The sequence below is a fragment of the Cynocephalus volans genome, chromosome 4 (assembly GCF_027409185.1).
Source record: "Cynocephalus volans isolate mCynVol1 chromosome 4, mCynVol1.pri, whole genome shotgun sequence".
In the NCBI taxonomy this organism is placed as follows: Eukaryota; Metazoa; Chordata; class Mammalia; order Dermoptera; family Cynocephalidae; genus Cynocephalus; species Cynocephalus volans.
This window is the reverse complement of record NC_084463.1, coordinates 106,636,339-106,758,234: the sequence shown is the minus strand read 5'-3', so window position 1 is coordinate 106,758,234 and position 121,896 is coordinate 106,636,339. Positions and strand designations below refer to the sequence as shown.

Sequence of the window (121,896 nt, the reverse complement as noted above, 5' to 3'; positions counted from 1 at the left end):
GATTCTCATAGCGCTGGGATCCACACATACCTGGCTTTGCTCTGTCACTGATACTACTGCTCCCAGGCAAGCTTTCTGGGCTTTGGTCAGCCTGCAGTCATCTGACTGGAGCTTAATTAGGGAGGGTCCTCATATAAACCCCCCACTTTATGGGCCTCTGGGGACTTTTCAACAGGAAAGGTGCTGAATCTCCAAATGACTGGAGGCAGGGGCTAAAAACAGGGTTCAAATCATTGTTCCATTTCTTATAAGCTGAGTGGTGAGGGCTAATGTCTGGGGAGCCAGAGCCCTGTTTCTTCCATTGTAAAACAGAGCTAATGAAAGAAGCTACCTATTGCGGTTATGAGTATTAAATGAGATAATATATGTAAACCGACTAGTTCTGTGTCTGGCACATAATAAGCACTCAAATTTTATTGTCCGCCGGGGCTGCTTCCCATAGTGCGATAATTCTTAGAATTGCTCAGTGTCTTTGGTGTGAGAAAGGGAGTCGTGGATGGTCTGAACCATAATTTCCTCACGAGGGGGCTCCTGAGGCACCTAGAGCTGAATCAAGTATCCCACCTTTCTAACCCGTCAGCTCCTTCTCCCAGAGCTCTGGGTACTGCCCCTCGGCTGCCCGAAGATCCCTGTGGAGGTACAGATGGTTCCTGCGTCCCCCTGCTCAGCGGAGACCAGACTAGTATTTTCCATAGGAGCACCCTAAGCAAGGCAGAGAGGGCGCCTCCAGGAGGCAGCCGGGACGGGCTCCCGGAGTCCGAAATCCCTGCTGCCCCAGCTGCCTTTTCTTGACCGAGCCTCATCCCAGTCCCTGAGACCGATTACAACGCCCTTGCCCGGAGCCTTCGGGATCCAGAGGCAGCTGGCGGAGATCCGGGATCGGAGATCCGGGAACCGGCTCACAGGCTTCCCAACCGCACTGGGAAGGAGGTGCCCGCAGGAGCCGCAGGGGCGCTGAGGGTGCTGTGCGGGTGGGGTAAGGACGGGCCGGTGTGGGGCGGGGCCTCCGCAGCGGGGGGCGGGACGTGGGTGGGTCTCAGCACTGGAGTCACCCCCTCCCCCGGCCAGTCCGCAGCCCCGCCCCGGCCCCTCCCTCCGGCCTGTGCGGCTGGTCCGGCCGAGGCGCCGGCGCGGGGACAGGCGGAGGCGCGGGACGTGGGGCGGCGCCGCAGGCAGGGCCGGGCGGACGGGCGCTGGCAGCAGGGGCTGCGCCGGGGGCCCCTCGGAGTGGCCGCAGTCCAGGCCTTGCCCTCCCATCCTGCTCCGACGCGGTGAGTGCATCAGGCGGGCCGCAAGGGTGCATTTGTATCCCTGTCTGCCTTGGTCCGGGTTCGGGTCCGGGTCCCAGCGTCTGTGGGTGAGGGCGCGGATGCTTTTCAAAAGCGTGCCTGTCTCTGTCCACGTGAGGCGTGTCCATGTCGGTAAGAGCAGCGGGGGGATTCTTCGGGCTGTGGCTGCTCACGTGAGGTCCATGTTTGAGGGGGGAGGTGCGGATGGATGGGTGATGGTTCCTTGGAGGAGCGCGGGGTTTGGGAGCTTGTGTGTTGGCAGAGGGTGCTGAACGCTGCGGCCGAGGGTGATGGTGGTGGGGAGGTGGGGTTGCTGAGTGGGGCTCGAATTTAGTGGCCCGGCTTGTCCGAAAGGTTCTTTTCTCCCTGGTGCAGACACCTCCACCCTTTACCCCACCCCCCTCATCCTCCTCGGGCACCCAGAGGCCCACCAGTCAGGATGGAAGACACCCTTTCCATCCCCAGCATTGCTCGCTGGACAGGAAGCCTCATGCAGAGGCTGTTTCTTGTAGGAAAGGACCCCTCTGTTACCCTGCAGCCGGGGCCCCTCCTGGAGGACCCCAGGCCCCTTCCTGGTTCTGACCTCCTCCCTCTTGGACTTGGCTTCAGAACCTGGCCTGCAAACCTGCAGGGACAGATGGTTGCAGGTTGGAAGAGCAGGCTGCACCCCAGGGAGGTCAGTCCAGCTGAGGGCAGGTCCTGGGCTTTTTCTTGGTGTGGGGGTCTCTGTCGTGGAAAGCAGAAACCCAGGACTGGCCCCAGCAGGAAGATCAGATCTGGGAGGTCAGAGCAGGTGCCGAGGTCTTCTTCACAAGTGTTTCCCTGTCAGTCTGTCCAGCTCACCAGTGCCCATTCATCCCCTAAACAAAACTCTGATTTGCTGCAGAATGGAATCAGAGCTGCAGGCCTGACAGGTGCCCTGCCACTCTTGGCTTGCATGCCTCCAATGACAGAGCACTTACTACCTTCTGCTGTGGGAAATCTTCCTTATATGAAGCGGAGGTCATCTCCTTGGAACTTTATTCACTTGTCTTGTTATTGTCTTTACTTTTGCCTCTGTCTCTGGTGAGCGGGAACTGCAGAGTTAAGTATGGCTCTCTGGTCACCAACATATACTGAGCACCTTCGTGTGCCAGGTACTGCTGCAGCCACTTAGGAGACAATGCCATTCTTGCTGACAGAAGAACTTAAGCAAATGGTCCATCGTTGGGATAGTATGGCCTGTGTTCAGAAAAACAAAAAAATCTTATAGCTAGACGAGAGAGTGCCCAGAGGGAGTATCATGGGTGACTTAAACTTAGCAAACATTTAGAAGGGGAGGGGCAACCGTGACCAGCCTCTAACACAGCTATACTTATGGTGGAAACTAGCAGTTAAATCATTAAGGTAGTACATGATGGGATTTAATCATGAACACATATTACCATCTGTGAGGGCCCTTGGCTTGAAAGGGAAGCTTGGGAATCTCAGATTTTGAGAACAAAAAGACCCTTACTCCCAATTGACAAGTAAGGGAATTGGGTACAAAATTGTCCAGAGTCTCACCTTGTGTCTATAGAGTTAGTGACAGAGTCAGAACTAGATCCTAGATCTCCTGACTTTTTAAATTAGACACATTTTAGAGGTAGAATCAAGGATATAGTCACAGCTGGTATCTGAAAGTTGAAAGAAAAGGCAGAATTGAGAAGATTACCAAAGTTCTGTCTTATGTGGCTAGGTGAATGTTGGTGCCTTTCATTGAGATCGGAAGCATAGCAGAAGAGTAGGTTAGGAGAAACTGAGTTCAGTTTTGGACTAATCCCTGTGTACCATCTTGGAGATGTCCAAGATGAAGTTTGATATACAGGTGTGGGGTGCAAGAGAGTCTTCAAGCACAGGATATAAGGCTTTGGGAATCATTAGCAATTGGATGGTAACTGAGACCATGGGAGATAATGAGATTGTCCGGGCAGGGTATGAATAAAGAGAGAACAAGAGGCCCTGAAACAATACCTTGTGGAATTACAGATTTAAGGAATGGGCAGTGGAGGAGCAACCAAAGAGGCAAGTGGAGAACCCACATTGAGTGGATCGTGAAAGTATTGAAAACAGCCTCTGCCTTTTTGAGTCTTGCTTTCTTCCCCAACTGGTTCAGATTTCTTAACTTTTCATGCTTCTATTCCTTTGCTCACTGTTTTCCCAATGTACCTGTTAATCTCCTATTTGTCACTCAAGTCCCAACTCAAATATCCCTTCCTCTGGAAGCCTTCTTTATTCTCCACCACCCTCAGAATTATATAATTCCTTTTGTTTGCTAGCTAGCCTAGAAGTTTGAACATGTCAATATCATGGTACTTATCACCTTGTAGCTATGCATGTCCATGTCTGTTTCCCACACTAGTCTAAAAACTTATGAAAAGCTGGGAATGCATCTGATTTAGCTTTATTTCTGCAGTTCCCAGTTGAAGTGCCTGGCCCAGAGTGTGCCCAGGGAAGTTTGACTGAATGGTTCATTTACCTACTCAGTGTGGAAGTGGTAGGGGAGATGGCACTGTGAATTTCATCACTTTCCTTCCCTGCCAATCTTATTGAAAGAGTTCCTTGGCTTTGAGGACTTTATCTCATCTAAAGCTTCATTTGTTCCAGAGAAAGCCGAAAGACTATAACCTGCGGTCATTTGTCATTTTGCTGAGGTCTCAAATGATCAAATATACCTGGAGGCTAGTGAGTAGGAGTGAGTCATTTTAGCAAGCAAGTGAGCCTAGCTGACTCCTCGCATCCACTTTTCAACATGCCTCCACTAACTAGCTGTGCAAATCATGTACACTGGGAATCTTGTTAGGTTATAGAAGGAAGTCATGGGGCAAATTAATGCTGTTTGAGAGTTTGGGGAAACTGAAAAGCGTTGAAACACATCCTTTGCATATGTTGGGGATCTAGCAGAGTCAGCATTGGCTGTCTTTGTTAGTTCACAATCAACTCCTTCCTTGACTCTTTGAATCTGGCTTCTTCTCCAGCCACTGGAAATTGCATTCTCTGAAGTTGATGACAGCTTCTTTTGGACTTTAAATCATGGGTCCTCTCTGCATCATTTCACAGTGAAGATCACTCCCTTGTTCATGAAGCTCTCTTCCCCCTTGACCCTGATGACATCTCTGTTTCCTGCTTTTCCTGCCTCTATGGCCATACCCTCTCAATCTTCTTTGCAGGCTTTGCTTCCTGGGCCTATCCCTTAAATGTCAAGGTTCCTGGGGGGCTCAGTCACAGGCTCTCCTTTCTCATCTTCCCTTCCCTGGGTGATGTCATCCACTTCCATGGCTTCAGGAGCCATCTCTACACCAATAACAACCAAATCTATATCTCCAGGCTAGACCTCTTTCCTAAAGCTCCAGCTTGTCTTTCCAACTGCCAACTGGACTTCTCCACTTGAACTATGTCCCGTAGGCACCTCAGATTCATCATATAAAACATTGAACTTATCACCTTCTCATCCAAACTGCTCTTCCTCTAGAATTTCCAAGCTAGAAAACTAGGAATCATCTCTAATTCCTTCTCCCTTGACTCTTCATATAAAGCCAACCAGTCACCAAATTCTATTGATTCCTTCCTGTGAAATCTATTTTTCTTGACCTCTCTTTGCTACTCCCCTAATCAAGACAGTCTCTTAACCTTCCGCTCTTGACCTCTCTAAACAGTTTTCCTCACAGCAGTCAAAAATTTACTTTTGCCATTCTATACTTAAGCCCCCACCCACACACCTGCTGACCACCAACAGAGTGTTTCTTTGCTCTTTGGATAAAGTCTTAATCCACTAGCAGGAAAGGGTAAAGTCTAAACTCCTTAATAAGGCCAAGAAAGCATTGTATGATGTAGCTCTTGCATACCTCCTCATCTGGTTTCTTAGCCGCCCCCCCCCCCCGTCACAGTGTATGATCCAGCCTCTTGATGCAGAAAGCACCGTGCTCTCTATAACTGTTACTCATCCTGTAATTCTCGGTTTCAATGTCACTTTCTTTAGGAAAAGTCCCTTGGCCTCCTACCTTCGACCCATCCCTGACCCTGGCTAGGTTAGGTAACCTTCTCTGTGCTCCTGGAGCAATCTGTGCTTCCCCATCATGGCCCTCACCACATTGCATTGCAGTAATCTGTTTGCCAGATTGTGGAATCCATGAAGGCTGAGCTGTGACTGTTTATCTTTGTATTCCCAGGCCTAGCAGAGGTGTTGAGCGAATGTTGAATGAGGGAATGAGGTGTCTTTAGAACTGAGCCATAAAGGATGGCTGGAGGTAAGGGACGCAAGGATGGCAGAAGGCAGCCCGAGGAAAGAGGGAAAAATCCAGCTTTGAGTCCAAGTCCCTCCAAGTGCCAGCTGTGATAAACAGTCCACTTGAACCACCACCTATATATGGACTCTAAAGATCTTGGGGGCAGATCTCTAGAGCCCACTCAGGTGGGAGAAGTGGCATTAGGAACCCAGGAGAGGGAGGGAGTTTTAGATTCAGGCTGGGGTATGGCCTCAGCTGCTGTATGCCCAGTAAGTATGGGTGGGGAACTGAAGCAGGAAGGGGAAGGGAGGGAGGAGCCTTCAGTCCTTGGATGTAGCCCAATCCCCGCCCTTGTGTGACAGGCGGGGAGAGCCCCTTGGGCTTGGAGAGAGGTGGAGCCTGATATCCAGCTGCCCCAATAGGGCCTAACAGACCACTCCTACTTTTCCTCCCAGCCCTCGCCTTCACTAAACAGAAACTTCAGCTTGCCTCCCAGTCCTTCCGCCAACCTTTAGTCTGTCCTCCCTCCTGCAATGTTGTCCTGGTATTTAGTCTCTAGATTCAGAACCCGTCACATCTGGAGAGTGAACTTTAGGATCCCAGTGCCCATGTCAGGAGAGAATGTCTCCTATCCCTCCCCTAGCTTGGAGGGGACTTTGCACTGGCCTCCCTGCATGCATGCCTGCATTCATTCATTCATTCATTGTCTTTAGAGAGGCCCATGACACATCTAATTGGGCACAGACAGTGGTGACCTGGTCCTAGTCACTGCCTGTTTTGAAGTAGTACAGCTATTTTTCTTCCTCCTTTCATGGCCAGTTTTCTGTAGTGAATTGTCTATGTTTACTGTGTTAACTTCTTCATCTCCGTTCATTCTTCAGTCACTCTGACCTGGCTTCTGCTCCTACCACAATTAAATCTGGTGGAGACTCTTCAGTCCTTTTCACTCTTCACCCCTCTTTTTTCCTGAATTGCTCTCTCCCCTAATGTCTTTGTTTCCACACTATCTTGCTTTTCCTCCCACCCCTCTGGGTTCTCCTTTTTGGTCACCTCTGCTGGCTCTCCTCCCTTGTGTGGGGCTCTTTTCTTATCACTCTCTACTCTCTGTCCCTCAGCGGTATCATCCATTCTTATTGCTTTAAGTACTATTAATATGCCAACAATTCCAAGTCAATAACCAGCTCCGATCTCTCTCGTGAGCTCCTACATTCTGTTCCTTATTCGACAGCTCTACCTGAACATTTCATAGACACCTCAAATTTAGCATGCATAGAACAGAATACTCCAAATCACCTCCTCTTTGCTGTCTCTGTTCATGGCCCGCCATTTACTCAGGCAAAAAACCTGGGAGTCATTGACATTCTTTTTCCCTCTCACATCCAGTCCATCACGATGTCCTTTTGATTCAACCTTATGAATAGTTCTCAAATCAGTCCACCTTTTTGCCTATAGCTCTGCTAATACCCAACATTATCTTACTTGAAGAACTGCAGTAGCCTCCTGACTGGTCTCCCTGATTCCTCTCTTGCTCTTCTTCCTCTTCAATCCTCATAGCTGCCAGAGTAGCTTTCTAATTTATTTATATTTATTTGTAAATTGCATCACCCACCCACCCCCACAACTTAGGATAAAATCAAAAAAATTTTTTTTTTTTAAAGATGACTAGTAAGGGGATCTTAAACCTTGACTTGGTGTTGTCAGCACCATGTTCTCCCAGGTGAGTTAACCGGCCATCCCTATATAGGGATCCAAACCTTTGGCCTTGGTGTTATTAGCACCACACTCTCCCAAGTGAGCCATGGGCCAGCCCTAAGATCAAATTCTTAACATGGCCTTCAAGGTCCTTCGTATCTCATCTCAGCCTATTTCTCAAACTTACCTTTTGCTTTTATTCAGTTTGCTCCAACCACATGGTCCTTGCAGGTTCTCAATGAGTCTTCTGTCCATGAAACCTTCATCATGCTGCTGCTTCAGCCTCCCTCACTCCCTGTTGTTCCCCATACCCACCACTACCATTTTTCCCCCACTCCCCAGAGCTCTGCTTAAAAGTTACATGCTTGGAGAGCCCTTTCCTGATCACCCAATCAAAAGTGTTCTTTCTCATAGCATCTTTTTTTCCTTTATCCCACTCTCCTGCCACCAATTTGTAATTATGTATTTACTTGTTTATTTAGTTTTTAAATATCTGCCACCACCTCTCCACCAGAAGGACCGTGACCATATCTGTTTTATCACTCGATCCCCAGCACCTGTACAAAGTAGGCACTTAGTAAATAAATATTTGTTGAATTACTTAATTAATTTAATAAATATAGTTTTTTATCCTTATATCAGGCTCTAGACTAAGTGCTAGGAATGAAAAAATAAAATATAATGCCTGCCCTCAAGAACACTGCATGGAAAAGAGGAAGCAGAGAAGTAACAAGAATATCATTGTGTAGCATATAAGGGCAAGGATGGAGGAAGTATGGGGTGTGAAGGACACAAAGGTGGAGTGCCTAACCCAGGCTTTGGGAAATTCAGGAATGCCTTCTAAAGGAAGTGACATTTACATGGGGACCTGAAAGATAACTAGGTGTCAGCCAGGCAAAGGGAACGGGAAGAGGATCTCAGGCAAGGGGAATAGAATGTGTACTGCCCAGAAGCAAAAGAGAACAAGGACTTTTCCAGGAACTGAAAAGAAAACAGTGTGACTGAGCATAGACTCATGAGACATGAGTTGTAGAGAAAGGTATGGGCCAGAGTCAAGCATTGTTGGCCAATTTAAGGAGTTTGGACTTTATCTGGACAGTGGAGAACTGTTGAAGGAATTTAAACAGAGAATAGTGGCAAGATAAAATCTGTGTTTTAGAAAGCCCATTCTGGCTGCCAGGGGGATGGATGAGTAGACACAAGTGAGACAAGGACACCAGTTAGGAGGCTGTGCTGTATTCCAGGAGAGAACTGATGGTGGCCTGAATTGGGGGCAGTAGCTATGAGGTTGGAGAGAAGGAGATAATATATTAGGAAGGCAACCCTGACCTTGATACTGATTGGATATGGAAAACAGTGTAATCCCAGAAGGTTGTGCTAAGAGGTAGGTCAGGGCATAGATAGAAGACATACAGGTAGTCAGAGGAAGGACACTCTATCTGGAAGGTCTTTTGGAGGAGAGTTTGGGGGAAGCAGAGGAGATGAAGGATGGGTTTGTCAGCGAAAGTAGGTACCATACACTTGACATGTGCTATTTTACATTCTCAAAACAATGGTTTGAAGCAAGTATTATTATTCCCATACTTACATATTAGGAAACTGAGGCTCAGAGAGGTTATATGAATTGTCCAAGGTCACATAGATGGTGAAAGGCTGAGCCGGGTTTGAAATCCAGTTTAACCCTAAGTCTGTGCTCTTAAACAGAGCTCAGGGGTAACTCAATCTACCTACTTTACCCTGCTCCTTCCAATCACTGCCCTGTCCTGCCCCTGGCATGGAAGAAAGGTGGAGGCAGTTCTCTACAGGGTATTTGAATGGTGGGGATCGGGTGGAGAGAGAGAGTGCTGGCCTCCCTGGTGCTGACCATCTCTCTGTACACAGGCTGGAGTGAGTGGCAGGAGCCATCTGTGGGCACTATGGCAAAGAGGGAGGACAGCCCTGGCCCAGAGGTCCAGTCGATGGACAAGCAGTTCCTGGTGTGCAGCATCTGCCTGGATCGGTACCGGTGCCCAAAGGTTCTGCCTTGCCTGCATACCTTCTGTGAGAGGTGAGGTGGTGTGTGTACCAGGGAGGGATGAGGACCTTGGAGACCCCCCTTAGAGGGGAGCAGCCTGTGTAAATTTGTAGTAGGTGAATGAAAATGTGCACACATAGGAGGGGAGCAGGTGAACCCCAGCCTGCAGGAGATGAGGGTTTGGATACAAGACTCTGTGAGAGGACCAGAAGCTCTTAACACTGGGCTATGGTCCCTGTGCAGAATAGGGCCTTCTCTGCCCCTTCCTAACCCCCAGAGCAGCCTTTGACACCACCAGAGAAATCAGATGGTGCTGAGATTCTCAACCAGCTCTGGCACCAGCAGAGTTTATGACCAGTGGGAGGATATTAGAAGCTAGAGGTCCATCCTTATTGTTGTCCTCAGACACTGAGTGAAAGGCAACCCCTCCCATTCTCTAGGCTTCTATCCATCATTCATTCATTCAACAAATATTTATTTATTAAGCAACTACTATGTGCTAGACCCTATCCCAGGCATTGGGTATGCAGTGATGAGCAAAACCAGATATGATCCTTACTCTTAAACAGCTTTACAGTACAGAGAAGGAGAAATATAGTAATCAAATAATCATATAGCCAGATTATAGATAAATATAATATTACACCCTTAGTAAGTGCTGCAAATAAAGCGCTAAGGTATGCGAGCGTAGCATATGGGTTCTCTTTTAGTTTGGAGAATCAGGAAAGGCTTCCCTGAGGTATAATCCAGAGGATGAACAGGTAAAGGAGGTTAACTAGGTAAAGGAAGTTAACTAGGTAAAGGGAGTTAGAAGAGCATTCTAGGCAGAAGAGAGAACATGGGAAAAGGCCATGTGGCATGAGGGCATGTGTCGGGTAAGAGGACCTAGAAGAAGCCCCCTGGGGCTGGAGCAGAGTGAGTATGATTGAGAGTGGCTGGGAAGGAGCTAGAGAGGCAGGTGGAGGCCAGAGCATGTGGGGCTTTGTAGACTTGTTAGGGAATTTGGGCTTTACCCTGAGAGGCATATGAAGCCTCTGCGGGGTTTTATACATGATCACATTTGTATTTCGACAGTGTTCTTCCTTGGGGCTTCATCCTTTAATGCTCTGTCTTGGGTGATCTGGTTCCTGGGTCTTCTCACCATTGCCTCCATCCAAGCTTTCCCTCTGCTTCCTGCCTTCAGTGAAACCTGGCTCTGCCTCAGGGACACTACTTCCCTTCCAGCCTTGCTCTTTGAGATTCCAGCTGTACTGTCCTCTCTTCTTCATTAGTTGGCAACAGTCTCAGCCATCCTGACACTGGGCTATGGTCCCTGCCCATTCAAATTCTCCCATCAACTTGGGGACTTTACTACCCACTTGTGCATCTTGGTTCTTGATTGTTTCTCCAGGTACGTCCCCCACTCCACCTCAGTAACACTCTCTCCCAACCATGCCCTGAATCTTGTCATCACCCAGAATAATACCACTTCTGTGGTCATAAACTCCAATATTTCACTCCTGGCTCCCATTGCCCCACTCCCACTACACCACCTTTGACTCTATACAGATGTATGGCCCCTTTGACTGCTCCCTCTTTTCCTAGTCACCAACTCCATCCTGGTCTCCGTTTCTTTCTTTCCTCTCCCGGATCCTGTGGTTGACCATCTGACTGGCCCCTATACAGTTCCCTCACACATTTGTTAAACCCAGTGCTGGATCAGAGCTGTAATTGGACATATCTGCACTTTCTCCTGTGCCTAGATCACTGAGCAATCCTCGAGAAAAATCAGTGCCTGAGAAGTTATAATATCAATGGCTACCATGTATTGATTGCTTTCTATTTGCCAGAGACTGGCTAAGTGATTTATTTACATGTATTGATTTATTTAATCCTCACAACGGATGTTTGATTATCTTCATTTTAGAGAGGAGGAAACTAAGGTTCAGAGTCATTAAGTAATTAAGAAATATTTCCAGGGCTACACAGCAAGTAAGTAGTTGAGGTCTGAATCCAGGCTTGACTGCCGAGTCTTCACTCTTAACTAGTACTCATTCGTTTATCCCTTGGTCCCTGCTCTCCAAGAGCTTATGTTCTAGTGGGCAGTGACTGACAGTAAGCCAGCAGATAACCAAACAAGAGAGTCATGGCTTGTGTTAAGTGTTTTATGAGAAATAAACAGGGAGTAAGTGGAGGTGGTTGGGCTGCGAACTGTTCTGTATAGTCATCAAGGGAGGCTTCCCTGAGGAGGTGACATCTGACCTGAGTCCTGAGAATGAGGAGGAAACAGACATATGCAGATTGTTACAGGCAATGGAAAAATCTGTGCAAAGGTCTTAAGGAAGAAGTAAACAGGGCATGTTCAGAGACCAGAAGAGAAGCCAGTGTAGCTGAATGAAGAGGAAGGTGGAATGACGAGAAATTGGGGTGAGTCAGGACAGTTCATGGGGGAGCTTGTAAGTTTTAGGAAAGTCGTTGGATTTTATTCTAAGCGCAATGGGAAACCATTGGAGGATTTAAAAAAAAATTTTTTTTTAAAAGATAACCGGTAAGGGGATCTTAACCCTTGACTTGGTGTTGTCAGCACCATGCTCACCCAGTGAGCTAACCGGCCATCCCTATATGGGATCAGAACCCGTGGCGTTGGTGTTATCAGCACCACACTCTCCCAAGTGAGCCACTGGCCGGCCCCTAAATTAGATTTTTTTAAAGCTCCCTCTGGCTGTTGTGCAGAGAATGGATTATAGAGAAGCAAAGGTGGAAACCGGAGAGCAGTTAGGAAGATATTGTAGGCCAGATATGCTCACCAAGTAGGAAGGAGGTATTGATAAGTTAGAAGGTGGTTTGCTGGGGAAACACTAGATTTAGTGAGCTGGGAAGAGAGCTGCAGGGGAATGGAGTGGAAAGGGTGAAATGCAGATTTCAGAGTAGACACAGTGACAGTTGATGAGGTGGGGGTAGTGGTGGGAGCATGGGAGTGGACAGCTGAGGTGATGTGAAGGAAAAGATTATGGGTGTTGAGGAGGTCAGGATGGTGGATGGGTTATCTTGTAGAAGTCAGTGCCAATGAGAATGATGGCAGGGTATGTGTGTCTGTTTGTGTTGTGGGGGGTGTGCGGTGGGAGGTAGATAACTGAAGAAGAGAGTGAGCCAAGAGAAGGACCAGTGGAGAGAATAACAAGGAGGGGTGGCATAAGCTCATGACAGAAGGCATGAGCTTTAAAGGAGCTGAAGGCAAATAGTTTAGAAATGTTCCAGCAGGGAAGAGGGAGGACTCAACCCCACCTTCTGGCCCAAGGAATGTGGAGTATGAAACAAAAACAATTCTCTACTTGACTGCAGAGGAAACTAGGTCACAATTAAATAAGTTAATATTTGTGAAGCACTTAGAATTGTGCCTGGCACTTAGTGCTCATTAAATTTTAATTAATTAAGATCAATATGTATAGGGACCATTAAGAGAAGAGATTGTGGATATGTGAGAGTTTGCAAAATGCAGATCTTCCCTCCCCAAATTAGTAGTCTCCAAACACAGCTTCCTTCAGTCCTGACATCTGTTTCTAGTACGCATCCTCTTCCCCTCTTTTCCATGACTAGTTCCAGCCTTCACCATTCTCCTGAATCCTCCCTCTGTTGTCTACGGCCATACCACCCTGAACGCGCCCGATCTCGTCTGAATCCTCCCTCTGTCACTCTCAGCAGCTGATCTTGCCTGAGGCAAGTGTATTAGTCTGTTTCTGTTGCTTATAACAAAATACTATGGAACTGGGTGATATGTAAAGAAAACGAAATTTATTGCTTATAGTTTCCGAGGCTGGGAAGTCCAAAGTCCAAGGAACACATCTGGTGGTGGTGACAGTGACCCAGGGGTCTCACATTGCAAGATGGTGGAAGCAGGGAGAGCAGAAAGAGAGCAAGAGGACAACTTCCTTATTCACTCTTCTTTTAAAGCCCTCCAAATCATGGCCCTGACCACCATTTTTAATCCATTCACTAAGGCATGGTCCTACAATCTAATCACCTCTTCAAGGCTCCTCCTTTCAATTACCATAATAGGATTTCCCACTCTCAACAGTTACAATGGGGATTTAACCTTCAATGAGATTGGGGGGATCCAGTCTGCAGCATTCCACCCCCCAAAATTCATGTTTTTTTCACATACAAATACATTCATTCTGTCCCCAAAGTCTTAATTTGTTTCAACTCAAAAGTCCAAAGTTCAGGGCCAGCCCTGTGGCTCACTTGGGAGAGTGCAGTGCTGGTAGCGCCAAGGCCGCAGGTTCGTATCCTATATAGGGATGGCTGGTGCGCTCACTGGTTGAGTGTGGTGCAGATGACACTAAGCCAAGGGTTGCGATCCCCTTACCAGTCAGGAATAAAAAAAAAAAGTCCAAAGTTCAAAGGCCCATCTGTGAAGTCAAGAACAAGTTATCTCCTTCCAAGATTCAATGGTGGGACAAACATAGGGTACATATTCCCATTCAAAAAGGAAGGAATAGGCCAAAAGAAAGGGGTAACAGGTCCCAAACAAGTCCAAAACCCAGCAGGGCAGGCATTAAATCTCAAAGCTGGTGAATCATGTACCATGACTTCATGTTGGATGTGCTCTGCACACTGGTGTGAGGGTTGAGTCCCCCAGTCCTCAAGCAGCTCCACTTCTATGGCTTTCCTGGTTTCAGGTGATGCTTTCATGCTCACAGGCTGGTGTTGCATGCTAGTAGCTCTACAAGTCGGGGGTCTCCATGGCGGTCCCACTCCCATGGCTCCATTAGACATGGCACTGATAGGGTTTCTCTGCTGCAACTCCGACCCCACATTTCCTCGTGGCATTGCTCCAGTAAAGACTCTGCGGTGAATCCACCCCTGTGACAGATCTCTTCCTGGGCTCCCAGGCTTTTCCATACATCCTTTGGAATTGGGGTGGAGGGTTCCAAACCTTCAGAGCTCTGGCATCTGCAAGCCTGCAAGACCTAACACTACGTGGACACTGCCAAGGCTTTTGGCTTCTATTTTCCAAAGCTGCAGGTCCAGTTTAGATACAGCTGGAGCAGCCAAAGCAGCTGGGGTACTGGTGCTAGAAGCAGCTTTCCGAGGTGGCCCTGGGCAGTGAGCCCATGGAGGGTGCCTCAGGCCTTTTCCCCAAGACCATTTTGTCTCCCTAGGTCATTGTACCTGAAATGCAAAGGTTGGACCCAGAGGCTTCTGCAATACCGTCAGGGCCTTTTTCTCCTCTTGATAATCCCTTTCTTTTGTTCTAATCTTCTTAGCTAATGGTCACTGGGCTGCACCATTGCATGCTCTCTGCTTCTGTACCACATAGCCAGACTGCAAATTTCCCAAATCTTTACTCTCTGCTTGCCTTTAAATTCTGGCTTTATGTCATGCCTTTGCCACCATAACTCAGCATAGGCTGTTGCAAGTAGCCATGCAGCTTCCTTAATGCTTTGCTGCTTAGAAATTTCTTCTGCATAATACTCTGGTTCACAACTCTTAGATTCCAATTTCCACACAGTCCTAGGGCATGGACACAATGCAGCCAAGTTCCTTGCCAGTTCATAGCAAGGTTGATCTTTACCCTAGTTTCTAATAAATTCCTTCTTATTTCTATCCGAGACCTCCTTAGAATGGTCTTTACTGTCCATATTTCCATAAGCATTCTGGCCACCACCTTTAACCAATCTTTAAAACATTCCAAACTTTTCCTGGTTTTCTTGTCTTCTAAACTTTCGTCAGCATCTAGGCTTTTTCTAGCCTGTTCCTCCAAAGTCTTCCAGCCTCTCCTCAACACCCAGTTCCAAAGCCACTTCCACATTTTCAAGTATTTGTTATAAGCAACACCCTACTTCTCTGGTACCAATTTTCTGTATTAGTCTATTTCTGCTGTTTATAACAAAATACACAGAACTGGGTAATTTGTAAGAGCAAGTTAGGTATCCTCTCTTTAACGCTGTCCCCTGTGCTCCTCTGCGTCCACCTCTTTTGATTCAGAGGATGGGGTCCACTCCTCCTCCACAGGCCAACCCCAGCCACTTCCCTATCCCCAAGACCTGGTCCTCTTGGTCTAGTCTCTTCCACCTCTCCCTCTCTACTGGCTTCTTCTCAATTTATAAACATGCTGAAAACTCACATTGCTAACAGTAAAAACTCTTTGTCCTCTTGTCCCGTTTTAGCACCATCTGATCCCTCAACCCCCTTCTCATTCAAACTTCCAACCTCCCCTTTACTCTTTAACGTGCAACAGTCAAGCTTTCCACCACCACTTCCCTCACTACTTTCCTTACAGACAAAAGTACCCTCACATGTGCCCAATTCAGTGGGCATTTTCCAGTCCTTACCCTAACTGACTCCTCAGCTGCATTTGACGCTGAGGCTACTCTTTCCCTTCCTCTAGAAATGCACCACTCACCTTGCTGCCTTGATGCTGTTGCTCCTCCCACCTCTCTGCCTGGTCCTCTTTGCTGTCCTCATGCAGTATTTGCTGAGTGCTCTGTCTCTCTCTCATTACCGTCTACCTCTTCCTGGATGATCTCATCCTCTCCCATGGCCACCAAGGCCATCTAAATGTTGATGGCACCCCCATGTCTATCTCTAAGCTACCTTCTCCCCTTCTCCCCAACTGTCTACTGGTCCACTTTTCCTGAGTGTTCCACCGTTGCACTAAATCTAACCAGGACAAGGCTGAACTTCCCTATATGCTCCTCCTCTTTCTGTGTTTCTCATCTCAGTGAATGTCACCACTGTCCACTCAGTTATCTAAGCTACGGAGCTGGGAGTCAACCAAGACATCTTCTCTCTCACTCCCCATGTCCAATCAGACAACACCTCTCACCTGCTGTACTTCTTAAATACTTCTCAAAGCTGTTCCCACCTCATAGTCTACTGTGCTACTGCCTAAATTGATCTTCCTCACCTCTTGCCTAGACTATTTTAAGAGTATATTGGCTAAGCACATACTTTGCTTTGCATTTGAATCCAGGCTCCAGTGCCCAGGAGATTTGTTACCTTGGACCAGTTGCCCTTTCTGAGTCTGTTAACATAACATGCAAAGCACAGCACCTGACACATAGGTGCTTAATAAATGGGAACTAGATGTTGACCATATGATGGTGCCACCACCCCTGTCTGCTTTCTCATCCCCTTTAAATTCACCGTCCACCCAGAGGTGGTGAAGAGGAACTTGATAAAGTGTACACCTGGCTGTACCACACTCCTGCAGCTCCCTGTTGCTGTTGGAAAAACCTCTAAGCTCCTTGGCTTCTCTTACCGTTCCTTGCCTTGGACTTTGTCTCCAGCCACATCAAACTGCTTATAGTTCCTACCCATTTCTTGCTGCCTTCTGTATTTGAAACAGCCTTCCTCCTCTTCCTGCACCTGTCTTTGGTTAGGCTAACAGTTATTTAACCATGAAGAGTTAGCTTACATTACCTCTGAAGCCCTCTCCACCCACCCTGAGCCAGATGCATTTCCTTATCACTGCATCTGTATTCCTTATATTAATGATAAATAATACCAGTAGCCTACCATGTATAGTGTTTTGGGTAATTCAGTCATTTTACATTTAATTCTCTTTAAATTATATTACTTATGTAAATAAGTACTTTACATTTAATCCTCTAACACCCTGTGAAGTCTGCACTGTCTCCATCTTACAAAGGAAGAATCCTTGGTTAACTTGTCAGGCGTATAATAGGTGACTGACCTGGGAGTTGAACATGGGCAGCCTAGCTCCAGGACCCTTAATCATTACACTGTTTACTTCTCTAAACTCTCTATTTCTGTGACTTCTTTTTCTCTGTAGACTGGAAGTATTTTAAGAGCAGGCACTGTGCTTTATCTTTTTATCCCCAGAGCTTGGCACAAATTTGGCAAGAGTAGGCAGTCGGTAAATGTTTAATGAGTTAAAGGGTGAGGGGGGCACTAGTTGTACATTTTCTATGAGAAAGGTTAGTAAACACCTGTGAAAGGTGAGCCTGTGTTTGTGCACACTGTGAGGAATGTGGATATGTCTGCTCTTCTGAGAATGGTCAGGGATGTGTTCTAAGTTGTGAGTTGAGGCGTTTTATGCCTGCTGGTGGATAAGGTGTGTATGCCAAACAGAGGTTTCAGAGTGAACTGTAATGGAACACCTGTGAGGAGAGGGGTTGGCACCCATGGGGGGTATAAGGAGGGGTGCACTGACACCACCCACCCTTCCTTTGACTCCCCCTCCTCCTGACCAGATGCCTCCAGAACTACATTCCTGCCCAGAGCCTGACGCTGTCCTGTCCGGTATGCCGGCAGACGTCCATCCTCCCAGAGCAGGGAGTCTCGGCACTGCAGAACAATTTCTTCATCAGCAGCCTCATGGAGGCGATGCAGCAGGCACCTGATGGGGCCCATGACCCCGAGGACCCCCACCCCCTCAGCGCAGTGGCTGGCCGCCCTCTCTCCTGCCCCAACCATGAAGGCAAGGTGGGCCCAAGCGAGGCCCAGTGAGGCCAGGAGTTGGGGTGGGAAGAGAAGGAGAAGCTTTGGGGAGGTGGGGGGTGGAGCTGCATGGCTGTTGGTAAGAGGGTGTTTCTCTGGATAAGTGGTCCAGGTAGGGGATGCACTTGGAGGGTGAGGGGCAAAGAGGGCAGATGGAAAGGGGAGGGAGCAAAGAAGTGTGGTGTGTAGCCATTGCCTGACTGGAGTCCTTGTGCCACCAGACTATGGAGTATTACTGTGAGGCCTGTGAGACGGCCATGTGCGGGGAGTGCCGTGCAGGGGAGCATCGGGAGCACGGCACGGTGCTGCTGCGGGATGTGGTGGAGCAGCACAAAGCAGCATTACAGCGCCAGCTCGAGGCTGTGCGTGGCCGGTAGGCACAGGGTGGGGACCTGGGCTGGGGGACCACAGGGATGATATCTCAACAGCAGCAGGGGAGAGAAGGGGTCTGGGAAGGGCAGAGATAGAAGTATCAGAGAGGTCTCATGTAGAGGCTCTCCAGAAGGGCAACGATATTGTCCCCAGGGAGAAGGGATAGGTTGGTGAGGGCAACCCCAGCAACACCGTATGAGATATTTCCCCTCCCCAGATTGCCACAACTATCGGCAGCTATCGCCTTAGTGGGGGGCATCAGCCAGCAGCTGCAGGAGCGCAAGGCAGAGGCCCTGGCCCAGATCAGCGCAGCCTTTGAGGACCTGGAGCAAGCGCTACAGCAGCGCAAGCAGGCTCTGGTCAGCGACCTGGAGATGATTTGTGGGGCCAAGCAGAAGGTGCGTCTGTTCAGACTTCCTTACTATCATCCATCATGGGATGCTGTTACTGACTCCATCCCTTCCCCTGCCTTCCACATCAGGGCTTCCCTTTCCCCAGCCTATACTTTCTGCCTCCCAACATGGCCCCGTAGGTGCTGCAGGCATCTGTGTCCCTTGTCCACACTCACCCTCTTGTATTTCTTTCATGCCAGGGTACTACAAGTTCATCAGTAATCGCAGAGACTCCCTCTGTGTCAGTCTGCTCACCCCCTCCTCGCCTCCCCCTTCCTCAGGTGTTGCAGACCCAGTTAGACACACTGCGCCAGGGGCAGGAACACATCGGCAGTAGCTGCAGCTTCGCGGAGCAGGCACTGCGCCTGGGCTCGGCTCCGGAGGTGTTGCTGGTGCGCAAGCACATGCGAGAGAGGCTGGCGGCGCTGGCAGCGCAGGCCTTCCCTGAGCGGCCGCACGAGAATGCACAGCTGGAACTGGTCCTTGAGGTTGACGGGCTACGGCGATCGGTGCTCAATCTGGGCGCGCTGCTCACTACGAGCGCCACTGCACATGAGACGGTGGCAACGGGCGAGGGCCTGCGCCAGGCGCTAGTGGGCCAGCCCGCCTCACTCACCGTCACTACCAAAGACAAGGATGGGCGGCTGGTGCGCACAGGCAGCGCCGAGCTGCGCGCGGAGATCACGGGCCCCGACGGCACGCGCCTTCCCGTGCCGGTGGTGGACCACAAGAATGGCACGTATGAGCTGGTGTACACTGCGCGCACCGAAGGCGAACTGCTCCTGTCAGTGCTGCTGTATGGACAGCCGGTGCGTGGCAGCCCCTTCCGAGTGCGCGCCCTGCGTCCCGGGGACCTGCCTCCTTCCCCAGACGATGTGAAGCGCCGCGTCAAGTCCCCAGGCGGGCCCGGCAGCCATGTGCGCCAGAAGGCGGTGCGTAGGCCAAGCTCCATGTACAGCACAGGCGGCAAACGGAAGGACAACCCAATTGAGGACGAACTCGTCTTCCGTGTTGGTATAGAAGGCCGAGGGCGGAGCCAGAGGGGGACGGGCCCCGGCCGTGGGCGGGGCAGGGAGGGGAGGGAGGTTCAAAATGACCTTAGATGAATTCTTTCGTTCTCCCTTCCATCGCTTCCCCACAGGCAGTCGTGGAAGGGAGAAGGGCGAATTCACCAATTTACAAGGTGTGTCCGCGGCTAACAGCGGCCGCATAGTGGTAGCAGACAGCAACAATCAATGTATCCAGGTAAGCGCCTTTACCGCCCTGCTCTCCCCCAGCACCAAAATAAGGGTTCTCAAGGTACAACCTCCTAAAAAAAGAGTGTACAGGTCACCACCTGAAAGATGAAACCCTACAGATGGTACCATTCCTTAAAGAACAATGAATCAAAGCACCACCTCACCCCCACAGGCCACAACAGTAACCAGTACCTTCCAGTCAGGAACCCAGGTTTACTATGCTGGCAGCTTCTACCTCACAGGCCGTGGCTCAGGCCAGATCAGCTTCTGGACCCCAAAGATCTGGCTCATTCCTCCTTCCTCTCTGCCTCTAGTTGAGCCTCCAGCTGGCTGGCTTACTTTCTCCCCTTTTCTCCTAATGGTCAGGGTGCAGGCCGGCCCTCCCCTTCCAACACACCTGCCTGGCTCCAGAATGTATGTTGTCTGTCTGGAGTCTCTGCAATAATCTGGTTGGCTAGATAGTCAAGTGGAGGTAACTTGGCCAAAGGGAGTACCTTTCAGTGGCTAGAAGTTGTAACATCCTCACAGGTGGTCCTGCCCCTGCCTCTCCCATTACCTCACACACCTGATTCAGGCTTCTGCCATGCTGAATGGACATGATCTCTGCTGCACTGTGAGCTCCTTTTTAAAGCCAAGAGATGTGGCTTTTTCTCTCTCTATTCCTTGTGGTAAGCCCAGAACCTAGTACACTGGGCACCAGTGTGGTAGACACGGCATAGCAGCTAAAAGCTCAGCTTCTGAAACCAGATACCTGGGCTTGAATCCTAGCTCTGCCATGTACTAACAAGTCATGTGACCTCTTTGATCTTCAGTTAACTCATGTGTAAAATTAGGAAAAGCATACCTCATAGAGTTGCTGGGAGTATTAAATGACCTAACTGTACTGTACCTGACTCCTGGTGAACTTTCTGTTAGCTGTTGTTAAAAATATCATTGTCCAGGTGGAGGCTGTAAGCAAAAGCAAGGAGGTGGGAAAGTGGTTGTGGGGATTGTTCAGTTAATTGGAAGGATCCCAGCAGGCTGGAGGTAGATTACTATTAGAAGCTGGGGGTAGGCCGAGCCCGTGGCGCACTCGGTAGAGTGCTGCGCTGGCAGCGCGGCGACGCTCCCGCCGCGGGTTCGGATCCTATATAGGACTGACCGGTGCACTCACTGGCTGAGTGCTGGTCACGAAAAAAAAACGGCAAAAAAAAAAAAAAAAAAAAAGAAGCTGGGGGTAGCTGAGGTCAGATTGTAAATAGTTTTAGAGATAATGCTGTGGAATTTTGATTTTATCCTGTCAGGGATTATTTCAAACTACCATGCACTGAGTTCTTAGAAACATATTTTTGAGGTAGCAAAACTTTTCCCTGAAGGTCTTTACTTCACAGCACCTGTACATTTATGTTTCCTGACCCTGCTTGAATACCCCTGATATGGATCCGGCTCTGCTAAGGCCTTTCACCTCGGTGTCAGCTCCTATCTGATCACCGCTTTCTGCCTAGCAGGTGAAAGGGGCCAGGAACTCTTCTGTGGCCAGATTCCTAATCCCATCCAGTTCCCCTTCATTTCCACCCTGTTCCTAGGTATAGCAGAGGATTGGAGAGACCCAGTGCAGCACAGTGGGCCATTTAGGCCAGCCTGGATAGTGAGGAGGGGATTGGGAAATTGGGAGGTACGGGGTAGTGCTGAGGCTCAACTTGTATACACCTCTACCCTCCAACTCCTTTTCTCCCCCTTAGGCCAGGGATGCTCCCTGGCGTAAAAGTTGAGATTTGAGACTCCTTCCCTGTTGTGCACATGCAAGGGTGCTCCCATGCACAGAAAGACAGGAGTCACTTTGTCTCCCCCAGTGAGGGACTGTGCTTGTCCATTGTTTCAGGGTGGGGAATTGAGAGAGTCCTGGTGCAGCCCCCTCTCCTTTCCAAACACCTGCTATTCCTATAGCAGTCCTCCTCACTTCTCTCACCCTGCTAGAAGCCTGGCTCTTAGATTCCAAAGCTGATTTTCTGCCTCATACTTTGGGGTCCTCAGGGCTGGTAAGGGTTGGGCTCACAAATGGGGTGTGACCACTCTCAGTTCATGAGGATTGGGGTCCTTATGAACTTCCTCCTTTGGACCTTTCTATGGTAGAAGGTGAGGTAAATCCCTACATTGAGTGGAATCAGCGTCAGCTGACAGAAGACAAAAAACATTGTGTGATTTTGAATGAAGAATTTGATTTGTATATATTATGTTCTTGTGTAATTGTCTTTGTCCAAAATTTTATTAGTTTATCCATGAAAACTTCCTCATTCTTTTTAGGGAGAATATTAATCATATTCTTCTCTGAGCTCCCTCGGCCTTTTGCTATACACTTTTCATACTTTCCTGTAATCACTGGTTTGTTGTTTTGCTTTTTGTTTTTGTATGGTTTTGTTTTGTTTTCTATTTTGTTTTAGTCTCTTTTTCTCACTAGACTGAGATCCCTGAGGTCAGAGATCCACTTACTGCCACCATGGTATAGGAGACAGATGTTAAGTGACCAAATGAGGACACCAGCAGATTCTAGAGATGCTCAGGAAGCAAATGTAGCAGATTTTGATGAGCCAGTAGATGTGGACGAAGAGGGACGGGTCAAGAATGGCAGGACTTGGTGAACTGAATGGTGTTGCCATTCAAGAGCTAGGCTGGGTATAAGTTGATCACTTTTGCACATGTTCAGTTTGACATGGCTGTGGGGCATCTAAGTAGAGATGTCCAGTTTAGGCCTGAGATTGAACTGGGGAATTCATTCATTTGTTGGATGTCTCCCATTTGCCAGATGCTAGTACTGCAAATGCAGCAGTAAACAAAACAGATGCAGTTCCTGCCCCACGTAGGGCTTACATCCTTAAAATGAGACACAGGTATTTAACAGTCATTTAGCTATGAAGTGACAGTTGTTATGAAGAGAGCTACAAAGTGAATATCATGGGGAGCTTATATGTGTATATTTTTTGGGGGGGGGGCAGTTGTGGTCATTAAAGGCTTCTCTGAAGAAATGACCTGGAAATACTGAGAACTGAAAGATGAGAACAAGTTGCCCAAGTGTAAGGGGTGAGATAGGATAGGATGGGAAGAACAAGACCTCCCAAAGCCTCATTAGTGTGGAGCCTGAAACTGAGCTGCTCAGACTGGAGGAGGCAGATGCATTACCTCGCTGCTCATCTGGCAGTACCTTTTAGTCCCCCACACTTCTACTCTTTAGCCCACATTCCCTCCCTTCTCTTGGTGACAAGTGCTGCTCTGCCACAGGGAACCAGTGCAGAACCCAGGGGCTGTGATGGTCAACCAAGTGAGGGGTTGGTAGAAAGTTCGCATCAGGAAGTAGTGATGTCTGTTGGTGGGATCAGTTTAAACAGCCCTGCAGGCCTAACAGATGGGGAGGGAAGGGGAGTGGGGAGCCCAGTCCACTAAGGAGGGAGCAGGTCTGGATCAAAGAGCAAGGCCAAGGCCCAAACTTGAGTTCTGCACAGCCACTCCTGGCTGTGATTCATCTTGTGTCCCCAGAGCCTATAACAAAGCAGAGTGGATGAGACCTATGCAGTAAGTAATGTTTTGGCTGTGAAAGAAAAGCCAGAAGGCTTAGCTTAAGAGGGAAGGAGAATTAAAGAAGGTGCTTTTAGGGTGGCAAGACCTGAGCATGTTGGGCATCTAAGCTGGAGGAGGTAGGAGAAGGGGAGAGGTTGAAAGTTTCACTCTGTCCAGGAGGAAGTTACCCTATAGCCTGAATGGACTAATCCTTGTGTACTTTCTCCCCTTTCCAGTCTATTAAATCTTGTTGAGTCTACTTCCTATATGAGTATATCTTTGGAGTCCTGCTTCCCTCCAGCCAAGTTCCTTGGTCCAAGCCATCATCATTTCTCGCTGAGACTACTGCAACAGACTCTGACTGGTCAGCTAGCTTCCAGTCTTGACTCTTCCCTGCAGCCAGAGTGCTCTTTGTTTAGAGCAAATCTGCTCTTGTCACTCTCCTGCCCAGAAATTTTCAGTGACTCCTCATTACATCCAGGATAAAATGTAATTCTTTCTGTCATTCACCTGGGTGCTCCCTGCAATCCAGCCACATTGGACAGGTCCTCCATCAGTACCCACACTGGACTCTGTGCCTTTTACAAAATGTTCACTCTGCTTGAATGCCCTTCCTCTTCTAGTGGCTGACTTCGAGTCGTTAGCATCCTTGGCAGGCTGTCAGTGCAGGTATTCCCTTCTTTTGAAGCCTTGCCTCACTGTGCCCCCCACCTTTCGTATTCTCACAGTCTCATTCACACCTGTGCTGTGTGTCCCCTAAGGTTTGCTGCCGTGTTTGATTCCTCTCTCTGCCCCTACCTTGATGTCAGTAAGTTCTTGTTGAATGACTGAATAGGGCTGGCTGGTTAACTCAGTTGGTTAGAGCATAGTGTTGATAACACCAAGGTCCAGGGTTCCATCTGTTACCGGCCAGCTGCCAAAAGTTAAAAAAAAGAAAAGACAATAGAAAGACTGAATAAATGGGGGAAGGGGGTCTTCTCCCTCAGAATCCTACTCCCTTCCCTCTGTGCCCACAGTGTCTCCCCTCCTCCCTGCTCCCTCCCTTGCTCCTCTGCTCCAGGTTTTCTCCAATGAGGGTCAGTTCAAGTTCCGTTTTGGGGTCCGAGGGCGCTCACCTGGGCAGCTGCAGCGCCCCACAGGTGTAGCAGTGGACACCAATGGAGACATTATTGTGGCAGACTACGACAACCGTTGGGTCAGCATCTTCTCCCCTGAGGGCAAGTTCAAGGTGAGAGCATGCTGTCATTGCATTCTGTACCCCAGTGACCAGCTGAGCTGACCATTGTAGTGCCTCCTGGTGGTCAGGGCCTGGACTGGTCCAGTTCTTCCTCCTGCTCTCCTGGCCCAAGGTTCTGCTTTGATGCTGGGCTGGGACTACTCTCCCTACTAGCCAGGATAAAACCTTACAGATATTCCCTTCCTCCAGACCAAGATTGGAGCTGGCCGCCTCATGGGCCCCAAGGGAGTAGCTGTAGACCGGAATGGACATATCATTGTGGTTGACAACAAATCTTGCTGCGTTTTCACCTTCCAGCCCAATGGCAAGCTGGTTGGCCGTTTTGGGGGCCGTGGAACCACTGATCGCCACTTTGCAGGTACAGGGGGACAACTCCAAGATCTATTCTGATTCCCCAGTCCCAGAGAGCTCGCCTGGATACCCCAGCTTTAAAGACCTCTCATCCAATATCTTGGCCCTAGAGACACCCCTCCTTCCCACCACCCTAGCCCCATCATTCCAGAGACAATTTATCTCAGCCCCCGAGACCCCACCCCTCTCCTCACATCCTGGTTTTATCATTCTAGACACTCTTCTCCATTCCCACTCAGTGTGCCATCTGACTGCCCTAAAGACCACTTTATATTTTCAGGGCCCCATTTTGTGGCTGTGAACAACAAGAATGAGATTGTAGTAACGGATTTCCATAACCATTCAGTGAAGGTCAGTATCCTCCCTTCCTTTATGACCACTGTCCCAATATCCTTTCCTCTTCCATAAGACCCCTCTCTCCCTCTTTCCCCCTTGAGATCATTCATTCAAACAACAAACATTTATGGCATGGTTACTTTGCCCCAGTCACTATGCCAGAAGCTGGGGATAGTGATGAACACAGCAAACATGTTGCCTTTCTTCTTGGTTGTAGTCTAGCAGGGAAGAGAAAAAGGTAACCAGGAAATTAAAATATGATGCTGTAGATTCTGTGATAGGGAGGAGCAGGGAACTGTGGGAGGGCACAGCAGAAGCATTTGATTCAGGGAAGACTGTTTGAGAAAGACCTAAAACCCAAGAGAGAATTAACCAGAAGGTAGAGAAAGGAGGAGAGTTTTTAAAGCAGAGGACACAGGAGGAGCCAGGAATGGGAAGTGGAAACCCTTATGGTGTGCTCAAGAAACCACAAGTAGTTCAGACCGTTTGAGGAGGGACTGGTGCAAGGTGAGGAGGAGCCTTGTGTGCCCTGTTAAGGGGCTTGTTCTCTTCCCTAGAGCTATGGGGAGTCACTGAAGGATTGCAGGAAGGGGAGTGATGCAATCTTATGTGTCTTATAAAGATCTCTTTGGCTGGGGCAAGACTAGAGGCAGGAAGATCAATCTTTTGCTGTGATCCATCCAGATGAGAAAGATGAGAACCTGGACTATGATAAAGGCATGGCAGTTTATGTAGAGTACAGATTTTGAGAGAGATTTGAAATAGAATCAGGGGTTGTGTGAAATTCATTGACTATCAAGCAGAGAAGGTGGAGTAGAGAATGACCCATAGCCAGCTAGGGGGTACCATTCATTGAGATAGAAAACTCAGAATTGCTTTCTCAAGGAAGGTAGGCTATCAGATTTGTTATGCTTAAGCGACATCAGCTGGAGATGTCCCATAGGCAGCAGGGCACGTGGAAGTGAAGCCTAGGAAGAAGATCTAGGCCACAGCTGCAGATCCGGGGATCCTTAGCCCTGGGGCTTCACCCCGTCCTCCTTCAAGGCCCTGCCTCTGTATGAGGCCAGGTCCCCAGTCCCCAGCCCCTTCCCCCACCAGGTGTACAGTGCCGATGGAGAGTTCCTTTTCAAGTTTGGCTCCCACGGTGAGGGCAATGGGCAGTTCAATGCCCCCACAGGAGTAGCCGTGGACTCCAATGGGAACATCATCGTGGCGGACTGGGGCAACAGTCGCATCCAGGTGAGTAAGGCCCAGGGGTGGCATGAGGGTGAGGTTTCCTGCTGTGCCCCATTCATCCCTCCCCAGAACAGCCTCTCATCTGCTTCATCTCAGCTCTCCCTCCATTCTCCACTCCTTCCCCAGGTATTTGACAGCTCTGGCTCCTTCCTGTCCTACATCAACACGTCTGCAGAGCCACTGTACGGCCCACAGGGCCTGGCACTGACCTCGGATGGCCACGTGGTGGTGGCTGATGCTGGCAACCACTGCTTTAAGGCTTATCGCTACCTCCAGTAGCTGCACAGGGACCCTGCCTGGCTTGTGGAGGGATGGACATGGGGTGATTGTACAAGAGGGTCTGGCTGGGAGGTGGGCCAGACTTGGCAGCACTGAATGTGGGCTGTGGGCGTAGGTGTGCCCACTGCCTTCCCTCTTTTCCCCCACCCCCAACCCTATTGTTGCACTTTATTTATTCGGTTCTTGCTTTGGTGACTGGGTGGGCCTGGACTGTGGTCCCAAGGATGTGTGCAGAGCTTCACCATACCCCCCTTACACACCTCCCTTTCCCCTTCAGTCTGCTCTCCACCCCCCAGCCTGGGGCCAGAACAGCTTCTCACTCCAGGGCAGAAGTCCCTCTGGTTGTCTCCCTACTATTCCATACACACCAACAGAGACAGCAATACCCCACCCTTCATATTAAATAAATGTCTTCACCAAAGTGTTTTTGCCGGGTTCTTGTGGGGTGGGGCTATGAGTGGATGTCATGGTAGTACTAGTTCTGGATTAAAAGGTGGGCAAGTAGTCAGGCAGGGCACCCAGCTTCCCAAACAGGTCCTGATGTTTTGAAGGTTCAGGATAGTAGAGCATGCTCTAGAGAGTTTGAGCTACTGGGACCCTGAACCACCTGCCAAATCCCCATCTCCAGGCCCTGCATCTCCTGCAGAAATAGACAAATCTCTGGAAAGAGTGGAGGGTAGGGGGGATGACCCTTGCCCAGAACACAGCCAGCAGCTGCACGGAGAGCAGTTTCAGTGTATGAAAGCAATCTTTGAAACCCAAGCCTGGGATAGGGACTTGAGGCTAGCCCAGGTGGAAGCTAGGTGTGGGAGATGCCATGCCCAATTTTAGAACTCATCCCTGGAGCCTCAGATCCCTGATCCATCCACTTGCTCTCCATTCCAAAATTACTGCCTTTTTCCCACAATGGAATGAGGGTCTTCACATCCCCTCCTGAGCTGTAGTCTGCCAGAGTTGGCTGCCAATTCCAGAGGTCATTAAAGCCAGTGTTCAGTGATCTGGGAGATAGGGACTGTAATTTCTCCTTCTCTACAAAAGACTGAAGCATCGAGAAATAGGTCATGTTGCTGATGAAGAGCAGAGCCCAGACATGAGTCTGGCTGTCATACTCCCATTTGGTAAGTTATAGCACCTTAACTCATCCTTTTGCCCCTTGCACCAGCGTGATGACTGGAGGAGAAGGGACTCAGCAAGATTTGGGGAATGATGGATCTGGGAAGGTTGGTCGTGAGAAGTCACGGAAAAGATCAAGACATTGTTCTGATATAGCATAATTCCTGGGGCTAGGCTAGGAAGGGATATCCATGGACCTGTGGAAGACCATGGGAGCTTTGCAGAGGTCAAGGGGCACCATTTGGACCATATGGAAGCCTCAGTTATACTTACCACCCTGGTCCTCTCTGTCCCCACTGGTTGAGACCTGGTAGGCAGGTGGAGGGACAGGTGGACTCTCCAAAAGTTCTAAGGCAGGTGTTCTTAAAGGGCCTGCACTTCTGGCTCCAATTATGAGTAGAATTGCCATGCCCTGGCCAGCAGAGACAGTGTGTTCATTTATCAGTCACTCTGCACCAGTGGATCTTCCCTGAGAGTTCTCAGGTGATGGTCTATTCCTCTGCTGAGCCTCTATCTTGAGCAAAGCACCAGCAGTGGTACAGAATGGAAGCTCAAAGTTGCCAGCTCTCAGCCTCTCACATGCTAACATTCTGAACACCTAAAGTCAGCAGGGGAATAAAGTGTCAATAAGGCTGACCTTCCTTGGGTGGGAAGCCCCAGGTGGCTGTTCTTCCAGCCCAGGAACAGGGTGCTAGGGCTGATTTCCATTGATACCAGATTAGGTAGTTTTTTTAAGCCATGCAGAAGTTGTCTCAAGGTGGGGTCACTTAGTTCCTTCTAGATCTAACCACAGGGACATTTTCTTTCCAACTTAGGCATTGGACCCAAGGAGGTGAAAGTAGTGCCTAGCAATGGAGGCCATGCCTTGACTCAGTATATATCTTCACAGATTTGGGAGTCACAGAAAAGCCCTTGCTGGGACAGGTCTGAAAGGTATTTGGTGGTTCTGCAAGGGCTCACACCTTGCTCGTATTGGGCTGTCTGGTAATCAGAACAACCCTATGGCCATATGTGGCCTGCAGGTTCATTATTTCATTCAACAAGTATTTATTAAGCACGTACTATTGGTCAGACAGAGTGATGGGCCCTGGGAATACAGAAAGAAATGGTCCCTGCCCTTATGGAGCTTATAGGTTAGCGAGGAAGAGAGAGAAAGTAAGCAATACAAGGAAATAAATGTGTAATGACAGTTTGAGTTCAAACTGTGAAGGAAATGAATAGAGTACAATGACAGGGAATACAGTGTCAAATAGGGTGGACAATGGAGGCTTCTTTAAGTGAAGAAAGTGACCTGCAGGTTTGGAGGAGAGTAGGTAGGGAAGTAGCTATGTTAAGAAAAGGGGGTAGAGATTTCCAGAAAAAGGAAGAGCGGGTACAAGGTCCTGCGGGGTCGAGATCATGGAGTGTTTGAGGATCTGAGAGGAAAGGAACAAGTTTGGAGAGTGAGGTCTGAGCTGGATCATTTAACTCAGGTGAAGAGTTTGGGTTTGATTTACAGTGTAACAGCAAAGCACTAGGAAGCTTAAGATAGGGATGAAAGAGATGCCCTATGAAACAAACTGGCAGCTGAACAGTGATTCTGTGAGGAGGATGAGAAGTGAGAATGAGAAACAAAACAATTCAACATCTCTAAATCGCTCCTCTTGACAACTGTGGATACCGTAGAATCACCTATAGTCTTCCAATTCTAGAAACATTCCAAGAAAATAATTGGGTAAATGCCCAAAGAGGTGTGGCACGAATGTTGATCACAGCTTTTTTTTATAATAGAAAAAAATCCCAGAAAAACCTTAATGTCCATCAGCAGGGAGCAGTTTTGCTTAAACACATAGTGGAATTATATGCAACCTTTAAAAATGCTGATGTCTGTGACACACTGTTAAGAAAAAAGTTTTATAAATTTACCTTTGTTATAAGAAGGATGTTATAAGAGTAGAAAAAGTCTAGAGTAGATAATAAAATGTTAATAGTGTTCTCTGGTTAGTAGAATTAAAACTGACGTTTATCTTCAAGGAAAGAAAAGATTTTTAAGCAGGAGCATAAAGTGATCTCAGATAGGTTTTTAAAGATCACTGAAGTTATTACAAAGAATGTGTTGTAGAGTTTGCTTCAGAAGCAGGGAGGCTATGTCAGGGGTCAGACGAAAGGATGGTGTTTGTTCTACTGAGGAGGCATAGAGAAATGCACAGATTTTATGTAAAATTAGGAAGGAAAAACAACAGATTCAATATTTATTAAACACATACAGTATTTCAGGCATTTCTCTAGGTGCTGAAGATATAGCAGTGAATAAAGCTGATAAAATCCTTGTCCTGTACACTAAAGCAATATGTTGGACAGTGGGGTGCCAGAGCTGGTTTATACTGACTCTCGAGAGTTGATTGTCAAATTTTCAGGAATTCTGAGAGCTGGTTGCTAAAACCCAACCATCATTAAAAATTAAACTCTATAAACTTAAAATTAAATGCATGTTATTAAAACCAAAGATAATACTCAAAACTCATCACTTCTTAACTATTTTACTTTGCAAAGGTTTTTCCTAACAGAAAAACAAAGATTTCTGAGACCTCAGAAACAACATGTCACCATGCCTCTGCCACCAGGCTTACCGTCCTCTCCTGACAAATAAAAACGTGCCATTAACATTCCCCCCTCATAGGACAGTGGGCAAACTGGACTCCCTGACTTTTATTATTACTTGTGCTCTTAAGGTATTTACATCTATCGTATCTATTTGGTGGAAATACCATACGATTGTACGTTACTGCACATCTCTTTCCAACTCCACAATTGGTAGCTTGAAGTTGGCCCCGGTAGGAGTTTTTGCACAATGGAAATCAGAAAAGGTTACAAAACAGGGCTTTTACTTCTCTAGAAAGCAGCTGTTAAATCTTTACCAGCATATCCCTTGATAGGACTAGGAGCACACCCTAAGAAGTCAGGCATTCAGAGTCTTGCTAACAATGTGATTTGACTTAAGATACCTAATATTGGTTTCCTCCTTCATAAAGTGGGACTAATAGTCTGTTTTAGTCTGTTTGTGTTGCCATAATAAAATATCTGAGACTGGGTAATTTATAAAGAACGGAAAGTTATTTCTCACAATTGTGGAGGCTGGAAAGTCCAAGATCAAGGCACTGGCAGTTTTGGTGTCTGGGAAGGGCCCAGTCTTGGCTTCCAAGATGGTGCCTTGAACACTGCATCCTCTGGAGGGAGGAACACTCTTTCTGATACGGCCGAAGGGCAGAAGAGAGAGAATCCACTTTCATAAGCCCTTTTTATAGCAGCGTTAATCCATTCATGAGGGCAGACCCCTCATGAACTAAATACCCTCCATTAGGCCCCACCTCCCAACACTGCTGCACTGAGGATTAAGCTTCAAACACATGAATTTGGATGGGATAAAAACATTCATACCACAGCAAGTACTATAAAGACAGTTCCCTAATGGTTTGACTCAAGATTTTTCGACATTACGATGGGTTTATTGGGATGTAACCCCACTGCAAATAGAGGAGCATCTGTATATATATTTAATGGAATGAAATAATATTAAGTGCTTAGCACAGACATATGTGCCCAAAAGATATGAGTGAATTATTATTATTTATTCATAGAGAATGAAGAATTGACTACTCAGAAGGCCTGTTATAGACAAAGCAAGAGAAAATATTTATGCATGAGTGGTCAGTTGGGAGCAGCAAACTCTTTCTGTCTGTCTGGAGCTTTATCCCTAAGCCTTCTAACCCCAGGGGAAGGGGGAATTCGGTCTCTGCTCCCTGTGGTACACAGCTGCAGGCATCAGGCCTAATGCACCCAGTAGTCAGCGGGCCCAGGAGAAATGATGAAGGTGAGAGAACTCAGATCAACAGCAGGGCAGGCTGGATGTAACCATTCCAAAGGATGGTGGGTCAGTTTCCAGCTTAAATCTGGCTCCCAGCAATGCAGGAAGAAGCTCTGTCCATGAAGACATTTGCAAGTCCAGTCAGACCCTCTCTGAGGGAAGTCAGCAAGATGCTGGTTAGGAGGATTGAGAAGACTACCTGGAAAAGGAGATAGTTTAATTTCTTTGGCCTTGAATTCTCCAGGAAATCAAGCAAGAGACTGAGGTCCTTAAACTCTCTCTGGGCAGCAGAGGTTTGCAGAGGAAGGGAAAGGAGCATAGAAGGAGACGTGCCACTAAGGCCACACAGCCAGAGCTGAGAGGATTGAGGGAGGAAAGCTGTGGAGAGCCAGTATCATAAAAACTCCTGAGCTCCGGCCTCCTTTTGAAGGGCGGGAGTGCACTGATTCCTGTGGCCTCCAGAGGGTGCTCAGGCCCAGGTACGGACGAGCTTCTCCCCTCAGTCCAGGCCAGAAGGCTGGGAAAGACTGAGGACAAGTGGAAGTGGGCTCCTCAAGTGAGGGGAAGAGAAACAAGGCCAGCCCTATCTTGGGTACACTGAGAAGAGTTGCCTTGTGCTCTGTGACTGGCACCAGGGTGGCCAATATATTCACTGCCCTGGGTTCCCAAATGGACACAGTCCTCTGCCTCCTAGCTCCTCCCAGAACTTGTGCTTCAACCTGTGCTGCCTGAGGTGCAGAAAACTCTGCTGGCCTAGTCCCTGAGGTGTGGAGGGGAGGAGCAGTGGGAGAAGGGGAAGAGGGAGACTCTGATAATGGTATCTCTGCTAGGGGGTAAACAAGTGAATTAGGAAGCAACAGTGAAAAGGGGCTGTAAAGCACTGTTCTGGGATAGATGGATACAGGGGCGCTATTAAGGGGATCAGAGCTGTGTGGGAAAGAAAAGGCCAAGCTGAAAATCTATCGTACAGTATTTGTGCTGTTTCCTCTCAAAGAGCCCTGCCAGGCCAGAGGGAGACTGCTCCCTGGACCAGCAAGTCAGTGTAGGACCCTGCTAATAGGACTTTTGGAGGCTTTCACTGTGGGTTTTCTGTGGGGTGTTTGTGACTTGAGGTGAAAGTTTCCATCTTCCCAAGCAGGCTCAGCAAAATCTGTAGGACATGTAGACAGGGCTCTGGCAGCTGGAGACAAGTTGCTGAGGAGACTGCTGATGGAGGGGCCACTGGGTGTTCAGGAGGGAGAATCCCAAGAAGGTTGTATAAGCTTTCAGGAGGTGAGAGGAAAAGAAAAACTGAGGGGGAGTCTGGGAATAACAGTTTCCAGTGTTCAATGCCCAGAAATGGGTGGAGCAGGTCCAGCCAGATATGTCCTTCAGTGGGAAGTAGGTGGGTATCAGGCATTGGCTGTAAGAGCTGTGGCATTGCCCATGCTGCCGAGGACTCAAGTAGTCCAGCTTTGCCAGCTGATCTATGAGGAGGGAATGATGTTAAAATCATGTTTTCATCTGTCAGTCAGGAGACTGTGTTAAGCCTGGTGGCAGAGGCCTGGTGACATGTTCCCGAGGTCCCAGAAATCTTTGTTTTTCTCTTGGGAGAAACCTTTGTAGAGTAGAAAAGAGATCTGAGACTTTTTCTAATGTTATATTGGGGGCTGTCAGGGGTAAGAAGCCATCTGAGGGGGATCAGGGCTCTTTCAGCCTTGGCTAAGGAATAGGCGCCCTGGAACCTTAGCCTGACCCATAGCCAATTCTGTCTATAATGCTCTTCTGACCCAGCAGCCATTTCTTAGATGGAAATAGGGGAGGAATTGAGAGTGGTCTCAGGGAGTACCTATGATAGCATGTTCTGAAAATAGCAGGTGAGATCCTAGGAAAAGAGGGATGTGGGGCTGGGACACTGGAGAGAGAGGACCATCAGATAAGAGGCAGTGACAAGGGAATCTGTGACACCTAGGTTACAATATGTCCCTTCTCATAACATACTACCAATTCTTAATATTCCCCTTACCCTAGAAGGAGGAAAACTGTCAGACATTTGGCCACAACACCAGCAACACTAGTCAGTACTTGACATGCAATTTTTTTTCATTCAACAAGTATTTATTGGGCAACTATTACATGCCACACACTAGGTGGCAGAGATATAATGGTAAAAGAGATTAAAAAACGTAAGGGCAAAAAAAAAAAAAACAAAGCAAAAAAGAATAAATGGGTAGACAGATGAAATAATTTCAAGTTTTAGTAAGTGATATAAAACCAGCTAGCTCAGTTGGTTAGAGCACAGCCTTATAACACCAAGGTCTTGGGGTCAGTTACTGGAGGAAAAAAAAAGCTTCATTGAGAAGGTGGCATTTAAGCAGTAATCAGCTGTAAATATTGTGAAACACCAGTTACAGTTCTATTTGTTCTGTGATGGGTAAATAAAGCATTTTCCCCCTAAGGTGGAAACTATTAAGAAGGACTAATTACTAGTAGTGGTAGTGCTCTCTGCAAGAGAGACACCCCCTCCTCCTGTCCCATTACTGTCAGCCCTTCCCTTCCAGGCAAGTTGCAAAGCTCTTTGCCAGTGGGGGTTGAGGCTGGGCACAGGGCTTGGACATTTTGGCAATGGTGAGAAATTATTGTCCCCAAAATCACTAGTGCCAGGGTAAAACAAACAGGCTTGGGGATGTCCCAGAAAGGCCCCTCATGGAGCTTGGAAAAAGCTGTTCTCTGAGTGTTTTTCTTTTTTTTTTTGTTTGTTTTTTATTTGTTTTTTGTTGGCTGTCCGGTTCTGGATCTGAATCCTGGACCTTGGTATTATCAGTCCCACACTCTAAATAAGCTAACCAGCTAGCCCTCTGAGTATTACTACGTAAGTTTATTTGTGTGTACGTTTACTAAGTGCATATAAGTATCAGTGTCTTTAGCTGCCTTAGAGCAAGGCTTGACATAGTACACAAAAATGTTAGTTCCCTCCTCCCCTATTGTAGAGATAAACTCAACCACAGAAAGGTGATCCACAATCTACCCCCTTTCCTAATTTATGGGCACCTAAACCCACTGCCAGTGTGATGAGAGTCACAGCTGGACATCAACATCATGGGCTGGTCACTGCTCAAACGTTGCTAAAGGGGGATGAGCGCTACTGCCGGGAAGAGGGAGTCTTGGACCTGGATTTCTGTCCAGACCCTGACCTTATTTGCAGTGATGTAATCAGCCAATATTGGCATAGTCCTGAGAGACAGCTCATTCCCAGTAGGGTTAGAAGTGGGGGTGGTGCTACTGCCAGCTCTATATAAAGAGTTCAACCAGGTGCCTAGAGCGTTCTGTGACCTCTACAGCTCAGTATGGCTAGGGCACCACGAGCACCAGTTGCACTTGGGTTGTTGGGCCTGTGCTGGTCACTGGCTACTGCCAGTCCTCTTCCTCCGTGAGTAAAGCTGGGATTAGGAAGGAGGATTGGGGTCTGAGCTAGGGTAAGATAGGGCCAATTTTTAGGCCTGGGTCAATTTTGGGGTTAGGAGCTGAGGGAAGGGAATGGTCTCAGTGATCCCAGACATCTGTTTTTGTTCTCTCTAGGACCAGTGCCCCTGGCAACGTTGCTGAAAATGGTATTGGAACCAAGCCAGGCTCAGACGCAATCGGTGAGGACTTAACTTTCTCAGTCTGTCTGATTGTGCCTCTGCATTTTATAATCTTACTGTTTTTTTTTTTTTACTTTTTACCATTTCCCCACCTCCCCAGAACCCTGCTCAGATGGCTGGAGCTTTGATGCTACCACCCTGGATGACAATGGAACCATGCTGTTTTTTAAAGGTAGGAGGGGCTAGGGTTGGGGCATTTGGGACCTCAGACTTAATCCCCTTCACAGAATCTGTCTCCATTAGTGGGAAATCTTAGGAATTATCTGAGGGTGTCACTGACAGCTTCTCAGTAGTCCAAAGATTTGTTCTGGATCCCTCAGTGAGTGTGGGTTTTTCAGGCGAGTTCGTGTGGAAGATTCACACGCAGACCCGGAAGTTAATCTCAGAGAGGTGGAAGAATTTCACTGGCCCTGTGGATGCTGCATTCCGCCGTGGTCGTGACAGTGTCTTCCTGATCAAGGTACTGCTGGGCAAAGGTCAGGGCTGGGCTGGAAAGGGACAGAAACAACACTAGAGACCCTCCCCCAAGTGGCCGTGGCATGAGCTGATAGTGATAGGTACCAAATTTTCTTCCCCTGTGCTTTCCTTTCCCAAAAAAACTCAGGCTAAGGGAATGTGTATGCACGTGGGCCTGACAGGCACAGCATCCAGTGGCTATTCTTCAGTCCTTGTCTCAGTTCTAGACCACTCTGCTACACCTCATGCTGGTAGCCATCTTTTCCTTCTTGGAAGTTTCTTCTCATGGCTTCCTTGACCCTGCATCAGGTCCTCTTCATATGGCAGGGAAGGTTGTTCCCAGCACTATGGCCCCTGGCCAATGGGGTCAGTGGAGGATGACATCCAGCCTACTGTGCTCACCAAGGCCTGTGCCCTGGCCCAGGCTGAGTGTGCTCAGAGGAAGAGGTACCTTCTCTTAACTTGCCAAAAGTGCTGTGTGGTTGGTAGGCCTGACTGCCAGCTTTGTTTTCCCTAGTGTCTCTTTTCCTTCTCTTCTCAGGTGTCTCATCCTCAGCCAGTCCCCAAATAGTTTCTTGGGAATCCATCCTAGTCCTTCCATACACCTTCCCTGGGTAAACTCAACCATTGCCATGGCTCTGAGGATTCTCTATGCTATGGACACTGGGTCTGGATCTCTTTCCTGAGCTCTAGACATCTCTTTCCAATTTCCTGGCAAAAATCTCTGGCTTAGATGTTCCACAGGCACCTCAAATTCAGCAAATCCCAAAACTGAACTTAGAGTCTTCCTTAAAAAAAGCAACTCCTGCATTCCCTATTTCAGTAAATGGCACAACCACATGTCTGGTTACTGCAAGCCAGGTGCAAATCAGGTCTCATGACCTGGCCCTTGGTTATTTTTTCAGGTTTATTTCCTCTCCTACCACATGAACTATGTGCCAGCCACTTGAGACTACATAAAGTTCTCTGAGCACACTGTAATTCCTCATGTTGGGGCTCTACATACTGCCCCCTCTCCTGGTAACACCTTTTCCTCACTTGTCCACTTGGAAAATTCCTTCCCATTTTTTCAACTCTTGGGCCAAATGCTCTCTGTCTGCTATGAAGCTTTCCAGAATTTCTCTACGCAGACTTAGGCACTTCCTCTATATTTCCAATGCACTTGCATGCTTTCCACCTTGGTGGCTGCATAGTTAGGATTAAAGGAATCCTTTATCCTTTTGTACAGTGAACTCTTTGAAGTCAAAGACAGGGTCTTGTCATCCCTTTATCCCTAGTGCTTCTCACAATATTTGGCATATAGTAGTGATTCAGCAACTGTTTCCTTAATGAATGAATAAACGAACAAACGAGTGTAAATATGGATGGACGATTGCAGGATGAGTATTTGTGGATATGTTTGCCAAGACCAATGTTGTTTCAAATAAGTGTGCCACAGTAGTGTCTGGTTGTACATAGTGAGATGTGCGTGATATAGGAATAATGACTGGATCTGTATAAACTAAGGGTATGTATTGTGCAAGTGGATAGTACATTGTTGTCCACAGATGGACTAAAAGCAGGAAGACATTGTGTAAGTGCAATAAATCAAAAGTGTTGTGTGTGAATGCAGAATGGCAGAATCTGTGGTGCACAGTTAAAAAGAGAGTGCTTTTGGATGCAGGGGGACAAAGTCTGGGTATACCCTCCTGAAAAAGAGAAGAGATATCCAAAGTCACTCCAAGATGAATTTCCTGGAATCCCATTCCCACTGGATGCAGCTGTGGAATGTCACCGTGGAGAATGCCAAGATGAAGGCATCCTCTTCTTCCAAGGTCAGTTCAGGCCGGAATCCAGGGACCTGGAGCAGTGGTGGGTTGGTGGTGATGTGGTAGTTGTGCTGATAGTAATAGCCATAGTGGTAGTGATGGTGGTGGTGGAGCCACTTTCTAAGGAAGGGACATAGAGAAGCCAGTTATGGTCTAGAGGTCAAGCAGGGGAAAGAGAGGAAGTCATTCTGGTGAAGGTAACTGGATGTAATTCTGCTATAAGTTCCTCACTGTTTCCCATGACCCTAGGACAAATTTTTGCTCCTTAGTCTTACAGACAAAACAACTCTCCATGACTTACCCCCTATTGACCTCCAGTTTTGACTCTTATCATCCCCTTACCTTTAATACTGAGTTCCAGAAACTCCATGCTGTTCCATGTACACTCAGTTTGCTTCATGCTTCAGGCTCTTTGCTCTCTCTGGAGTTTCATCTCCCCTTTTCTCAGCCTTGTAACTCCTCCTTCAGATTTTAAATATCACTTTCTCTGGGAAGTTTTCCCTGATTCTTCCCACTACCCTTGCTGAGCTGATTTTGTGCACTTTGCTGCTGAATTTTATTGTGTGATCACTCTCCTCAACTGTCTCCCTGCTGGGCTGTGAGCTCCATGTGGCTAGTACTATATCTGGCCCAACCACGGGCCCAGTGCAAGCATGATGGGGGGCATAACCCAGCTTTACTAAATGCTTGTTGATTGATGGGACAAAGGTAATCGCAAGTGGTTCTGGGACTTGGCTACGAGAGTGGGAAAGGAGCGTTCTTGGACAGCCGTTGGGAACTGCTCTTCTGCCCTGCGATGGCTCGGCCGCTACTACTGCTTCCAGGGTAACCAATTCCTGCGCTTCGACCCTGTAACGGGAGTGGTACCTCCCATGTACCCTCGGGATGTCCGAGATTACTTCGTGCTCTGCCCTGGCAGAGGTAAGAAAGCCCCAGCCCCTGGGACCTGCTGGAATTCCTTCACTTTCCCTCAGCTTGTGGACCCCAAGTAACCCAGCTCTCACCTTAACTCCATGTTGTAACTCCTTGGCCCTTACCCAAGCCCCATTTCCATTCTGGCTCTTCCCATTGTCCTCATATAGGGGAAGCCCACACCCCCACTAGCCCCAGCCATCTCTTCCACCTCAAAACTCACTCTGACCTCTGGCCCTGCCTCTGTGTTTCCTTCACCTATTTCTCCCCCCAGGCCATGGTCATCGACACAGGAATGGGACCAGTCATGGGAATGGGACCCGTCATGGGAATGGTACCCACCAAAGCCTTGAGTATATGCGCTGTAGCCCAGATCTAGTCTTGTCTGCATTGGTGTCTGACCACCATGGTGCCACCTATGCCTTCAGTGGTGAGAGATGTCCCCAACTCCCTCACCTCTGCCCTCTCATCTCTTTCACTTGTCTTCCACTCCTGACACATTTCCTCCATTTTTATCACTGTGTTCCTTATTTTGTCCCCTGTCCCCCATCCTTAGCATGTCCTTTTGCATCCTTCATCTCCTTTGATGCATATTTTTAAACCTCGCCTCTCACTGTCCAGGTATCTAACTCCATACATCTGTCTACCTCCAAGTGCTATCTACTCCCATGTCTGTGCCCTCTGTGATCCCCTCCAGACCCCTATGTCTCCTCATATTCTCCTTGCTCATTGCCCTGCTGGGCCCTCTGGCTCTCCCTTGCTCTCTGGACCTCTCTGTGTCTCTGTGCTTCCTTGAGTCCCTTTGCTCTTGCATGTCTTTCTGAGTCTTCTGGCTCCCGCTGAACTCATCATCAGGAGCTCCAGCTTTTCCCAGGTGCCTAGTTCCTATGTCCAGGCTTCTGGGCTGAGCATTGCCCGGAGATGAGATGTTCCCATTGCTGAGAACCAGCTAGGAAATGCTGAGTACCTTAGACCTGTAGAAGGTGTCTTCATTAGCCTGAGGAGGTTTCTTCTCTGATTGGCCAGTGAAGATACCTCTCCCTTGTCCTGTGGCATCTAATGATATCAAGGGATGTTCTGGGGTTTGTCAGACAGTGAGTAATGAATCATGCTCCACATGTAAGAACATCTCCAAGAGAGGGTGTGAACAAGCACATTACACACAACCTAAGATATCTGTAAGATCAAATACAGAGCTAGGGTAGTGGTGAGAATACGGAATAGTGAAAATAAAATTTTGTTCCTAATCCTTGGACAACTCTGATCTGTTATGACTACCAACTTCTACTGAAAAATACACAGCCTCATGGAGAGCATATCTCCACAGCAGTAATACATGTGTCAGTGAGAACATATAGCCGTGACGAAACACACACACCTTTAGTGAAAATACACAACTGCACTGAGAACATATGCCACAGAAGAACATGTAAGTATCAGGAAAATGTGCATCTATGGTGAGAGCATGGAACCATTAGGAAGACATACAAAGTGAGATACACACACGCAGATTAAGAAAACAGGGCCACAGGAACCACACTGAAATGTAGAGAGCACACCCAGCCGTGGAGAGATCACAGAACTTCAAGGCCATATGGCCATAAAGAGAATACAGCTGAACTCCTAAGTGAAAAGTAGCATGTATGTTCCATAGCTGTCGAGAGCACACAGCCATGGGGAGAACCCCATTATGTTAAAAATACCCAACTGAGGAGAGAACTCACTATCTCATTGAAAATACCAATGTGACCCAGCTACTCAGCAGGGGCTGGTCCTCTCCTCTCTGTGATAAAACTTTCTCCTTTCTCTACTTCCCAGCTTCTTATCTATTCTCTCTACCTCTTCACAACTTGGGCTTGCACATGGACCATCATGTCCTCTCTATCTTCTCTCTACTTCATGAACTTTCAGCCTCAGATCCAACTGATGACGCACTCATTTGTTCTCTTTTCCTAGTCAGATTTCCAGAGAGGGAATTGGATGGCCCAGTCTGTATTTTCATACAGGCCACAGTAAAGTGGTTGCTGGCCAGCCTGTCTGTGTATTGGCTACTGATGGGTTGGGGGCTCATCGCTTATTTCTGCACAATGAGCAGCATAGCTCTGATTCTCAAGATACCAGTCCTGAGGAGGGTAGTTGCAGCAGGAGGCTGAAGGTGGGTAAGTCAGTCACCACTACATACTCAGTACACAGCTATAAGGAGAACCTGTGGCTACAGCAAGAGCACCGGGTGGGTGTTTACCTAACAAATATGCATTGAGCACCTGATAGGCACTGGGCATTGTTCTAGGCACTGGGATACAATAGTCAACATGGCAGATGAGACACCTGCCCTCATAGAGCCTGCTAGAGAGAGAAAGGACAATAAGAAAGCGAAAGAAGGAAAGAGAATACTTTCAGGTAATGTTTACATCTTCGAAGAAAACAAGACAGGATAATGGTATAGAGGTGAGAAGAATGAGGGGCCCCTCTTCTGAAGAGATGATTTTTGAGCTTAGATTTCAGTGATGAAAAGGAATTAGTCCCACAAAGCACAGGAGGAAAAGCATTTTAGGGAGAGTGAACAGCAAATACCTTGAGTAATCAATAAAGAAGGCCGATGTGGCTGGAATACAGAGGAGCAGGTGGGTGGATTAAGAGAAAGAGAGAGGCAGGGGCCACATTACATAGGCCTGGTAAGGATTTTCAACCATGAAATGAAGCCAAGAGAAGAAGGTCTTCAGTGGAACTATGGTACACTCTGACTTATTTTTAAAAAGATCATTCTGGCTTCTTGTGGAGCATCAGTCATAAAGGTATGATGGTATAAGCAAGAGATACAGCTGTTCCTACAGTTGTCCAGATTAGAGGTGATGGCAGCTTGGACTAGGATGATAGCAGCAGAGGTGGTGAGGAGTCATCATGATATATTTTGGAGGTAGAGCTGCCAGCACTAACGGGTAGGTTAGATACTGGTCAGTTGGGAAGGGAAAAGAGTGGTTTCAAGAATAACTCAGCTTTTTGGGACTGGGCAGCTGTGTGGTTGGTGGTTTCCTTTTCTAAAATTAGGAAAAACTAGAGAGTAGTGTGTCTAGTTAGGCCCCCACTGTGTCTTGGTGGGGGCCTAAATCAGTTTGGACATGTTAAGTTTTTGGTTCCTAATGGTACCAAATGATTATGTTAAGTAGGCAACTGAGTTTGAGCCTGAAGCTCAAAGGAGAGGCCAGTGAGAGCCGAAGACAACAGATTGGAAGTCACCAAAATGTAGATGGTGTTAAAGCCCTGGGACCAGGTGAGATCACCATGGGAGTGAGGGTGGACAAAGACAAGAAGAGGCCCAGACTAGGGGATTCCAATATTTAGATGTCAGGCTGAAGAGAACAGTAGTCAAAAAGATAAGAAGGCTGGTTGGTTAGCTCCGTTGGCTAGAGCATGGTGCTGATAACACCAAGGCCCAGGGTTCAGATCCCCTTACCAGCCAGGTTCAAAAAAAAAAAAAAAAAAGGATAAGAGGAACGCTGAAAGAGTCTGGTATCACAGAAGCCAAGATTCAAAAGAGATATTTAAGAAAAAGGGAGTTGTGAGAGGTAGAGTCAGGTGAAAACAGAGAATTGACCATTAGATTTGTCAGGTTGGAGGATACTGGTGATCTTAATAAGAACAATTTTAACGGAGGAGGGAAACGAAAGTGTAATTGAAAAGGGATGAGAAAAAAAGTAAATGGGAACCTAGACAATTCCTTTAATAAGTTGTTATGAAAAGGGGAGAAGAAAAATGGAGTGTTGGTCTGGCTACCCCCTCACTCTCCTGCCACCTCACAGGCATCAGACAACACAGCCAGAGTGAGGACAGTTAGTTGAAGCTTGTGGGTCTGGCCAGTACATCTCATTATCTATAACCACATCTCTGCCTATGGACAAGTGAGATGCATGGGGAGCCCCCACCAAACCCCATGATATTTGCCTTACCTGGAATCTTGACCACTGTTCTCCAGGCTTGCCTTTCCTTCAGGCCCCTGCTGACCCCAGTTCCAGCCAGGCCACAATGCCCAACATTGCTGACCAAGTTGTGATCTATTTCTCCCTCTCACCTGTCCTTTTCCTTCTTGGCCTCTGTATGCATTCTCTCTCTCTCACAGCTCATCCTCGCATCCCACACCATCCTCTTTACTGCCTGGGCTTTTAACCACCAGCACTGGAGCTACCTATGATACCCCACAGGGTCCCACTATTGGCGTCTGGACACCAGCCGGGATGGGTGGCATAGCTGGCCCATTGCTCACCAGTGGGCCGAGGGTCCTTCAACCGTGGATGCTGCCTTCTCCTGGGATAATAAACTCTATCTGATCCAGGTATGTGTTGGGAGAGAGTCTTGAGGTGGAGACTGAGGCAAGGATATCCAGCTCTATGTTGATTACTGTCCTTTGTCCTCCAGGGCACCCAGGTATATGTCTTCCTGGCAAAGGGGGGCTATACCCTAGTAAGCGGTTATCCAAAGCGGCTGGACAAGGAACTTGGGAGCCCACCTAAGATCAAAGTTGAGATGGTGGATGCAGCCTTTACCTGTCCTGGGTCTTCTCGGCTCCACGTCATGGCAGGTGAGGGGCTTCTGGGTGCTAAGGGGTGGCTTGTTCTGTTACCTCTGCATGGCATAGATTTCCACCAGCACACAAGAAGGGCTAGGTCACAATCCTTATGACATGGAAATCATGTTATTTTTGATGTCTTCTTCCCAGGACAGCAGCTATGGTGGTTGGACCTGAATTTGGGAGCTCAAGCCACATGGACGGAGCTTCCATGGCCCCATAAGAAGGTTGACGGGGCCCTGTGTATGGAAAATTCCCTCAGCCTCCACTCGTGTTCCACCAGTGGTCCCAGCTTGTACCTCGTCCATGGCTCTAATGTATACTGCTACAGTGATGTGGAAAAACTGAGTGAGGCCAGTATCCTTCCCCAGCCCCAGACAGTGGCCAGCCTCCTGGGCTGCAGCCACTGAGGGGCCTTCTGACATGAGTCTGGACCACCCTTCCATCCCCCCCCCCCCGTTTCCTCACAATAAAGCCAGATTCACTTGAATCAAGGGGCCTTAGTTGTGGAATAATCTTATTCTTTCTTCGAGTTAAAAAGTTAGCAACTTCTCTTTTAAGGATCTTGAGTTCCAGCAAGGCTGTGGGAAGCAAAGGAGGGGAAAGCTAAGGGACAAATCTCATTTCTGCATTTTTAGATCTAGATCAGCAACTTGCTTTTCCAGACTATCTACACATAGTGGGAAAAAGAGGACCAGAGTAGGAAGAGGAACTGCTATGTTTACATGTCAAGTAAGAGGTAGAGCTAGGACTCTGACCCAACCTGCTAAGAAGTGACCAAAGCTTGGCTCCGAGGCATCAGGAGCAACAGGGCCTGGGGAAGCTACGTACATGAAAAGTGAGTTGGCTCGAGGCTGCCATGGAGGGGCTTCTATCTGGCAGTCCTCAAATTGTGGTTCCAGGTGGTTCAGGTGGCACCACCCAGAAAACAAGGCTCTGGTTGCCAAGAGTTAGGCATAACAAGTGGAACGATAAGAAAAATGTGTGCGTGGGGGTGGGTGGGCAGTGGCAGGTTATCTCAGTTACAGAGTGGTGCTGCTAACATGAAGTTCAAGGGTTTGGATCTCCTTACTGGCCAGCTGCCAAAAAACCCCAAAACAAAACAAATAGGATGAAGTTGAGGCAGGGAAACAGAAAGACACCAGCTATGTGTCAAAAGCAAACTGGAGAGAGGAGAGGAAGAGAGAAGGAATAATTCAGGGACTTGGCACCATGAAATGCGTTTGCAGAACACAGCCCCCGGGGGGCCTACTGGAGCCTCATGAGATCTGCCAACAGAGAGAATCTGACCTACCCTTTCAGTCTCCTGGGTATCTGCACCATCTAGGCCAGTGAATGTCACTAGTGCAAAGGTTGCAGTGTTTGGTTCTTTTCTGGTCATAAACTGACAGATGCTTTAGATTCCAAACTTGCTGACAATAATTTGACCAGGGATTGGGCCTGGACTACAGGCAGCTGGGTCTCAAATGAGACCCATTTTTTCCTCTACCTTTCCAACCCAGCTGAAGTTGGAACTTGATTTTTTTTAGGCTGAAAAAATAGTCTGAGATTCTAGGAGGGGGACCTTACTCTGAGCTTTCATGTACTAGCCTCAATGAACTCTTCTGTAAAATGGGTATAATACTACCCACCTTCCAGTGACAATGAACACAGACTCAAACTCATCCCTTGGATTCACTCAGGAAGGAGCCCTGGAAGTAAACCTAGACTGTGAATCATGGCCTCATATGGTTTAGGGTTGCTCCTCCTTATCTGGTGGCCCCTTGCTTTGTGGGGCTTTGGTGGATAGAACAGTAGACAGACAAGCTTTCACTGCCACATTGGACTTTGTACTGGGAGGCTCGGCCATAGAATGGCTCCAGACTCAGGGGCTGGGAGTGGGGAGACAGTGGATGAATCTAGACATATCAAATTAAGGGCTACCCAGGTGTTTGGCTGGGGCTGGGAACAGAGGTTAGGGGCCAGGCACCAGAGCTGTGGAATCCACTCCCAAGGAGTATGTTGAGCTTTCCCCTTCATCCCTGATGGTGTCTGGTGGTTCTCTCATGGGGTTGGCTGCCAGTCTGAGGGGTGGGGATAAGGACAGAGTCTCAGGTCTGGGTCTTATTAAGTCCATGTGCTACATCTGGGGCTACCACTGCATCATGCCAAGAAGGCTAGAGGTGTCTAAACAGTTATCCAGCAACTCTGGTACTCAAGGTTAACCTCCTCCTCTCTGTTGAAGAGGGAGTACTCAGTTTCCTTTTTTTTCTCTCCTCCCACTTGTTCTATTGCAATGTCTCCAAGGAACCTCCAGAAAAGATTTGTCTCAGTCTGTTTAGGCTGCTATAACAAAATACCTTAGACTGAGTAATTTATAAACAATAGAAATTTATTGCTCACAGTTCTGGAGGCTGGGAAGCTCAAGGCTCCAGCAGATTCGGTGTCTGGTAAGGTCTTGCTCTGCTTCAAAGATGGCTCCTTTTTGCTGTATTCTCACAAGGTGGAAAGGGGGCAAGCAACTCCCTTCAAACTCTGTTATAAAGGTACCGATCTCATTCATAAGGTTGGAGTCCTTGTGGCTTAATCACTTCCCCAAAGTCCCCACCTCTTAATAGTATCACATTGGGTATTAGATTCCAATATATGAATTTGGGGGACACCAACATTCAGACCATAGCAAGGTCCAACTCATGTTTCTTTTATCCACTCACTTGGCATCTCCCATGTACAGAGTAATGTGTGAGGCAATCTGGTAATGAGATGAATCCAACAGTCCCCACCCTCAAGAATCTGCCATTCTATCAGTCAGGAGGGGAACACAGACAAGGCATCAAATAAAAGCAATAAAGTGAAATACACATTAAGATGGAAGACTATATATACAAAGGAGAGTAGAGCCAGCAATACGAGGGATAGAGAAAGGATTAGGAAAGGCTTCATATAATACTTGAGCTGAATTTTAAAAGATGAGTAGAATATATGCAATTCCTTTAGCAAATATGTATTCACTGCCTGCTATGCATTACCATGCCAGGGAGCATTGCAGGCAGAGGAGGAAATGGGAGCAAAGTAAAACAAGGGGAGAAGAGACAGCCAGGAGTGCAAACTGCAACCAGCTCAGCAGGGCTGGAGTACGGGGGATGAGTGAGGGGCTGGTGAGGGATGAGACTGGACAAGGAGGCAGGGGCTTGTCAATTCATGAGAAGCCTTCCATGTCAGTCTAGAAAGCATGGATTTTGTCTGTCTTTGGGGAGACCTACTGAGGGATTTTAGACAAGGAAGCGAGGTGATAAGATTTACATTTTAGAAAGATTTCTCTGACCATTGCAGAGTGGATACTGGGTGAAAGAAGTCCACAGCAGATGTGGGGAGACCGTTGAGGATGTCGGGACTGTAGTCCGGGAGGTAGATCATGGAGGCCTGGACATAGTGACAATGGGGACAAAGACAAGTGGTCAGATTAAAAATATTTAGAAGACATAGTTTATAGGACTTGCTGATAGACTGAATGTGACAAGGTGGAGTGAGGAATTTCATCTCTAAAGTGCTCTACGGCCCCCTTTCCCCATTCATCATTATGTCTCTTCTTGCCAAACGTTCTGTGGTGCTCTCTCAGATTCACAGTCCATAGATAACAAACTTCCTTATATCCTTTACATACTCCGTGGTTAATAAACTTTTCTACCTCTTTACCTCCAACTTTGATTGAAACCAGGCTCTGCCCCAGAACCCCTATTCCTTTCTCTGTAGTTATGCCAGTGGGAAGGAAGCAGTACCAGCCTTTGCATGACTTCTGTACACATCTGTACTGTTTTTCTTTCTCTTTCAATGCAGGTTAAATTCCTTCTCCTTTGGCAACATGCAAATCAGCCACATCATTCTCTCTACCCTTCTTATGGCCATCATATACCAAACTCTTGACTATGTCCTCTCAGTTGCTGAAGACTTTACAGATTGACATCTTCACTTCAGCCACCCATTTACTATGGCCAAACCCTGACCCTATTCATGGCTCACAATTGCTCCACCTGTGAAGAAATTCCCTAAATTCCAATATCCTTCTTGTGAGCACAACTTCATATGCTTATTCTTCTGCCTTCCTTACTGCTCTTTCCCACATTCCTGCTCTTTGACTATACAAATGTTTGGTCTCATGATTACTCTCCCAACATTCCATTCCCTAAAAGCTATTTTTTTTTCCCATGGGCTGAACATCAAGGTCAATCTGAACAATTTTCTTGACAGTACTATTATTTCTCTGCCTCCTTTAACTTCTATTTTATTTACCCATAATGAAGAAAACAACAACAAAAACCAACTGTAGGTCAGATAAACAGTGAGAACTTTAGAGTTAGACATGTCTGAATTCCAATTCCAGCTACTAGGTCACTTACTAATTGCAGATTTGAGAAATTTACTCGACCTCTCTGAGCTTCACGTGTGTGCATGCATGTGAAATAGAAATGTATATTGTATCAACTGCTGTTCAATAAGTATACAGAAACCACTCTAGATATTCCAAGTAGAGAAGGATTTAATGCAAGGGATTTGTTAAAAAATTATGGGGAGGTCTGAAGACAGCATAAGACAGAAAGCAGCGTTACTCAGAGAACAGGAAGCTACTACCAATCTTGATTTAAAGGAGGAAAAGGAAGAAAAGGTGTCACTCAAAGATCAGGAAGCCAGAGCCCATAAATCTGCACTAGCTGCTGATGCCACTAGAGCTTGTATTGCTGATACTGCTGGAACCACCTCCACTTTAGCTAGGCAGGAGACAATACTGCTGATGTTGCCAGGGGCACTGCCAGAAACAGAAGGGCTTTTCCCTTCCTCCCACCTTCAGACCTCACTGGAACCACGAGAGTTGGAGAAATGTGGTTTTCAGATTCCCAGCCCCGGTCGTACAGGGGAGATTATGAAAGAGTGGATGTGGAAATGAGTACCTACAGGCAATATCTGCCACATGCATTCATATTCATCATATTCTTGGTTGCAAGTGATAAAATCCAACTTAAAGTGGTGTAGCTGAAATATCTACAGGCAGATTTTTACTTCATGCAGAGGTAAATATAGTTGCTAAATTGATGCTATCAGGCATCTGTTTCTCTCCATCCCTCAGCTCTGGTTTCTTTGAGTTGGCTTCATTCTCAGGAAGGCTCTTTCTCCCTGGTGGTAAGCTATCTACCAGGCTTACATTCTACCAGCACCTCTCACCTGATAGTTCCAGGAAAATTCCTGAATCTAACTTTCATTAGCTCATATTTAGTCATGTGCCCATCTTTGAATCAATCACTTTGACTGATAGGTCAATCCTGGGTTAAGATCCCACCATGGAAGTGGATTGTGGGACTGAGATAATTCTCATCTGAACCACATGGAATAAGAGTGGGAAGGGGATGTGTGAGTATGACAGAAAAACACACACTGCCTTTCTTCTGCTCTCACAACACAATCATCACAGAAGACTGACTTCTGTGTCCAAGTGTGTGGGTATCTCTTCCCATTGGCAAGCAAGCAAGTAGTTCTCCAGCAGACAACAGCTGGGTGTCCTCCAATTCAATTCTGACACTATCTACCTGTAGAGAGCATCAGATCCCACAGGTTAAAGGCTCAGTCCCCAAAGCTGCCCCACACTTCAGATGCCAGTTGCCAGTCCAGGCCCCTGGAACTTTTGACCAACCAGCTATAAATCAGGGTCCCCATAACTATCTCTTTGGGTTCAGTTGATTTGCTCAGTGGCTCACAGAACTCAGAGAAACACATTTACCCATTTATTATAAAGCATATTACAAAGGATACAGATGAAGAGATTCATAAGGCGAGGTATGGGGGAAGGGGTGCGGGGCTTCCATGTTCTTCCCAGTCATGCCACCCTCCAGGAACCTTCACATGTTCAGCTATCCGAAAGCGCTCCAAACCCTGTGTGTGGGTTTTAAAGGAAGCTTCATTAAAACACGAAGATACCAGGTAGGCATGACTGAATCATGGACATATAGAAATGTGGTTGGAAAAAAAGGGTGTGATCTAACACTAACGGACTGGAGGGGGGAAACCCGGCAAGACCTGCTTATTTAGGTTCTTCTTGACATCTTGATACAGCATCCCTTCCTCCCGGGCATGAGGCAGGACCCCTTCTGAAATGGGGGTCTTAGGATGTACAGTCAGCTAAGGTAGGTCAGAGAATTTCCTGCCTCGGGGAGAAAAAGGAGCAGGTGAAAGGAGGACAGAAGGTCAGAAAGAAGCATGAGCCAGGAACCATGCTCAAAAACCAATACATAAATCATAATGTCACAGTCTCCAAAGAAAACCAGTGTGCTGTTACCAGTAAAATGGGAAGTGAATGCTGGGCGAGTAACAACGACAATGGCAGCAACAGATATTCAAGACAGGATACTACTCATCTTGTGAGGTTTCCTTGTCCCCACCCAACCCTCCTTCCCTTCCTCAGCTAAAGACTTTGTGACTATTGATATCACCAGGCATAAAATACCTCAACCTCTTCCCTGCTCCAACCTTTTAAACTGCCCTACACACACCCTTATCCTCACTTCTAGCCCTTCAGTCTGTAAAGTTAAGGTGTTCAATTCCTCTGCATGAGTCCTTGATCCCACCCCCTCCCATTACCTCCAGGATCCTGCTCTGTCTCTAATCTTCTTTTTTCTTTATTTTCAAATCCATTTTCTCTACTGGTATCTTTTGGTAATTTATACCCATGTTCAAGTCTCTACCATCTTTAAAAAGAAGACAAAAATAGAATCTTTAACTTCATATCACTTTCCAGCTATTGTCTATTCTTTTTTCAAATTTCTCAAAAGAGGGTTCTGTACTTATTCATCTACTTCCTCATTTTCCATTTGCTCAATTCATTGCACTGTGGCTCCTGCTCTATTTTCTGCTGATGCAGATCATATTGTGGGGATTCTTGACCTTACTGAAAATCTATGCTGCATTTCCTGGTTTTGACCACTTCTTCTTCCTTGAAAGTCTTTTCTCCCTTGGCTTTCTGCCATGACATTACTCTCTCCCAATTCTTTTCTTACCTTTCTATTTCTTCTCAGCTTTCTTCTTGGCCTTCTTTTCCTTTGCTGGCTCCTTAACCGTCTGAGGTGTTTCATAGGCTATTGGTTTCTCCTACATCATAGACAGCATCAGAAGGGGGAAGACCTAACAGTAGAGAAAGGATGTGTGAAGGTCACAGGTTGATTTCCCATTGGTCAGGAGGCTCTGCAGACCTAGGAGATCAGGAATTCAGAAAGCCTGTGTGTGGGTCAAATATATCAGGAACAAGATACCTATGTGAACTGCACATCTTCCTTTTTGCACCCTAGCTATTTAGACTCCTCTCCCCATCCTTATCATGCTATCTGTTTCCCTCTGGTTACCTGAAGAGATTTTCCTGAATACTGCAGCCTTCCTGCTCAATGGGATTGGGTAGACAAGTACTCTGATGGACTATCTGTAAATCGGTGATATTTCTGGATTTTTTTCATTTGCTCAAGCAATAATCTGGAAGTTGTCCTTTTCTCCACAATTCCATAGCCACTCAATCAATTGATCACTAATTGCTGCAAATTCTGACTCCTGGATATTTATTAAACCTATATAATTTCCCCCATTTCTAGTTCCACCGCTGTAGTCCAAGCCATCACCATCTTTTACCTAGACCACTAATTGCTTCTTAGTGGGTCTTCACACTTCCAGTTTTGCTTTTCTCCTATCTATTCTCCCTCAGCAGCTAGAAGTGATCTTTTTTATTTTTTTGGCAGCTGGTGAGTAGAGGGATCCAAACCCTTGACCTAGCTGTTATCAGCACCATGCTCTAATTGAATAAGTTAATGGCCAGCCCCCAGAATTGATCTTCTAAAGTGTCACTCTACTACTTCAAACCTGTCAGTGATATTCCATAGCCCTTAAAATAAAGTTTAAAACCCTGGGCCTAGCATATAAGGCCTTCCTTGATTTGGCACCTCCCACCCTTTCAGTTCATCTTATGCCATTCTTCTCCACTCACACCCATACTAGCCTTCCTGTACTTCTCTTGCTACTTGGAATAATCTTCTCTTCTCCTGGCTGACCTCTTCCTACTTCATCCCTTCCCCTCACTTAAGTGTCAGTTCCTGTGAAAGCCTCTGAACCCTCTCCCAGGCCAAATTAAGCCCACTAACACAGTGCCCTGTACATCTTCTTCAATATACACATCATATTTCTAATTACATGTTTAATATCTTTTCCCCCTGTTACATTTCAGCTGAATGAGTGTGGGAATTATATCTTGTTTTTTTTATGTACTCCTAGCACCAAGGACAGTACCTCAAACATAATAATTCTTTATTAAAAGAGAATGAATAAATGAATGAGGATATCTTTCTTTTTCTGGGTGACTCTTGCTCATTGGATTCTTCCTCAAATCCCTAGGGCCTGCCTTGGGGCCTGGTACATGGTTCACATAAGTGTTTGTCAAATCATTATAAACTCTTGGCCACGAGTCGATAATTATTGAAACTGAGTGATGGGTACATAAGGGTTCATTACACTATTCTGTCTACTTTTGTGTATATTTGAAACTTTCCATAATAAAAAGTTAAAACATTTATATTCACCTCAAGTCAACTGAAAGTACATTAAACGATGACTATGAAGATTCTGGCTTCAAGCCTGTAGCTGGTGCTGTGATTCGTTGGGATGGGTGGAGTGGAGCTGCATCCAGTCTGGGGCATATGTATGTTGGGAAGGGTTCTTTTTCACCCCAGTGAAACTCCCTAGAAGACCAATAAAGGGAGATGAAATAATGAATTTAGATTTGGGCACCTTGGTTTCAGGTGCCTTGAGGGCATCTCCACTAGTTGTTCAATACATTAGCGGGTTAAACAAATTAAAACATCCGCCTGAGAGGAGTGAGCCTTTAGAGGGCTTCTGAATGGTAACATTCCCCCTCATTATCCTTGATGGTTTCTGGGATCTATCTCACTATCCAGGGACGGTCTGCAGTAAACATTGCTCCTTACAATTCCTTTACACTTTTTTATTCATATTCTCCCCTTCTTCCTTCCCTCTGTGAATTTCTACCAGGGAGCAATTTATTCTCTACATTTTCAAGCCTTGATGTCACAGCTTTATCTTTAGCAGCAAGGGTAGCATGTTAAGAAATCTAATGAGTTCCAGTTTGATTTCACCACTTACTGTGACTGCGAGCAAGTCGCTTTACCTTTCTGAATCTCAGCATCTGCCTCTGAAAAACAAGGATAAACACTGCGGCGATTTCACAGGGCTGATGTGAAGATTAATGCATGCACGTAAACGATTTCGTACAGAGCCTGGAACAGTGTAAGCGGTCAATAAATACCAGCTATTATTATCACCAGTGCTGTGCCCTCATCGCCTCCCAACTAGGACGTCAGGGAGTGTTGCCGCAAGAGCGGAGGAGCCTCCTCCGAGCCGCTCCTGGCGCGGTCACGGCCCCCGCACTGCCACCGCGGCTCCGGCTGCAGCCTCGTCGGCGCGTCGCCCCGCAGGGGTGCGGGGCCAGGGCCCTGCGGGGCGCGCACGGTGAGACTGTGGCATCTCAGCGGAGGGCGGTGCCGGGCTAGGCAGGGGTCCCGGAGAACCGCGCGCAGGGTTGTAGGCTGGCAAGGGGGACGGCCGTGGGGCTCACCGAGGGCCGACGGTCCCGAAAAGTGCCCCTCTCCCCCCCACCCCCCCGGTAAGCTGCGGCAACTACCGTCCCCGACGGGCTCGTGCTACCGCGCCCGCGCCCGGCCCAAGATGGCGCCCCTCCCCCTCCCCCCGCGCGCCCCCGACGCTCGGGGCGCGGCCCCGCGGCCCGCGCGCTCCTGGGCGGGGGATGTTGTGATGGAGAAGCCGCGGCGGAGCCCGAGCCCCGCAGCTTGAGCCACCTCCGCCACCTGGGCCTGGGGCCTCGCCGCGCAGGTAGGAGCTGCCCCTGCCCGGACCCAGCCCGGGTGGCCGGATCCCGACCCCCAGCAGCCGGCGGCCCCTGCAGCCCCCCTTCCCCCCGGCGGCCCCGGCCAGGCCCCATTCCCCCGGGCCGACCTCCCACCGCGCACCTTCAGACCGCCATGCTGTGCCCCCTTGTAGGGTCCACCTCGGTCCTCACACCGCTCCCTGCTCTGACCTTTACCTCCTACCCCTCCGGGATGACTAGAGGGCGAGTATTGGGGACGCGAAGCGAGGGGCGGTGGGGGGTGGGGGAGGGGAGGTGAAGGGCTGGGAAGGGGACGTGGGCTGGGGTGGCGAGGCTGGTCGCGCGGATTCGGCTGGGGTCCCAGGCCCGGAATCTGTCAAGCCGCATTCTGTTTCCGTCAGAGCGGCCGAGGGGTGTGACTGGGGCCGGCTGTGTCCCCAGCTCAGCCTGGAGGCCTAGCACTCGCAAGAGCACTTATTAGGAGCAATTCTCCCACCGCCAATTCAGAGGTTATTCCAACCAATTTTGAACCTGCCTGTCTGTTGCATTCTGAGCACCTCCAGCTATAGTCCCAGCTTTCTCCGTCTTTCAAAGCCAAAACCTCGCCTACACTTGCCGTCTTCATTTCCTCACTTCCCATTCATTCTTATAAACACTCAACTGTCTTCTGTCTCTGACACCCACTGAAACTGTCCACGCCAAGGTCACCTGAGACCTCTGTGGCAAACTAATGGACACTAATTCTTATCCCCTTTACCTTTAAGTGGTATTTGGTGGTATGTCAATTCATTCTCCTTGAAGCATTTTCCTAGTTTCTCTCCTATGGCATGGTCTGATCCTTCTTAATCTCATTTGCTCTCTCCTTCTCCTCTCGTTAGACGCTGGTGAGGCTCTTGGTTCTGTCTTTTCTCATTCTGCCCTTCCTCCTAGGGTATTTTATTCATTCCCAAGCCTTCGAATTTCATATATATGCTGATGATTCCCAAATCTGTTTATCCAGCCCAGACCTCCTTCCTGAAATCTGGATTCATATATCCAACTGTCCTCTTGACCTCCCCTTGGAAGTCCAACAGAAATTACAGACCTACAGGATCTGTAAAAATTCCAAGCTGAATTTTCTTCCCCGGTTCCCTCTCCACCGTACTTCCAAATCTGTTCTTCCTTCAAATCTCAGAAATGTTGGACAGCATTCTAGATTAACCTCTGTTTCTCACCCAGCATGTCCTCTGGCTAAATATTTCTCAAATCCATTTGTTTTACTCCATCCCCACTGCTATCAGGCTTAATCTAGGCCACCACTGTTTTTCTCCTTGACTGATCTAATAGCATGCTCTCTTGCTGACCTTCCCCTTAACTGTTCTCAACACAGCACCCAAGAGTGATCCTTTAAAACAATGCATCTTATCATTTATTCATTCAACAAATATTATTTGAGCACCTAATACATAACAGGCACTGTGTTGGATCCTGAAGATATAATTATGAGAAAAATAGACCAGGTCCTTCTCCCCATGGAGTTGACAATCTATGAGGGAAATCAAATAAGAATAACATTACAAATGTAATAAATATCATGAAGGAAAGCAGTATGGTGCCTTGAGAACACACAAGAGCAGAAGCTAAACTGGTGTTGGGGTAGGGAGAGAGGGTTGAGGAAGGCTTCTCTGAGAACGTGACATTTAAACTATGATGTAAAGGATGAGTAGGAGTTAATTAGGCTGAGAGAGTAGGGGAAGAAGGACCCAAGCAGAAGGGAAATCATGTGGAAAATCCTTGTAGAAGGAGAGAGCATGACTTTGAGGAGTGAAAAGAAGGCCATTGAGGCTGGAGAGCAGAGTGACCAAAGCTGGGGACAGGGAGGATGAAGGCAGGAACCAGACTGAGCAGGACAATTCAAGGCATGTTAAGAATTTTGCACTTAAGGTATTTGTCCTTGGTGTAGTGGATGTGGACAGTAGATGAAGTCCATGCATTTTTCTTGAAGAGAAAATTATCAGGGATGGATTGAATATAGGGAGTGAGGGAGAAGGATGTATCAGGGATGGTTCCTCTACTTCTGGTTTGCACGACAGGGTGGGTGGTCGTATCATTCCATGAGCCAGGATACTGAAAGAGGACCAATTAGGGGGTGGGAGTGAGAAACACGAGTGGGTATATTAGTTTGAGAGGCCTTTGAAACATCCATGTGGAGATGTTGAGTAGACAGCTGAATATACATGCTGGAGCTCAGATGAGGGATCTAAAATGGAGACGTAAATTTGAAAATCATCAGTGTACAGGTGATAACTGAAGCTGTGGGTATGAATGAATACCTGTATTGAGTACAGGATGAGAAAGGGAAAAGGGCATAAGAACAGTCCATGAGAAACTCCAGCATCTGATGGCTGGTAGAGGAAGATGAGCTAGCCAAGGAGTCTAAGAAGCCAACATACAGTAACAAGAAGTGTAGGAAGTAAACCAGGAAATGTAGAGCATGGGAGCCAAAGTTGAAAGTTGGATGAGAGGTTTGTGGGGTCAGATGCTGCTGAGAGCACAACCAAAATGAGGACTGGAAATGTCCTTGGCTTAAATGACACAGGGGTCATGGGACCTTGGTAGGAGCTGTTACTGAGTTGTGTTGGGAGTGGAAGCTGGATTGGAAAGGGCTGAGGAGTGAATGGAGGTGAGGAAGTGGCAACAGTGAGTAGACACAACTTTTTCAAGAAGTTTGCCTGTGTAGGGGAGAAAAGAGAGCAGTGAGTGGCCCTGGAGGAGTGTTAGGTCAATAAATATTTTCAAGTTGAGAGGTGGTGGATCCCATTGAAAAAGAGAGGTTGATTATATAGAAGAGAAAGTGGATAATCAGTGGTGTAAGATTCCTAGAAAGGCATGACAGGAAAGATCCAAATTATAGGTAAAGCAATTGGCTTTAGGAAGAAGGAGAGAAAAGGATAGGTGCTGAAGTTGGTAAGTTTGTGTATCTGAGGATGTTCCCCAACTGATGGCTTCCCTGTCCTCTGTGAGTTCGGAAGAGAAATCCTCTGAGATGGAGGGGGAGTTGAAAGGGTGGTCCAAGGAGAGTTGTGTTCTCAACTCAGACAGGCCTTCACGGATGTCTGGGCTGGAGTAAAGCCCGGGCTCCTGTAGTGCCCTCTTCATCTCCCATCATAGTACTCAACCATTTATTCAACAAATAGGGGATGCTTATAGGTGCCACTGTTCTAGATATTGGCATTACACTTCAGTGTAATGAGTTGTCCAATGACTAGCTCCACCTAGACTGTGAGCCCCACTGGAAGAGGGACCATTTCTTTTTTATTCAGAACTCTCCCCCTTGCTGAGCACAGTGCCTGGAATATGGTAAGCTGTCAGGCTAGAGGACTCCTGACTGTGAGCAAGACTCATCCCCAACCTCTGCGGTCTCATATCAGCTTCCTCAGGCTTAGTGGCCACACCTTTGAGTTCCTGCCTTGAGGGACCAGCCCAGCTCCCTGCCTTGAGCCAGGACTCATTTGGCTTTTTCCATCCATTGACAAACTCAAGGTATGGATAACCCCAAAGACAGGGGAGAGGTTGGGTGGTACTCCTTCTTGAGAAAATTGGGCAGCTGGTCATCTTTTTGACCTCAGAAAGTGAGGTGATGGTGACCACACTGGCTCAGGCTAGATTCTCAGGTGTCAACACATACAACAGAACATTCCCATTCATTTCCCAGAATTTTTTTTTTTTGGTGGCTGGCTGGTCTTAGTCTTCTTGTATTGCAATGAGTTTCCTAAAGGTTATTACTTGTGGAATTCCTTTTCAGACATCTCAAGGGTTTCCTGTTGTTTGGGGTCTGGTATTTTAGAATTATTGTATTCCTTTGGTGCTGCCATATTTTCTCATTTTTTCATATTTCTACTATCCCTGTGTTGAAGTCTGATCCAGCAGAGCAGTTGTTTCTTCTATTACTCTGGGGTAGCTTGTAAGGAAAGAGACTCCCTCCTGGAGATTTGTTTTATATTGCCAATTGGGGTGGGGTGTTTTAGCGTTTGTCCTGGGTAGACTCAGCAGTCCCAAGAAACTCAGTAGTTCTGGGGGGTGCTGGCAGGTGCAGCTGTGGCTGCAGCCTACTGGGTCTGTGTGGTGGGGGATACAGGAATCTAAACTCTTGACCTTGCTGTTATCGACACCATGCTCTAACCAACTGAGCTAACCGGCTAGCGCTCCCCCAGTACTTTCTGCCTGGTGACCAGATTGGCAAGGCTGCCCTGACTTCAACCTAGCTCTTCACTCACAATGCACATGCCTTCTCAGAGCACAGCTCCCAGTGCTGGAGTTTGGGCCCAGCCTGACCTCTGAGAAACCTGGCTCTGTGCACCACTGCTTCAGAGGAGGGAGGGCTCATCCTTCCTGAGGTGCTCTGAGCTTGGCAGGAGCATAGGGTCTTCCACCTCCTGAAACTTATGGAGATGCTACTGTTAAACAGACTTTGAGCCAGGATGTTGGTTTAAGCCAACACCCTCCTTCCCTCTTTTCCTAGATCTCAGCCCTTCTGTCCAAGACTCCTGTCCCATCTTACTTTCTGGGATCTTTTATCATTCTCCAGCTCCCTCTGTAACACTCCTTTGCCCATCCCCAGCTCCCGGGGCCACACAAGCCTTTCTTGGTGTCTATTCTAGCCAGTTCTGAGATTCCTAGTTCCTAATTCCTCTCACCCCTGTGTCTGTCCCCTCTATCCTTTCTTTCCTTCCACACAACAGTCCACTCTGTGGCGGACACATAGCACACTCTCCTTGGCAATGGGAATGCAAAGTTGAATAAGACATGTTCTCCGATATCTTGACAGAAGGTGGTACTGGGTATTGTGAGACACAGAGGAGGAATCGTCACTTGAGGGTGGGGAGAGAACAGGAACGGCTGCTTAGGAGCTGTGACCACTGGGCCGAATTTTGAAATACAACCAGAGGTTCTCACAGGGGAAACAGAGTTCCAGGCTGAGGGAGAAGTGTAAACGAATACCCAGGGCTGTAAGAGTGTGAAATGTTCCAGTAGCTGACACACTTCATGTGGTTGGAGTATAAGGTATGGAGGAGGCATGTCTGAGAAGTCATTTGGGTTGGCTTGGGGGAGGTCTTGGGTGTCCTGCTGTGAGCTCAGACGTTATCCTTAGGGCAGCAGTGAACCCTCTAAGTTTTTGGGCAGGAGAGTGACATGATCTGGTTTCCATTTTTGGAAGATTACTGTGGTTCTGGGTGAAGGCAGAACTGTCTATTTTGTTCTTCATTTATTCCAGTGACCACGAGTTTTCTCATTGGCCAGGTGGAGCCACACTGAGCAGACCAGCAATGTATATGTGAGGCAGATACATGGACAGGAAACTTTTTTCAGTTACTTTAAACGTGGATGTGTAGCATTGTGCTAGAGTCTGAGATGCTAAAAACGATAGAAAGGTGAGCTACGGCTGCTGGAGACCATGCACCGCCCCTGGAGAGATGAGGGAGCCTTGTTCAGGCAGCCCACAACACCTGTGCACAGTGCTGAGTGCCACACTGAGGGGGTCAGGGGAAGAAAGAACTTCTTAGTGGGAGAGGGAGATAGGGAACTCTAAGATAAGAAATTAAGGAGAAAGCAATGTGCAATGGGAGTCAGAAAGAAGAACTGCAGTGTGTGTTGGGGTGGTCCTCGAGGGAGAGTTTTGTGTTGGGGGAAGAGTCAAGCAGGAAGAAAGAACTGTGAGTGAGGAGGCAGGGAGGGAGTAATATGGTTGGGCTGTCTGAGGGAGGGATCGCAGTCAGCTCAGAATGTGAGAGAGTTGGGTAGTGGTTGGTCAGGGAGAAAGGACTGTGAGATGGGGCTGGCGAGGGTCTGGGGGAGGAGCACTTTGTAGTGAGCGTCAGTGAAGAGAGCACAGAGCAGTGGAAGTTTGGGGATAGTGGGGAGGATGAGATGGGGTCTTGAGGGTGGGTCCCCTGGGGCTGTGGGCTGGAAGGATAGGTAGGACTCAAACCACTGTGGAGAAAGTGATCCACGAAGGGCTTGTTGCTGTGGAACAGGAGATGCTCTCAGCTGAAGGGCAGGTGGAGTTTGGTTGGGGGCACCCTGAGCAATGGTGAGACACATAACATAAGATGCTAAAGTGAGGTCTGGAGGAGATGGGAGGGCAGATTCATACTTTCATTCAATGGATATTTATTGGGTTCCTGCTCTGTGCCAGCGTTGTATTAGGCACTAGGCATACTGTATTGAAAAAAAAGAAAATCCTCACCAACATGATAAATAAATTATAGTCATAAGGAGACAATTATTAAACAAAGTAAATAATAAATTACCTTGTCAGATGGTGATAGGTGCTAGGGAAGAGTGGAGATTGCTGAGGAGGGAGTATGGTAGCCTGCAATTTTAAAAATGGGTGTTCAGAGAAGGCCTCACTGAGGAGGTGACATTTGGGCAAAGACCTAAAGGGCTCAAATCAAAGGCTCCTGCAGTGACCCAGGTGTGGGGCATTATAAGGACTGGTGGGGGACTGGTACCCAAGGTGAGATACTTCACAGGAATAGTCACCAAAATGTAGGTTCAACTGGCCAAGTGAGTCATGAGTTGAAGCCGAAGGCCCTTCCTCTGTGACTTGCCTTCCCAGTGCCATGCCCTTGAGGGCTAGTTCTGTAGCTCATTCTCTCCTGTCCTCACAGCCCCTAGTGTGGGGTGGGCTTGGGAGCTGGTGGAGCTCAGTGATTTATGATGGTAGGAATACAGCCTGAGGAGCTCACATCGGTGGGGCTCAGGATAGCTGTGTGGCAGGAGGAAAGGGGCAGTTAGTGTCCAGTATCACAGCACATGATCCAGTGCCATGCCAGCTGTGTCCCTGGCACAGGAAGCCCCGGTTGGATGAGTTGGGGGCTGGGGACGCACAGGGAGCCATTGTGTGGAGGCTCTGCTAGTGAGAGTGAGGGCAGAGCAGGCGCCGGCTGTGCTAGCCCAGAAAAATCAGGGCTGGAGAATTTGGGGATGGGGTGGGCTGCAGACCCAGTCCTGGCTTGTGATGGGGGTGATGATTCTGGGACAGAAGTTGTGCCCAGTCATTCTCATAGGAAAATAGCTCATGGGACATGGGGCACTGTGTGCTGGCCTGCTGAGTGTGGGGAGATGAGGAGGCATAGGGCACATCCCTGGGACAGAAGCAGGGCTGCTGCTGTCCTGGCCCAGAGGCTAACATGGTCTCCTTCCCTTCCCACCCGCAGGATCTGCAAGGCCATGTCTATTCCATCATCACTGAGCCAGTCGGCCATTAATGCCAATAGCCACGGAGGCCCCGCGCTGAGCCTACCCCTGCCCCTGCACGCTGCCCACAACCAGCTGCTCAACGCCAAGCTGCAGGCCACAGCTGTGGGACCCAAGGACTTGCGCAGTGCCATGGGGGAGGGTGGTGGGCCTGAGCCAGGTCCCGCCAATGCCAAGTGGCTAAAAGAGGGCCAAAACCAGCTCCGGCGGGCCGCCACGGCCCACCGTGACCAGAACCGCAATGTGACCTTGACCCTGGCAGAAGAGGCCAGCCAAGAGCCTGAAATGGCACCCTTGGGCCCCAAAGGCCTGATGCACCTGTACTCTGAGCTGGAGCTCTCAGCCCACAACGTGGCCAACCGAGGGCTTCGAGGACCTGGCCTGATCATCAACACCCAGGAACAGGTGCCAGATGAGGGAGAGGAGAAGGCGGCAGGGGAGGCAGAGGAGGATGACGAGGAAGAGGAAGAGGACGAGGAGGAAGAGGACTTGTCTTCTCCCCCAGGGCTGCCTGAGCCTCTGGAGAGTGTGGAGGTCCCCTCCGGGCCCCAGGCCCTTACAGACGGCCCCCGGGAACACAGCAAGAGTGCCAGCCTCCTGTTTGGCATGCGGAACAGTGCAGCCAGTGACGAGGACTCAAGCTGGGCCACCTTATCCCAGGGTAGCCCCTCCTATGGCTCCCCAGAGGATGCAGGTACTTTGTGGAGCTTGGCATGGGAATGTGAGAGGGCATGAGGGCAGAGGCCAGACCTCTATACAGAGGCCAGCGCCAGCCTGATGTGAGTTATAGAGCCCACATTCTCTGTCCGCAGCGGGCCAGGCCCAGGTTTCCTCATTTGGAGGGTGCTTGGAGAATTTGGTGGATCTGCCCATCAGGCATGCCCTGGTGGGTGGGTGTGTCCGTTATGCATGCCATCACGACTGATACGTGGACTAATTCGTCTGTTGAGTACTCACTGCAGCATTATTGTATTTTGCCCTCACAATAATGTTGTGAAGTAGTTACTGTTATTACACCCATGTTACAGATGATGAAAAAGAGGCCTGAAGAGGTTTGGGAGCTTTCTCAAGGTCACAGCCTGAGGTCACAACAGAACTGAGATCTAAACCAGTTCTGAGGCCAGGCCCGAGCTCTCGGCCCCATGCTACGCTGCCACCAATGCACACAGCACAATGCACTGAGGGGACAGTCTGCCCTGTTTTAACAGACCAGCTTTGGAGCGAGGAGTCAGCACCTCCCCGCAGAGGTCTATTTGGAAAGACTGGGGGTGTTGTGTGCTTAAGATCCACATGCCCTGTGCAGAGCACTGCGCAGCCATTGTCCTATTCCTATTGTCAGGAATAGGATACTGACTAAAAGTTAGGAAACAAAGGAAGAGTAAACATATGCTTCTTTGCGGTGGAGGGAAGAATAGGTAATAGGACTCTGAGGATTGATCATTACATGTGTCTCATTTAAGTAAGTTGAGTCTTCACATTTGCTAATGTCACATAGAGATACAGACGGAGCTGAGGAGCAAAGGCAGAGATAATGGGCTGTAGCCACAGGCCTGGAGTTCTGTGGATAGGAGTGTAAGTAAAGAATAGGAAGGACTCCCGTCTGCACCAGGCAGTGGGCACCATACCCTGACCCCAAACTGTGGACCTTTGCAGGGAGCATGCAGTTCAGATGAGACTAGGAATGCATACCGTCCCCTTTTGAAAAACTTACTGAGGACATTTTCAAACATACAAAAGTGGAGAGACTAGAATAATGAGGCCGATTTACCCATGACCCAGTTTCAACACTTATCAATACATAGCTAATCTTGCTACATCGAAGCCCTCACCCACTCCTGGTCCCCAGCCTAGATTATTTTGAAGCAAATATTTTCATCTGTAGATATTTACTTATGCATTTGTAAAAGATAAAACTTTAAAAAAAGCCAAAAAACACCACAATACCATTATAATACCTACAAACATTATTTAAAAATAATTCCTTAACGTCATCAAATATCCAGTCAATGTTTACATTTTCGAAGTTGTCTAATAAATGTCCCTGCCTTTTAAAAAAGTTTGGATTTTGTGAATCGGCATCCAATAGGCCCATGGTTGATATGTTTTTTCAAAGCTTCTTTTGATCTGTAAGTTCTCCTTCCATTCTCTATTTTTGCTTGCAAGTTTGTTTATTTTACTGAAGAAACCATGTTGTTTGTCTTGGGTTTTCCATGGTCTGGGTTTTTCAGACCTTCCCTGTGGTGGTATTTAACATGTTCCTCATCCTGTGGATTTCCTGTAAATAGCTAGTTAGTTCTAGAGATTTGGTCAGATTCAGATTTGAGGGATTTTGTGTTTTGTTTCTGCAAGAAAATTTCACAGGGGGTATTGAGTACTACCAAAGGCAAGTTCTGGTTACCTCTCTCTTTGTGATGTTAGTGGCCTTCGATGTTCATTGCCTTTGGCCCCTTTAAAGGGAACATTCTCCACTCCAGCTGGTAATTTATAGGGTTGGGATGGGGGAAATGTAATCTCAATGGAGCCAGTTGAAGGGAAAATGAAAACCAGATACTGATGTACAATATCTCAATTTCTAAGTGTTTGCGATTAATTCTGTTTTTTAAAAAGCACTGTGTATGCCACAAAAAATCTGTCTGAGGCTTGCATCACCCTAGGGGTGTGAGTCAGAGGCCAAATAGAGATCTGGTTGCTCAGTGCCTCCTGATGGTCACTATGGTGGCTACACCTGTAAGCTTTCTGGGATTAGGAGAATAGAACTGCTGATGAACTGGGAAGGGTATGCTGGGCATGGGCAGTGACCTCAGCAAGGTCGTTGGAGTGGTGAGAGATTCTCAAGGATTGTGCACTGGTGGGGACTGTGGGAATTGAGGGTATAGGTGTGAGGCTGGCCCAGGGAAGGGGCTGAGCCACTGCTTACTCTTTTGTGACTGTGTTGCCGTGACCATGAGGGCCACTGAGGAGGTTTGGGCTCTTGAAGGAATGAGGCTAGTATTGAGCAAAAATATTTTTTCCTTCCTACCCTTGGAACTCCATAAAAGTTGTTGACTGAATGCATCAATGCATGAAGGTGTGAATTGAATGAATGATGAGTGAATGAACTTTACTACCTGGGTTGGGTTCACACTATGTGCCAGGCCTTGTCCTAAATGCTGGGAATATATACTACAGGGAAAGGTGTTCTTTCCCTCATGGTACTCACAGCCTAGCAGGGAGACAGAGAAGTAAGAAGGCAGTTATAATCAGTGTGATGAGCTCTGGGCTAGAGGAGGTGCAGGAGGTGCACCTGACCCTGCCTCTGTGTGCGTGATGGGGGAGAGGAGGGTGGGTCAGTTTGGGGAAGTGACCTGTACACTGATGTCTGAAGGAGTGGGTGATAGCCAGGTGGAGATCAAGAGGAGGGAGGCTGGGCTGGGAAAGGATGAGGGGCATGTCCCAAGCAGAAGGAGATGAGGGGTGTGGGAAGTGGTCAGAGATAAGGCTGAGAGGCAGACAGTTAGGGGCTCATAACAAGCATAAGACCTGTGGAGAAATTTTAATTTTATCCTGAGGGCAATGAGAACAGAATTAAGAGTATTAAACTGGAGAGTAACTTGACTAGTTTGGTGACTCAGAAGAATCACTTTGGCTGTAATGTGCAGCCCAGATTGGAGGAGACTAGACAGGAAGAGCGAGATCAGTTACAAGGCTGTTGCAATGATCTAGGTTAAAAAATACTAGTAGCCTGGACTATGAGTGATGGGTGGAGAGAAGGGGAAAGCATTAAGTGAGTCACTGATTCCTGAGCAAATAAGTACACCTGGCTTAGCCACTAAGGCATTAATGGATGAATGAATGAAGGAAGGAATGATACATGAATATTTGAACTCATGTGTGAGTGCCTGCACGAATTGATGCAGGAGTGAAGGTATACATTCTGGAATAAATGCATGTGTCAGGAAGCAAAGTCCCAGGTGGGCTGTGATTGGAGGGAGATGTGCCAAGCTCCAGAAGGGCCTTCCAGATGGTCAGTGGGGGAGAAGCTGCTCCTCCAGGACAGATTGGAAGGGTGAAGCTCTTTGAAGTGGGAAGCTACAAGCTAATAGGGATGGAAGATGGACTGATGTGTGTGATTGGGTCAGGAGATGGTGACCTGGTCTCCAGATTCCAAAAGTGTCTGACCCTTCGTGATGTAGGCTGTGGCTGTGGAGGGCATGGAATTTGGATACTGGTATTCCTGGAAGGTTTTAGGAGAAGAGCCCTGAAAGCAATGGATGGTCCCTGAGGAAGAGTAGGCATTCCCTGAGCCTTGGCTGAGTATCAGGTGCCTGTTGGAGACCTTATTCTTGGGGCATTAAGTGGGGGAAGGTATATGGAAGAGGGTCAGTGATGGCTGCCTGGAAGGCAGATGAGCAGGAAAAGCCCCTCTGCACTGGGTGTCTGTGGCCCACTTTATTTGAAAGCTGAGCATGGTGAGGATTGCCTGAATAACTCTCACATCAGGTGTGTAGCCACCTTGGTGTAACCACACCCACTCCCAGCCCTTCTGTGCCTGGTTGCCCAGCAGCCTGTGTCTTGGGACTGCCTGTCCCTCAGTGCTGCCTCTTGGACCAGTCAGGATTCCTGGTTTCCCTGGTAACGGGAAGCACGTCAGCAGCCTGGGCGCTCCCAGCCAGTCCTGGTATTGCGGTTGCCGAGGAGACGCTGCAGCCTAGCTGGGCCCTAGCAGGTGAGGGGGGGTGGTGGTGCTGGGAAGCCCTATGCCCAGTCTCAAGCTGGAGCCCAGGCCCTCAAGGCCCACCCTAGAGTTCAAACTGCTGGGCAGGTTCTGGGCAGGGGAGGGGACCCCCAAGGGCCTTGAAGCCACACCCTGTTTATGCTGAGAGCTATAGGCTCTGCAGGGCCCCAGGTGGCTGGGTTATTCCTCAGGGACTGAGCTTCCTGGTATCCTGAGGACTGGGCTTAACTATGATGCTGAGGTGACCAGTGGAGGGTGGGATGGAGATTCAGGACTGGGGGAGGGGAGCTGGGGTGAGGAAGAAGAACTGTGAACAGGAGGGCTAGGGTCTCATAAGGCCCCACTTCCTCCTCCATCAACATCCTGTGGAGGTCCCCTAGCATGGTGGTCCCGGCCCCTCCCTAGCGAGCTCCAGGCGGGGGTGGATCTTGCCTGGCAGATGCTCTGCCCTGGTGAGAAGGGGGTGGGATGAGCTTTCTCTGCAGCCTAGCACCAGGCTGTGAGCCCAGCTGGCCGGGCTAGAGGGGCTGTGAGGAGGGAGGTGGAGGCAGGAGGGGCCGGGAATGAGCACCATGTTCTCCCAGGACTTTTTCCTGGCCATCATCCTGCAGGACAGCAGCCCAGGTGAGGGGCAGCATGGGCTGGGCATGATGTGGGGTGGGGCTGGCAGGGAGAGCAGAGGTGGAGGACGCATGGGCTGGGTTACAGGATGGAGTGGAGCAGCTCTGCCGGCAGAGGGGGGTGTATGTCACAGATGTGCGTTATGTGTGTGTGTGCACGACCATGTTTTCCTGCGTCTGTGTGTCGCAAGGTCAGGGTGCAAGCGTCTGTGGTGTCTGCATACATGGCAGGGGTTAATGTATGTTGTGTCTCTGAGTGTGCGCCCAAGTATTTGTGTGGTACCCACACATGTTGTGGTGTTGTATCTGTACACCTGTGTTGTCTGCGTGAATGTATGGCTGGAGTTGGTGTGTGTGTTTGCCCCTGCACACATGTGTGCACCTGTATTTGATTCCTGCCGTCTGTGCTGGCATTTTCTGTGTGTTGCACACTCTTGTGTTTGTGGCTGCACAGGTGTGTGGTAGGGCTTGTATATGCTGTATGTCTATGTGCACACGCATGTGTGCAGCAGCTGCTGAATGTGTGCACTGTGTGTATCCTGAGATATGGATGTGTTTGAGAGGAGGTTGATTGGGGTCACCTTCCTCCCTCCCTTCCTTCCTTCCTCCCTTCCTTTCTCCTTCCTTTCAAGTGGCCACAGTTGCCAGTAGCAGGGCTCAGGAGGAGACATGAGCCATGTCCCCTACTGGTGGCCCCCGTGTGGTGACTCCAGCCTGTAGTCTGTAGGAGGAAGCAGGAACCATATTGTGCTGTAGCCCTTCTACCACCCCTTCTTCTCAACCATGGGGTCTCAGGGAGGGGGCTGGGAATAGATACCTTCTGTCTGCTTGTTGGATGGGCTGACTCTCACCAAGCCTCTCACCTAGCAGATTCCTTCTGGAACCCCAACGCCTTCGAGACGGATTCCGACCTGCCGGCTGGATGGATGAGGGTCCAGGACACCTCAGGGACCTACTACTGGCACATTCCAACGGGGACCACCCAGTGGGAGCCCCCTGGACAGACCTCCCCCTCACAGGGAAACAGCCCCCAAGAAGAGTCCGAGGTGAGGCCCACACCCTGTTGTTTTTGACCAGGGCTGGAGGTGGGTGTGCTGCTCCAACATGAGGAGCCATCCACTCACTGCTGCCATCCCTCATCTTAGCTCACCTGGACAGGCTTTGCCCACAGAGAAGGCTTTGAGGATGGAGAGTTTTGGAAGGTGGGTAAGGGGATCTGCTTCACCACAAGGGTAGCTGGAGAAGAGGCATCAATTTTGGTCCTGATTCCTCAATCTTCTTCCCAAGGATGAACCTAGTGAGGAGGCTCCAATGGAGTTAGGACTGAAGGACTCAGAGGAGGGGACATTGCCCTTCCCACCTCAGAGCCGCAGGTGAGTCACCAGGTGCAATGGGCTGGCAGAGGGATGGGTCTATTTGGACGGGGCCTTGGGACAGCTCCATGTATAGGGGCCCTGTGCTAAGTGTTACCATCTGCCTGCAGCCCAGATCCGGTGCCCCAAGAGGAGGAGAAGCTTCCCTCACGGGATGCCAACCCAGGAGCCAAGGTTTGCTCAAGACCAACACCCGTTCTGCAGGCTGGGGCCTCTCTGTGTGCAGAACAGCTGCTTGTATTGTGCTCTGGGGGTGTCTCTGGTCTCAGTGCAGCTCCCGAGGTCCTAAGTTAGGAGTTCTTCCAGTCTCAGCACAGAGCCCTATGTTTGAGCTGGAGGCACTTCAGTTTTTAACTCAACCAGCCCAGTGGCCTGGTAGGGGGTCCTTCAATGCTTTCTGTACTAACAAGGGTTGCCTTTGAGATCTGCCTCTCCCTAACCGCATCCTGTTTGGGGAGCTTCTCAGTTATAGTTCTGAACACCTCCCACCCACCATGTTCTGAGTCAGGAACTCCTCTGTGTCCTGTGCTGGAGGCTTCTCCAGTTTCAGTTCAGACCCTCCACCTCCTGCCTCTCTTTTGTGTTTGGCAGTGTTTCGCCGTGCGCTCCCTAGGCTGGGTGGAGATGACTGAGGAAGAGCTAGCCCCTGGACGCAGCAGTGTGGCAGTCAACAATTGCATCCGTCAGCTCTCCTACCACAAAAATAATCTGCACGACCCCATGTCTGGGGGCTGGGGGGAGGTGAGGGCCTGAGCCAGTGGGGTGGTGGTGCCGTAGGAATGTGAAGGGATTTATGAGAGATGGGAGATTTGACCTGCCCAAAAGAGGGCTGGGGCAGGGGGCTGTTGGCCCACCCCAAGTAGTAGCCCTATGGGATGGATGAGCAGCCCCAGGCTGGGACCTCAGGAGATGGTTGCCTAACATTGACAGGGATGGTAGAGGGAGTCATAGGAGAGATGATGTGTGACTCATACCAGAGTGAGGCCCACAGGGTGGGTAGTCTGACACCAAAGGAGGGGCCCCAGAGCTGTGGCTAATGTCCCCTGAGCTGGAGGTGGCAGAGATCAGCCACCTTCCCAGCAGGGGCACCACTGAGTGCCTGCTTGCTGGGCCTGCAGGGGAAGGATCTGCTGCTACAGCTGGAGGATGAGACCCTGAAGCTGGTGGAGCCGCAGAGCCAGGCCCTGCTGCATGCCCAGCCCATCGTCAGCATCCGCGTGTGGGGCGTCGGGCGGGACAGTGGCAGGTGGGAGCCGGGCCTGGGACTCTAGGGTGGGGGCTCATCCAGCAGTCAGAGTTCTCCTCCCTAACTCTGTTCTTTGCCTCTCTCGTGCTGCCGGACCCAGAGAGAGGTACCGTGCCCCTCCCACACCTGGACCAGACCCTCCAAGCATCCAAGTTCCCCTCTTCTGACCTGCCCCTTCCCACCCGCTGTGCTCTACCATTATCCCCCACCTTGGCATGCTTGCCTGTCTGCCCTCCCTCCAGAAGGCAGCACCCATAGGATGCCACTCAAATGGCAAAAGCCCTGCAGAGCTGCAATGGGCAGGGAAGATGTGGGTGGGGTGGGGACCAGGATCGCACTGGATGGCACTGGGAGACACTGAGGTGCCCCTCCCCCAACAGGGACTTTGCCTACGTAGCTCGCGATAAGCTGACCCAGATGCTCAAGTGCCACGTGTTTCGCTGTGAGGCACCCGCCAAGAACATCGCCACCAGCCTGCATGAGATCTGCTCTAAGGCACGGCCTCCTCTGCTACCTCGACAAGCTGTTACCTTTGTTCCACAAGGGTGTGGGTGGGGTCACTGAGTGGGGGTGGGGGCCTCCAGGGTGATGAATCTCTAATAGACTCTCCCTTGCTTCCCTGCATTCCTTCCTTCCTCAGATCATGGCCGAACGGCGCAGTGCCCGTTGCTTGGTAAATGGACTCTCTCTGGACCACTCTAAACTTGTGGATGTCCCCTTCCAAGGTCAGTGTCACAGCCTGACCAGGTCCAGCTCAGCTTTGTTGGCAAAGGTGGGGCAGCCCAAGAAGAGGCCCAAGCACCTAGACAGACATGATAGAAAAATGAACACGTGGAGACAGAGCACTTTGGATCAAATAAGTGGAGGGTCTTCAGTTAAAGGGAGGCAGGGGGAAGGGGTGGAGGTAGGCTTTGGCTGGGCCAGCGTCCAGCTTATGCCCTGGTGGTGGGAACTGAGAATGAGCAAGGTCTGCTACCACGATTGATCCTCCTCTTCTTTTCTGCAGTGGAATTCCCAGCTCCTAAGAATGAGTTGGTACAGAAGTTCCAAGTATATTACCTGGGGAATGTGCCCGTTGCTAAACCTGTTGGTATGTGTGTCATTCTTCATCCAGGGGCCACCATCTTTATCCCAAAGCTCTGCCCCACCCTCTGCCTTCCAGTGTTTCTCTACCAGACCTTCCTCATGGTTGGTGTCTCCCTGCCTTTCAAAATGCATCTCTGCTTCCTGTACCTCTGTCCCAGCCATACTCCTTGTCCTGTCTATTGTAGCAGTCAGCCGCATGACTGGTGCTGAACCAGGCACAGGGTGAAACCCCACTTCTGCATCCCATGAAAAGCTTTGGTTGGGTTGGGGGACAGGTGTTAGATGACTGGAAACACCAGGAAGCAGCCTGGAGCTGGGTTCGGTATTACAGCACCAACTGTGGGCTGTGATCATCTAGAGAAGGAAGCAGTGAGCATGATTGTGACATGCTTTGTTGTTGTGAAGTACTTCCTTATGTCATGTCATTTCATTCTTGATAATCATATGAGGCTGGGATTATGATAATACCCATTCATAGATAAGGAACCAAGGGTAGAGACTATCTGGTCCACAGTCTCCAGTGCTTCCATAGTACCTGTCATTTATTTGTTCATTCATTTAACAAATACCTTTGAAGCCTGCCATGTGCCAGGCCCTGTACGAGGCACTGGGAGAACAATGGTCACAGTTCCACTTTCATGGAGGTTACAGTAGAAAAAACATAAATTAACCAAATAATGACACAAATAAATATGCAATTGTAAATTGAGTCATTCATTGAAAGAAAGTAGCAAGATGTAATAAGGAACTTCATCTATTCTGGGGGGTCAGAAAAGACTTCTCTGTGAAAGTGACATTTGAACTGAGATTAAAAAAAACCCCAAGATCAAGGGTTTGGATCCCCATACTGGACAGCTGTCAACCCCCCCCCCCCAAAAAAAAAAACTAATAGCAGCTGATGTGGTGAAGTGGGATGGAGGTAGGGGTAGGATAGGGAGGGATCATTCTAGGCAGAGCAAACAGTGTGTGTGAAGATCCAGAGTGAGAGGCACTGAGAGAAGGCCAGTGGTGCAAGGTGAGGCTGGGAGCTGGGCAGTGGTCAGACTGGGAGGGACTTCATGGGCTAAGTTCATGACTTGGTCCTCATCCAAAGAGCAGCGAGGAGCTATTGAAAAGTTTTCAGGAGTGCATTTGACACAATCGGATTTGAATTCTGTAAAGCTAACTTTGGCTATACCATGGAGAAGAGTTTTAAGTTGGTGGAGGTGAATGTGGGAAGCTCAGTTAGGATCTTGGCAGTAGTCATGGACAGTAATGAGAGTATCTTGGGCAATGGTGGAGCTGAAGAGGGGTGTGTGGCTTCAAGACAATTAAATGCTTAGACAATTAAAATCAACAGGACTTGGTGATGGATGGAACATGGGATGAGGGACAGAGGCATTAGGATGAGTCCTGGGTTCCTGGCTTTCAGACCTGACTCAATAGTGGTACCATTCCCAAAAGGCAGCAGATGCTGGAAGAGGTCAGTTTTGGTGTAGAGATTGTGAGTTCAGTTTTGGACATGCTGAGTTCAAGGTGTCTTTGGAGGAACTGAGTGACATAGTCAAGTTGGCCACAGGATTCACAGGTCTGGAGCTGAGAGGAGAGGTCTGGGCTGCATATAGAAGTGTGGGCCTCACTGGGTTATGGGGGAATCAGAGCCATGGGTGTGGAGTAGATTGACCCAGGAAAGTGGGTGGCCTGGAGTGAGAAAGGAAATGAGGCTAGGCCTAGCCTTGAGGCCCTCTAACATCCATGCATGGGTCAGGGAGGACGCAACTGCCAAAGAGAGTGAGAACAAAAGAGAGGTGGGAGGAAGAACAGACTGCATCAAGGACTGGTCGGGTAACGTGTCGAAAGAGCTTAGGAAGAGCTCAACAAATATTTGGTGAATGAATAAACCTTGCCTCAGAGGACGTAGCCAGGAAATGATAAACCTAGGACTGAAACCCTGGTCATCTTCAGGTGTCTGCTCTTCCCCTCAAACCATGCTGACTTTAATGACCAAAACCTTACATCCAAAGAGGGAACTCTTCTTAGAAAAAGTGGAAATTGAACTGGGGTGTTGAAAGAAGGCTCGGATTTGCAGAGAGGAGTTGATATTCCAGTTGGATTCAGTGGCACTGCTAAAGACTTGAAGCTGGAGGTGAGGAAAGCTTGCTCAGGGAGCAGCAGAAAGGAGGCCTGGCTGACCCTGCACCTTTGCTTTTGTTTCCTGTCCCTGCTCACCCTCAATTTCTAAAATTGGCTCTTCCCCTCTCCCATGACTGCTCCTTCCCATCTGTCACCTCACACAGGTTCTCACTACGCCAGATCAATTGCCTGCGATCCTTGACTGCCCCATCCGCTCTATGGGTCTCTAAACTCATGTCCTGCTTTATCTTTTGCTTCCCTTTTAACCTCCTTTTTTAACATTGGCCCCTCCTGAAGCTGCAATATTCATTCATTAATCATTCTTTCATTCATTCAATAAATGATTATTGAGTGCCTGATTTGTGCCAGGCACTTTTCTAGGTTCTGGTAATACATTAGTGAACAAACCTGACTAAGTTCTCTGCCTTCAAGTAGCTTACATCCTAGCAAGGAGAAATAGATAATAAAATAAGTAAATTATGTAGCATGTTAGAAGGCAAAACTGATATGAGAAAAAATGCACAGCAGGCTAAGGGAGGATTGAGAGTGTGGGGCTGGAGGTCAGGGTGTAGGTTTCAGTCCTGAATTGTTAACAGATCTGACGGTCTTTTTCCAGTTCACCTTGTTCCACTGCTTTTGCCACTTCCCTGCCATCTTCCCCAGACTGAGGCCAGGCTCCACCGCCACAGCCTCATCTGCGCATTCAGCACTAATCCCTCCCACACTAATGAACTTTGAGATCCCATTGCCTAAATGGCATACGCCTTTGACTGGCATTTGAGGCCATCTGCAGTCTGACCTGGCCCATCCACTCCTGCCTGTGTTGTCATCCTTCTGTGGACTCCTGTGTTACTTGGTTTTACCAGTTTGGGTGCATGTGGCCATGCTGACTTGAGGATGACTTGCTCATGCTTTTGGAATTTCTTCAGCAGGTAAGCCCAGCCCTGTGTTAGGATTGGGACATAGAGATAAGTTAAACTTGGTCTCTGTCCTTGAGATGGCCATAGTGCAGTATGGAAAAAGGTTTCCAGCAGTTACAAGATATTGTGGTTAGAGTTGTCTCAGAGTTGTCCTCTATCCTGCAACAGGGAAGGCTTTCCAGGAGGGATCTGGGTGGAGCCCTGAAGGAGTTTCTCAGACAGTCAGCAGGGGGAAGGGCACTCCAGACAGAGGCTTTTCCCTCAGTTATAGTCTGTGTCTCTTGAGGGCATCCTCTTCTCTTGCTTCGTACTTCCCATCTGCCTACCAGGCCGTTTGCCAAGATTAGATGTTAATAAGTGCTACATAAATCATTTGAAGCTCAGGGAGAAGTACTATATGAGGCTTGACGGCTCAGATGAAGCCAGTTTTTGGAGTACTTGCATGCTTGGGAGAGGAGATTGGCCTTGACTCAGCTGGAGGTAAGATGCACGAGGCCAAGATGAGGGAAGACTTCAAGGAAAACATTTGTCCTCTGCTTTGGCCTCTGCCCACAGAGAGTCCATGTGGTCTGCTCCTGGTGGGAGCTCAGAGGTACTGCAAGGGGCAGAAGGTCCAGGAGGGGACCACAGAGGCATGTGCCTTTTGTGCTGGCATTGTGCGAAGACACAGTAGATCACACAGCCAGCTCATGAGTAGAGAAGGGACTAGAACCCATTGCCTCTGCCACGCCATGTGCTCTTTTCTTGCTTCTCTTCTGAGTGTAAGAAAAAGTGAGCTGCACAAGTGGAAATGTTTAAAAGCAGTTAAAGATGGAGGAGGCCATTGTGTTATAAAGGAAAGTTGACTGATCTAAGAGCCAGGAATCTTGGGTTCCTTGGCCCTTGAGCACATTATAGAAAGTCTTGAATAGAACTAGGATTTTCTAAGCATCTAGTTATGTATATATAACTAGGAATATAAATTAATATAAACATAAGCTTCAGTTTTCTTATCTGAAAAAAGGTAATAATGAGATTGTTGTGCAGGCACAAATGAGATGTAATGACTTAGCACAGTCTGATACAAAATAAACACTCCCCAAATGGAGATATATGTATATATATTTTATTTTTTTTCAAAAAAAAAGATTGGGTTTTGGGAGAGGACTGTCCTGTAGGGGCTGATTTGGGAGTCATTGTTGTGGCATGAAGCAATGTAGTGTTGAAAGTGGGTACACACTGAGAGAGCAAGATATGGAAGATCAGAACTTTGGGGGGTCAGCCAATTTAGGAGGCTGGAGGAAGAGGCAGAGTCAGTGAAGAAAACCAAGCATAGGATTCAAGATAGAAAAAAACAGGAAAGTGTCAACTCACTGAAGCCAAGGAGGAGAGCACCAAGGAAGAGATACCTGGACAGCATTGTCTACAGCACTGTAGGCTGGTGAAGTGGGGATGGAGCAAAGGCTCTGGGTTTAAATTGGCAGAGCTGGATGGTCTAGGGTAGAGCTGGGGTATCCTCTCCCTACCTTCAGTGGTGCCATGCATGTAAACATTGTCTTCCAGGAGTAGATGTGATTAATGGGGCTCTGGAGTCGGTCCTGTCCTCCAGTAGCCGTGAGCAGTGGACCCCAAGTCATGTCAGCGTGGCCCCTGCTACCCTCACAATCTTGCACCAGCAGGTAAGAGCTGGGGTAGGAACAGGCATGGTTGTACCTTGCCAGGAGGGGAGACTGGGGGTGAAGGAAAGAGCTGCCAATAAGGTGCGTGTGCCTCAGTGCAACATAGAGGGTCGGTGGTGTCCCTTTATAACTGGGTTCCCTCCCTCCAGACAGAGGCAGTGCTGGGCGAGTGCCGGGTGCGCTTCCTCTCCTTCCTGGCCGTGGGCAGAGATGTCCACACATTTGCATTCATCATGGCTGCCGGCCCAGCCTCCTTCTGCTGCCACATGTTCTGGTGCGAGCCCAACGCTGCCAGCCTCTCAGAGGCTGTGCAGGCTGCGTGCATGGTAAGCAGGGAGGGTGGCGGGGTGGCGGCGTGACCCACATGGGGCTGGCTGGAGAGTGATTGCCCTACTCACGTCTCTGCAGCTCCGCTACCAGAAGTGTCTGGATGCCCGCTCCCAGGCTTCCACCTCCTGCCTCCCAGCGCCCCCTGCTGAGTCTGTTGCCCGGCGTGTAGGGTGGACTGTCCGCAGGGGCGTTCAGTCTCTGTGGGGCTCCCTCAAGCCCAAACGGCTGGGGTCTCACACCCCATAAAGAAGCCCCCATCCTCACTCCACCTACTTGTGTTGGGCCCCAGGGAACTCAAAGGTGTGGGGCAGGGAGGAGCCCTAGAGGCTATTCCCAGGCCTCAGGCCCCCAAAGCTGCCCCTCCCCAGTAGCTGGGGTTCCCTGCCTAGGGGCTGGGGAGGGAGAGATCTAATCCCTTCAGGGAAGTGATAACACTGGATTGATGACAGAGGAGCAGGAAGCAAGGCCAGCCCTGGGCTTTCTATCCCTACGTGTTTCAGGTGGAGCAGGAGGAACTGGTCCAGGCCAGGCCCCCTCCTCGTAGGGCTACAGGGGCAGAAGGAGGAGGGGACTGGTCCAGGCATGGGGCCCCTCCCCTCTGCTCTGCGAGCACCTCGCTGTACTGATATCACTAATAAAGTCTGTCTGCGCTGCTGTGTGCCTTCCTATGCCTGTACCATACTATTACCCCCATTACCTCCAACCCTTAGTTATGACCTTGCTCCCAAGGTCCCCTTGGCCTGCCTACTTGGAAAGAAGAAATTGGGACAGTCACAGAGTGGTATGGATTCCAAGTCTCTTATCTTTATTTTTAACAGCCTAGTGGCATCAGATAGCAGCCACAGTACAGGGTTCCTGGCTGAGCAGCACAGGCTTGGGGTGACAGATCCTGTCTGATCTGCCAAGGTCAGTGTCAATTTAGGCCTCAGCTCCATGGCCATGAAAGGACAGTGGCCCCAGGGCAGTCTAGATGCTGGGCACAGGCAGAGCAGCCAAGTTCCCTTCCATATACAGCTAAACCAGCTCCAAGAAAGGAGAAGGTCCTGTATGCCCTTGCATACCGGGGGCCCAGGGTTGGGCTCCTCCACCGGACATTCTTGCCAGGTAAAACCACAGCAGCGCTCTGGGGCTTTCTTCGCTCCTTTCCTAAGACATGAACTTTCCCAACTCTGGGTCTAGGGGCCCTAGCAGAACACAGGCCGTGGCCGCAGGCTCTGGACATCGGAGAGGCTCCCATCCGGCACCAGGTGGCGGCATAGAGCAGGGCTGTCGGCGCGGGCGGAGAGCTGGGCGCACAGAGTAGCGAAGCGGCAGGGAGCGCCGCATGGCTCCGAGGGCGGATGACCCTTATGGTAGAGAAACCAGAAGGTCTGGAAGAGTCGCGTGTCGCCCCGCATGCGATATACCAGGTCGTGCCAGGCAGCAGGCAGCGCGTTGGGCAGCCCGTAGGTTTCTCGAGCCCTATAGAGGCGCTGCCAGTGTGGCACGGCTCCCGGCGCGTTCGCCTGCGTCAGGTTCAGGATGTAGGTCTCGTGGTCCAGGACCACGTGAGAGCTCCCGGGATAGTTTCCATCTATTTGGTAGACGCGGTAACCTGCAAGGAAGGTGGACTGACTGGAGAGGAAAGGAGCAAAGGTAACTCCAGGTAGGGGCCACACATCCCGCCTGCCCCTTGCCAGCCTTGGCTCCGACTCCCTTCCTCTATCCCACCAACTCCAGGATAAGGGAGGCTTCCTTCTGCCTCACTCACCAGGATTAAGGTCTTTGTAGGTGGTGGCACTGGGCGCCAGGAAGGCTACAGCCAGTGGTCGGCTCAGAGTCTCCTCATCATAGAAGACCTCAAATTCATCCACATGAGTGTGGCCAAAGAACTGACCAGCCAGAGTGTTCTCATACCTGGCCAGAAGACACTAATTATATTCACAAGATTCTAGGGAGGGAGAGGAAGAGGTCGGGGGAGACAGGATGCTCTTTCTCCAATCTGTTCAAGTAAGTAGCCTCTCCACCCCTTGGGGCAGCAAAGATGGTGAGATGCTCTAGGGAATGTCCGGCCTTTAGACTCTTCATCCCCTCACTCCCATCCTCACTCCCACCCCAGTCTCCCTCCTACCTGGCTATGATTCGGTAATAATTCCAGCTCCAGCTTTTCAGGCAGTGCCCTGGGGGAATATGGCCAATTATATGCACCTGAGGGGAGAGTTAAGGGTGGTTATCACAACATCAAGGGGTCTGGGCAGCCCTGGCCAGAGAGAGGGGGAATGAATGAAAGGGCTTCCAAGGGTGGCCATGAGCTGAACCCCCAGGGAACACTGTTATTGGGAGCACCAGAAAATCAAGTTTCTCAGCTCACAAGCTCTCCAATGTGATGGGAGCCTGCTTGTTCCCCAGCACCCGTGCAGCACCTACTCCACCATGTTTCCTCCACTCTCCCTCACTTTGTCTCCTCGATCCTCAGCAGCCTGAAGCTCCCCCACCAACCACTGGAGCTGTCCGGCGGGATCTGTGGAGTTGATCAAGAGCCAGAAGTTCTCACGGGAACAAAAATTCATATTGAGAGAGATGAGGCGGAGGCCAGGGCGTGGGGAAAGGGCATAGAACCCCCCAATTCTGAAACAAAGTAAACACGAGGGGTCAACACTTATTCATAATGCTGGTCCTGCATGCCCAGTCCTGTGCAAAGCATTTGGGTGGAGGGCAAAGGAATACATGACATCATCCCCACTTTCTAGGAGCTCACCTTCTAGCTGAAGACCGAACACTACTACAGAGCCTGTATGACAGGAAAGAGAGGCTCGGACGGCGAAGGGGTTTAGGAGTTTGGGGGAGAGATAAAAGTGAGCTAGAGGAGGGAGCAAAGGCCATTCAGAGGGACGACTACCTGGGCCTGGGTAAAGTGGGGAAAGTCAGGGATGTTAAAGAGGAGGGAAAATCATTTTATAGAGGGCCGACATCTGTGAAGGCACACACTGGGGCATGGAGAGGCTATGCTGTTAGCTCTTAGAAGGAGGGTGGCTGGAGATAGGGGGAGAAAGGAAAGGGGGGTCAGATTAGGGAGGAGCCAGTGAAGAGCACTGAGGATTCTTGCTAGAGCAGTCAGAGATGGGGCCCCAGTTTCCTTCCTCCCTTCACTTTCCTCCACCTTTCTTTTCCCTTCCCGGGTTCCATGGACTTTAAGTACCTGAGCGTGCGAAGGGCTTCAGCAGGCAGCCAGGGCTCCCATGATTTGGCCATTGCCTCATACAGCCAGCGGGAGGAGTGGTTGCCCTCTATGAAGGGAGGAGGGAAACCATTGACAGGTGTGCTCTCATGGTTGCCCACAGCAGGGTATACTGGCACTGGCCCCAAGAACTTCCTCACGAGGGCTGTGATGGTGGTCAGGGCCCGCAGCTGGTCCTGACGAGACTGTTGCCAGACATTATGGGCGGGGATGTCTCCTGTCCAGTACACCATATCAAAAGGGCCAGCTGGGCCCAGCCCACTCAGCAGGTTCTCCAGGGTCCTCAGAGGCAGGTCACACTTGCTGTACTCGCCCCAGTATCCAGCACCTGGTTGGGAGGCGGGTGGCAGGCCAGAGCCCCGGCGACAACAAAGTGGGTCTGCGCAGTCAGGGTCTGTACCCTCCAGGTAGTCATGATCCCAGTGCAGGTCAGTGAGGAAGAGGACACGGCTGACAGGGGCGCCTGGTGCTGGGGGGCTTGGTGGCTTGGGGGGCGGCTTAGGCACGGCTGGCAAAGAGATGTTCCAAGATGAGAAGATGTCCCAGTGCCCACAGCTGGAGCCCAGGAGCAGGCCACAGGCCTCAGATGGGCTGAGCACTGAACGTGTCCACACCTCCACCATGTCGTCCTCAAAGAGCTGGACGGCTGACTGGCACACGGCAGGTGGTGCTATCTTCAGCAGCTTGCACACCTTGATGGCCACAGAGCCCACCCGGGCTACATTGGGCTCCATCTGTGTTGGGAGGAACAGGTGGCAAGAGGTCAGAGATGGAGCAGGGGAACGAGGCCAACCCCTCACCACCACCCTTCAGGCCTCCATGTCCACACTGGAGCTGGGCTGGTGAAGAGTCCTCAGTGCGCCCCTGCCTCCCAGTATTGCCCCTGTGACTCAGGCAGCACCAGGCCACGACTTCCTTTTTAACTCAGTGGCCATCAGCATTTCAGGTCTTTGCTTGACGGCTTCTTGGGCACTGTCAGCACTCTTTCCTTACTTCACAAAGGTCACAATGGGGTGGTGGTGGCTTGTAGCCATGGGTGTCCCCAAAGGTAAGCAAACACAGTAAAGACTTGTGGATGCCACCCTCTCCATCAGGGATGCACCTGGACTCCAGGGCACCTGCATTACCCCGGCCCCCACCCCAGCATCCCCTTTGGCCTGCTCCAGAGCAGCTCCTTTAGTGCTCACCTTCAGCCCGAAGTTGATGGCAGTGAATAGACCTTTGCAGACTGGGCACGTGAGGTTCCACCATCCAAAGGCATCCTGGAGATGGGGCGCTATGGGTTCGAACCTGGCAGGATGGCCTTGGGCAGAAATAGGGAGGGCCCCTGCCCGGGCCCAGAGAGCCAGGGAGTCAGGCAGAGCCAGCGCCAGCCCCAGCCCTAGGCCTGTCCAAAGGAGTCCCAGTCGGGGGGCTCCCGAGGACCTCCCCAGTCCCTGCTCCCGGCCAGACCTGGGGTGGCTCTGGCCAGGTGACCCTCCGTGGCAAGGCATTGTCAGGTTTCCTAGACAGGGCTGGTTCGCTCGTCCGGCCCCACCAGCCTAGGCCCAGACTGGCCCTCAGGGGCTCGGGCGGCTGTGGGGACAGCCGATTACCCTTCGCTGTAGTCGGCTGACTGCTCCGCGGCCAGCCGCAAGGCAGCTCCGCCCCTTCCTTTTCCTCTGGTCAGCACCAGCAGATCCTGGCGGCGGCCGGGAGTCCTGTCAACACTGCGGAGGCGGAGCGGGCGGGGCGTTCCTGGGACCGCCCCGGATTCCGCCCCACACCCCGCCTCTCTACCCCTCCCCCGCCCTGACCGGGATCGCGCGGGCCGCGGCGGGGGGCGGACGCCCCCTGCGGTCAGATCATTCGGGCCCTGCCTTGCAGTCACAGCCGCAGGAGGTCGCGCTAGCCGCTGCGCTCTGCTGTGGGACCGGATTTGGTATGTTTGGTGGAAGGTCCATCTGAAGCTCCTGGTCGCCTCCTCTGTCCAAATCTGCATTCAGATTCCTGGAATAGCTGCCCGGCCGACCGGGGCATTTCACTCGGGAAGGCAGGCTGGGGCAGGGCCGGGCAGGGCGGGACAGGGCCGGGCAGGGCCGGGCAGGGCCAGGCAGGGATCCTCCCACTAGGTGTTTTGCCCTCGCCAAGGAGGCACCTCCCCTCTATTTCCCACGCATCAGCACCCTTGAATCAACCTGACTGAGAATCTTTGAGTCACATTTGTTTCAGAATTTTCTGGAAGGGACCCTGGGCTCATGTGGAGACACCCTTTCCTTCTTTTTTATAGATGAAGAAACTAAGGCTCAGAGATGGTGAGGTGGCTGAGAAGCTGCAAGGATCATACAGCCTTGAAGGCTGGAAACATGGGCTAGAACTTGGGTCCTCCACCTCCGTGTGTCCACGATGTTAAACGCCAGCATTTATGGGGTCCTTTAAGATGTGGTAAGCACTAACCCAGACACTTTATAATTACTAATCTTCAATTCTCACAGCAACAATAGGAAGTAAGTATAATACCATTATTACCCCCATTTTGCAGTTGGTGAAAGGCACAGGGAATTTAAGTAGAGGAACCACACTTAAAACCTAAGCTATTGAATTCCTAGAGTGTATCTCCAAGATCCACAGAGGGATCAAGTCCTTTCAGTTCTCTTGAGAATTTCTTCCAGGTGACTCTTTTACCCCAGTTCTGTGGGCATCATCTCAAGTAGAGTAATCGTATATATAGAAAAAAAAAAAAAAAAAAAAAAAAAAAAGAAAGAAAGAAAGAAAAAGAAAGGAAAAAATAAGAAAAAAACCAAATACAGTAATCATGATGATAATTAGCATGCATTTTTGAGATTATGTGCTAGGTATTTTTCTAAGGGCTCTGCATTAACTCAATCCTCACAACAAATTTGGGAGGTAGGTGTTATAATTATCCCCATTTTACAGAGGAGGGAAGTATGATTAAGTAACTAGCCAAAGATCCCGTGCTTTGCTGTATGGAGACCCACTCAGAACCCCAGAGTTAGTATAAAGATTATTTTAAGCTGAAGACATTTCATTTTCAATAGATGTGGAAAAAAACTTTAGAGTTTTCCTTATTTGACTAACAGTAGAAACTTCTGAGAGATGAGGACTGCAATAACTTTCCTTTTGGGGAGGCTTCTACTCCCAGGAGGGAGACCAAGAGTAAACCTACCATAAATACTCTCTCCAGAGGATTTTTTTTTAGCCCTGAAAAGACAGAAAGTCCACTTATATAGATAAACATCACAAGCTTTATCTCACCTTTATTCTGTTAAAAATCCATTTGTCTTTCCTAAATAAATCTATTTGTTTCTCTCCCCTCCCTACTAAGTTAGGTGTATAAGACTTTTAACTTTAACCATTTAATGAGCCAGCTACTTATTTCATTGGTTCTTATATTCATACAAATAAACCTTTTTCTCCTGTTCATCTGTTTTTTTTTTTTTTTTTTTCTTTCTGTCAGGCTAATTCACAGGTCTCAGGCACTGAACCTAAGAGGGTCGAGGAAAAAGCTTTCCTCCTAGCTACTTCTTTGTTATAACTGTATGCCTGTGTTACGGGGCCCACGTTCCAAGTCTGGTTGCCTGCCCCAAACAAAAACAACTCAGAAGTCAAGTGTGGGGGGAATAGGAAGTCAGCTTTTATTCAGGAATACTGGTGAACCTGAGGAGAGATGTTAGGCTAACCCGTATCTCCGGTAAATCTGAAGGAGAGTGATCAAACTAAATCCATCTCCCCAACTCAGATTTACAGATGGGTTTTTAAACAGGAGACTGATGAAAGGGGCCGAGCCCCTGGCACACTCGGGAGAGTGCGGCGCTGGGAGCACAGCGACGCTCCCGCCGCGGGTTCGGATCCTATATAGGAATGGCCGGTGCACTCACTGGCTAAGAGCCGGTCACGAAAAAGACAAAAAAAAAAAAAAAAAAAAAAAAAAAAAGAAAAAGAAAAAGAAAACAGGAGACTGATGGAATGGAATGGAATATGGGAAGTGAAAAGCAGGAGGGAGGGAGATGTGAGCTGTGGGAGCTCCGTGCAAGGTCTCACCAAGGTTCCATCTGGTTTATGTTGCCATCTTTGATGTTATCTTAGGGTCCTGCTGAAGGAGTGCAATCAGTGTAGGTTTATTGATGATGTCTTCCTTGGTTTCTCAGGGTCTGGATTGTATGTATCTCATGGCAAGTTTGAAGCTTCAGGCTGACTGGAAAACAACTTTACATTTATGTAAATAATGTCATTTTGCCCCGTAACCAAAGTTCAGAATATCAAATAACCATGGGAAAAGAGGGAACTCAGAGAATGCATGCTAAGGAAAAAAACTGTCTTTTAAAAATTTGCCTACAGCCCAGGTGGTTTTAGGTCCCAATGTGGATTCAGTCCTTCTCACTCCAACACCTGGATCTAGAATGTCTGTGTCTTCAAGCGTTAGAATTTCGGCAGAAGGAAGAGGAGGGATGTAACGCACAAAGCAAGAGGCGTGAAAGAACCTGGTACATTTGCTGTGAAACAGAATCTCCCCTTTCCCATTTTCCTGTCAGGGATTTCAAGTAACTTAATTTCTCCTCTGAATCTCTGTCCTTCCTTTATGTAGGAGGACACTCATGACCCCCCGGATCCAAATTCTACCTGTTCTCCAAGACCTTAGCCCATATCCCGTCTCTTTAATTACATCTTTCTTGAGCCTTCCCTCCTTTGCCCAGTCTTTTTTTACACAGTGTTTTTATACATATTGTTGCTTTTGATTGAAACATCATTTGCTGCATATCATACACCCTTATCCTTCGGGGATAGGTGATCAAAACCCTCTCTTTCCCTGACATGGATGACATTGCTCTTCAGAAATCAGGTTCTGAGATACAGGCTAACTTGGAAGATAGTTATTAGAAAGTGCTCTTTGAATGAACACCTATGGAAGGAAAGGAAGGAAGCAGGATTGGGTAGAGGATTAGGTTCATCTGTGATGCTGTCTCATAGAGGCCTCATTGGACCATATGAGAGTCCTGAAGCTGGGATGACCCTTCATTGTTGTCCTTAAATGGGGTGAGAAGGCTTGCTTCTGATAGCAAAAAAATCTGCTCTGACCAGGTCAGCTAAATGACAATGCCTTGGGAGATCTGGGATAAGTCAGCAGTCATGTCTGCATGTCCTGGAAAAGTTATCGTGAGGCCATTTTCACTTAGAAGCAGACATGATGACACTAGAACGTCATAAAATCTAGAATGCTTCTTGTAACCCTTACATGTAGGATGTAACCTAGTAACAATCCCAAACTATACATCATATACAACAGTAAAACTGATGTACTGATTAAAGAGGGGATGTCATCTTTCTCTCTCCTTTGATTCTTCCCTTCTTCTTGTGATTAAAATGCTAAGCTTTTCTGGCCCTCTTCAGAGCACATTTCTCAGGGTGACCTGACCTATGTGTTTCCCTGGTTGCAATCGTCTTATTAGCTCAATAAATCCTATGCTTTATATGTTTCGCCTTAGTTTCTTTTAGGTCAGCATTGAGACCACTTCAAGCTGCTGGGGGAATAAGTCCTTCATTCCTGAAGGGAGATTCAGGTGGCACACCACAGTGTCTACCACCATCTATCTCTTGTGCCACTGGATCCACTTCTGGAAGCAGATCCTCCAGCATACTAGTGAGTCTCTGTTTGTGGTGGAAACTTAGAAGAAGAAAGATAGTGGGAAGAATTACAGCCTGCTGCAGCTTATCTCAGGACAGCAACTGATACTCACTGTTATCCACTTATATCCATTCTAGACTTTCTTCACTCTCAGCCAGCACCTCTGTTGATTTCAGTAGCTTACTTGACCCAGACTTTCACCCCTGAGGTGTCTGAACCCTGGTATCCGTGCTCTCCGTAAGCCATATCTGCTGCACTTGTCTTTTCACCATCAAAATAGGGCATGGGAGTACCAAGGGGCCCCCAAGTGGACCAGCTAAATGCCAGACATTTTTCCATGCGTCTCTACTGTGTAACAGCTGCCCTACCTCCTCCTGGCAATCAGGATTAATTTTACAGCCACGATGGTCATGTCTCTTCTTGCCTGCTGGCCCCTTCACACTAGGAGCCCAAAGTTACTAGGCAGCAGCCATACCCTTTCCCCTGCTGGACAAATTTCCCCTTTGGGAACCAGAACCTCTAAACCTGCAGAGCCTAGAGTTGTAGAGGCATGAAGCACATATTTCCCAAGTGGGTCACTGGGCATGATGTAAGCAGGGCCACTGCTGCTTATCCCTTGGTTCTGGACTCACAAGTTCTACCTATTGGGAACATAGCACCATATAAGGTTGTTACTTTAAAGTGTACACTGCCTGCGGGAAGATGACGCCCTGTCCTCCCTTGGTATTACTTCTGAGCTTGCGTTTCAGCTGTTCATTCACCAGCTCATTCCATCACTGTATCAGACTGGCAATTTCTGGTGGTGTGATATGTAACGTGACCACTTGATCCCATAGTCATATCCCCACTTCACAACTCTTTTGCTGAAAAGTGGGTCTCTGGTCTTGCACAATGGGATCCCATGCCTGTTTCTGAAATACTCTGTAAGCCCACAAATAATAGTGATGGTTGAAGCTCAGTGGGAAGGAAACACAAATTGATTTCTGAAAAATGCATCTACTCCTGCCAAAACAAATTGCTACCTTTTAAGGTGGAAGTAGTCCGATGTAGTCAACTCATCACCAAGAGGCTGGTTGGTCTCCTGAGGTATGGTGCCATATTGGGGATTTGGCTATTGTTTTTGCTATTGGCAGGTAGACATTTGACAGTGGCAAAAGCTATGTCAGCCTTGGTAAGCAGAAGTCCAAGCTATTGGGCCTATGCTAGTGGGCTTCTGTTGGTTATGTGCTGCCACCTGGTCACTATTTTGGGGAAAACATCTTGTCATCTCTATTGCTATCAATAAGCCCAGCTCAGTGGTGGCATTTCCTACTGTCAGCCTTGTTCTGTATAGGAGAACCATTATGGAACTTCTTAGGGATACTGATTGTCTACTCACCATACATTCCTTATTGCTTTGGTATATTGTATATCCTACAGGCCTTACCGTGGAACAGTTATTTGATGGGTTTTCCAGCCATATATAATATATCCATTTTCAATGTCCATTTTTCTGGTCTGGCCTGTTAGCTCAGTTGGTTAGAGCACAGCGTTTTAACACCAAGTTCCTGGATTCAGATCCCCGTACTGACCAGCTGCCCCCTGCCCCCACCAAAAAAAAGAAAGAAAAGAAAAAGTCAGTGCTCTTTTTTCTGAGGTTTTTAATCCTTTCTGTCAATTATGGCATCCCCACCTCAGTGCAGGCCATCACTTTTTCAAATGCTTGTAATTGCCAATTAATTACTTTCAACTTTTTGTTATTTTTTACAGAGTGTTAATTGAGCTTAGCAATTGCCAATCAATTCTCCTATTCTTATGGTTGCTATTTCTCCTGTTTTTCTCAAAAGTCTGATGCACTAAACAAGCTAATGCATTTCTTTCCACCATTATATTAACACAGTTTACCAGTGGCTGCCTGAGCTCCACCTAACCAGCGATGAGTGGTGAGTGATCCAGCCCCAAGTCCACCCCAGCACCTGCTTTCTCAGACTACTCCTCTGGCACCACTGTCACAGGGTCAGTTACCCAGGACCATACGATGGAGGTTAACTTGTAGGAGGTTTATTGGAGCATGCGCTCAGAATTACCACGTGTGAAAGAAAGGAGGAGAGTTGGATTGGGAAGAGAGGATGATCTTTAACACAGTCTCTACAGAGGCCTCCACTGACCCTACAGCAAGTTCTGAAGAGGAGGTGACCCTTCAGAATTGTCCCACGCTGAGGCAAGGGGACTGGGCTTTTATTCCCCTTTAAATAGATCAGGCACAGGTTGTGGGCTGTCCCAGAAAGGGGATATGGCCTTGGATGAGGCCACTTTCATAGGTGGAGGCCTCTGTAGGGGCTTGACAGTCGAGGGCCATATTCCAGCAGCACCCCCAACAGCTGGGGGAATCAGTCCTTTATTCCTAAAGGGGAATCTGGCCAACAAACAGTGTTCACCACACTCTTATTCTCAGTACCCGTCTTAGGAAATGGGCACAGATATAACTTGAGGGTCTTCCAGCCAGGGACTCCTTATGAACAGGGTTCTGCAGAGCTGGTAATGAGAGTGGTAAGAATGGCTTTATTCTTGATTTTCTCTGGGTTTTAGAACTTCAGTCTATTGCAGAGGCTTCCAGGCTACTGGACAATGAGTAGGACTTGGAGAAGGGAAGGGGAGGCTGGTGTTTAAAGATCTAAGGCTTATACAACCCCTGTTGCCATGGCAAATTGGGTGCCAGGCTTGGAGAGTGATTGAGAGAAAATATGAGCTGCTTGTTTGGGACAGAGAACTTCCTGGTTAATCTGAAGCAATTTGATCAGGCATCCACTTAGGGACCATTGTGTTAGGATATGTGTACAGATTCTGTACAGGTGACCAGCCAACTCTTGAGCTGCCTACAAAACTGCAAATTAAATCCATAATTCCAAAGCCTGTGGCCTAGAACTGATCAGGAAAGTTCTCCCTCTTGTGGAATTTTTAGGAAGTACCAGAGAGCTAAGAATTTATGCAGTTAAGGGCCCAAATCAGAAGAAATTGTGTCTTCTGATAGGCAGTTCCACCACAGTATATGTAGAACCTCCAACGGTCAGGGGTATGGTTAAGGGGAACTTTAGATTCAGGCTACTTGGGTTAGAATTCTGGTTATGCCACTCACTAGTTGTGTGACCTTGGACAAAGATGTCACTTTCTGGGTTTCAATTTCTTTCTTTGTGACATAGAGATAATAAATAGTATAAGGCTGAAGGATTCAATGAGATAGAGTGCTTAGAGGAATGTATAGGGCAGAGGAAGTATTTTAGTATCCGATGCAACCTCTTTAAGTTGCAACTTACAGTCTCACCAACCGTACAGTATCTACCATTGTCTTACCCACAGTAGGTGCTAGATTGGTATTGACTATTACTTTAATGAGGTTCAGTTCCCAGCTCTCCCCAGCCTTCCATGCCTATCCACACATACACACACACACACACACACACACTTCTGTGTCAGGCCCTGGCCAAGAAGCTGGGCTGTTAGCAGGAAAGCCTCTGCTCTACAAGAGGCCCCAAAGAGAGAGGAGATGGGCAGGAATAACCTATATGTGGCTGATCACTTTAGGGTAACCTCTAGTTTTTCTCCATGCTCAGTCTGAGGACAGACCCAGTATCTCCAAACAAATCCAACTCTAAAATCCTTAATGAGTAATGTAGCTTTTGCTGAAGTTTTTATGGGGAGAGGGAAGAGGAGGATCACATCACAGAGTACCCAGAGAAGTCCTCCATTAAATACTTGTTTCTCTCTCCCAAGCCCCGCTCCTTCTTTCTTCCCCCACTTTCTCTATGCAACCTCTAAAATCCTGGGGTTTTTTTTCTTTCTTTTTTGTTTTTCTTCTCAGATATTCAGCCAGATGGGGAATAGGAAGACCTGGACCTTTCTTTACCTGATAAACACACAAATTTAACAATATTTCACAGACATGTTCCCTTTGTGAGAAATCCAGCACCCTGGGTGATCATGAAACTAGACACATTAAACTTGGTAAGGAAATTTGGGACACTCTGTTACCGAGATCCCTACCCCTGGCATAGTGCTATACTATTTGGAAAAAACCCTTCAGCTCCCAGCTTGTCTCTGGGAAGCAAAAGGGTTGGGTCTCATGGCCAATGCCCCATCTTTTTCAGGGTCTGCCCAGAGGAATGGCTTCTGTCTTGTCAGTACTGGAGTATTGATGGGATCTGTCTCTCCCTCTAGCTACCTGAGGCAGAACAAAAACAGTGGTTTGAGCTGGCAGTTGCCATAGCACCTTTCCTTGGCTCAACACAGAGTGAGCAGATAAAAAACTGTAGCTCCCAGCTTCTCCTTGGGGACGGAAAGAGTTGGTCTGTGCATCTAATGCTCCGTCTTTTCTGTGAGATGCCCAAAGGACTGGCTTCTGTCTTTTCTGTCTTGGAGCTCTGATGGGATCTGACACACTCTAGCTGCCTGGGGAAGGACGAAGACAGCAGTATGTGCTGGCAGTCACCATAGCTCTTGCCTCTGGCTCGGCACAGAGTGAGTGGACAAAAGCCTCTAGTTCTCAGCTTATCCATGGGGAGAAAAGAGTTGGACACCATGGCCATTGCCCCAACTTTTTCATGGGCTACCTAAAGGACTGGCTTCTGTCTTGCCTGTCTTGGAGCACTAATGGGGCCCAGCATACTCTAGCCATCTGGGGACCAGGGAGAACAAAGACAGCAATTTGATCTAGCACACAACTATTTGTCACAGCCCTTCCCCTAGCTCGGTGGAAAATGAACAGGCAAAAACCAGATCTTCAATTCTCTCTGTGGAAGGAAAGAGTTGGACAGAGCATCCAGTGATCCACCTTTTCTGGGGGCTGCCTGAGGAGCTGGCTTCAGTCTTGCTTGTCTTGGAACATTGACAGTAATTGGCATGGTCTAGATACCCGAGGCTGACTAAGAACAAAAAAAAGCAGGTTGGACTGGCATGAAGGTTTGAGAGATACCTAGAATCTCTTGCTAGGCTGATTGGTGAGGATCTTCTCCTGTATAAGGCCAGTCCATGAAAATTGGGAGAGGTGGTTGTTTTGTGTAATGGTAATGTGCACACACCAATACAGAGAGTAGAAATATGTTCCAAGCAAAGGAATAGGATAAATCTCCTGAAACCAATACTAATGAAATGGAGATCTATGATTTATTTACCTGAAAGAGAATTCAAAATCCTGTCGTAAAGATCGTCACGGAAGTCAGGAGAACAATGCATAAGCAAAGTGAGGATTTTAATAAACAGATAGAAAAAAATTAAAAGTACCAAACAGAAATTATGGAGCTGAAGAATACAATAACAACTGAAAAATTCGCCAGAGGGATTCAGCAGCAGACTAGATCAAGTAGAAGAAAGAATCAGACTCCAAAACAGGTTATTGAAAATTATTCAATCAAAGGAGCAAAAAAAAAGAGTGAAAAAACAGTGAAGAATGGTTAAAAAACTTATGGGACATCATCAAGAGGACCAATATATGAATTTTGGGAATGCCAAAGAATTCAGAAGAGGGGGGTAGAGAGGGAAAGAGAGAGAGGAAGAAGAGGCAGAAGAAGAAGAAGAAGAGAAAAAGAAAAGACTAGAAAGTTTATTCAAAGAAAGAAAAGAAAAGAAAAAGTCAGTGCCCATTTTTCTGAGGTTTTAATCCTTTCTGTCAATTATGGCATCCCCGCCTCAGTGCAGGCCATCACTTTTTCAAATGCTTGTAATTGCCAATTAATTACTTTCAACTTTTTGTTATTTTTTACAGAGTGTTAATTGAGCTTAGCAATTGCCACTCAGTTCTCCTATTCTTATGGTTGCTATTTCTCCCGTTTTTCTCAAAAGTCTGATGCACTAAACAAGCTAATGCATTTCTTTCCACCATTATATTAACACAGTTTACCAGTGGCTGCCTGAGCTCCACCTAACCAGCGATGAGTGGTGAGTGATCCAGCCCCAAGTCCACCCCAGCACCTGCTTTCTCAGACTACTCCTCTGGCACCACTGTCACAGGGTCAGTTACCCAGGACCATACGATGGAGGTTAACTTGTAGGAGGTTTATTGGAGCATGCGCTCAGAATTACCACGTGTGGAAGAAAGGAGGAGAGTTGGATTGGGAAGAGAGGATGATCTTTAACGCAGTCTCTACAGAGGCCTCCACTGACCCTACAGCAAGTTCTGAAGAGGAGGTGACCCTTCAGAATTGTCCCACGCTGAGGCAAGGGGACTGGGCTTTTATTCCCCTTTAAATAGATCAGGCACAGGTTGTGGGCTGTCCCAGAAAGGGGATATGGCCTTGGATGAGGCCACTTTCATAGGTGGAGGCCTCTGTAGGGGCTTGACAGTCGAGGGCCATATTCCAGCAGCACCCCCAACAGCTGGGGGAATAAGTCCTTTATTCCCAAAGGGGAATCTGGCCAACAAACAGTGTTCACCACACTCTTATTCTCAGTACCCGTCTTAGGAAATGGGCACAGATATAACTTGGGGGTCTTCCGTCCAGGGACTCCTTATGAACTTCTGCAGAGCTGGTAATGAGAGTGGTAAGAATGGCTTTATTCTTGATTTTCTCTGGGTTTTAGAACCTCAGTCTATTGCAGAGGCTTCCAGGCTACTGGACAATGAGTAGAACTTGGAGAAGGGAAGGGGAGGCTGATGTTTAAAGATCTAAGGCTTCAACTTATGGCAGAAAGCAGCAGGCAGCTGGTGAGTATAAACAGATCACATGGCAAGAGGAAACGAGAGAAGGGAGGTTCCAAGGTTTTTTAAACAACCAGCTCTCGCAGGAACTAATAAGGTGAGATCTCAGGCCCCCTCCCACCCCCCAGGGAAAGCATAATCCATTCATGAAGGATCTGCCCCCATGACTCAAACAGCTTCCAACACTGCCACATTGGGGATCAGATTTCCACATGAGTTTTGGTGGGGACAGCACACAAAAGCTCTTTCATTCCCCACCAGCCCACCAAAACTCATGTCGCTCTCACATACAAAACACAATCTTTCCATCTCAATAGTCCTGAAAGTCTTAGCCTGCTCCAGCACCAACTTAAAAGTCTAAAGTCTCATCTGAGACCAAAAGCAAAAGTCCTTCCAGCTGTGAACATGTAAAAATAAAAAACAAATTTATCTACTTCCTAAATACAATGGTGGAACAGACATTGGGTACACGTTCCCATCCAAAAGGGAGGAATAGGCCAATAGGAAGGGTTTACAAATCCCAAACAAGTCTGAAACCCAGAAGGGCAGGCATTGAATCTTAAAGCTGGTGAATCATGTACCTTGACTCCATGTTCAATCTCCTCTGCAAGCTGGTGTGGGGGTTGGGTCCCCAATTCCTTGGGCAGCTCTGTTCCTATGGCTTTCCTGGTTCCAGGCCACACATCAGCTATCCTGGGCTGGTGTTCCACTCTGGTAGCTCCACAAATTTGAGGTCTCCATGGCTGTTGCAAGTAGCCATGCAGCTTCCCCAATGCTTTGCTGCTTAGAAATTTCTTCTGCCAAGTACTCTGGTTTACAACTCTTAAGTTCCAACTTCCATAAATCCCTAGGGCATGGACACAGGGCAGCCAAATTCCTTGCCAGTTCACAGCAAGGATGATCTTTGCCTTGGTTTCTGATCTACTTCTTCTTATTTCTATCTGAGACCTCCTTAGAAGGGTCTTTACAGTCCATATTTCTATCAGCATTCTGCTCGCCACCACATAACCAGTCTCTAACACTTTCCAAACTCCCTCGTCTTTTTATTTTCTTCTGAGTCCTCCAAACTCCTCCAACCTTTTCCTAACACCCAGTTCCAAAGCCGCGTCCTCATTTTCAAATACTTGTTATAAGCAACACCCCACTTCTCTGGTACCAATTTTCTGTATCAGTCCATTTTTGTGTCTTATAACAAAATTCATGGAACTGGGTAATTTATAAGAAAATGAAATTTATTTGCATACAGTTTCTGAGGCTGGGAAGTCCAAACTCCATCTGGTGGTGGTGACAGTGACCCATGTGTCTCACAGTGCAAGATGGTGGAAGCAGAGAGAGCAGAGAGAGAGAAGAGGTGCCAAGTTCTTTTAAACAACTAGCTCTTGCAGGAACTAATAGGGTGAGATCTCACTCAGGCCCCTCTCCCCCAGGGAAAGCCTTAATACATTCATGAAGGATCTGCCCCCATGACTCAAACAGCTTCCAACACTGCCACCTTGGGGATCAGATTTCTACATGAGTTTTGGGGGGACAACTCATCCAAACTCTACCAGACCTTGAGTCACATATTGAGGAAGTAGAATGAACTTCAAGCAAGATAAATACAGAGAAAATTGTACACAGAAACTTCAAAATAAATTTGCTAAAAGTTGATAATAAAGAGAAAATCTTGAAAGGAACTACTGTAGGGAAAAAACAGTCTTGATCATAGCAAAAGAAAAGAACATGTGAATGGAAAGACTGACAGATTTTATTACATTAAGAATCAAAACTTGTGTGATAAAAGCATCATGAGCAAAATCAATGCAAATGGTACATTGGGAATATGTTTTTAACATATATGCTAGATAAAGTATTAATAGTCCTTACATGTAAAGAAGTATTTCAAATCAGTAGAAAGGAAGGGGACCATCAAAAGATAAAATTACAACAAATTTAGTTTAAAGATTTCACTTGGCTTTTTTGCAATTCTAAAATTGAGCAACACTTCATTCCATGAAATAGAATAAGTGTTCCAGTGAATTGAGCAGAGGAGATTGGCTTTACAGACAGAAAATGGGCTGAAGAAAGTGTTACCTGACTGAGAGGGGTCTATCATCTGCTGTCCAAAGATCTAAGAAATCTCCCAAATTTTGCAATGTTAAAGATAAGCATTTTCCATACCTGAGCAAAAAAAAAAAAAAAGTTTAGCATTTATTTGAATGCTATTCAAAGGAGCCCGTGGTGGCTGAGGGGGCTTTTAAGACCCCAGGCTCCCTGACAGCTTAGAAGCACAAGCATCACAAGCATTTGTAGAGGAAAATCTTGGGTGAGAGGTGTCCCAGAGTAGTGTGTAAATCTGATTGGTCTGCAGTGAAGTTAGCATAATTATTTTTGTCATTTTGCCATGGTGCCTTAGGGTCCAGGGTGTGTGTGCTTCAAAGCAGGTTTGTTGTTGTTTGTTATCTGCAAAGACAACTAAGATTAGCATTACAGATGATATCCTAAGCCATAAGGCATTTATTTAAGGAACAAACATTCTGATTTTTAAATCAAGTCTTAGCCTAAGGAGCAAACATCCAGACCTCCAGATCAAGTCTTAGCCTAAGGAAGTCTGTTTAATCAACTCTACTCTACTCTCATTATTGCTACTCCTAGGGCAGTTTTTTTCTTTAGCGATCCACCTTCTTCCTCCTTCCCCCCACTGCAGTCAGGTAGATAGCTAGGAGAGATCGGGGTTTGTTCCCCAGTTTTAAGAGCAGAAACAAAGACGGAAACTGGCCATTTTTGGAAGTTGTCTCTTACCTCTCTCTTCTGATTTCTTCAGATAACTTAGTTTTAGTTTGGTGAGCAGGGGTGACTCATTTTGATTTTTAGTCTTGTCTGTTGGGCCTAGTTCAGGAAGTATAGTTCAAAACAATGGCCTCCTATAACTATTTGTTGGGAAAATAGGATAATTTAATCAGGCCCCCTCACCTGTCTGGTTGGGGGTGGTGCAGCACATTCTTTGTAAGAAAATTGTGTGTGGGGGGTGGAATTAGGGCGCACGTGTGGCACCACAACTTAGTTGGCTGGCATCTGCCTCGGGCGGCTGCCGCACACAGCCATGCTCTCCAACCTATGGCTCCAAGGACCTTTTTGCTGGTTACCTAGCTCATAGACCTGCATGTGAAGGGTTCATGACCCAGTCTGTGAATGGGCTTGAGGGGTCTGTGAACTCCAGACCCAGCCCTAGCTTGACAATTGGCCCAGTTGGTGCAGGATTACAGGCAGGTAAAAGAGCCCGAGAGCAACAACTGGTGTAGTCGTGTAGCTCTACATTATTGTATAATAGAAATTATAAAAAATGTTCAAACTTACTAGATATCAAAAATGCAAATTAAAATAATAAGATTTCATTTTCACCTATCATATCTATAATATAAAAATGATAAAACCAATATTGGCAAGGACATAAGGGAATATGAACTTTCATTTCTTGTCAAGACTGTAAATTCAGGCAAATTTTCTACATGGTAATTTGACAATGTGTATCAAAAGTTTTAAATATTCCTTTAACCCTTTGCTCAACAATCTTTTAGAATTTTTATCTGAAGGAAATGTTTAGAAAAGTGAAAAAGGTATATGCAAGATCCTAATTGCAACATTAAAAAAAATTGTAAATGGCATCAGTATATAACTTGGGTTGTTTATAATGTATTTCCTAAAATTTAAGACATTCTTATATTTCCAAATTAAATGTAAGCTACAATTGATATTATTATTATTATTTCTGGGGCAGTTGGCTGGTATGGAAATCTGAACCCTTGACCTTGGCATTATCAGCACTACTCTCAACTGAGTAAACTAATTGTCCAGCCTTGCAATTGATATTAAATGCCACCTATAGTTGTCAGGCAGAATAGTAAAAAAGAAAATAAAACTATATGAAATTCTAATTTCAGTGTCCATAAATAAAGTTTTATTGGAACACAACCACCCTGATTCATTTACGTATTGTCTATAGCTGCTTGTACACCACAATGGCAGAGCTGAATAGTTGCAGCAGTGACAGTATGACCCTCAAAGCCTAAATAAAGTATTTGTGATCAGGCCCTTTATGGGAAAATTTGCTGACCCCTGCTCTAGACAGGAGGAAATAGCCACATTTATCTCAAGGAAAATTGGGATATTCTAGCAGTAGGAATGCAGATAGAAGCAAGGTATTAATGTGATTTTTTGTTTTGTTTTGTTTTTTGGCAGCTGGCTGGTACAGGGATTGAACCCTGGACCTTGGTATTATTAGCACCATGCTCTAACCAACTAAGCTAACTGGCCAGCTCCAAAGGGCTGATGTTTATAGTGGTGTGTGTGTATGCGTGTGTGTGTTTATCTGGGCATAAGTTTACTTCCAAACAAGTTTTTGAGAACAAACAGGGAAGAGGATCAAGGCATAGAGTTTATGACATTACAACAGCTGGGAATAGAACAGGGATAGGCAAGTAATTCAAATCCCCACTCTTGCTTTGGAGGAACTAGGATCCTGGAGCCTTCTGATAACAAGGAGGTGGTGGTGAGGACGTGGGTTGGAGGTCTGGAGTGAGCAGGTCAGACCGAGAGTGACTGTTATGCCAGGATTGGCATCAAGATTAAGGATGGAGCAGCCTGCCCTACCCCCATCAGCCAGCAAGAGGGAGCAACAGAAGCCATCCCCTGCAGGTGATCTTCCAGTCATTCCTGGGAAGAGCCTTTCCATCCACAGCTGCCTACGACTTGTCTAGGATGAAGGTCATCTCTCTGTGTCCTGAGGCATTGCTGTACCCCAACCATACAGTGCCATGTAGATACCCCACCTTCAGGGACTCATGATACTTGTAAGCTCCACTGACCCAGGTGGTCAGACCTTTCACGCACAGAATGGTGAGTTTAACATGGAAGGTTATGCCTCAGCTTGTACTTGAGTAGGCTGAACAAGGGTCAAATCCAATCTGGAAACCCAGACAGTTTTACATTTCTTGCCATCTCTATTCTCTGAAGAGACTAAGCCTTAGAGGGAATTTTCAGCCAGAAAACAGAAATTTAACTACAAAATCAACGCGTGTGGTGTGTGCATGCCTCTGTGTGTGCATAAGTGCGTGGGTGGTGGAGAGGATGGGCACTGCCCCTACTGTGATAGCTTCCTGACCCCATTAGTACATCCATTTCATCTCTCTTCTTCTCCCTGTTTATCCACCCTCCCCTGGCTTCCTGTCCATTTAAAATCATATTCTATATAGTAACATTTTAATGATTCTCTGGCAGATACCCTTAGCTCCTATGCTCCTCTTCCCTCTATTGTTTTCATCTGTCTGAACTCCAGTCTCAAGTGGTCCCCATCACTCCACTTTTCTACTCCTGAAACCAAGTAGCTGAAATTGTTCTAGAAAATTCTATAGATGAGAAAAGTGATACGTTGGTAAAATCATGACCCTCAGCCTCACATGGGGCCCACGGTGCTGTCTGGTAGTTTTCCATGTTTCTCTAGTCAGCTTTTTCTGTTCCATAACTTTGCAGAGCTTTTCGTATCTCTCATTCCTCTGTCCCACTTATTTAAAGATTTTGCCTTCTCTTTTACAGATAGTTTAGGAGCCACCCAGACAGAAATTCTCTTGTCTTTTTATAAAAAATTAAAAACCTACTTGCATCTGTAGCCATCCTCTCCCTCTCCCCTTCTGTTACATGCTACCAGCCACAGCAAACATATAGCACCGTGCTGTGTGCATCTAACCTTAACTTTATTTCACAGATGATGAACTGCAGGTGCAGAGAGGTCAAGTAACTTACCTAAGATCACACAATCAGCAAGTGGTGGAGCCCAGTTCCCAGGAGAGGAAGTGCCTCCTGCAAAGGGCTGACACTTATATGTTGCTCTCTATCCTATTCCACTCATTCTACTCGGGGATCTGACTATATTAGTTATTGCCTCTTCAGTTAATATTAAGTGTTGTGATGAGTGACAGAAAACTGAAAATAACAGCAATTTTAAGCAGTTCAACACTTATTCCTCCCTCACACAGACATAGCCCATCCAGGACTTGTATGACAACAATACGATCACCAGGGACCAAGGCTGCTTTTATCTTACCGACCGTCCTCAAAATGTGGCTTTCACCTTGTGGCTTATGCTCCAGACATCATATTTATGTTTATTCCTGCCGGAGGGAGGAAGGAAGGGGCTGGGAAGGGCAGGGCCCTTCCATTTAAGCACACCTCACACAAATTGCACACAACATTTTTGCCTTTACTTCTATGGCTAGAACTTGGTCACAGTATTCTGCAGAGCTGCAAGGAGGTGAAGAAATGTCATTCTTCTTCCAGGAGGAGGCCATTTATTCAGCTAAAATTTGTAGATTCTACTAACCATAGGAGATAAGAGAATGGCTGTCAGAGGACAAAGCAATCTTAGCCACATTCCTCAGACGTCTTCAACCTCTCTTGCTTAACTTTAAAATCCAATCAAGACTCCATCTTTAAAAATCAAAATGAGACAAACCAACACAAACGCAAGCCTCTCTCTGGACCTAACCCCAATCTCCCCCACTATCCCTGTTTTTTGCTCTCTTTAACAGGGGGCTTCACAAAAGAGCTCCTCCCACATGCTATCTACACTTCCTCATCTACTCGTCATTTTGACCCCCACCAATCTACCAAAATGACTAAGGTACTCATGACCCCCACATTAGCAGATCTAAGGGAAACTTTTGAGTACCTCTCTTCTGGAACTGTTGGCAGAACTAGACACATTTGATTACTTGCATTGTTTTCAACACTCTCTTCTGACACTTCAGTCTTGGCTTTCCTCTCTCTCCCTCTTTTTTTTGACTGTTTCTTCTCAGCTTCCTTGCCGTCCCTCCTCCCCTGACTACTCTCCAGAGCCCTCACAACTTTGACTTCCTGTCCCTGCCCTGCAGGAAGCCAAGCTGCACAGGAGGTGCTACAATCTCAAAGTGACGTGTTGCTGTTCTCCCATTGACTATTTCACCTTCTTTTATATATATATATATATCTCCCTTCCTGGGTTGAAGGACCTTGGGTTTTACAAGCCATCTACTAACCTCAGCCGAGCATCAGTGGAGGGTTTAGGGTGCTATTTCTAACACTCAGTCCGTAGTTTTGCCCTCCTTTAGGCTGTCCTTCCTGGCTTTATGCTATTTCCCCTTAGATCACTCAACTCATTTTTTTTTTTTCTTGGCAGCTGGCTAGTATGGGGATCCGAACCCTTGACCTTGGTATCACAAGGCTGTGCTCTAACTAACTGAGCTACCTGGCTAGACCCACTGAACTCTGATATAACTCACCTGTAATACACTTGCCTTTTGCCTTGGAGTGGAGGTTGGGTGGGGTGTAGGGGGCATCCTCTTAATCAAGGCTAATTTAGTTAATTTAGCTAATTTCAGCCTCCCATCATTCAAAGGTATAAGGAAGTCCATTCTCTAAGATAAGATATATATCATAACTGGGCCTTCTGCCTGCTTAGAACCTCACCTCTTGGTATTTCCCTTATCCTTTTTAGTCTATCTTGAATTTAAGCCTAGAAGGAGGCATATTACTTTCTGCAACTGTTTTTCTCTTTATTTCTTTCTTCTAAAAATATCTCTTGTCTATTCCTCCCTTGTGACATTGTTGGAAGTGTTACTAGTAGCCACTAATAGCTTTCTTTTGCTTTCTTCCTGCTTCAGCGCTCCGGCCAAAAGCAGGTTTCAATATCCTGTGCTTCCCAGAAACTTTAACACTCAAATACACTTGGGAGCCTATGAGGCAGAGGCCTGTAGGCCCTACTTCATGCAAAAGCAGGCTGCTTTCCAAGTCCTGAGTAGCTGTATGGTGTGGACAGGGAAGGTGACTTTCCAGAACTTGCCAAGCCTGTCATGTCCTTTCTGTTGAAATCCAATTTGTCCCTCCCACCATTTCTTTGGATGCAAAATGATTGAGTTCATATTTTCATTTGCTGCTGTCAGGGGTTTAATCCAGACAGCTTTGAGGAGGTACAAGAGCTGATTCTGGATTTGACCCTAATATTTTAGCAGTAAAGAATGGGGTAAAGAAGCCTGGAAAGACCATAACATTTAATTAAATTATCACAAGTCCCTGAGCTAGGTACTATTATTATCCCCAGTTTTCAGGAAACTGAGGCTTAGAGAGATTAAGTGACTTGAGCAACGTCCCTCAGCCACTAAGTGGTGGGATCAAGGCCTGGGACTCTCTTTCTGGTTGTCCAGACTCCAACCATGCTCTCAGTGACCCCAGTGCACTGCCTCTCTCTGTCCACATTCCATTTTCAAAATCTTGCCAGTCACATAAAAATAGACATTTGGACCAATGGAACAGAATAGAGACCAGAAACTAATGCACAGACTTACAGCCAACTGATCTTTGACAAAGGCACCAAGAACGTACATTGGAGAAAAGACCGCCTCTTCAATAAATGGTGCCAGGAAAACTGGACATCCATATGTAGAAGAATGAAAATAGACCTGCACCTCTAAGCCATATACAAAAATCAACTCAAAATGTATTAAAGATTTGAATAGTTAGATTTTATAGGAGACTTACATCATTTTTAGAACATCACTCCAGAGCAGGGATCCTATGGGACATGTGGTTGGGCAGGAGCCATACTTGTAGGCTGAGGGCCAGGCAGGGATTCATTTCTGACCAAGGGAAACAAATTAAGTTAAGAAGAATCTAGATGTCCCTAAAGCAATAAGGAAAATCTGCTGAGTACTTTGGGATCTTCTTTTGGTCAGCTTGACTCATAACCTGACATCCCTGCGTCTCCTGAGGGCCACGTGATCTAGCTACTTCCAGCCCCACATACATTTTATATGTTGATTAGTTTCAGATTTATATTCCCAATCCCACCTCTCTTCTGAGCTCAAATGTCTCTAACTTAACTATGTCCAAAATGGAACTTTTGATCTTTCTTCCTGATTTTGACACTGCTGTAGTCTTCCCTGTCTAGGAATAAAGCACCTCAATATACCAGACACTTGGAGTCATCTTTCACACCCATCTCCCTTTACCACTAAATTTTATTCATTGCCAAGTCATGTCTATTCCTCCTCCAAAATCTACTCTCAGTCCTACCTCTTCTGACCACCTCTAAGCTACCATCATCTCTGCTTAGATCACATCAAGTTATCCTGACTGGTTTCCCTGCTTCCACTCTTGCCCCCGACCCCATAGTCTATTTTCCATAGCCTACTCTTGTCTTTTGAAATTGCCGATCAGATCACCTCATTCCCCCGATGAAAACTAATTAATTCGTTAGTTAATTCAATAAATTAGTATAGGGATCTATGATGTTCCAGGCACTATTCCAGGTGTTGAGGATACATTAGTAAACTAAACATCCCCCAATCCCTGCTGTCATAGAGCTTATAAGACAAATAAATAAATAGTGTGACAGAAGTGTGAAGTGCTATGGAGGAAAATAAAGTATGGAAGGGGTTAGGGAGAACTGGGGTGGGTGTGTGATTTGAAGTGGGGTGATTAGGGGAGGTCTCACTAAGAGGACTGTTTGTGGGGAAAGACTTGAAGGAGATGAGAGAGTTAGCTATGTGGATATCTGAGGGAAAGCACTGCAGGCAGAAGGAATAGCAAGTGCAAAGATCCTGAGGTGGGAGCACATGTGGGCAGTGCTGAAAAAGAGCAAGAAAACTAAGGTGGCTGAAGTGGAGCAAGCCAGAGGAGTAATAAGAGCTGAAGTTAGAGCAGTAATTGGCTGCTAAGTTAGGAAGGGCTTTGAAGGCCATTGTTGGGAGTCATCTGAAGGCTTTGAGCAGAGAGGTAGGCTCCACCTACCTCACCAACTTCAGCTACTCTGGCTCTTTTCTTTTCTTACTATACTGAATCCATGCTTATTGATGTTCTTTGAACACAGTAAAATTTTTCCCTTTCGTGGCCTTCACCATGGCTTTCCCTCCCCCTGGAATGCTCTTCCCACCAGATCTTTATTCCATGGCTCACCCCTTTACATCATTTAGGTCTCTGCTCAATGGATCTTCTCTGACCATAGCTTTATTTGGGGGGTGAGGGGAGGGCCGCTGGCCTGTGTGGGGATCTGAACCCTTGACCTTGGTGTTACAACACTGTGCTCTCACCAACTGACCTAACTGGCCAGCCTCTGACCACACCTCCCTTCTATACAATTAGGGTTCTACCAGGAAAACAGGAACCACACTGTATATTTTAATAAGATAAAGTTTAATACAAGGAATTGGTTACATGGATGATTGAAAAGTTTGAGAGTCCAACCAGGAGAGTGAGGTGACCTAGAAATTAGCAACAGCTTGAAGTTGCTACCACATCTAGTCTGGAGGGACAAAGAAAGGAGGTTTTTCCGAGGAACAAGGTCACTCTGCAGAAGATAGAACTGTTGCAGACCTGTCCTGCAATGCAGCCTTAAGTGCGATGAAGTCACAGCAGTGACAGAGAGAAAGGTGGAGAAAGATCCTGGCAGCTCCCTTAGTCTTGACTGCCAGTCGCCTACCTGTTCCTCCCATTGGTCAAGGCCAGCCAGGAGCTGCTAACACAGGAGACAGGGAAACACAGCCTACACAGATCACCTCCCTAGCAGTTGAGAACCGAGCAGGTAAAGAGCCGGAAATAGACCTCAAGATAGCACACCCCTCACCCCGTCCTTTTACCCAGCTTTATTCATTTTCAGAGCACTTATCCCTATTTCTATTCCCTTCTGTTCTAGTATGTTCTGTTTTGTCCTTTTCTGCTTTAGTGTTGCTATTGTATTCTATTCTACTGTTTCTATTCTATCATTTCTCTTTTATTCTTTACTTGTTTATTGTCCATCTCTTCTACTAGGAATGAACTGCACAAAAGTAGAGACTTTGTTCACTGATGTAGCCCGAGTACCTAGGACAGTGGTTGGCCTATAACAGGTGCTAAATAAGTATTTGTCTAGTGAATTAATTTGCTTACTGTTAAGATACATGAGGGAAGAAGGGGCTGGCGGGTTAGCTCAGTTGGTTAGAGTGTGGTGCTGATAACACCAAGGTCCAGGGTTTGATCCCTGTATGGGCCAGCTACCAAAAAAAACCAAGATCTATTAAGGGCAGAAAACATGTCTGTTATGTTCATTATTGTATGTCCAGTGCCTGCCACAGTACATGGTTGGCACTTCTATTAATTTCCTAAGGGTGTTGTAACAAATTATCACAAACTTGGTGGCTTAAAACAACAGAAATTTATTTTCTCATAGTTCTGGAGGCCATAGGTTTGGTATCAAGATATCGGCAGGGTCACACTACCTCTGAAGGTTCTAAGGGAGAATCCTTCCTTTTCCTTCTAGCTTTTGGTGGCTCCAGGCATTCCTTGGCTTATGGCTGTACCACACCAGTCTCTGCCTCTGTCTTCACATGGCCTTCTCCTGCGTGTGTGTCTTAATAAGAGACTTGTAATTGGATAATCAAGGATGATGTCATCTTAGGATCCTTAATTACATCTGCAAAGTCCCTGTTCCAAATAAGGAAGGCCACATTCAGGGTTCTGGGACATGGACATATCTTTTTGGGGTTGACTAGTCAACTCACTACAGCAGTCAATAAACATTGGCTGACTGGCTAGACTGACTAGTCTCTCTCCCTTTATTATTTTCCCCTCTCCAATCCTTCTTCCACAAAGATCGCTAGACTGATCTTTACAATGAGAAAAAAAATTAATTATATTACTTTCTTCTTGGAGTTCTTTGGTGGTTTTCCATCCTAGGGGGAAAACACCCACACTCCTTGGCACAGTTACAAGGTCTTCCATCTGTTGGCCCCTGTCTCCCTGTTCAAGTCTCTGTCCCCTCTCCCCACTTTTCACTTTGTGCTCCAGCCACGTGGGTGTGTGGTTCCCTGAACACCCCGACCCTCTGTGCTTTTGTACATGCAGTTTCTTCTTCTTCAAATACCTTCCTATCCTTTGGCCCTTTGGCAAACTCCTACTCATCCTTCAAATCTCAGCCCAAATGCCTCTTCAGCACTGCTGTCCCCTGCACACCCACCCCATACCCCCATTTAGGTTATTCCTAATGTGTGCACATGCTCATTTAATGTTTGTTTGAGTAAATAAATAAAGTAGGATGGGTACGGAGAAGGATAGGGCCGGAACTGTGCTCAGGTCTGAAAGAAAAGGTGACGGGCAGAGTCAGCACTAGGAGCATGCAGAAGTGCCAGGGATGGGCTGGTGGGATGTGCTGTGTCTGAAAAGCATTTGGCTTTTGTGTAATAGGACCTGAGATATGATAGATGCCCTGTCCATGAGGGAGAGGAGGTGACATGGCACAGAGGTGTGTGGCCTGGTGTTGGGGGCCATTGGATGTGAGGCCCGGGTGGTGGTGGGTGGGCTGCCATGCTACAGAACCTGGTCTTCTCAGGCCAGAGTTCCTGGGATGGGATTAAATACCCTAGCAGAGACCACCCTCCTCATGAGACCCAGGGACAGCTGCAGCCAAGTCTGAAGCAGGGACCTGGGAGCACAGGTGAAACAGGATGGAGAGTCCTGGTGACCAGAGGCCTCTGTCTTGGCCTCTGGGAGACCAAGGGGAGGGAGAAGATAGATGGGGAAACCAGATGAGACCTTCCCGGCTCTTGGGGATCCAAGAAACCCCACAAACTCCACTTCATATGTTCACTGGGCTGAGTAATAGTCTCTAGTTACATAAGCACAGAGAGTCCTAAATGAAAGGACTCCAGGTCATGGGGTCCTAATGGAAGGACCCTGGTCTCTGGGGGTCATGAACTATAGGTTCTGGTCATTGAGAGGCCCGAGTGAGAGGCCAGGTCACTGAAGAAGGCCTGAGTGAGGTGTCATCACCACTATGGAGACTGAGTGAGGGGTTCTGGTTACTATGGGGCCAGAGTAAGAGGCCCTGGTCACTGAAAGGTGGGATTGACGGATGAATGAGGGGCCCTGATTCCTGAGGAAACTGACCTATGACCATGACCATGGTCACTACAAGACTTGAGCAGGAGGCTCTGGTCACTAAAGTCTGAGCAAGGGGACCTGGTCACTGGGGGCTTAAAGGAGAGGCCATCTCTATTAATCCCAGACTGAGGCAGGGAAAGTTTCTGTGCTCCCAGTTAATCCAGCAAGCTTTTTCTGCATGCTCTGGGCCTGACCAGCAAGGCTCACAACAGTCAGCAGATGGCACTGTGGCCTCACACGAGGTCTGAACTCAGAGAAGGGGGCAGCTGGCAGGCAGTCCTTGGGGTGAAGAAGCTCAGCTGAGACAGGCTCAGGTGCAGCCTTCCCTAGCTGTGGGAGCTGCAGGGCTTGGGGTGGTGGGGGAGCTTAGATGGACCCTGACCTAACTCTCTAGGGTGATGTTCCAAGGTAGATCTCCTGGAAGCAGAGAATTCTGAGCCGTGAGTTAGGAGGCCTGAGTCTGTTCCATACTTCAGTAAGAAGGACAGGCTTGGTTAGTAGCTCTGGAGCTTAGAACAAACTTCACTCCAAACGTGGCCTGAGATATGCAGATACACTTTCACCTCTGGGTAGATTCAGCTGTCCCCATCACATCACAGATCTAAGACAAATTAGGGTCTACCTTGACCAATAGAGCTGTCATTTCCCAGAGCTCTCAGTGTTCTGGGCCTTATGAAACCCAGACAGAATTAGAGTCTGTGCCCTGTCACAGTCAGAACTTGTCACAGCTCAGAACTCATCAATACCTCACATAGCAGGGCCTGGTCACATGCCAGAACCACTCTGCATTTTAGGGCCTTGTCATACCCCAGATAAAGTCACAGAGCAGGGCCTTTCATGTACAGAGCAACCCAGGGCCTGTCCTGTAAGTCTTTATATACTGGCACTTCCCAGGGTCTTGTCACAGCCCATGCTTGGCTCTGAGTTGTGACAGTATCTGGCACATGACAACTGGGATGTGACAGTATTGGGTACATGACAGAGCCCTTCAATGTGCCTGTATTTGAGAGATGACAGAGCCTTGGGCTGTGACTCCATGGAGTGCAGTGCAGTAACTAGTTCTAAAACCTGCACCTGTGGGTTTGGCCATCAGCAAGTGTTCACGATTAACATCCATACAATTATGGTGACAAGTGCCATGGGGGATACAGAGTGTATAAAGCAGTGTTTCTCGAACCATCTGTGGTAACAAGATTAGTTTCATTTTTTAAAATTTGCATTTTGAATCCATTGCAGACTGACATTTTTGTAAAATACAATTAAATTACTAGAAAAATAAAATTGAAAAATGACATAAAATATAAATCCAGTTTTTAAAAATAAACCTCTTATTTTGGAATAATTTTAGATTTACAGAGAAGTTGCAAGGAGGGTAGAGTGTTGCTGTGCACACTTCACCCAGCTTCCCCTAGTGTTAACATCTTACATAGCCTCTTAAATAACTGTGGTACATTTGTCAAAACTAACAAATTAACATTGGTGCAGTACTATTAACTAAACTAAAGGGCTCTCTTCAGATTTTAGTGGTCTTTCCACTAATGTCCTTTTTCTGTTTCAGGATCCAGTTCAGGATACCACATGACATTTAGCACAATTTTTATTATTAGATTCAAATGACATACAATTATTCTGTCAAATTGCTATAAAAGTTTCTAAGCGCTTACTCTCAGTTTCTGAACTTATATCATCATGGTCCACAAACAAACTATTTGTGGACTGGCACTGGTCCGTGGGCCACTCCTTGAGTAGTGCTGGTGTAAAGACTAGTTGTCATATTTATGGTGGTGTGGCAGGAGAGTGAGGGAGTGGGAAGCAACAGGCATTTGCAGTTAGAGCACAGGGGTGCAGAGGAAGGAAAGTGGCCATATGGGAGTGGGAGGGGGGCTTGACTACGGCCTGCATGGAGCAGAGAGAGAGGAGTGAGAAGCTTTCGGGAATGAAGCCCCAAAAGACACCCAGTAAGACTGTGATCCTGCAAGAGTGCATTTGTGTACACTGTATTGAAGCTTTGGTGTAAATATTTGCAACAAGCATCAGGTCCTGATGACGATTTATAAGCTCATTGAGCTAAAAAGGTGTCTGGTAGAGAACTTTGGACTTGAAAAGACTAAGTTGTATATGGCCTGGGAGATACCAACTTCTGAACCAGGCCTCTGCCAGTCCAAGGACTCTGATGAGTCAACATTGTCTTATAAAGACTTAGGTCTAGGATCACATGACATAAGATCAGGAAGCACAAAGGTTTAGGGATAGTAAATTCCCCCTGAGCAAGGAGGAAGACAGCAGAACAAGGTGGATGTGCTCGTGCCAGGGCTTTATCCTGCCCATGTTGTGATCTAGACCCCCAGCAACATCCTCAAGGAGGATTCTGAGAATGAATGAGAATTATATGGAAGTGTTGGCATGATGTCTGGCATGGAGGAGGAGCTCCCCTTTCCTGCTTGGAACAGCCCAGCTGGGGTTTTCAGATTTCTCATCTTCACCTGCTTCTTTTCCTCTTGGCTGCATTGGTTCTATGAAGCTGGAATCCAGGTCCTCTAGGAGTTGCCTGGCCAAGGTTTCATTGCAGCCCAGATTCTGCCTGCTTCTTTGCATTCGAGACACTCATCCTTCAGGTATCAGATGGAAGCCTCCAGGAGGCCTTCTCCAGCCCTTCCCTCCCGTCACCTCTAAGATGCACAGTTTGCTGCTGAACACTTCCTACACTTTACCAACACTGCTTATTTGATTATGAATATAACAGTGGCAGAAATTGTGCCTGTCTTATGCTCCACTCTGCTTCCAGCACCCAGCATGTGCCTGACCCATACTCAACATTTAGTACATATTTGTTGAATAATTAGGAGTAAAGTATGTAGTTTCTTCCTTTAAATGGTTTTGAGTGTAGTTACTAGAGAGTAGTACTGAATGTGTAGTCAAGTGTACAAATAACCTTTGCTTGGAACTGAAGGATGCCTGGAAAAACGATGGCCCTGATATATTTGAATTCTATATACCAGGAAGGTGGAGTTAGGAATCTCTGGGAAAGGAAGAAATTTATTCCATATATGGTTCTGGGAAAACTGGTTAGTATCAGAGAAAAAATAATCTAGATCCTCTGCTCACATTGTATATCAAGTACTTTCCAGATGGACTAAAGAGCTTTAAAAAAAAAAAAAAAACATACCTGAGAAACCTTAAGATATTTATCAAATCTCTGGAAGGAAGTAATGTTTCCATCTTAGAAGCAACAGAAGTGGTCACAAAGGAAAAGTTTAACTGACTTGGCTATAGAGGTTTTAAACTTTAACATGTCAAAAAATAAAAGGTAACTAAAATAGAAAGGCAAACAACTTAGGGAAGTATTTGCAGTCAGCTGCAGCGAAAACTCCCATAAATTGATTTTAAAAGAATACACTGACACACTGATAAACAGGCAGAGTATGTGACCAGATGGTTTCCAAAAAGGAAAGACATGGAATGGTGCTTAATATTAACAATGAAAGATAACTCCAGGAAGGAGCGGTTAGTGAGGGCCAAAGAGTCAAGGAAAATGTGACGATGAGGTGGCGTGTGGGCTTGTCGGATGCTACGCATTTGCTAGCCTCTTCCGGCTCCCCTCTGACTTTGCAAGATCCTGAGGCCTAGAGCTGGCTCTCTTCTTAGTGCCTCTCTGGCCACCATTTTCCATCTGTAATGGAGACGCCTTTGTCATGGAAGCATACCACCATGGTACTTACAGAGGTCGAGCAGAGGGGCGTTCTGGAAGGAGGACGCTGTGGCGGTGGTGGGTAGGGAGCTGGCAAAAGGCCCTGCTCTCTGCATCGCCCCCTCCCCAGCAGCTTTAGGGTTTTCTGACTTAAAAACTCTCCTGCTCACCTCTTCCCCCAACTCCTAGCCAAGGTCGGGCTGTTCCTTTTTCACAACTCTCCCAGGAGTGTGGGCAAAACTTTCTTTGATTTCTCTGAACACAGCTCAAACTGGCATTTTTGTTTTAGAATCTTTTCTTTATATTACTTTTAATAAATATCTTTTGAAAAGTTAAACAGGCAATACAGGGCCGAGCCCGTGGCGCACTCGGGAGAGTGCGGTGCTGGGAGCGCGGCGACGCTCCCGCCGCGGGTTCGGATCCTATATGGGACTGGCCGCTGCACTCACTGGCTGAGTGCCGGTCACGAAAAAGACAAAAAAAAAAAAAAAAAAAAACAAAAAAAAACAGGCAATACATATTCATTGGAGAAAGTACAGATATAAATGGCATTTCCTGAAAGATTTTCTGAAGAACAGAGAGGAAGAAAAAATAGAAAATATAAATAGTTCACCAAAAGTCAAATTTCCAAAGCACAGCATTCACATGTCACAATGTGACCCTGCCCTGCCACTGGGCTTTCCAGCCACCTCTCCTCAGGGTTCCAGGCCTTCGCGTCTCAATGGGAGGCCACACTGGAGAGGTCTCCTGACATCATTATTGCCTCCAGACCAGAAAACCACGATTCATACTTGCGTCGGCCCTACCTCTCAGCTCCCTTTCTGGTCTAAGGATTGTGACTCATCCTCAGCCTTTCTCAATCTTTTCTCTACTGCCCACGCACGATGGATGACATCCATATTCATACACACTTTCAAAGGTTAGACCCAATTTTATTTAAACCTGGGAAGAAGTTTTACAAGAAATCAGAGCCAAAGGTAAAAATAACTATTACATCTCAATGCAATACGATGATTTGAAATTGGCACGACCGTGGGTGTGTTAGCAATCTGCCCACTCCTGCTGGCTGCACGTGTAGCACGGGCTTTGGAGATGCAGTTCCTGAGCACTGGCTGTGCTGCTGCTCCTTCCTCTCCCTTGTTAGTGAGGGTGACATTATTATAGGGGTAACTTTAGTAGTGGGTCCCCACTAAGCCTCATACATAATATTTTTAACAGCAGTTATGGTGCCTTATTGTACATCTAGTCACCCAATTAAACTTTTCTGTTTATTACTGTATCTCTAGTGCCCAGCACATTGCCTGCTGACACTGAGCAATAGACCATTGGATGAATGAGTGAACAAACCCATTTTGCTGTGAAGCTTGTATGCCCCTTGCTCTGACTCTAAGAAATCCTGTCTTTCCTCTATTCCTCTCTCCCTGCCAGTGCCACCGGCAGCCCTCTGCTACTGCGTTTTCTAAACACAGTTTGCCTTCTTGTTTGGTCTGTTTGCACTAGTCTAGTCTAGTATGCCAGCCCAGACACCTTGGCCCTGTTTCCTGGGCCTTCTTCCCCAGCACTTTTTGGGTTTTCCAGTCCTCAGGAGTCTTTGATATATTCTTATTTAGAGTGAGGGTTTTCTCCAGCCTTCTCCTCCCTTTAGCAGAAATTCCAAGTTGTCTTTCTAACTAGATTTTGAATCCTTGACAGTAGATTTATGCCTATGCCTTTCTTTTATATCCCCCAGAGCATCTAGCACAAGCCTAGACACATGTTAGTTCCATCTCCTTATTGCACTTTTTATTAAGTAAATAGCCTTGTAGCTTGTCTAACATCTGTGTCTCCTATATAGAGGTAAGTTCCACAAGGACTAGGATTCCATTTTATTCACTGTTGCATCCCCAACACCTAACACAGGGCCCAATATACAGTAGAGCTCAGTAGAGATGTGAATGAATGAATGAATGAGTGGATTGAATGATTGGCGCATTATACCTTTGATAAACAGGGGATGGTGTCGTTTTCCTGAAAACTGGCCTTAATGCTGAAGGCTTTGTTTCTGAAAGGGAAAAACAGGCCTTGGGGCAGCTGGTGTCTAAGAGCAATATTTAAGGTTTACAGGCACTCCTTGGGCAGCTCAGTCAAGTGCAGGGGAGTCCAGTATGGGACTAAATATAGAGAAAACTTGACACTGGGAGGGCTGGGAATGGGAGTGGGGATGGCGAGTCACAGTTTCCTATATCTGGCCCACCAATTTCTCCCATAAATCATATTTACTTTGGATCCTGTACTATGTTCCCAGAGGATCTGGGGTAAAAGTGGAGTTTGGTTTGTTTATCTGTTATGCTGTTCACATGGGTTAGTGTGTGGCAGAAACATTTCAGAAGGTTATTGCTAATCACTCCTGAAGCACATGGACTGGGGTGGGGGAGGACAAAGCTGGCCTTTTGGGGGATAATCCCTGGGATTATACCAATTTGCCCAGCAGGATCCATACCTCCTAATGAGGCCTGGGCACAGCTGTGGCCCCTGTCTGGACAAGGGCCTAGGGACAAAGTAGGAGGCAGAGCCTTGGGGGCAGTAGGCTCTGACAACTTCTCAGGGGACCAGAGGGAAGGGACCTGCCTAGCTTGTGTTATGCTCACTAGGCCTCAATTAAAGACCTTTGGTCATGGTGCCCTGAGGGATGGGCACCAGCCTCCCGAGGAATGGGGCTGGATCAAGACTGTTAAAGGCCTAAACACTTTAAATATTATGGTTGTTTCCCATATGTTATTCAAAATAAAGTGGCATAAACCTATAAACCATAAAGTAAATGCAGAGGTCAATAAAGTTCAGGTTTATCCCATGATGGTCATATTGGTGATTTTCTACAATACTGAATTCTTTTAAAAAAATGGGTTTTTTTCCCCTGTTTTGTTTTGGCCTTTCTGCTTTAGTAATGCCATAAGCTCTTTCTTATCTGCCTATTGAAGAATCCATCCTTGATGAAGGGTTTAAGGGAGGGTCCCTGTCACTGAGAACTGAGTGAAAACTGGAGAATCTGAGTGAGGGTTCCCAACTCACTAAGATGTTGAGTGAGGGCCTTGGTCATTGATAGGATGAGTGAGGGTCTCTGGAGGCCTGAGAGACACCCCTGATCATTGTGGGTGTTGAGCTATGGCGCTGTCACTTGAGATGTCTGGGTGAGCGTCCCTAGTCACTGACAGTGCTGAGGGTGGGCTCTGGTCAGCAAGGGGCCTGAACAAGATGCTCTGGTCATTGAGGACCTGAGGAAAGGTCCCTGATTACTGAGGGGTCTGAGTCAGGGGCCCTGCTTACTGAGGGGCTTGGTGGAGGTATCTGGTCACCAAAGCCTGAGGGAGAGGCTCCCAGCACAAATTCTTGAGTGTGGTCAGTGGGGCCTGAGTGAGAGGCTCTGTCTGTGAGAGGACTGAGGAGGATGCTTGTGACACTGAGTTAGGGTCACCAGCTTCTGAGGAGACTGAGGGTGGGGGCCTTGAGAGGTTGAGAGGGTTGAAAAAAGGGCTCTGGCCACTGAGACATGACTGAGGGTCTTTGGCCAATGGGAAATCTGAATACAGAGCTCCTTCCATCAACTTTGGGCTCACATGGGTGGGGAAAACTGCTCAGTGAGGTGTCCAATAGCTGAGATTCCAGGATTAAAGCACAGAGGTCCTTAATTCCTCCTTCCTTCAGCCTGACCTGTAGACCTTCTAGTCACCAGTAGATGGCACTGCAGCTTCACATGTGGAGGGGGCAGCTGGCTGAGGTCCCTAGGTGGGGCCCAGGTGCAAGCAGGTGAGATGTGGGAGAGAGAGGTAATTGGTTGCCCCTATGACTGGACTCCCTGGGGGCAGGGAGGAACCAGGTTTGATGACCCACGGTAGATCCCCTAAGCACAGGCCACATCCTGTTATCACCAGACCAACTAGTTCAAATGCAGTGTGACTCTTTATGTTCATTTGTTTAGCAAATGTACATCCAATATTTCTGCTAGGCACTGAGGATACAAAGACGATTAAACACGGTCACTATTGCTGAGAAACCCATAATATTGGGGGTGAAAATTTAATATAAATAAAACAATTACAATAAACGTGATAAGGACTGTAATACAAGGATGTACACAATACTCTGAGAGCCCAGGGAAGGCTGGAGGAGGTTGTGAACATGCAAGGAGAAAGAGGTGACATAGGAGCAGGGTTTCAAAGTGTGAACAGGGATTTGGTTTGTGAGGCACAAATGAGAGAAGGTGTCTAGGGTAGAAGCAAAAGTGTAAGGATGTGAGGTATGTGAAAGAGCCTGGGGTGTTCAGGAATCTTTGCGCAGTCCCACACTGGATTCCGTACCTGTCGCATAAAGCATGGGGTCCACTGAGACCCTGGAATCTTCTGACCTTGAGGTCCAGGCCTTTCTGCCTCCCTCCAGTCCCATTGGTGCCTATCCCACAAAGTGGCCAAAGGTCTACCCCCATGAGTAGAGCACAAGGCCAGGCTGGCCTACCACCTAATGGGCCTGGTTTGTGGGGGCCTTGGACAACCAGTTCCACTTCAGGGCTGTTTCAGACCAAGGCTGTTCCCTCTGCCTGGACAGCTCTTACCACAGATTCTGTCCTCTCCAGTGACCTGTGGTGTTTGGTTTCTGGCTTCTCACCACCCCATCTCACCCCCCACACTTCCTTTTTTTTTCTGAGCTCTGGCCCACAGTGTGGCTCACAGGATGCCTTCAGTTCAATATCTATTCATTTATTTGTTCACTCTTTGTCCAGGGCAGGTAGGCCTGGTGGTCTGAGGGTTGGGAATGGGGGCCATAGATTCAGGCTGCCTCCACCCTGCAAGTGAAACCCTGGCCCAGGGGCAGAAGGTGGAATTCAGGGAGTTCTGCTCCCCCATCCCACCTGCAGCTGCTGGCCCTGGAGGCCGGCTGCAAGGGTATCTTGCCTGGGCCTCAAGTGGGGCTGGGTTCAGATGGGCCAGGGGATGAGCCCTGCTCCTGCTTCCACCTGTTATGAGGAGAAGGTTGCTTCCTCTGGTCAAAGTGGTGTTTAAACCGGCTGGGACAGGTCAGGGGGCTTCAGTCACCAATTGCTATCCCAGTCTCCATTAGTGTGTGCCATCCGCATCTGAAATATTCAGGTTTCTGTTTAATTACTTTAGTAGCCAAGTTGTGATTAGAGGAGGGACAGACTACAGGCAGAAACCCAGTTAGGCAGCCAAGTTAGACCTCATGAGAGTTAAGTAAAGAAGAGTGATAGGGAGAAGAAAACATATTTGAGGGGTACTTAGGAGGGAGGATGAATAGGACTTTGTATCAAAGTAGATATGAAAGGTAAGGGAGAATGAGGAATTTGGGCAAATAATAAATGTTAATATTTACTAAGTATTTGACATTTGTAATATGAATACTTTATCTCAATAATCATAGCAGCCCTCTCTAAGGTAGGAATTGTGACCCCACTTTCAGATGAGGAAACTGGAGCTCAGAGAGGCTATGTGACTTGTCTAAAGCCACACAGCTACCTCGTTTTCCTATCTTCAGCCTCATCCCTCTCCAGTCATTAAAATGAGTGAAAACTCATGCCACTCTGCCTCAAATTCCACCCAGGACCACTTGACAGAGGAGAAGACTGATTTTGCAGGTAGCTCTGCTCAGGACACAGTCACCAGGCAGAGTGGGTAGGGTGAAGGGAAACCCATCTTTCACACTGCCTGGAATGACACATTTCCTGGGGACAGATTTACACTGATTCTTGGGTGGTCTGGTGATTTTTTTTTTTTTTCTTTTTGGCAGCTAGCCAGTAACAGGGCTCAAACCCTGGACCTTAGTTTTACAAAAACTATGCTCTAACCAACTGAGATAACCAGCCAGCCCAGTGTCTGGTCATTTCGTCAGATGGTCAGATACTGGGAAGAGCAAGATTAGAGAATCGTTGGCAAGCTTTGGAGAAGGGATTTGTGGATAAGCTTCTCAGAATGGGCCCAGACACTAAAAATATTCATCTTTCATGAATGCTTACCCGAAGGTTCTCACTACTAAAGACATTCTTAATGACTGAGCAGGCAGAATGATTCAGTCTTCAGATGTTAGTTATCTTATTCTGGATATTCCCCTTCCTCTTTTAGTCTCACCCACTCTCCCTGCACCACACACACCAACCAGAGCCTGAGACGAGGGTTTCTGAGTAGGTGGTTTGTTTGGCAAGTGGTCCCACAGAACAGGAGTGAGGGCCGAGGATAGTGCACCAGGAGGAAGAGCCAACACAAGATATACAATGGAGTTAATCACTACTGTGGGCAACCGAGCTCCATCTGCTACGATCTGCTAAGAATAGGTATAGGGTACTTCTTGCATTTACTTATCTACTGGCTCCATCCCTCATTGGTCAAGAGTTGCCCCTGGGGGGTTAGCTGTCCCACACGTGGAGGTTGTGTATGCAGGAGTGTGCCCCAGGCAAAAAGTGAAGTTGAGTCAAACTGCTGACAAGAATCCATATGCAGGAAACTAGTTGCCAATGGCTGGAGGAAAAGGTCAGCCAAGAAGATGTGGGTTGGGACCTCAAGATGTGTCTGATACATCAATCAAGTCTCCTTCCTGAACCTTCCCAGTCCTTGCCCAGTGGGTTCATAAATAAATTGGCAATGGAATCAGGGATGTCAACTAGGTTTGAGCTAATAAGAATCTGGCCAAGTCTTATTTGGCTATACTGCCAAATTGCCTGTTAACAGTGACAAACTCTTAATCCAGATTATGGGACCATAATTCTAGGAGATCAGACAGCTATTGGTACTAGCTAGATTTTTTTTTTTTTAAAACACATTCCATTACATAAGTGAATGAGATTTGCCCTCATAGGAATAGACACATTATGGATTTGGGTATTTCTTCTCTATTTGTTATGCTTTTACCAGTACTGACATCTGTGAATTTATTGAAAGCCTTATGTATTATCATGGAATCACATATACTGTTACCTCTTGTTATCAATTTTCTAATGCTGTGTAACAAACCACACCAAAACTTAATAGCTTAAAACAGTGACCATACATTATTGCTTATGAGTCTATGGGTCACCTGGTTGGTCAGCTGGGAGTTGACTGGCCTAGGATGGTTTCACTCACACGTGTCTGGCTGTTGGCTGGCTGATGGCTGGGTGACATGGAAGACTGGGCCATGTGTCTCTCATCATGCAGCCAGCTAGCCTGGGCTTGTTTACATGGTAGGGTCAGGGTCCCAAAAGAGAGACCAGAAGCCTGAGGCTTAGGTTTGAAACTGGCACAATGCCATTCAGCTGCATTTTATTGGCCAAAGCAAGGCATAAAATCAGTCTAGACTCAGCAGGTAAGGATAGACTCTACTTCTTAATGAGAAGAACTGAAATATCACATTTCAAAGGGCATAGATATAGGGAAGGGTGAAGAATAGGGTCCTTTTTTGTAATTAATGTATCACAGCTCTTTCAATAAACATTTCATAGAAAAAGAAGACAGACAATGGACCAATGTCCATGCCATTCATTGATTTCATTATGGGACCTGTAGAGGATTGAATTGTGTCCCTCAAAAAGATGTGTTGAAGTTCTAGCCCCAGTACCTGTGACCTTATTTAGAAATAGGGTCTTTGTATACACAATGAGGTTGTATTAGTCCATTTCTGTTGCATATAACAAAGTACGTGGAGCTGGATAATTTGTAAGAAAAAATTTATTGCTTATAGTTTTGGAGGTTGAGAAGTCCAAAGTCCATGGAAAACATCTGGTGAGTGTCTTCTTTGGTGGTGGCTTTACAGCAATGCAGGGGTCTCACATGGCAGAAAATGGCAGAGCAGAGAGAGAGCTCCTCATGTGCTTTCCCTTTAAAGCCCTCAGAACCATGCCCACGACTACCATTAATCTATCAACTTACTATTCAGTGAATGGATCAATCCATTCACTAGGCATAGTCCTCACAGTACAATCACCTCTTCAAGACCCCACCTTTCAATTACCATAATCCCACTCTCCCAACAGTCACAGTGGAGATCAAGCTTCTAATACATAAAACTTGGGGGACAGAATTTAATCCTTATCAGAGGTTAAGACAGTTATACTAGATTAGGGAAGGCCCTAAATCTAAAGACCAGTGTCCTTATAAGGAGAAAGGGATTTGGAGATACCCAGGACAGAGGGAAGAAGGGCATGTGAAGATGGGGGCAGAGACTGGAGAGATGCAGCCACAAGCCAAAGAATGCCAAGGATTGCTGGGAGCCACTGGAGGCAAAGGAGGATCCTTTTCAGAGCCTGCAGAGAGAGTGTGCCCTGCTGAGACCTTGATTTTGGGGTTCTTGCATCCAAAACTGTGAGAGAATAAACTAACAAATTTCTGTTGTTTTAAGCCACCAACTTAGCAGCATTTTGTTACGGCAGCCCTAGGAGGCTAATACACACCCCATCAAGCAGAAGTCGCTGGCATTATAGAAAAATGGATGCTCGGCTTTGGCACTAGCTGGGGAACGATCTCTTGTGAATTTGACATCTTGTCTTGATGGTGATGATTTATGCACTCTGCCAGCTATATAGACACACACACACACGTACATCTCCAGCATTCTTTCCCGAAGTCAGTATACATAGGCCCAGGGATAAAGAGGTAGAGATGGAAGTGTCACCACTCGTAATTATACTTCAGTAATTATTCTCAAAATGTTGGCTTCCTGACACCAAGATTCTTTTACTACTACCCCAGACAGGGACATTTCCACTAGGGGGTCATAATAATAATTCCACTACATTGGAAACTGGTCATTTCACATTTCTCATGACCCCATAGCAGAAAAGGAAAAAGGTGTCCTAGTGTTATGTAGGATGATTAATCTTTAAAATAATTAATTAATTAATTTTTAATTGACAAAAATTGTATAGATTTATGATGTACAACATGATGTTTTAATATATGTATACATTGTGGACTGATTAAATCAAGCTGCCTCACATACTTATATTTTGGTGAGAACACTTAAAATCTACTCTCAACAATTTTCAAGTATACAATACATTGTTATTAACTATAGTCACTGTATTGTACAGTAAACCTCCTGAACTTGTTCCTCGTATATAAATGAAACTTTGTATCCTTTGACCATCTCCTCATACTCCCCCCTGCCCCCCTATCCCCTGGTAACTACCATTCTACTCTCTGCTCTATGAGTTTGACTTTTTCAGGTTCCACATACCAGTAAAATCATACAGTATTTGTCTTTCTGTGCCAGCTTATTTTACCCAATGTATTGTCCTCCAGGTTTATACATATTGTCTCAAATGACAGCATTTCCTTCTTTTTTAAGGCCGAATAGTATTTCATTGTATATATGTACCTCATTTTCTCTATCCATTAGGATGATTAATCTTGACCACTATTGGAGAAAAGTGCTTTCCCCCCACTCTCAATGGTTCATTTAGTATGGAGCTCTCTCTCTCTCTCCCAAGAAGAGAGGTCAATGACTGAGGTGAATGATAAATTTGGGAAGAAAAAACTGAGACTATTGGTTCAGCTCCTCCATTTGGTTCATCTCTTTGGGAGCCAGGCTGACCACAGGAGCATGCATTCTGTAGGATGTTTTAAAGGGGCTTGCACCAGTGGGGAGACCTCAGTTTTTCAGCATGATCTATAATGGGGTAGGTACACCTCTTTTTATTTCTGGAGTGCACTATTAGAAAGCTTATTTACCCAATGATATAAGCCAGCTTCTCTAATACTAACTTTATCAGTGACATTGGCTTCTACCCTTTAGTTGGTATTGAACTCAACAAAGAAAGAGAGGTGCTACTTATTGAGAATCTTCAGAACTTCAACATCTGATTCATTGGATGAGGAGCCTTAAGAAATAAACAGGGAGTAGAAGAATTTGGGAACCCAAACAACATGTCAAAAAGCTTTTGGTGAGGCCAGAGTCCATGGCTTTAGGTTTGGACTGCAGTAAACATGCATTTGTGACCACAGTGGTTTTGTGGAAGCTTACATTAAGCCATGAGGCTGGCTTTTTTATGAATGTGGTCAGTTTTTATTCTATAAGCAAGCCATGAGGCTGGCTTTTAATGAATGTAGTTGGCAGGAAGCTTTAGGTTTTCAGTGCCAGCCATGTGAAATGTGGCTTTTCACCTTGGTGGGTCCCCACAGCTCTTGGAACTTTACCTGCAGGTGAAGATCTGATTTTATAGAGGCAGGACTATGGGTTGGTCTTAGTGGTACAGTAGGTGGGTCTTGTCTACCATCAGCCAAAATGCCTCCGTCAAGGTGCATGTGAGTAGCCTCCACATCCACAAGGTTAGGCCTTAGCCAGAAACTAATCTGGGCAGAAGGTGCGGGTGGCTCAGCTGACACTGGCCTCAGCAGATGTCAGCTGTACAGGATCTAGCAAGCATGTGCCAGCCACATGGATCTCAGCAAAGGCACAGTCATAGCAAAAGTGACAGCCTTGGGTGTCAAGTGCTGCAGATCATCCTTGAACTACACAGGTATTAGAGTTAGCAGATGTGCATGGGCTGTTGGGGGGCCATAGAGATGCTGGTAGGCTGCACTGCAGTGCCTTAGTACACAGGGCATCTGGAGCAGCACTTCATCATGGAGAAAAGACCAAGTTCTTCTGTATCTGAGTGTTTTTAGACATTGAGGGTGGTGCAGAACAGTTATTAGTTTTATTATTCACCAGGGTAGATAGACTGCTCCAAATCTGATCCACTAAAATATTGTTTTGGAATGACTTCATCCAAGAAAAGGAAGCATGGAGGGACTAACCTTGAGTTCTTATGGCTTATCTCATGCACAAGAGCTGGCTCTCACCACATATTGAGAAGACTGAGATAGATGAATAAAAACAGTAAAAGGATCCACATAGCATATCCATGTGAAAAAAAAAAAGAAAGAATAAAAAATAAGCAAATAAACAAACAAACAAGAAAAGGAGATGCATCTAGGTTTAATTGCACATAAAGAGTGTATCAGGGCCAACCCTGTGGCTCACTCGGGAGAGAGTGGCGCTCCCGCCGCGGGTTCGGATCCTATATAGGACTGGCCGGTGTGCTCACCGGCTGAGCGCGCTGGGGGCGACACCAAGCCAAGGGTTATGTTCCCCTTGCCGGTCGCAAAAAGGACAAAAAAAAAAAAAAAAAAAAGAGTGTATCAGAAAAGCATAAGATGCCCAAGTTATTTTTAGCTCAGAAAACAGTAATTAGGTCCTAAATAAATCTAACAAGATTGAAAAAAGCCTAGATTTCAGAGCTGACTGGAATGACTCCTTCTGAAGGGGTTCAGTTCTACAAAACTATTAAGAGGCAGCTTCTCAAAATGAGAGAGAGAGAGATCATAGTATGAGCAAATAGGAATCCACCCCTTAAAGATGGGGACAGATGCACCAGCGAGTCACAGAAAAACTGAACAGAATTGAGAGAGAAAGACCAGGAAGATTACTGTAAAGTACTCAAAGCTATATTAGGTGTTTCCAGATTTGTATGTGCTGGTTTAGGTACTCTCCCTGTCCTGAGAAAATGTGTCTGAAATATTTATGAAATAGGGCTCTAAAAGAAGGCATAGTAGGGCTGGCCGATTAGCTCAGTTGGCTAAAGTGCAGCCTTGTAACACCAAGGTCAAGGGTTCAATTCTTCCTACTGGCCAACTGCCCCCCCTGCCATGCCCCCCCCCCCAAAAAAAAGAGAAGGCATAGCAGAGATGTGACATATTAATTAATGTGGAACCAGGAAGAAAAATGATGAATTGGGTTTAGGTTTGGGTTGGATGGTGGTCTGTTGAGAGAATACTTCCTGGGTGGTATTACCTAACTCTGGATGAGAATGTTTGAACAGTGAGTGCTTTGGCATAACCAGAACTCATCAATTTCATGTCTTAATTATTAGCCACAAAACAAAATCTAGAGAAATAGGTTAGAAAAACACATGCTAAAGTGTTAAAAAGAACTACTACTCAGGCCTACACTATTCAAAAGTCAAGAAGACAGTGTCTTGAGAAAGCCCATGGCTGAGTTATTGATTGGTGTTTATTAGGCCTGACCTAGGTGATCAACCATCCTGGTTTTCCTGATGTTAGCACCGAAAGTCCTGTGTCCAAAGTAAACTGGAATAGTTAATCACCCTACTAACAGGGACCCAAGTTTTTCATGTGTCGATAGCATCTTCGCTTTGGGAATTTGGTGATTGTTCTCTAGTGGGAATGATTGCAGAGATAGGGAGAAACTTCTCCAGGCAGCAGGTTTCTTGGGCCTAGGAAATTTACTTAGCAGGAGGTAGTGGTGATAGCCATTTGGGGAACAGGACTGAAAATGCCCCCTTGCTCCCATCCCAACATACCAGAGCACCATAGTCTTGGAAGCCACACAGAACAGACATACACTTGGGGTATATTGGGATGCGAGCAGCTTGGGGCTTAATAGGTATATGAAATTTAGGATATTTTGAGCAGGTTGAATGGGAATGAAAAATCCTTTAAGTAAGGCTTAATGACTATGTTTGCACCATTGCAAATTTATACATTTTACAGAAAGACATTAGTTTTAGATATCTCTCCCCAAGAGAGGAGGGAGAAGACATGAGTCCATGATTGGAGTTTCTGCCGAAAGGTGTTAAATGTAGAGAACTTAATGCAGAATAATAGTATAAAGATCCACATACCCTAATCCACCATAGCAATTATCAACTCATGGTCAATCTTGCTTTGTCCATATAAATCAAGAAGGAAGACAAGCTATACATTCCTTGTATAGTCTGTGAGAGGATGGGTTAGTCTCCCTAGTCCTGGGGTTCAGGATCTAGAAGCCCATTTGCTAAATGATGTAACCACATTTGCCGATATCAACTTTATCAGTAATGTTATTTTGATCTCTCATTTGCCTTATTCTTTTGCTTTATTGCTCATTTAGTTCAGAACCTGGTCAGGCAACAGGAGGGTATTATTTATTGGAGCCCCTAAATACCCCAACAACCACTGAGAATTAATAGACTAGTTACTTTGATTAGACAAACTTTTTGTCTACCTTGTTCATAGATCCTGTAAGAGTTGGACATACTCACCGTGCTCATCTTGTTGGGGTTTAGAAAATGATACCCCAATGTATGGCACTTTGGCGTGCTGAGTACTTTGAACGGAAGGACATCAGAAGGGCCTTCGAAACAAGTTCTTTCTGACCTTCTCCCGCCCTTGCTTCTCCTGCTCCCCTTTCTCCCCAAGGAAGGCCATAGAAACTAAAATCCCTCTCCCCCAAAGCCAGCTAGAAAACCTAGAAATATTACTCTATCCTTCCCCCACCTTTCTGTGTAAGAGCTGGCCATAAAGAAATTCTTTGATTTATCTTGTCTGAAAGTAGGTCATAATACTTTCATTCCAGAAGGAGTTCTGTCCTATACCTAGGGGGAAGGAATGCCACACAGAGAGGCCAAGAGGAATCCAAACAGACAGGTCTTGCAGGTTTCCCCACGCTGTCTATTACAATTATAACATACCCTTTTTGTCCAATCACATTTCTACATGGCTGCTCATTCTGCATCAAACCTAAACATAACAATGGACAGTTTCCCTGGGTCTTTGGGTCTTCATTTCTTTCTTTCTTCTTCTTTTTTTTTTTTTGGTGGCTGGTTGGTACAGGTATGAAACCCTGAGTCTAGGTGTCATCAGCACCCTGCTCTAACCAACTGTGATAACTGGCCCTCCCTGGGTCTTCATTTTTGAAGGCTCCTCTGTCATGTAAAATTTTGATTAAATAAGTTTGTTATGCTCTTCACTTGTCAACCTGTCTTTTGTTATAGGAGTGTCACCATGACCGCCCATACAGTCTCATTCCCTTACCCCTGGACAACAGCTGATTAGAACTGACTCAAGATCATCAGTTAGGTGCTCCTTCTGTCTCTCAAGGAATTCAACTAAGACACAAAGATTGCTATCATTTGATGGTAGGCCCTTGAGCTGGACTGGGATGGCCATTTTCCCAACTTGTGCACTGATGATAAATAGCCACAGAAAGCCCTACTTTGGGAGAAGTAGAATGGAGCAGGCACATAAAGAGAAGTGGACATAAGAGATCAGGAAGCTCTTGAAGATCAGAGGGAGGAGCCTAGCTCTCTGATCTTCTTAGTTCACCAGGCTTTTCTTGTTTTTAGATTCTGTGAGATGTTGTTTGACCCTAAACTTATGAGATGGAGGAGATTATACTCACCAGATTTGCTGAAGAGAGAGTACTGCAGTTCTTTGGAAGAACTTTCATGACAAGCTCATTTGAGGTAGAGGCTGAAAAGGCAAGTGGTCTGTCTGAGTGTGGGCAAAACATCTGCAAGAGAAAGGAAAAGCATTTGCTGATGACTCTGCAAAGTAAGAGGGAGGGAAGAAAGAGAGTAAGAGGTGGTGGGTAGAGCCTGTGACATTGACATGCACTTCTCATGACCAACCCTCCAAACCTTCAGAGTGCATTTTTTTTGGGAAAATTGATGAAGGGGCTGTGCTTGACATAAGATTCATGTGGAAGAATCAAGGCAGTGAGAGGCAATGTGGGAACCCTGAGTGGGTGTGTGGTGTGAGTGAATCAGAGCATGCAAAATTTTGGACTTAAAACTGGGGTTAGCACTAATTCAACCAAATGATTTCTGGTCACTTTGAATGCCCAGCCCCCCGAACTTCCACTTTTACAGGACAGTGTCCTCTAATTTACAGGAAAATGCAAACACTTCAGTCTTATTGCCCCTTGAATTTGTCATTCCTGTAGTGCTATGCTATCATTGTGGATATTTTCCCCGAGGTCTCAGTTTGGCCTTTCATTAACACTTGATGTCTCTCTCCAGTAAATCAAAGGAGGAGACAGTTGGGGCAGATCTTTCTTTTCCTTGCAGTTCTCTCTCCAGTCTTTCCAAAATTACTAATAGCCCAAGTGGTTATATGCAGATTTTTTTCACTGAAGAGTTGTGGCAATTTCAGAAGGGCGATTCAGTGTTGAAGTGTTAAGAATAAAGCAGTCCTGTTTTAGACTTTCTCTTTACGTTTCAAAGGGATGGCACCTACAATCTATATCCTTCACAAACTCCTTGGTTTTTGTGAGAAATACCCTCACCCGTCCGAGGCCAAAGGATGGACACAGAGACATGAAGTACAGCGAAGCGAGACTTTAATTATAGCCTTGCAAGGTTCGGGTGTCTGACCGGCAGGCACACGGAAAAGGGCTGTAGCAAGCAATTTATTCCCTAGTGCGCAAGTCCCTGCCCCCACCTTCTCATTCGTCGGGGTGCATAATCTTCCTGGATGACGTCTAAGAGTACCCCAATTTACTACCCCCTTGTAGGAAATTTCTTTGTCTGAGGTCTCAGGAAAAGCCTGTGAAAAAGGCCCACCCAAAACCCTGTGAAAGGAGAAACATTAGGAAATGAAGAGAACAATAAAGGGCTATTGACTCATTACCATCTCAAGGACAACTTTATCTCTTCAGCGACCCCCCAGGAATGGGCTGGACCAGTCGGACAACTTTCGGGCTGGGCCTGAATTATTTCTGAAAATGAATCACTTAGATTATTTTCTTAAGTTTTTAAACATACACCTTCTCCTCCATAGACCTTTAAAAATTTACTCTATTTGAAACTCCACCAATTTCTT

General features: G+C 47.3%; 4 protein-coding genes and 1 long non-coding RNA gene across 10 annotated transcripts; 3 read left to right on the top strand and 2 right to left on the bottom strand.

Moving 5' to 3' along the window:
- The first annotated feature begins 1,094 nt into the window (after window positions 1-1,094).
- On the top strand, window positions 1,095-27,077 carry TRIM3 (tripartite motif containing 3). Of its 2 annotated transcripts, none has more exons than XM_063092942.1 (12): window positions 1,095-1,271; window positions 9,107-9,272; window positions 17,438-17,669; window positions 17,906-18,057; window positions 18,274-18,454; window positions 18,730-19,462; window positions 19,590-19,693; window positions 24,278-24,445; window positions 24,752-24,812; window positions 25,086-25,156; window positions 26,240-26,380; window positions 26,504-27,077. In XM_063092942.1, the coding sequence occupies exons 2-12, from the start codon at window positions 9,142-9,144 to the stop codon at window positions 26,654-26,656; spliced, it is 2,127 nt and encodes a 708-aa protein (XP_062949012.1). In that variant the 5' UTR covers window positions 1,095-1,271; window positions 9,107-9,141; the 3' UTR covers window positions 26,657-27,077. The 2 variants fall into 2 exon arrangements, with proteins under 2 accessions (XP_062949012.1, XP_062949011.1); XM_063092941.1 differs by having other exon boundaries at window positions 24,644-24,812.
- Window positions 27,078-34,936: 7,859 nt separating this feature from the next.
- On the top strand, window positions 34,937-43,446 carry HPX (hemopexin). The gene is made up of 10 exons (XM_063095541.1): window positions 34,937-35,022; window positions 35,172-35,236; window positions 35,337-35,408; window positions 35,575-35,696; window positions 37,356-37,506; window positions 38,209-38,421; window positions 38,687-38,842; window positions 42,612-42,742; window positions 42,826-42,988; window positions 43,127-43,446. The coding sequence occupies exons 1-10, from the start codon at window positions 34,940-34,942 to the stop codon at window positions 43,384-43,386; spliced, it is 1,416 nt and encodes a 471-aa protein (XP_062951611.1). The 5' UTR covers window positions 34,937-34,939; the 3' UTR covers window positions 43,387-43,446.
- Window positions 43,447-48,707: 5,261 nt separating this feature from the next.
- LOC134374739 (uncharacterized) lies at window positions 48,708-49,140 on the bottom strand. Its single transcript, XR_010023339.1, has 2 exons — window positions 49,022-49,140; window positions 48,708-48,877 (listed from the first exon to the last, which is right to left on the bottom strand). It is a non-coding gene; the product is annotated as an uncharacterized LOC134374739 (long non-coding RNA).
- A 3,210-nt stretch (window positions 49,141-52,350) lies between these two features.
- APBB1 (amyloid beta precursor protein binding family B member 1) lies at window positions 52,351-74,832 on the top strand. Of its 5 annotated transcripts, none has more exons than XM_063092931.1 (14): window positions 52,351-52,504; window positions 60,080-60,813; window positions 66,324-66,499; window positions 66,599-66,655; window positions 66,741-66,826; window positions 66,937-67,000; window positions 67,418-67,567; window positions 67,945-68,072; window positions 68,453-68,567; window positions 68,713-68,797; window positions 69,079-69,162; window positions 73,733-73,848; window positions 73,998-74,174; window positions 74,257-74,832. In XM_063092931.1, the coding sequence occupies exons 2-14, from the start codon at window positions 60,093-60,095 to the stop codon at window positions 74,422-74,424; spliced, it is 2,127 nt and encodes a 708-aa protein (XP_062949001.1). In that variant the 5' UTR covers window positions 52,351-52,504; window positions 60,080-60,092; the 3' UTR covers window positions 74,425-74,832. The 5 variants fall into 5 exon arrangements, with proteins under 5 accessions (XP_062949001.1, XP_062949000.1, XP_062948997.1 ...); XM_063092930.1 differs by having other exon boundaries at window positions 66,321-66,499; XM_063092927.1 differs by having other exon boundaries at window positions 66,309-66,499.
- Window positions 74,833-74,960: 128 nt separating this feature from the next.
- Window positions 74,961-79,085, bottom strand: SMPD1 (sphingomyelin phosphodiesterase 1). The gene is made up of 6 exons (XM_063093585.1): window positions 78,583-79,085; window positions 77,357-78,129; window positions 76,614-76,785; window positions 76,289-76,365; window positions 75,929-76,074; window positions 74,961-75,772 (listed from the first exon to the last, which is right to left on the bottom strand). The coding sequence occupies exons 1-6, from the start codon at window positions 78,886-78,888 to the stop codon at window positions 75,363-75,365; spliced, it is 1,884 nt and encodes a 627-aa protein (XP_062949655.1). The 5' UTR covers window positions 78,889-79,085; the 3' UTR covers window positions 74,961-75,362.
- Window positions 79,086-121,896: the final 42,811 nt, after the last annotated feature.

What these genes read in the sequence shown, in the direction of transcription:
- TRIM3 (XM_063092941.1), top strand. Translation starts at nt 9,142, where the DNA reads ATGGCAAAGAGGGAGGACAGCCCTGGCCCAGAGGTCCAGTCGATGGAC. An exon ending in GCCCCAACCATGAAGGCAAG is followed by an intron (nt 17,670 to 17,905) that starts GTGGGCCCAAGC and finishes TTGTGCCACCAG; the next exon opens with ACTATGGAGTATTACTGTGA. An exon ending in CTCGAGGCTGTGCGTGGCCG is followed by an intron (nt 18,058 to 18,273) that starts GTAGGCACAGGG and finishes TCCCCTCCCCAG; the next exon opens with ATTGCCACAACTATCGGCAG.
- HPX (XM_063095541.1), top strand. Translation starts at nt 34,940, where the DNA reads ATGGCTAGGGCACCACGAGCACCAGTTGCACTTGGGTTGTTGGGCCTG. An exon ending in AACCATGCTGTTTTTTAAAG is followed by an intron (nt 35,409 to 35,574) that starts GTAGGAGGGGCT and finishes TGGGTTTTTCAG; the next exon opens with GCGAGTTCGTGTGGAAGATT. An exon ending in ATAAACTCTATCTGATCCAG is followed by an intron (nt 42,743 to 42,825) that starts GTATGTGTTGGG and finishes TTTGTCCTCCAG; the next exon opens with GGCACCCAGGTATATGTCTT.
- APBB1 (XM_063092927.1), top strand. Translation starts at nt 60,093, where the DNA reads ATGTCTATTCCATCATCACTGAGCCAGTCGGCCATTAATGCCAATAGC. An exon ending in GCCCCCAAGAAGAGTCCGAG is followed by an intron (nt 66,500 to 66,598) that starts GTGAGGCCCACA and finishes CCCTCATCTTAG; the next exon opens with CTCACCTGGACAGGCTTTGC. An exon ending in TTCCCACCTCAGAGCCGCAG is followed by an intron (nt 66,827 to 66,936) that starts GTGAGTCACCAG and finishes ATCTGCCTGCAG; the next exon opens with CCCAGATCCGGTGCCCCAAG.
- SMPD1 (XM_063093585.1), bottom strand. Translation starts at nt 78,888, where the DNA reads ATGCCTTGCCACGGAGGGTCACCTGGCCAGAGCCACCCCAGGTCTGGC. An exon ending in CCATCAACTTCGGGCTGAAG is followed by an intron (nt 78,130 to 78,582) that starts GTGAGCACTAAA and finishes CTCCCAACACAG; the next exon opens with ATGGAGCCCAATGTAGCCCG. An exon ending in TATTACCGAATCATAGCCAG is followed by an intron (nt 76,075 to 76,288) that starts GTAGGAGGGAGA and finishes TCTTCTGGCCAG; the next exon opens with GTATGAGAACACTCTGGCTG.